We start from the raw sequence: 144,179 nt of genomic DNA, 5'->3' as shown, positions 1-144,179 counted from the left end.
AGGATCAGATTAAGTGCCACAAATAGTTAACTAAATTCCAAGTAAATATTGCTTTGGCAATGTGAACAATTTGATTGTATCATAATACATATTATTTTAAAAAACAAAATAAAATTTCTCAATCACGTTTCTTCTTGTTTCTGGGCAACCAACATCCTACAGAGCAACAAGAAACGGTGGGAGGAGGGAGACCAAAATGTAAGCTCGGACGTTAAATGTAAGGCTACTCTGACCTTAGCTCTCCCTCTCCTAAGTGTTCTCCTCTCCCGAGCTGCAAAGGAAGACCCACGGACCTGTGCTATCCTCATGTTTCCTATGCGGTTTGGTCTTCCCAGTGCTAGTACTTGACCCAGGGTCTTCCACGTATTCATTAAGCTGCAGTTTTGCAATCTCAGTATTAATAATACTGTTTAGCGACGTCGGTCTTAAAAAGTCAACACTCTCATTAAAGCACCTACCCGGATCTGTTGCACGACAAGACGACAGTTTCCATGCCTCACAAATATCAGCATACAGAACATCACTCTTTCAAGTAAGGAAGAAATGCTTTAACTCTCAAGATGATCTACCCTGAGGAACAAAAGCAGGTCTAAGGTCTATCCTAGTTCCAACCCCATTAAAATCATTAAAAAGAGGCTCAGTTTATAAAAAAGCCTGTGGAATAATCCAGTTCCTACTGACATCTTGATCTTGGCTAAGAAAGCCAAGATGATGAGAGGCATATGGGAATGATACTCAAAGAAAAAAGAGTTCATCTTGTTTTGGAAAGGAAAGGGGATGTAAATATAAAATGGGCTCTCTGTATCTCTAACCTACAAATGACCTTTTTAATTGCAATCGAGAGTCCTTCATACTGAAGTATTAAAGACAAACAAGCCTACCTGACTAGCCTTCCTCAGGTATCAGCAGGCTTTAAAATGTGCCTTTTCTAATGAAATGAGCTTCTCCGGGAAGCATATGAATAATGCACAAATGTACTTCTAAAGAAAGTTTCCAAAATGTACAATGGTCAGAATGGGAAGCACTAACATTCACACAATGAATTTTAAAAATAAAATTAGACAACACTCCTTAGAAGACAGAACATTAAACCTGAGCAGATATTGCCAGTAAGAAACGATTTCCATCTGCAGACATACACGTGCGCACAAATAACACTGAAATCAAAATGAGGCTGGATGGGGCGAGTGCTGACAGAACGCACGACTATCGTGACTTCTACCATCCTGCGGCTTGTGAAGCCCTGGTCCCACCAGGCTACAGGTCTGGGTGAATGACAAATGTGACAAAAAGCATCACACTCACATGCTAATCAAGGAAAGAGCAGACGTGCTGCTTCATTACTCGGTTTTCCAAAATCAAGTTTTGTGGGGTTTTTTGAATTAGAAGAAGTCATTCTTAAATTACTGCTCAAAAATAAGCCATGAAAAACAGCTTCAGTTCTGGCCTCCCTCAACAGTATTGCACTAACCCCAAGAGTACAAGGTGTTAGTTGAGTAGCTGCTTTGAAGGCATGAGATACACATTCATAAATAGTTATCTGAACCACAGAGAGTGTAAGTACATCCAAGCGGTTACTGTGCAGAGTCCTTGCTTGGAAGCAGCAGCATTCCGGGAGCACGTTAGGAAGTGGTTGCTTGAGGGCTGGAGTTGGGATCTTCCTGCTTTCTGCATTTCTTTACAATACTGACTATGCCATTAGCCAGGAAAACCACAGAGATGGCTGCAAAGTAACTCGCATAAATCAGGAACTGCAAGAGAGAAAAGCAGTCATTCATAAAATTATCACGAGATGGGTTGTACACAAACATACTCTACACAATGATTCCAGACTGGATAAAAGTAGCCATTTTGTAAGCATTTGCATACATGTTTTCTCAATGGGTCGTATGTTGAGATTCATAACACTTTTCAACCATAAGTATTTGGTATTTGGGTGAAGACCGGCTTTATAAAAAGGAGGAAGGGGACTTAAGAGCTCTGAGGTACCACGAAGCAGGGCATCTCAGTACCTTAGGTTTATAGAATGAGGGTTGGAGAGATGGTTCTGCAGCTAAGAGCATGGCTGCTCTTCCAGAGGGCCTGAGCTCAAGGTCCACCTCCCATGTGGTAATCACAAGCATCTGTAACTCTAGTTCTAGGGACAAAACATCTCACAGGTTGAGAAGGATCTCTAGGGCCTCACAAAAAGACAATGATCTCAACAACCTCCATAAAAAAGATCTCAGAATGGGGAGGCTGCAGAAGGAAGAGGAGGACGCGTAGGTTGGATCTGTTCAGAATGTTTCAATTTGTTTTCATAAAACAGGGCCCACTTCTGCCACCCAGATCTGGTAAACTTTTCAGTGTCATGAACACATCTTACCTGAGTAATAATGCACAAGCCAAGGCCCCTGGCATCTACCACAATCAGAGTGAGCAGAGCCTGTAGGGCCAGAGCAATGAAGGTGTTCACTCCAAACACAAGGGCGTACCGCTCCATGCTAAGGTTTGCAGCAATCTGAAAACTTTCAGAAGGAAAACAGTGACTGCAACGCCCTGACCTCCTCCTGAACTGTCTCACATTTATACTCCAAGCGTGAACACAACCCCTTCTCGATACTGCTAACTCCCTTTCTGAAATGTGAAACATGGTTTGCTGCTGCGTGATATAAGTCTTATGCAAACATATGCAAACAGTTGGATAAAAATATAAGAGAATAAACAAATCTTCCCTAAATACTGCCTGGGGGAAAACGTACAAAAACTACACCATGATGCCTCCTTTAAATAGAAAATTTAATTTTTTCAATTTGTAAAGAAATCCAAGTTTATCTTGCCCATGTTTCCTAATACTTCTGAGTTAAAATACATACGTTGCTATGGTGATGAGTACCATGTAGATGATTCTGAAGACAACATAGGATGCATAGCACACCCAAATGTTCTCCACGGTGTCCATGATGTACACTGCAGCAGCAATCAGGAGAGAACACAGGAATAACGTCACCTCTCCCCAAGTTGACCAAGATAGTTTTATATAACCAACCGCAAACACAGCACTTGCACCTACAAAACAAAAAAGGATTCAAGTTATTGACTAAAGAAACTCTATTTCAACACATTAAAAACTCACCTCAATTATTATTAAGACCTTTCAACCTGCAAATTAGGAAGCTCAAAAATATGGAGTTCCTTGAAACTTAAGCAGAGAAATGTTGAATGTGATGGCATAACATGTGGCCCCTGAGAGGAGACTGAATCAGCACATCTGGCAACCAGACAGAAGGCAGGACAGAGGCCCAGGGATACTGCTACGGAGTAAGTATTTGGCCTGAAGCACAGGTCAGAGTCACAGAAAATTACTGCAGCTGACTTGGCAACGTGGCTGGGTGAGTCATCTCTCCTTCAGACCAAGAAGCAATCTAGTATATGCAAAACGGCTTCTCTTCCCTTAAGTGATGTGATGATGGCGGTGTCAGCTCTAATATGGGAGTGCTTTCTGGGTGCCAGCCATAATCAGTAAGTGCTTAGAGCTGTTGTGTAGAATCTTCCAATAAGCTTATGAAGTAGGGCAGCAAATTAGAAAGGGACAATAGAATGTGTTATCAAGGACACACGCTTTGAAGCCACCATGCCTGAGTTCCAATCTGTAACTTCATAAATAAAGTATCAATAAATCAAATAAATCAATATATTTATTGATTTTAGGCAAATTATCGACATGTTCAAACTTTCCCATGTAAAATGGCAATAATAATTGTGACTACCTCACGACTTCTGGGATACAACTTATACACCTATTGTCTACAGAACAGTGTTCAGTACATCTTAACGCTCAAGAGACATTAGCTACTGTCATAAACTATAGTATGCTGCTACTCAAAATCTCAATAAACACGGGCAAGTAGAACTTGGATAAGAGAAGAAAACCATTTTGAAAATCAGTACATTCCATTTCTGAGAATGTGTCTGTCGGTCAAAGTCCCCTACCACTTGATTATATCCAAGTTTTCTCCTAATAAGAAAAATCGAAGCTCCAAACAAGCCATTCCTCTGGGCTCTTTCGGAGTTGGGAGGAGGGAATAAACCTGATCCCTGTGTCTTAACTACTTACCCAGCAAGGTTGAAACAGCCTCCACACCGCCATTGTAGATGACAGCATTCTGAGAAGGCATGACCTTCTCCCACAATCCCTGTGCATAGTTCACCACTTGGAAATAACCGCAGGTGGAGAGGGCCCACCACACGGACCAGCAGAGCAGAGGGCGGGAGGAGTAACACATCAGGAAGTCATTCCACAGGACTTTGAACACCCGCAGCCGGTCTGGCTTGGGCTCCTCCTGCACAGCAAATGGAAACAGAGCTGGAACACTGTGGTAGTGGACGCTGCAGGCCACTATACAAGCTCGGCTTTCTATCTCAGAGATTTTCGTCCTTTGTGAAAACCAAGTGCTAATTTTACTCAAGTAAAATGTATATATTTGAAAGGAACAACAGAATGGATTATCAAGAACAGAAGCCCTGAAGCTACTCTGAGTTGGGGGAAGTGAGCTTCACACTTGCTCGAATTGTGTGTGAGTGTGATCTGTGCAAGTTTGTATAAATTACTGATCTTGGATCCCAATCTTATCTCCATGAGAAGAGGGGAGATGAGATCCAGTCCCTGACTGTTCTATGCCCTGTTGAGAGATCACTTCTAGTGGAAATTTTTGTATGCTTTAACATGTATTTATGTTGAGATCTTTTGAGACCTGGCCTCACAATGTAACCCATGTTGACATGGAACCTGTCACCTTCCTGCCTCAGCCTTGAAGTGCTGTGACAATAGGTGTCTACCACCACACCCAGTTCAAATGCTGACGCTTCAGTCACCGATAAATAATAAAGCTCACGTTGGTATAGAAGAACTCTTGAAAGTGTAACTCAGTTTGCCAGTGGGCAATAAACTCTATTTAATAGGCAGTGACTTGAACTTAAAAAGTTAATAAAATAGGTAACAGAGTATTGTCCTGTAAAGTTTTAATTTTTGTTATACATACATACATACATACACACACACACATACACACATATAATACACGCATTTGTATGTGGTGGCTGCTATGAAAAAATGTTCTTTTCTATATATTTCTTAGAATCCAAAACCGTAAAACCCCATACTGGTCTATAAAAATTTTTTAACTGTAAGCAATGTTAGTATTTAAAGTATATACTTATATACCTACTATGTTAATATTTAAAGTATATAACTATTAGGTATGTTCAGGTTTGCCAAGGCCACCCTAACACATTTGAAACCAACCAGGAGAGGACATGTTTTTCCTACTACATGAGATCTAGCAAATGAAAAGATCTGTCAACCAACCCTCTGCTGACTCTCCAGTGCCACTTAACAAATTATGCCAGAATTAACACTTCAATACTTAATCCCTGGTCACTGTAACTAAAGATGGCGCCCTGAGTACTCAGAGGTGTGTCCATGACAGGCGGACCCCTGTTGGTATTGGAGGACTGAGGCGCCTTGAGACAGAATTTAAGCTGGTTCCTGGCCAGGCTTTTATAGGCTGCGCAGAAACCACTAGGTCGATTTTAGGTAGAATCGAGCTGTTCTCAGTAGTTCTGCTTCTTCATTCAGTCTACAAAACCTGTACTTCAGTTTTAGGTTCCCTAAGCATGACAGGAATGTTAATACGCTTATGGCCAAGCAACATTCCAGGAAAATTCAAACTGCTTCAATGTAGCTAGACTCAATCTTGTCCTTGTTTCTCATACCCTATAACCTGCCAGGAAAAACAACACACACACACACACACACACACACACACACACACACACACACACACACACACACACCACGTTTCATATTAAAAAAATTAAACTGGGGAGTTAACTAATCCTTCTAGTTGCACAGAATGGGTGGACTGCTTTAAATGCTGAACTTCTCTCTTCTAAGAAAGAGCTTGAAAATGTTATCTTGAATTTGTCTGCTATTCTCTTCTTATCATTCATTCCCTGCCCTTCTACAATATAACAACAAGGCATCATTTGAAGTGAATAACATGCATCGCTTCTAGCCCAGGAAAGAAAAATAATTCTGTATCTTTAAACACTTTGAGCTTCAAGTCAGAAGCTACGAGTGGTCATTTCGAACACTCACTAACAAACATTTTCTGAGTGCTTCCTTTGTATCTACCAAGCAGTAGGGATACAAAAATGGAGACACAGTCCCAAGACATTTCTGACAGATGCAGAATGCGATGCCAGCGTGACTTTGAGGAGCACGCAATCTGGGGAGGATGAATTGATTACCCAGTATATAAATCAGTTGCATCTTCATGAGTGGCCCGGTGGACTGGGTTTGCCTGTTCGTTTCACTACCGTTAGCCAATTTAACACACAGAACAGCAACTGCACATTTAAGGCTCAACTCACCGGTTCCTCCACCGGAGGCTCATCTAAATTTAGAGGGATTTTTGACTCAATGTCCTCCCATCCAGGAAGATGGTTAGATGCTGGGGTATCATTAGTGATGCCGCCATTTTGTACCTTGAGGCCATTCACTCCGTGACAGGAGGAAGGGATGTGGTGAAAGAAGAGGCTCTTCTGTGGCATAGGCAGAAACCAGGCCACAGCAAAGGCCACAGAAACGCAGGTGAGGGAGAGGACGTTCAAGCTGAACAGTGACCAGCCCACCACGGAGACAAGGATCTGCCCTAGGACAGAGCCCACTGTAAAGCCCACCAAGGTGGCACTTCTACAGTAACTTGTGACTTTCTGGTACATGCCCAGGTCGACCACAGTGTAGATATAGGAGTAGTAGGCGATTTCAGTGGCTGTGGCAATGCCATAGAAGAATTCCAAGAACTGAACAGCCAGCAGTCCTTGGGCATAGAGCAGCATGAACCATGTAACAATAAGGCTGAGTCCCTGCAGTAGAATGACAGGCTTGTAACGGAGGTAGTCTGTGGCAAGGAACACGGGGAAGAGTAGCAGCAGGTAAGAGTATGTCCACACTGGATAAATTTCATTGAAGACCTGGTAGGGAAAAAGTAAAAGCTCGTTAGTGATCCACAAACTCGACAAGTCATAAAAATGTATTCTTACAAAACAGCCTTCTAACCTTCCTTATCACCTGGAGAAACAATGGCTAATGTAAGTACAGGTAACTTGTGGAACAGCCTTTCCTATCCCCTCGTCACAATAAAATCCTTTCCATGCATCGAGGATCTTGCTATGTGGCCCGGGCTGAACTCAAAAGCACTAACTACATAGACGAAACTGGTCTGGGACGGTGGAACCTTCTATCTCAGCCTTCCAAGAGCTGCAATTACAAGTATTCGCTATCTCTTCCCCAGCACCTTTAAGGTTTCTGAGAGTTGGGTCCACCATTCATCTGTGTAACTTAACAGCCAGCATATCTGAAAGATACAAGGACCAATAAATGTTTTGGAAATTAGATCACTGCCAATTCTTATCTCTAACAGTTATTAGTATTATCATTATCATCATCATCATCGTTCCTTTTATAATTTCATACACAGGTACAAAGTGTTTAGATGATATCTGCTTCTACTCCCACTCCAAGTCTTTGAGATCATCACATCCACTTCATTATTACTCTCTTCTTTCCGGACTCCTCCTTTGTCTATAGCCCAGAGTCTAACTAGTGCTGCCTCTGTGCACATTGGTATGGGTCATCCACTGAAGCATGGGCAATGTATTATGGGTCAGCCCTCTATATCAGTGTGTAGTGAGACTGCTGGGCAGAAGAAAAGAGTGCATCTGTCTTAGGCCTTGATCAGACAGCTCTCGCTCGGCAGCTGGATTCAGGGGCAGCATCTGTGGCCTTCTTACTTCTTGGTATCATGACTTAAAGTCTAAGTGTTTGGTGTTTTATTTTTCTCTCCTAAATTAAAAAATAATGTATACAGTTGTACATATTTATGAGATACGGTGTATCTTGGTACATGTATACACTGCAATATGCAATTCAGGATATTTTGGTAATTATCATCTCAAACATTTATTATATCTTTGTAAAAGGCACACGAGGATCCTTGCTTTAACTCTCTTCATTTATATGACATGAGGTAACTGGAACTTACTGCTACTTCTTTCTTATGCACAATTTAAAATTGAGATTCCGTAAACATAATCCTCAAAATGCATTTTAAATGAGAAAGACTGCACTTGGAATTCCAGTTCCATTACTTCTGTACTTAGAGCTGCTCCTCAACTTAGAATGGCTAAGTGCCAATAAACTAGCTATCGGTTGAACATTAAAAACAAAAAACAAAAAACACGTATTTGAGGTTGGAGAAACAGTTCAGTTTGTAAAGTGCTTGCCATGTAAACAAGGGAACCTGAATTCAGGTCCCTGGTACTCATGTAAAAAGCTGTTATCTCAGTGAGGAAAAGACAGGAGGAATCCTGGGGCTTGCTGGCCAGTTAGCGAACATAGGCAATTTGGTGAGCTACAGATTCAGTGAGAGATTCTGTATCAGAAAAATAAAAGAGTGGCTCAGGAAGACATCCTATGTTTACCTCAGGCTAAGCGTATCATCCCCTCATTTCTGAAAGCATAAACACACATCACACACACACACTTCCTTTAAAAAGTATTTAGTATACATACCCCAAAGAACATCTCATTTAGCAGCACAGTACTCTAGAGTATCTGCTCTTTTCCTTCATGAATGAATGGCTGAAAGGGAGCCGTGACTCACTGACTGCCCAGCATTGCAACAGAATGTCATTGCTAGCAGAGGAAAAGGTCAAATCCAGATTGTGCCACATTCACTGAGTGCAGTGCTATCAGGATCATCGAGTAGAGCTGTAAACTGAAGAGCTATAAGGAGGAGCTTGTGGACAGTCCCCCTTCAAATCAATCTTCATCATCAGCACAAGAGGATAAAACCTGTACATAGGACTGTTTGATGCACGGATTAAATGTCTAACCAATCACTTACTTTTCCACAGCTCTGAAAACTAGAAGACTAAATTACAAAATGGTTCCTGGTCTATAGGAACTAGCACCAGTTCAGCTGTGAGTCTCATTCTCCTGATAACAATGATCACTGAAAACAGTTCCTTCTTTTGCAAGGAGCTCACTACCCAGCAATGTACTAAAGGTCACAGCGGTCAGTTTAGTGTGTGCTTTGTTGTTGCTCTGGGGTTTTGCGGTGAGGGGTCCTAGCGATGTGGTTGTGACAACTTGGTCTGGAACTTGGTACATACACCAGAGTGGCCTCAAAATCTGCATGATCATAGGAACTGTTGAAGGGATTATTTGTCAAAGTGTGCAAATTCTAACACATGAGAAACAAAGTGTCCTGTGTCTCCCCCCGCGTCCCCCAGCAAGGGACTCTTGAGAAGTGCTGAGGTGGGGCAAGAAGCCTTCCCTACAGATATTTTCAGTTGTGTTCCAATGAGCAGCCCTGTTCTCCCAGATATTACCGTCCTTCTGGTCTCTAAAGTCTGATGTCTCCGTGTGACTCGGCATGTTTCTGTGCCTTCATGGTCCCTTGCCATGTCTTTCTCTACCACAGAACCACTGGCCAATAAACCTTCCTTAAAAGGTATTCTTCACTGAAACTATGGTCTAGCTGCACGGCGAGTTCTTACTGGACCCAGCCACCTGCGACATGGAGAGAAGCAGAAGCTATATTTTAGATTAAGTTATCCAGACACAGAGAGACAAATGTTACATGGTGGCCAAAACAAGCCAATATAAATACTGGACAGAGATTATCTCGGGCTGCAAGCACAGTTGAGATAGTTGTTCCACTATGTTCTGGAATGGCTGTACTCAGACACAATTGGTTATGTATTTTATGAGTTTATGAAAAACTGGAGGGGAGTAGCTCAAGGGCTCCCAATATAAGGAGAGGATGGAGAGGTGAATGCTGCTTGTTCTGACTTGATCTCTGAATCCCTATGCATGTGCTGAAGTTAAACAAATGAATATATACAATATATACAATTACTACATTATTTACTAAAACGTCTTAAGATGTTCTCTATGGCTTCCTTCAGCACCGATCTTCCTGAGTTTTGCTCAACTGTTCAGTCTAGTAAAACTTTGTTTAGACATGTAACTTTCAGCAATAGCTGTCCTTAATTAATCACCAAAATTCCATAGCCTAAGTCCCACCCTTATCAATTTAAAGGGCGTGGTGGTGCATGCCTGTAGACTGAGGCAGGAGGACCATTAAGTAGTTCAAGGCCAGCTTGGTAACATAGTAAGACCTTGTTTCATAATAAATAAATAAATAAATAAATAAATAAATAAATAAATAACCCTCACAAGGTTAATGCTACACTAGCACAAACCCACAATTTGGATAATTGTAGATAAGGGAAAGTAATACTACCAGGCTTACATAGCAACTAGTGCGACAAAGGACGGGGCAGGTGGAACACGGGAGACCAGATGGGCTACCTTTAACTCCCTCTAATTAAGAGATTTATGTTTTCTCCTACAAGGAACATCAAACAAGGAAAAGAAAAGCAGAAACCTCCTCTCTCAGTGTCAGCACCACAGCAGAACATCTCCCACATACCATGCTGCAAACTCTACATCAGACAGACAGACAGACAGACAGACAGACACACACACACACACACACACACACACACACACACACACTATCCTAAGCAGAGATCACACATTTTAGTATTGGACCATACATACAAGAGTTGGTAAATATGCTAGATTTAGGATTGGCACATGAATGAAGCCTAGATGGACTAAAAGGGCAAAAGGAATCTGCAAGGCTTAGAGTACCAAGCAGATTATGTGGAATGGTTTTACAAGTCAAAGAAACACAGTAAACATCAAAAAGAACACATGCTACCAAGAAAAGAAAAAAATCTCTTTTAGAGATAAAGAGTTCTGTAGACTACAGCAACAAACACTTGTAATCACAGACAGGCTGAGGCAGGAGGATAACAAGTTTAGGGAATAATCTGGAGAACCATATTAAGAACATCCCTAAAAATGGTCAATGGAACTAAAGATGGCCCAGTGGTTAGGAGTACCGGCTGCTCTTCCGGAGGACTGGGGCTCAGTTCTCAGTACCTATGTCAGTTGGTTCATATTCACCCATAACTCTAGCTACAGGGGATCCAACATCTTCTTCTGGCCTTCACAGGCTCCCATATACACATGGCAAACACTCACAGTCATACATATAAATACAAGATTAAAAAACAAATAAAAGTCTGGAAACATAGCTCAGTAGTATAGCACTTCCATAGAATACAGGAGCTCTGGATTCAGTTTCTAACAAAATAAATAAATAAAATAAATAACTCGCTCTTATTAATGTTTGGCTTTCAACAATTGGGACATAGTCCAATCAGAACTTGCCTCAATCTTTTAAAGTGGTAAAATTCTGTAAGACAATCTTTAGAGTGGAAATGGAGAGAAGAAATGGACCTCAGATCTTAGGCACTCAGCGCCATTTAAGATGACACTTAAATTTAAGGCACTTCTGACAGGGGAAAATACAAGCTTCAGTACAAATGTCACTGACTAACACCTGGGATTTACTTTGCTTAAAGATCATGCAATGTTTTATTTAAGTGACCATTGCTGGAAGCAAGCACTCATTCATGGAGGACAACAGTGGTTCTATTTCAGTTACTAGGTTTTTGTTCTTGTTTTGTCTTTAGTGTAGATTCTCAACCTGGAAAGAAGGGCTACACTGGCATTTTAGCAAAGACTCCAAGGTCCCACATCCCAGATCGCTAGATTTCTCTTCAAATCCCCTTGCCTTGACCTCTTGGCACTAAGAGAAGCATCCTCGTGTTGTCATCCGATGGACAAGTATTTGCTGGGCCCAGCACCCTGCTGTATTCCTCTGTATGAAAGGTCTGCTGAGAACGTAGAGCAGCACATAGCGGCTCTCCAGGTCCCCTGACAGAATTTATCAACTTTCAAGTATCAACACCAAGAGCGCCTTTCTCCTCATGTGCTTCTTCAGGCAGGCTGTACAAATCACAGAGCCGTTTGTATATAAACTTAATCTGCTCACATGCTGAGTCATGTCTGCCTCAGTGTCTACACCTCAGGGGTTGTGCTGGGGTCTCCATAATCGCACTTTCTTATAACCACATAGTAATTTTCTTCTTGGAAAACCACCCTGATCAGAAGCCTTTATCTTTTTTACTGTTGGCTTTCACCGGGACCAAAAACACATGCGGATAATAAAGAGCTGTGAAATGATCCACAAGACGAGGAAACATGATGTAACAGCCAGGCAGAAGTTGGCTGCACTTGCTAAATGTCAAAGAATCTGGGAGTCCACCCTGACTCTCAATTCCTTCCCAGGTGACCTTGGATAAAGGCACAAGACAGCGACAAACTGGACTCTGAGTAATTATATCCTGCCAGTCTGAAACGAGTCTGGTAGTGCCAACTCTTGCTCTGACCTGGTATGCTGAGTTATTGAGTTAGTGCTCCTCAAAAGAGATGACTGGCGACATCAGGAAGGTTTCAATGGGAGTACTATTTTGCACCAACTTGGGCCGGGAAGCAGCGCGGTAAGGAAAGAAAAGGTGTATAGGGAAAAGGTAGCAATTATCCAGCAACCACTCAGCTGACAGTAGGGAAAAGAAGTCAGATCTGAGTTTTCACCCCTTTTTGGTACTCAAGAAAAGGGTACAGGAGCAGCGCTGGTTTGATTTCTTTCTCAATCTACATATTCCTCTCACAAAACCAAGTGCTGGGATAGTGTGCTTTAATAAGAGAAGGCAGGCACATTTCTGAAGTATGCACACTTCTGAGGTGCTATGCGTACAAGTTTATCTCTTGAGTAAATGACTGCGCAGAAGTTCTTGGTCATGGCTCATGTAAATCACAGCCCTCCGAAACTCCACCTGTACGGAAGGGACCAAACCTACCGGTGAAGCAATTCACAACACGAGAAAAGAAAGCTAAGTGCCAATTATATGGCACCGTCTGTTTTCATCCCAGAGAGGGGCTTCAGAGGGGGCAGGAAATCTTAGGACACACCCTCACCTAATAAAACAAGCCAAGATGAGAGGGCGTATCACTGTCCTGTACTGTCCTTATGTGATTGAAAGTATCTTGTCAGAGGTAGTAAACAAAGTCAAGGAGAGGAAGAAAAGGGGATCCTCTCACAAAAGCAGTGCCAGTTAACATCCATCCATCCATCCATACATACATACATACATAAATACACACACATGTATATATTCTATTGAAAGTAGAGTTTACTGTTTTCTTTATCCACTCACTGTCCCCAGTGCCCAGCAGCTTCCGCAGGACTTGTCCAAGCAGAACCGGGTTATGCCACCACCCAGCACTGTCCACATACGGCCTGAAGCACACATGCACGTGGGCTGCAGCCCTTCTTGCTAAGTCCCACACGGAACGTGCCAGTAACGCAAAGAATAAGGCCACTTTTCCAAGCGAGCAGAAATCCGATCAGCTATCTGCGTAGCCCGCACCGGGGCTCGGCCGGAGGCCCTCGGCAAACACCTGCCGCGCTCGGCCTCCCCGCCTGCCGCGCCTGCCTACCTGTCTCTCGGTCAAGTTCTTGTCCGGCCCCAGCAGGTAGGGAGTGAGGAACGGCTCTGACGGCCGGAGGTTTGCGAAGAAACCGTAGGCGCAGAGCAGCGCGGTCGGCAGGAACCAGCACTCGCGAGGGACGCGGGCAGTACGTAGGAGCATCCTGGCCGCCGCCGCCGCAGCTCGTCGGGACACCCGGGCCGGTACGTCCATCCTGGGCGTGAGGGGCTGGACGCCAACACGGCCCCCTCCTCCTTCTCGGCCAACGGGAGGGCGCCCGAGCCGCGGCCCCGCGCGGGCACCTGTAAGCGTGCGCGACGCCGCCTCGCGCCAGGGTCAAGGTGCTTGGAGTCCCAGCCGACAGCCGCCAGCCGCCAGCCGCCAAAGCTCGCCCGCCGAACGCCCTTCCCTAGGTCCGCCTCCGGGCCTGGCCCGCCACCCCGCCTGGCCCCGCCCCACGCCCTCATGGCCCCGCCCCCACATCTCGCCCACCCACCGCGGGTCGCTCACGAGCCACGCCCCCGGGGACCGCCCTCCTCGCTAACGCCTCGGGACCGCAGCCAAGCCAACCTCTCTGCTTCCCCATTGGCCAGTGACTCAAAAGACTAGAAAGGCCGCTGTGGCTGTGCCCGGGGGCTCTGACCTGAGAGGTTCTGGGACACACACACATACACACACACACACACACGCACACACACACAGATCCTACGTTCCTGCACACACTCTGCTTCAGTCGGATCGGTCACCCGGCATTTTCCGATCACGCGTCAAGAACGCTCCCTAGAGCGGGATCCCCGGATGTGTGCTTCGTCACAGCGAGCCTGCTCAGTCTTAATCTGTCAACCCTCTGATGTCAAGTTGGTCCTCTGCCCCGACACCTGGTGACACAGGCTTGCAAACCTTTAACCTTGAGGCAGGAGAATGCAATCCCTGGCCTCCAAGAGCTTTTTGTTGTTGTTGTTGGGTTTGGTTTGGTTTGGTTTGGTTTTGGTTTTTTAACATTGTATTCAGCTGCAGTAGAAAGACGCAAGCCGGGCGGGAGAGATGAACTTTAGGGCCTCTTACTATAGACAGAAAATGAGGATGACAGAGTTAATCAGCAAAAGGCTTCTGCTTTATTTCGTCACTTTTTGTTGGCAGGATACAAAGAGCAATTAACTGCAATATATCCTATGGAAAAGAAATCTCCCTAAAAGCCAAGGTCCTAAAATAGGCTCAAGGTTCCAGGAAGTTCGCGGCTCACGGAAAAACCCCCGAGGGTGTAAAAGTAAAAGCAACTAACCCCACCCCACACTGGGAGGTTACTTGATTTATCTCCCACCTAACCATTTGAAGAAAAGTATCTTAACTGTCTATCCATACAGGCTTCTCAGCCCGTTATTCCCCAAGGAAGCCCTGCACTCCCCCTTCCCCACTCTTGGCTACAAAATCTGGCTCCGACCATGCACTGCTAGCTCTCCAGGACCTCTGGTCACAGCGACTCCCGGCTTGAGATTCGCTTCTCAGACTGCTAGTCTGCTGTTGTTAGTGAAAGTGATCTGAATTTTCATTCTTTAATTCCACCTGGGTCACTGTGTCTCCCAGGAGGAGGTTCAGGAGGAGGACCAAGTAGACACCCGAGGGCTGGCAGGTAGGACTGAGGAGACTCACTGTACAGAAGCTCACATCCCAGGTTCCTGTTGAGCGATCCTGACATTTAATCGGTTCAAAGAAAGAACAGAAAATCCGTAATCACTAAAGCAGCCATGAACATTTCTTCACTAAAACAGAAAACGAGGCAACAAGACCTTAGTTTCTTTCTTTCTTTCTTCCTTTCTTCCTTTCTTCTTCCTTTCTTCCTTTCTTTCTTCCTTTCTTCTTCCCTTCTTCCTTTCTTCTTCCCTTCTTCCTTTCTTTCTTTCTTCCTTTCTTCCCTTCTTCCTTTCTTCTTCCCTTCTTCCTTTCTTCTTCCTTCCTTTCTTCTTCCTTTCTTCTTCCTTTCTTCCTTTCTTCCTTTCTTCCTTTCTTCCTCCTTTCTTCTTCCTTTCTTCTTCCTTTCTTCTTCCTTTCTTCCTTTCTTCCTCCTTCCTTCCTTTCTTCTTCCTTCCTTCCTTTCTTCTTCCTTCCTTCCTTTCTTCTTCCTTCCTTCCTTTTTAAGATTTATTTATTTGTTATATGTAAGTACTCTGTAGTTGTCTTCAGACACAACAGAAGAGGGCATCAGATCTCGTTGTAGATGGTTGTGAGCCACCATGTGGTTGCTGGGATTTGAACTCGGGACCTCTGGAAGAGCAATCAGATCTCTTAACCACTGAGCCATCTCATCAGCTCAAAAGTGCAGTGGGTTTCATGAGCTAACACTCCTGTGATTTGCAACATTTTATAACAAAAATGAAATTATCTAGCTAGCCTAATCACAGAGGCCCTTTGTAAACAGAGGGTTTTCTTTCCATGGTAGCAGAAAAAAGAACCCAGATTTATTTGAAGGGTGAAGGTTTATTTGCTGTCTATGAACCAAGAAGACATGAGAGCGGCCTGTGACAGAGGAGTGTGGCTCCTGGCTGACAGCAAGGAAGCTGGGACCTCGTCCTATGATAACGTGGAGCTGAATTCTTCTAAAACTCTAAATAGTAGCACACACCTGTAATCCAGCACGTGGTAAGCGGAATTGGAAGGACTTCAAGTTTACAGCTAACATGAGTAACGTAGTGAGAGCCTGCCTCACAAAACTACTGCTACCACCACCACACGGCACCTCAGAGCTTGGAGTGGAGTCTTCCTCAGAGACTCCAGAGAAAAGTCTGGCCAACGTCTCGGATTTGGCCTATGAAACCCCATACAGAGATCCTACATACCTAAGCCCATCTGGTTTTACTCAACTGTAAGCTAAGCTGTTGTAATTGTTTTCAGATGGTAAATTTTGTGAACGTGCAACAATAGGAAACTATTGTAGAACTGATATGTTTGTATGTATGTATGTATGTATGTATGTATGTATGTATGTATGCTCTCATCCATGTATTAACCACGCCCAACCCCATCTGGCTTCTGAAATGAGATGAAAGTAGACATATTTGGACAGTATGGTCAGAATATAAATTTTTAAATTGAGGAAATAGTCACACAGTGCAAAATAAGCAATGTTGGAACAGACAGCTCAGTGGCTTAGTACATTCCCAATACCTTGGAAACATCACTCCTTCCTAGAAATAAGAGATGTTCTCAGGCTGGAGAGATGGCTCAGTAGTTACGAGCACTGACTGCTCTTCCAGAGGTCCTGAGTTCAAATCCCAGCAACCACATGGTGGCTCACAACCATCTGTAATGAGATCTGATGCCCTCTTCTGGTGTGTCTGAAGACAGCTACAGTGTACTTACGACAAATAAATAAATAATAAATAAAACCATTTTTAAAAAGTGAGATGTTCTCAACCCTATTAAGCAAATTCACACTTAAGAAGCTATTAGCCCCCACTGATCCCTTACCTGGTGCCTGGAAATAACTAATATACCCTTTCTGTCTAAGACTGTATCTACATGAAAGTTTCATACATGTGACCTTTCACCTCTGGCTTCTTTCACTTAGCATAAGGACTTTATATTTCAATTATACTGTAATGTAAGTGCACACTTTCTGTATTATTGCTGAACCCTGAGCCGCATTTATACATTCGTCAGTTAATGGGCGTCTGGTGTGTTTACACTTTTTGGCTGTTGTGGATCATAAAATTTTGTGTGTAAGTGTTTGAATGTATGTTTCCAAGGAGAGGGATTGCTGCATCACTTGGGAATTCTGTTTTGACTGAGGAACTGCCAAACTGTTTCCCATAGAACAGTTTGTACCGTTTTGCTTTATTCAAGCAGTATACAAAGTTTCCAATTTTTCTACATCCTCATCCTGATGTGCTTTCTGAGGGGTAGCCTACCTAGTAAGTGTGATGTGTTATCTCATGAGTTTGGCTTTTTAACCTTCCTAGAAACTGATCGTGTCGAGCATATTTTCATGCAAGCAGTGGCTCTCTGTCTACCTTTATTGGAGAAATGTCCAGTCAGGTTCTTTGTCCCTTAAATTGCTTTCTTTTCCTGTTAAATTAATAAGAGCTTTTTATATATTCTGCATACTATGTTCTCCCATGAAGTTTGGATACATAGGATATCAAGAGATTTTTCTCTCACTCATATGTAGAAATATATGTTGAGAAGTAGAATTTTTTGTAATCGTTTTAAGAATTCTTTGAGAACTTCCTACAATATATTTTGAACCTTTTTCAACACCCTGTACTTCGTCTCCTCCCATTACAGTCCTCTCAGCCCTCCCATTTCTCCCCACCCACCCCTGAGATTACTTCCAAATTCTTCCCTTGCTGGCAGGAACACAGGCAGAGAATGTTGAAGGACAAGAGGGATCTGGTTTTTAGTTTCTCTTGTAGGTGGGAAACAGTGGTTCTCAGAGCGCAATGGTTTTGCCCCACAGGAGACGTTTGTCATTCTCTGGAGATAGGTGTGTATTGTCATGATTAAAGGGTAGGTGCTCCTAACTCCTACTTAGCAAAGCCAGGGAGTCTGCTAAATACTCTACAGTCTCCAAGGCAGTCCTTACAACAGTTACCTAGTCCAGGTTTCCTACTGAGGATGAGGCAGCAGATGAAAAGTTGAGAAATATTGGTATGCAGATTTGAAAATGGAGCTAGGAGGTTGCTTTTCTAGCATGTGAGAGACTCTAAATTAGATACCCAGTATTACAAAATAATGATATCATCTTTCTGTGTGTTTGTAGCTATGTGGATGTACCCTTCTATAATACTCATGGCATCTGTCCATTTTTCTTTTGGTTTTTCTATCCTCATTATTTTTAAGATCCCTCTACATTTTATAAATATTTATTTTTCATCTTCATTGAAAACATCTTTCAACTATACATTAAACTGATTTTTATGGATTTTTTTTTTGCCAAATTGTAAGTAATTTCAGAAATAATAAAACAAGGTCTCTCAACAAATTGTCAGATACACCATATCTGTATAAGTAAATTGTTCTTTTCCCTAAAGTCAATTTATAACATTAATAAAATTCCAGCAGGGATCCAAGAAATATTCAATTAAGAATCCAAAAGTACCTCAAAGTTTATAGAACACAATAAAATGCCCAAGAACAGTCCGTAAAATTATACAAAGGAAGAGAACTAATAGCGTTCGGCCTCATCAAATACCAAGACAGAATATAAAAGCTTTGGAATCAAATCAATTTTACAACATTGACAGAGCAAACAGATACAAAGACGAAAACAGAACAGGGAACTTGTAAATTGATCTTTATGTCTATGAGAATTTATTCATTTTGTTCAGTTATATGAAAATAATGATAATTTAATAAACAACACAGAAAAAACTGTCTAGTCATTTTCAAAGCACTCTTTTTTATTGGTTATTTTATTTATTTACATTTCAAATGTTATCCCCCTTTCCAGCTTTCCCTCCACAAGTCCCCTATCCCCTCCCCCCTCACCTAACTTAGCAAACTTGGCAAGGTCTAGGCCAATCACAGGTCCGTACAAAAAGTAAAAGAAAAGACTACAAAACTTTAGCCTCCACATGTACCTATATACACATATAAAGATACATACACATGTGTACACGTACACACAACACACAACACACAACACACAACACACACACACACACACGACCCCGCCTTCTCTCTCTCTCTCTCTCTCTCTCTCTCTCTCTCTCTCTCTCTCTCTCTCTCTCTCTTATTTTTTATTGGATAGTTTATGTACTTACATTTCAAATGTTATCACCTTTCCCAGTTCCCCTTTCCCCTCCCCCTGCTTCTATGAGGATGCTCCCCCTCCCACACACCCACCCACTCACCCACTCCCACCTCACTGCCCTGGCATTCCACTACACTGGGGCATTGAACCTTCACAGGACCAAGGGCTTCTCCTCCTATTGATGCCAGATAATGCCATCCTCTGCTACATATCCAATTGGAGCTATGGGTAACCCCCAACCCCCTGGGTACTCTTTGGTTGGTGATTTAGTCCCTGGGAGCTTTGGGGGGTCTGGTTGGTTGATATTATTATTCTTCCTATGAGGTTGCAAACCCCTTCAACTCCTAGTCCTTGCCCTAACTTCCCCATTGGGGTCCCCACACTCAGTCCAATGTTTGGCTGTGTGCATCCGCATCTGTACTTGTCATGCTCTGGCAGAGCCTCTCAGGGTACAGCTATCCTGAGCTCCTGTCAGCAAGGACTTTTTGGCATCAGCGATAGTGTCTGAGTTTGGTGTCAGCAGATGGGATGGATCCCTAGGTGGGGCAGTCTCTGGATGGCCTTTCCTTCAGTTTCTGCTCCACTCTTTGTCCCTGCATTTCCTTTTGATAGGAAGAATTCTGGATTAATATTTTTTCATCTTTATTAACTTGGGTATTTCTTATTTACGTTTCAATTGTTATTTCCTTTCCCGGTTTCTGGGCCAACTTCCCCCAATCCCTCTCCCTCCCCTTCTGTATGGGTGTTCCCCTCCCCATCCTCCCCCCATTACCGCCCTCCCCCCAACAATCCTGTACACTGGGGGTTCAGTCTTAGCAGGACCAAGGGCTTCCCCTTCCCCTGGTGCTCTTACTAGGCTATTCATTGCTACCTATGAGGTTGGAGCCCAGGGTCAGTCCATGTATAGTCTTTTGGTAGTGGCTTAGTCCCTGGAAGCTCTGGTTGGTGGGCATTGTTGTTTGGATTAATATTTTGAGGTGGGTGGGTGGCCCCATCCCTCAACTAGGGGCGTGCCTATCCACTGGACATGGTCTCCACAGGTTCTATATCCCATTTGTTGGGTATTTTGGCTAAAGTGCTCCCTGTTACGTCCTGGGAACCTCACAGGTCCCTGGCATCTGGGACTACCCCCTGTGCCCCTCCCTGACTGCTACACATCTACTTTCAAATTCCTGACCCTCTGTACTTCTCCCCCATCTCCTCTCATCTGAACTGCTCCCCTTTATCCCTCCTCTTTCTCTCTCCCTCCCAGATCAGATCCCTCTGTCCCTCTACTTCCCAGAGGTTATTCTTTTCCCCCTACTGAGTAGTACTGTAGCATCCACACTTTGGTGTGATCTTCTTTCTTCTTAGGTTTCCTATGGTTTCTGAGTTGTATTGTGGGTATTCCTAACTTCTCTTTTGCTAATATCCACTTATCAGTGAGTGCACACCATGTGTGTTCCTTTGTGACTGTGTTACCTCATTTAGGATACTATTTTCTAGTCCCATCCATTTGCCTGTGAATTTCATGAAGTCATTGTTTTTGATAGCTGAGTAGCACTCCACTGTGTAGATGTACCACATTTTCTGTATCCATTCCTCTGTTGAAGGGCATCTGGGTTCTTTCCAGCTTCTGGCTATTATAAATAAGGCTGCTATGAACATAGTGGAGCATGTGTCTTTGTTATATGTTGCAGCATCTTTTGGGTATATGCCCAGGAGTGATATAGCTGGGTCCTCAGGTAGAGCTATTTCTAATTTTCTGAGGAACCACCCAGATGGATTTCCAGAGTAGTTATACCAGCTTGCAATCCTTCCAACAATGGAGGAGTGTCCCTCTTTCTCCACATCCTCACTAGTGCTGTCATCTGAGTTTTTGATCTTGGCCATTCTGACTGGTGTGAGGTGGCATCTCAGGGTTGTTTTGCTTTGCATTTCCCTGATGACTAGGTGTGTTGAATATTTATTTACGTGTGAAGCACTCTTTTGGTCATACTCCAGGAACTTGAATCCAGAGCACACTAGACAAGCACTCCACCACTGAGACATATCCCCTGCAAATTTGAAGCAATCTTATGAGACAGGTAACAACACATTACAGAAATAAAAGTAACATTAAGGTCCACACACACAATGCAGAAGACCTCATAAGTACTGTAGGTGACACGGGGAAGACCTTGACTAAGAAAGGAAACGCATTGCTATAAGAGATGACAAAGGAGAATGAAAATATGATCCCATTTGATTTTCCTGAATAAACAGCTGAACCGACACCAGAAACCACATCTTGGTATCTCATGTTTATCTGGCACAGGGACTACCAGGTCAAAGGAGCTTAATGAACCTGAGAGGATGAATGGTCCTCTGCCAATCTTGATTCTAATGCTTTTTACGTGACTCATTGCAAACCTTGAGGGCAGCTGTGACCTAGAGTGTGAGCAAGTCAAACTTTTTTTTTAACACTTGGTCTACTGCAGGCTAGAAAGGAATATTCTGTGCCACACAGTGGGGTTATTTTGTTTGTTTGTTTTTTATTTATTGAATGTTTGATCACAATACTAGGGAATAAGTCACTTTCCCTAGACCATGGGATGATGTTAAAACAGAAAGAACTGAGATTGGATTGACCGTTGTGTTGCTTCCAGAGGAAGATAGAAGAAGCAGAGAAAGGAAATGAGCTGTGATAAAAATTGGAAAAAAATTCTAGCTCAGTTTAAAATGTATTTTACAACATAAATAGTAGAATTCAGTAATATAGATAATTATAATTATATATATAATTATAAGCTGATCATTTTGAAAAGTTTGTTAAACTGGAAGCCAAGAAATGTGAAATTGATTTACCAGGCTCACCAAGAGAGGCAGAAACAAACACAAAAGAGTGTGTGGTTGTCCACACAGATGCTTGTCATGCTGCCGTACACCACACGGCTCCTTATGTTCTCTCTCACAAGCTGTATCTCTTTACTTTCAATATGCGGTCTGCTTTTCCTCTGCATGGGTTCTGCACCCGTGGTTTCATCTAGCCATGGGTTTTAAATAGACATGAAAATCATGTCTATATTGATTGTGTACAAACTGCCTTCATTTTCCCTAAACCACAGAATAACAACTGTCTACATAGCATTACGCTGTATTGGGTGTTATAAATATTCCAGAGGTGACTTAAAGTCTATGAGAGGGTGTGCCTAGGTCATCTATAAGCAGCATAATGAACCATATGAAAGGTTTTGTACCTGTGAGTCTTGGGACCAATTCTTCATGCATACGGAGGGAAAATGGTTCTATAACCACAATGCAGTTCAAGAAAAGGACACCCTGAAACACCTTCAAATGCATTCACTAAATACTGGATTCTTGACTACAGTTCTACAAGTACGCTAGCTAAAACCACAGACTTTCCCTCTCACTTTATAGCTGGGAAGACAAAGAATCAGTCTTCCAGATCACATCTATTCCTTCGGTGTGTTTTCTGAGAACCGGTTGGTGAAAGGATCGTGCTTAGTTTCGTATTAAGATAGGGTGCAGAGAAGTCATATGAGAAATCAGACATGCATCAGTCACCTACGTCCCACTGTAGGCTGTGCCCCTGAAATGTCTGTAAAGCTATGAGACCTTTCACAAACAAACCCAAGTTTTGTCCGGGCAATAATCATGAGCTAGATACTGTGTAGGAAAAATGCTTACTCAGCAACCAAGTGAGTCCTCCACCCATTTTCTTGAATTCTTGACCCAGAATTTTGCATGCACTCAACAAGACATCATCTTACATGCTGAGTTGTATCATGTTGCACCCCAACAAAAGAGCTGCCTATTAATCTGCAGCTCAGACTGTGTGGGCTGGGAATGTGTTACCAAGCAGGAGAGGCATTGCCACACCTACAAGGAGTTGTGGGAAAGTACTCTGGGCATGCCCAGTATATACTTTGTGGGACCCTTCCCATGTTCCACTCTGACTCTGCCTAACTTCTTCCATCCTTTGATGTCTAAACAAGAATACATAGTTTATAACTTACTATTTTATTGTTATCTTTTTTATTTTATGTGTAAGGGTGTTTTGCCTGCATATAGATGGGTTTTGCCACCATGTGGGTGCTGGGACCTGAGCTCAGGTCCTTTAGATGAGCTGCCATTGCTCTTTACTTGATGGTGAGAACTTTACTTGATACTGAAAACCAGGCATAGGCCTGGGGGATTTAACAGAAGACACAGACTTGGGTCATTCATGCTATGAGAATGCCAAAGCTTTACTGAGGTTCATAGTATATATTCACCAAGTCCACCGGGTGGAAAAACCCCAGAAGCACAATGGAAAAATAAGTATACATTCTCAGGATAAAAACAGGAACTGACCCATCGGTCAAACAGCAAAGGCCAAGATGTTCTTTTCTTAAAAAGGAAAGTTTCCACAGGTGGCAGCAAGGCTCAGTAGGGGCAAACACTGAGGGAGTCCAGGAGGGTCCGACATTTACTTGCAAAAATCATCTATCGCAACTCTCCTGTTGAAGGAACTGGGGTTGCAAGACAGTCACTTTTCCAAAGACACGTAGCCTCTTCACTAAATTCGTGCTGGGTGTCAGTGAATATAAATAAGAGATCTGGTCTTTCGGGGGGAGGTTCATAGGTATATGAGTCATGTTTCCAGCCCCTGTGCCTTGTTATTTTGTTACCACTTTATCCTATTTGAAGTAGCGCACAAACCCACCCCAGTCATGTTCTGTCTTTCTATTGAATTCATCGTCTTCTCCCTTATCGCTCAGCTCCATGTCCTTTGTTACATGCATGCTCGCTTTTCATATTCCTCCAGAGAACACTAAAATAAGAACCCCCTAAAAGCAGTAGCTCTGCTGTGGTTGCTGGTCTAGAATGGTGCTTAGGCACATCGTGTATCCAATGTGTATTTATTAAGTAGATGAGGGGATGTGACATCAGTTCCTCCCTGGCTCCCCTTGGCCACTTGCTCTATTCTCTACTTTGGAATTCACTGTTATTATATTTATCATATTTTATTACAACACTTGTCTCTTACCCCTCATATACCTATGAACCCCCCCCCAAACCAGATCTCGTATTTATATCCACTGACACCCAGCACAAATTTGGTGAAGAGGTTACGTGTCTTTGGAAAAGTGACTGTCTTGCAACCCGGGATCCTCCAACATGAGAGTTGTGATAGATGACCTTTGCAAGTCCTCCCAGTTGTGAAGTTCCCCACTACTGATTGAGCTGGGAGACTGTACCCTGGTTGCAGGAATCTGCTGAGTTTTGGAAAAGGACTACATCATCTCAACATCAATGACATGGTGGTGTGGTGACTGATTCTGACACATTGGCTGGCCTCAGATGCTACTTGTATTCCCATTCTTCCCAACACAACTGCTTCTCATATATATATGTGTGTGTGTGTGTGTGTGTGTGTGTGTGTGTGTGTGTGTGTGTGTGCGTGCATATATATATCAGCTGGGTTCCCAACACCATGGAAAAGGAGGAGAGAGGGGAGGGATGGGCTATACTGGTAGCAGTTTTGAGAGGTAGTTTAATGAAGGGAAGGCCAAAATGCCAACATTTCATGGGCTACGATAGGCCTACTGCTTGGTTTTCTCTAAAAATTAGCACCTATGTGGCCTAAAATTCAGCGTGTGTCCTTTGGAAGTTCCCAGAGTGTGGGACAGCCAGTCACTTGCAAAATGGCAGGCTTGGATACAGCATCCTTGACTCAGCTGAGGCAGCCTCCTCATGAGACTTCACATTAGGCAGACTTCCAGATAAAACAGGTTCCAGATGAGGTCAGTCCTGACAGGATGATCTTGTCAAGCCAGGTGTGGAAGAAATAATTTAGATTCTGCTTCTTTCTTTCTTTCATTCTTTCTTTCTTTCTTTCTTTCTTTCTTTCTTTCTTTCTTTCTTCCTTTCTTCCTTTCTTTCTTTCTTTCTTTCTGTTCCTGTTCTTTGTAAGAAAATATGTTAAGTCCTATTTTCTATGTCGATGTGAGAAAGCTTTCATGATAATCTCTAAACACATTCACAGTCACATGCAGGTGAGTCACAAGAAATCTACAAAGAACCCAAACAAGGGTGTGTTGATTTTTCCCATCAGATAGTCATTGTGGCACTAATTGACTGAAGGAACGGATCTTCCAAGTGCTTTGACAGTCCCAACACCAGGGACATGCTAGGTCAATTAAGATCCCACTCTGTCACTCTCTTTCTTGCTAACAGAATATGAGTGCACCAAACACACCAGCACTCTATTATTTTCTCCTCCCAGTTATGAGTTCTTCGTGTGGCTTCTGTGAATTGATTGTTTTTCTGTAAAGTCCTCTCAGAGAGATGAGAAGGTAAGGGCTCCTGAATCTCCATCTGAATAATGATTCCTAGACCTGAAAAATTCCCTTTGTGTATTTCTTGGGCCCTGATTCTGAGGATGAGAAACCTTGACTAGAGTTTCAATAGAGGATATCTTCAAAAGTGAAACATTTAAGTATTATGGGACATGATTCCTCAGGTCATGTGTGTATGCCTTTGCCACAGTTTGCTAGCTAAGTAATCTGTAGCCTTTATATGCACGAATTCCTATTTCACTAGTTGTGGTTATTGTTATGTTGGTAATGTTATGTCATTATTAATCATTATTATTTTTTTATTGAGAGAAGGTTTTGGTGTATAGTTCAAGCTGGCCTCAAAACCACCATCCACCTTCCCGAGTGCTGGGAATACAGGTGTGTACTACCATGCTCTTAGCTACTCTGTGTGTGTGTGTGTGTGTGTGTGTGTGTGTCACACACACACACAGGCATGCAAAATTAAGAACAGATTGTGTTTATTACCTTTTCCTGTGTTTCCTCTGGTGTTTTATCTAATAAGTATGTTGGCAGACAGGCTTCCAGGTCCTCATGGTTTGGCTTCAGTCTTCATTAATACATTTTGCCAATCAATTGTACATTTATCCTGTCACACTAACATATGAGTGAAGCATTCTGTGTTCATAGTCAGCCTAATTAGTCTACACTTTTTAAGATTTATTAATTTATTTCATGTTTGTGAGTACACTGTAGCTGTTCAGGCACACAAAAAGAGGACATCAGATCCCCATTACAGATGGTTGTAAGCCAACATGTGGTTGCTGGGCATTGAACTCAGGAAGAGCAGTCAGTGCTCTTAACCTCTGAGCCATCTCTCCAGACCCTAGTTATTTTATTTTAGTGTAAACAGTTTTAGCTGAATCCAACTTTAGAGTCTTTTATGTATCCATGGGTTGAAATAGCCCATTTTTGTGTTAGAATATGAAAATCTCTTATCTCCATTCATACATTTTCTGGTAATGCATTTCATTATGTATGTATGTATGTATGTATTTAAATGTATATGAGTACACTGTCACTCTCTTAAGACACAACAGAAAAGGACATCAGATCCATTACAGATGGTTGTGAGCCACCATGTGGTTGCTGGGAATTGAACTCAGGACCTCTGGAAGAGCAGTCAGTGTTCTTAGCTGATGAGCCATCTGTCCAGCACCCCATTACAGATTTCTAAACTTGTCTTCTCTCAGTATCTTCCAGAATCCTAGGGCAGTTCTTCATGCTTGGAAACACACAGAAGGATCTACATGGGACCTGGAATGTGGTGCACACACATACATGCAGGCAAAACAAACAAACATGAAAAACCTTTGCTCGGTGGTTAAATATTTGTGCAGACAGCAGGTATGAGGTGAGTTTTCACATCTTCCTTTTATTCTGTTTATTGTAGAGGCTGTTGTGTATTCATAAGGAGAGGGGAGGGGGGCAGAGGCAATTCAGATGGGTTTTTTTTTTCCTTTTGGAAAGAAAATGTAACAACTTTTTTAAGTATAATTTTCAATAGTAAAAAAAAAATCAGTCAAGTTTAGGTGTATATTTCAATAGCTTTGACACATATACAGAAGGATACTGCTATCTCTGGGAGATCCAAATATTTTTGAAATAGTCCTCTGAGTTGTGAGCAGTCTCAGAGCTGGAATTGAGATGCAAAGTTTGGTATTGGTGAAGAAAAGTGGAGCTTCGCCTCCTTCTTCTAGGAGGAGTTAAGGCAGATAAAAGTCGTTCCGACAGACTAGAGCTGTCCAAAGGATTTCAAGAAGCATCAGTGAATCATAGAGGAAGAAAAGCCAGGAAGCGGAAATAGTGTTTGCGGAAGGAAGTCGTGCTCCCGGAAGTGTGAAGTTTTTCCGGGATTATGAAGCGATCCGAAGGTGGGTGGCGTTTCAGAGCTGAGATGCTTCACGAGTTTCTGGCCAGCTGGATTTAACATCCCTTGGGCCTGTGCCGAGGGCAAGAGGTTTAGGCTTGCTCGTGGGAACTGGCCACTGAGGTAGAGTGGAAGGTAAAGTACTGTCCTCACAACTGATAGAAGACGCAAGAACCACTGGTGTAATTGAACAGCTCTCCACAGCCACATTACTTTAGATCGAAAGTCCTGCAGATTCTCATCAGGAAAGCTTTAAGTAGGCCGGCACTTTACGGACTAAACACCAGGGGCAAAATGTGTTTTGGTAGAATGAGTCACAAAAATGACTTTAAAAAATAAATGACTGACAATAACTTAACATGGTGGGGTATATTGATCTGTTGAAGCTAAATTATGGTTGAGTTTGATAGTGGAATACTATAATCTTAGCCACAATTCTATATTTAATTCGTTTCTCTGTGTTTTTTAAGGTTATTAATTCTTCGAGAATTTCATACATTGTCTTATTATATTTACCCTCTCCCCTTACTCCTTCAGATCTATGCCTCGTTTAATATCCATCTAACTTGGAGTTCTCATTTTTAAAAACCCTTTCCAGTCCAATTCCTTGCGCTGGCTACATACTCTTGGGTGTGTGGAGGTCCACGGAAGCATGTTCTGTCTACCGAGGGCCACACCCTTAAAAAACATTCATTTCCTCTCCAGGCAGACTTCAATTACCATTAGCTCCTTAGCTGTAGATGGAACCTTGTGGAGGAAAAACATTTCAAAGAGGGTCTCTCAAAATGAAAGCGGGGGTTGGGTTTACCTGGCGAGTGCTGAGAGAGTTAAGTGTAAGGGAATTGGATGTTAGGAAAGAGGGTGGGAGAGATGGTTAAAGATAAACCTAGCTTACTTCTCAAAGCTTTAATTTTGTTGAATGATAAACTTCTCCAGAGCAAACACTGTGTTTGGGGAGCGAGTTTATATTTGTATTTCAACATCTGGGTTATGGTCTGATTTCAATCTGGGAGAAGCTGTTGATCTAGAACCTGTGCTGGGAATACAACAGCGTACTGCAAAGCATTATGAGGAAAACAACGTGTAACAATTAGCAAAACGAGGCCTTGGGAATTAGACATCTGCATGGCTGAGTGTAGACCTGAGTGCAGAGTGCTTGCCCGGCATACACAAGGCCTAGAGTTTCATTGCAAATACCGCACAAAAGCTAGAGAATTTCAAACAAGTTTCTGAGTACTAAAGGTGCTGCCAGAACTACCCTTTGGGGTATCTTTTCTTGAGATTGTTCATAACAAATATTCCTTACCGAGTTGAAAGACTATGTATGTTATATTCCTTTTCAGAAAAATTGATCCTCAGAAACGGTTAGTGTGTCCGAGATAAAGAATGGCCGAGATATATATATATATATATATATATATATATATATATATATATATATATATATATGCTCACAATGCTTGCGTGCTTGGGTACTGATGTCCCTATCAGAGGTTGCGGATAGGATGTAAGGGGGCTGAGTGTGAAATATTAAGATATTCTATTGCTGAAATAGAATGGTAATCTTTTCTCAAATAGCAGGAAGGAAGTTAGACTAAGGAAGACGATTTTTTTTTTTTGTTCTTTTTTTCGGAGCTGGGGACCGAACCCAGGGCCTTGCGCTTCCTAGGTAAGCGCTCTACCACTGAGCTAAATCCCCAGCCCCAAGGAAGACGATTTTATACAATTACATATTCCCCATTATTTTCTCCAAGGCCCCTGGCCCTCTATTGATAGTTACTTTGATTAGAGAGCACACCTGCAGAAGCAGGGACACCACACTTCGCAGAATGCAGTCTTCTGTTTACTGCCACCAAATGGCTGGAGAACCAATAATTATCATTTCCTTAAAGTATAATAATAAAAGTGCAAATGACTTGAAGGTGATTTAAAGGATGACCAGAGACAAGGCCTTTATGTAAGTACCTTAAGGTCTTGCTACTGTCCAGCTGTGCCCTGTGGTCATCTTATCTGTCAGTCAGGCCTTTTCACATATGGCAAACACTTCCCCTTGAGGTTGTTATACTGGTCCTTATCACGAAAAATGATCCTTGTTCAATTTTATTATAAAAAGTAGCATGGTATTTCTACAGAACTTGAAATCCCTCGGAAAAAGTAATTTCACATTTACTGAGCACTTTTCATATATGGGTTATGCTCAACTATTCTTCTTTTCAGCTTTCAATTAGAATGACTAATAATGTTTAGAATTTTAATTGTTGGTTTCTCTTTGCAAACCCCAATTCTTCTATGAGTCACTCAGTCAACTTCTTTCCATAGGAACCAGTTATGAGATAACAAACAGGGCATTGTTTTACATCAGAGGAGGAGAGACCAGGCAGCCAAAGCTGTAATTTCAGCTTAACAACATCAAAGGGAGGGACGAAATGTGGAACTATGTTTTGCTTCAAAGTCACTTATAGCCCAAACATTTTTTGATACTTTTTTTCAGATCAATTATGAGTTATTAATTTAACACTCATATCTACCTCTCTAGGGGGTGTGGCCTACACTCATTTAATTTCCATGTTATGCTATGATTGTCTGCTTGTCTGGTTTTAGCCCTGACACTAACCAAGTAAGAGTTCTGATTCACTTTTCCCTTGGAGTCTTATTTGTCTCATAGATAAGATAACCAGATTGGGTGACCAGCCTGATCTACTGAGTTCCAGGGAAGCCAGGGAACATAGAGAAAAGAGAGAGACATAGAGAAAAGAGGCGGGGGGGGGGGGGGGGGGGGGGGAGGGGGAGGGGGAAATGGAAACCCACCTAATTCTATAGAAAAGATGCCAAGGACTAGCTTTATAGATTGTGTGACTTATTAAAAAAATTAAAATATTAGATTCTTATCCTTAAATTAAAGGTGTTAAGAGGATAATGGCTGAGTAGTAACCTAAGCCCCAAGCCCTTTGTATTCCAACTGTGTATCCATAAGACCAGACTTAGAAAAGGCAGAGATGTGTTTCTTAAACGTCAGATTCTCAGTTGCTGTTAACACAGTGAAAATCCTAGAGAAAATTTGATAGGATAGTAGCATGAATCACGAGACGTAAGTAGCGATGGAAACATAAACACCTCTAGAAAGTCACTACTCAGTGGGTGTTGAAAGCTCTCACACATATTTGCAAGGTTCTCAGGAAGATGCATTAAGTAAGTGGCAATTTAGAAACTCCCAGTCAACAGTGGTTCTGTGTGCACATCACATATTATTCTATGCTACACTGAATTTTGCCTCCCCTATTCTCCTCTCGCTTCAACCAACAGAGTGTGGCAGAAATGAGACTCTGCCTTTGCTGTGAGCCTAGACTTTAAAAAGAATGAGTCATTTCATCCTAGCATTTGAGCATTTGCCTAGAGACACCTGAACATCACTGGAGACACTGAGCTGGAAAACCACATGTAGAAGTCAGGTAGTGAGGACTGGAGCTGAGACAACACCAAGAGGTAGAAAGGACCCCCAAGCCACAACCTCTCCATATATATATGGTATATAAGCATGTTTTGATATATGTACACACTGTAAAATTATTAATTAACACCATCTTTCTTATCACCTGGGGTATATTTCGCACAATTCTTGCTTAAGCATTGGGGTGGTTTACTTCACAAAACCTGATGGTTTCGACCCTATTTGAATGACTGTCTTGTGTGTGTAAAGCATCCATCCCAAATGACTTTATGGATGTTGAAAGGTTCCACAGACTGGCAAGTGATACAGCACCAAGAAATACCAAGTTTTCAGAGAAAAGCATGCTGACAGGAGAAGCTGCTGAGTGAGGAGAGGCAGAAAGAAAGACACAGAAAGACTCTTCACCCACTCGCCTGGAGCAGTTCTGACAGGAACTGTTAGAAGCTTTGAGCCAACAGCCCCATGGTCTCCTTTACAGTTAAGTGCCTTCCCTTAGGTGAACCCATGTTTTGAAATATACCACACCACGCCAGCTTTTCGATCCAGCCAAGGCACATGACCAGTTCTCCCAAGGTTATCATTGACTTTTTCTTTAATGTCTGATGGCTGGTACACTAGGATGTCGATATGTGCTATCTGCCCCAAACAAGACAGATTCACAAGTCCAACTGGAATGTGAGAAGCATGCTCAATTGTTTCTTTCCTCATGGAGAGTCAGAACACTCGAGATAACATCGAAAGACAGGCTTTAAAAATCTTTTATTTACGGTTAGCTTGTACATGGGCGTGGGGGCACGCATGTGCCACAGCTGCATGCAGAAGTCAGAGGCCGCTTTCTGGAATATGTTCTCTCCTTTCACCGTGGGTTCCGGGACTGGGACTCAGGCTGTCCAGGGTTGTTCGTTTTGTTTTGTTTTGCTTTGTTTTGTTTTGTGTTTGCTGTTGTTTTGTTTTGGCGGCAAGCACTTTTGCCCACCCAGCCAGCCCAACCCTGGCTATTTTAAGTTCTTGCTTAATTACAACGAGATATTTTTCCCTAGTATTAAAAAAAACTCAACTATTTTTGTTTCCATTGTTTACAGATTACAGTTTGCTTTTAAAAGAAAAATAAAGAAATAAAGGTTTTCTGGGTCCATGAAAACTTTCCAAAAGCAATATCTCTTTCGCTAATGTCTACAGGATTTAAAAGAGCCAGAGTGAATCACATTCCATTATCTAACTATTACATTATATAATATCTTTAATCAGAGTGAAAGACTGTCATAGTCTTGCCGGGTCTTAACATTTTCCCATTTATAACCAAATCAGTGAAAAAAATAATAGTCGCTGTCTCGATGGCAGCGGTAAAGGAACATTATAAAAGCATCTCATATAAACTTTATTCTCAACTAGAAAAAATAGCAGAAAGTTTGTTAACATTTAAAATACCAGTACTATATTGCCTGCTCTAAATAACTTAAGCCTGAAGGACTTTCTTCAGCGTTTATTCTCTTTTCCTTTTTTTTTCTTTTGTATTTAATTCTAATAAATGTCACAGCCGAAGAGTTCCAGGCGAAGTGCAATACTTTGGTTCCATGTTTTAGGAATGATTCGGATAAATCTGGAAATAATAGGTGGGTTGAAAAAGTTCTTCATGTGCCCTTTGGTATTACTATTCCCTTCAAAAATCTGAAAGGAGAATGAGATAAAAATGGTCAATATTTGCATCATGGGCATCCACGTTTTACTCTTAATTTATCTTCTTATACCAAAGTCAGTCATCTTTGTCTTTTCTTTAACTATTCTCAGGCTACTGGGAAATCACAAGCCAGATAGATGTCCCCTTAAAGACAATCATTTCTCAATGGCATGTGTCAAATTAGAAAAAATGAATAAAGCAGACATGAGTGTTAGCCTCTTGGTCGCTGTGTGGCCTTGAGGAAGTCCTTATGTTCCTCTGCCCACCTCTGACTCATCCTCAGAGTGAGGAGAATTAAAGCTCTACCTCAGACGTGCTGCACAGATGTGAAAGAGTGTGTCCGTGTACAGCAAGTGCCTGGTGAGCACCGTGTAGCAGATACCAATAAATAACTTGCTATTATTGGCATTCAGGACAAATACGACCCTGCGGTTTTCTTAATTTCTCCTTTTCGTTGTATGCCTCTTCCCCTTGAGCGTGTGCTCATGTTTTCTTTTCACTCTCAGGAAGTTCCCTGAGATGTACACACACACACAGCAGAGTCTTTATGACAGCAGGTTCCCTGGGATGAGGAAAGCCTGCTTTAACAAGATAAAACCCACCGCTGGGGGTTTAAAAGATGAGAAAAACACAAACATGTTCCATGCTGTGTGAGCATTTGGGTAGAATTCAGTAAAGCTCAGATCCTCTCCCTGTGTTGCTTTCCTACTAGTTTTAGCCCCATTCCCACTCCCGGATTACTAAGCAGATTTCTGTGGTAAAAGGGAGAGGGACTTAGGAATATAATTGAGCAGTTGATTTCACAAGAAGGGTAGTCTTCCCAAATATTTCCTGTTTAGTTGCAATGTGGCATACAGAGGCTTGTGGTCCGGGGCATCGGATTTGCTACAAGCAGCAAGTCTATCTGCAGAAAGGGGTTTTATCACTTTAGTGAAAAGTTTTTCTGGATAGGTCCACCATCTTTCCAAGTCAGAGATAATGAAAGCCCCACAGAATCCCCTGGTACTTTGTCCTCCCCGTTTCATGGGCGGCTGAGTCAGAAAAGCGATACAAACCGTCTCTGCTAAGACCAGCCACCTGCAGAAGGGGGTTGGGTGGGGGTTGAGAACACTTGGGGAAGTGGTTGATAATCAGCACTAGCAAATGCAAGATCGGGAAACAGTTTCCAGACAGTTTTCAAAACCTTCGCTAACACAGCATCCTGTACCTTGTCCACCATGGAGGATTTCTGCCGGTAGGGTTTCCAGGAGACACCCTGGTCACTGTACAGGATGCTGTAGCTCTTCACGTACATCTCAGAGGACAGAGACTTGCAACCCTGAGTTACGATGGCCGTTACCTTCTTGATTTTGAGCAGATCAACTTGTAACCACTGCTTGTTGTTGTTTGCCTACGGAAACGGCAACACGAAGCACTGAAACAATGCTAATCTTTCCTCTTAAGAACAAAATGTTGGGGTTGGGGATTTAGCTCAGTGGTAGAGCGCTTGCCTAGCAAGTGCAAGGCCCTGGGGTTGGTCCTCAGCTCCGGAAAAGAAAACCCAAAATGTTAGAAAATGCATCAAGCTTTTCCACCACCGCCCTTTCGTGCTGTCTTTCAGAAGACTTCCCTGTGATTTCTTGTTTGTCGTTATGGATCATGACCAGGAGGGGGATTAGAGAGAGAGAGTAATGGAGTATGCCTGACTGGGGAAGGCAATGCTGAGGGAAAATAAATGATTGAGAATGAAGTATAATGCTGCCACAAAGAAACCTATTGCTTTGTATACCAACTTAAAAAGATTTAATTTCTACTCATGTATTCCATATCGTATACAGTAATTATTTGCATGTTTAGGTCTTTTGCTGCTATAGGATGAGGGCTTATTTAGTTTTATTTCCCCTGGTATTCACAGCAATGCAAGGTACAGAGTTGATGTTTAATATGTAGCTGCTGGATACTTACCAATAAATGAATTTTTCTTTAAACAAAAAGAATAAATTTCTAAATTATTTGAAAGTGTTTTCTTAAGGAAGTTTGTTTAACTGTTATAAATTGTTTCAGGGATATCTGAGAAAAAATTGAGTATCTGCCTGAGGTGTGTCACAGTCTAGCCTCACAAAAGGTCTCCTCATGTTCAGTGACATGCTTCGGAAGAGAGTTCAGAAGGACTAATGCCTGGAGTTGTCTGGAATGAATTCCCACCTTTGGGAGATGTCTCAAGCAATTATGGATGAAATAATAGTTCCTCACTGTCATTCATATTCATGTGGTCATATGTGTATGTATATGAATACATTATATATTTACATGATATAGTTTTTAAAAGGAAATTGATTGAGTTAAAGGATTAATACTTTGTTAACTTTGTGAGACCCTCTGTGTATCATCTTAGAGTGACTTAAAATCAAGGCTGTATCAATGATACAAGGTACAGGTGAAGGGTTTTGTATATATCAGGTAAGAGACACTCGGCCATGAACAGATTGGCTATGCACACCTGCATGTGTCTGGCTTTGATTTTCCGCCTCTTTAAATATCACATAGACATTTGGTGCTAAGAGAAGGTTAGACCAAACAGAAATTCCTGACTGAGAAATTCAGATTTTAAAATGACATTAAAAAAAAACCAAAGTTAGCATTTATTTGGAGGGGGTCTTAATTATAATCCCAGTGATTAAAGCTAACTATATAGAAAGGATTTCTTTTAAAAACTGTAGAATAGAGTGTAGAGTGACAAGATTTATCACATACAGGTCTAAAGGGATGTCTGGGGAATAACTATAAGGCACTTTTATTTATTATTTATATTTTTATGTGAGCATGTCGTGTAATGTTACTATTTTAATTTCTCTGAGGATCAGTTTTCTTCTGCAAAATTGCAAAATGAAATGTTTGGGCTGCTTGACGCAGGGGACTGGCCTGAGTTTTAGCCAGGATAGAATTCTAGCCAAGATTCTGCCTGGGCACCAAGCTGAGATGATTTAATCTATGGACGGAGAGATTTGGAGAGATGCTTCATTATCAACTGCTGTCAGTCCAGCACTCTGTGAGTCCACAATAGACTAGAACGGGTTTCAGAGCACAGAATTGACTTCTAAGACACTGTGTGGGGCTCACGTGCCTCACTTTTCTTTCTAGTGGCCTATTCTGAGGAATTGAGATATATTTACATATGTAAATATTTATATATTATACATTATTTATATATTTACATATATATTAATATATATCTTAAAGGAGGGAGATGGGAAGACACTAAGTAATGATCTGGGATTGTCTTGTCTGAAGGGCATCATAGTTATCATGGTATCATCTGCTATCAGATGAAAAACAAAATAAAAATAAGTCAGCTATTAACAGTTATCCTCAAATCAAATGACCTGAAATGCTTAGTGGAGTAATACCAAAGGAACTTTCTGGAAGGTGTTTGTTTAACTTGGATCACTGATTTATACTCCTTGTTTTATAACTGTGCCATCTCCAACTGTCTTGAACAATGTCACAAAGTTCATAAAGAAAGGGAAGGACAAATTTTAAAGTGGCAAATTATGAAAAAAGAGATATATTATATAAACCATAATTATTTGTTCATTATTAATGTTAAATTGTCTCAACCAAGAACTCATAAGCAATGGCTGCCCTCATTCATTTATATATGGACTTACTCATTGCTATGCAAAAACTACAGAAAAATGGACCTAAAACAGGGTTCTCAACCTGCGGGTAGCAACCTTTGGGGGGGTCAAATGGCCCTGTTACAGGGCTTGCATGCCAGACACCTACCCTGTAGATCAGACATTTACATTACGATTCTTAGATGTAGCAAAAGTAGAGTTATAAAGTCGTAACAAAAATAATTTTATGCTTGGGGGTTGCCACACCATGAGGAACTATATTAGATTCACAACATTAGGAAGGTGGAGAACCACTGGCCTAAAATATTTACTGTCTAGTTCTTTGCAAGCTGTTGTCTCTTCCTGTTTTAAATCAAAGCTACCAAGAACTCCAGGGAAGATGTACGACTTTTCTCTGAGTCATGGTTAGAGCTCAGAGTTGTTGATTCTGCAAGTCATCCTAGATTCTCAGACCTGGAGCTTCAGAGGCTCACACCCCAGTTCCCAGCCACCCTCCCGTCCCCTGTGGTGGTGTTTATTGTTTGTTTCTGGAAAGTGAGAGAACTCCATTTATATGGTTGATGTTACCTTGGCTTGCCAGGCATTCACTCGGCCCTGGGCATTCAGGCGGGCCAGGGAAGGCTCCCAGTAGCTTCCCCACCATGACTTTTTAAATGAAGATGCAGTAATTTGCTTGTTTTGTATCCTTCCATCTTCCAGGCCCAGTGGTGTGGAACATCCTGTCAAGAGCGAAGCAATATGATTAATTACACAGCACTAATGGTCCCCGCATTGCATTTTGCAACACAGTAGGCAAGAAATCTCTCTTCCAGGGAACAGCCAAAGAAAGAACATTTGTTCAGTTCAAGTGCAAATACCACTCTGGTGCTACTAATACACTATTCAATGCTCATACATCCATTTGACGGAAGTGGACACAGAGTACAGCAAGACACAAGGACTTGCCCAGCACAAGACTGTTAGAACAGAAAACTGAACTTATAGCCAGTATCCTACCCAGCCCAGTATCTTAAGTGTGGTTCTCCCTTCTTCAGACGCCATGAAATCTCAAGTCTTTGATTTGAGATAGATGGTGGTTCTGAACAATACGTACCATCTTGTTGCACATAATGACATTTCAGTTAATAACAGACTACACAAATACTAGTGGTCCCATTAGGCTGTGGGGCTGTCGTGACATCATAGATGTCATAAATAACACATAGCCTCTGTGGTTGATGGCGTCCATATAAATCAGACTACTGTGCTGAGACACGTGTAGAAGTACGGTGCACATAGTTATGTATAATTCATAATATTCAATAATAAACTACAACATAACTGCTTTGTGTATTGACCACACTTCTTTTTTTTTTTTTAAGATTTATTTGTTTGTTTTATGTAAGTACATGGTACACTGTCATTGTCTTCAGACACACCGGAAGATCGGGTTCCATTACAGATGGTTGTGAGCCACCATGTGGTTGCTGGAAATTGAACTCAGCACCTCTGGAAGAGCAGTCAGGGCTCTTAACTGCTGAGCCATCTCTCCAGCCCTTGACCACACTTCTTATTGTTATCTTTGAACATGTGCCTTCTACTTACAAGAAATTAGCTCACCAGCCCCGTCTCTTGATTCTATTAAGAGACCACACTGAGTGACTGGCCCATATGGTGTAAACACAGTCTGTGACGTTTGCACGGTAACCAACAACATAGCCTAAAGATGCGTTTCTAAGATCTTAACCAACGGATCCCCGTGGTTAAGCTATGCATGGCTGTACTGAAAGGAAAGTTTCTTCCAACAAAAGCTGTGGAGATGTAGTGTGGCTTTGGTAGCCACCTTCTCCTTTTTCCCTGTCAACATTTTGAACACATACGCTCTATAGAACTTTGCCTGGGCATAATTTTGAGCATTCTAGGAAGCAAAAGCTGACCTATTGGCATAGGAAACCTAGGGAGTGAGTGAAGGCCGCTGACTATTGACCTAAGTGCTACTTTGTTTTTCCTTGGGGTGGGGGAACAAAACGGACATTTTCTTGAAGCAATAGCTTGCTTTCTCTATGTCCCTCCCCCCCAAAAAAAATCCCGAAAGAAACATGCACCTGCTTGCTATGTGAGTTCCAAAAAGTGAAGAGAAAAAAAAAATTCATGCTCCTTATGTAGAAAAGGAATCTTTTTTTCTGTAAATGAACAGACTTGAACCTCACGTTTTAGGTTAGTTACACTACATGATTGACCTAAGCTCCCAGGACACTGTGATTATGGAAATAAATCCCCCATGACCTTCAGGTCTGTTTCACAAGGTAATTCTGCCTACACAAAATTTGCATTCTATGTGGGCACAATTCAGTTTTCTACACTGCTGGTATCCAGATACTGGTATATGTCCACGCCCATATCTCTCACAAATGTCAAGGGCGGCATTGTCTGCTTTGGTCAGAGACTGATTCCAAAGTTCAGGTACTTTCTTCTGTGAGTTGGGCCTTCCTCGCCTACCTCAGAGGAAGATCAGGTAGCTTCCCAGGGCATGACACAGCATGTGATGCTACACCCCTTCACCTACTCCAGTCTACAGCAGTCACCTGAGGCCTGTGTGAGCCAAGCCCTTGTCTTTACTCCAGAATTGCCTGAACGTGGATAGTATTTCCCATACGTGCTTGAGAGTTAAAGATACTGGAAAGTTCGTCTGGAGAGACGGCTCAACCGTTAAGAGCACTGACTGCTCTTCCAGAGGATCTGGGTTCAATCCCCAGCAACTACATGGCGGCTCACTAACATCTGTAACTCCAGGACCCAAACCTTCACACAGACACATATGCAGCCAAAACACCAATGTGCATAAAATAAAAAATAAATAAATGATTAAAATAGAACTGGAAAGCCTTGCTTAAAAAATTGAGACTTGTCCATGGACTATTATGACTGCTGATTGTGACCTAGATTTGTTAGATCACAAGACAAATTTCATCCCCTGAAAAAAAGAAAGCTTGGAAAGACTTGAGTACGTACATAGGGTCCAAAACAGAATACAGAGCTCACTCACGGTTTTGGAAATTGAAAGCCAGGTTCAGATTGAAAAGCGCTTACTGAGTACCAAAAAATATGACAGTGACACAGCTCTTCCACTGAAGTCTGAGTGGCCTGGGGGACTTTGAGAGTCAGGTGGCTCTCACTAAAAATGGACTGAGAGACAGTTTCTGTGACACACCGAGGAGTGAGGTGCTGTCCTCACCCCACCCCCACCTCCGGACTACTGGAACCAGACTCTGTCTCTGAGTTCACACTGAGAATATTCCCTATTGGAACTTGTCTTGCAAAGATTTTTCTGGAGCCTAAGGCCTCGAAGGTATATAAATTCTACTTCCCCACACCACCCGAATCTTAAGCCTTGGGGTGTCTGAGAGAAGGTCGTGCGTCTTGTCCCTTACCGTTCACCTCACAGCCCAGCAGCTCCAACCGAAGGGTGGGTCTGTTATAGGATTTCGTGGGATGTATCCTAATGTATCTAGCCACAATAGGTGGGTCAAATCGATTCTCTTTTATCGTAGAGGCATCTGAATTGCCAGCAAAAGACTAGAGGGAGAGAGGAACCATTAATAACAATTCTCTAAAAACTGACCATATTTAAAAACAAACAAACCCCATCTAAGAAGTTTTGTTAGGCTCTTTTATGGAAGTGGGATCGGTGTGATTTGGTTTGAAAAACTGAGTGTGGATACTTCTACTCCGAGGATGCTGGTACACTTTCTCCTGTTCTTCCTGCTATGTAGAAACCCTTCACTATGCAAAGAAAAAGAAGAAGAAGAAGGAGGAGGAGGAAGAGGAGGAGGAGGAGGAGGAATAGAAGGAGGAGGAGGAGGAATAGGAGGAGGAGGAGGAGGAAAGAAAGAAAAAGAACGATGGTGTGAAGAAAACATGTTATCTAAGCTTCTCAGCAATCAAAGAAAAACATGGAACTGTCCCCCAGGGGAGCTTTTTGCTTACTTTGTAAGTTCCAGGCTCATTGGTGAAGACAGAAATCTCATTAGAGAACCGTTGTAAACCATCCAACTACCACAGAAAAGCAAACACACACCAGACACAAGCCAAGCATAGAGGCAATGGCTATAATAAAGGGTTAGACTTTGAGGCTCCTGGGACTGAAGTGGTACAAGAACCACCCTAGGAGGGCCAGACTTTTTCCAATAAGAAGCCCTCAGCTGTGTCAGGAGAAACCAGTGTGGAACTCTGTATCTACTTAGCAGCCAAGGAAAACAACACCTCCTAAGGTGCTCAGGGAGAGCCTGGACTCTGACCCCTTCCTGGCAGTCACCAGGCTATGCCCCACCTCCCTTTCCCTCACAGACAAGAATCATAAAATGTCCAGTTCAAACAGAAGGGAAGAGTAGGTATCTGTAAGACTGAGCACAATTAAACGGCAGAAGGAAGTGAATAAAGGAACTGGCGCTTGGAAAAGATAGAAAAACAAATTGACAAATCTATAGCAGGCCCGACCTAAAAGTAAAAGAAGAGAAAAATGATGATATCAGAGATTGCATAAGCCATGTTGCTACAGACCCTGCCGATGCCAGGAGGATTTTGGAGGACAACTAATTCTAGACCCTACTACACACATGACCAACAGCTTGAAGGAAGAGGGCAAATCGTATTTTACATGCCACACAAAGTACCGTAAATCACCTAATATGAAATAGGCTATCCAGATAACGTCCAAACTGCTAATGAAAGAAATTGAATTTAAAATTCCCACAGAGAGCTTTGCAGGTCCCGATAGGTTTATGGGTGATCTCTGCCAAATGAAGGCATTAACACAGACTTCAGAAATCTCACCCAGAGCACAGAAGAGAACACTTCCTGGTTTGCTCTGCATGTCTTCTGTTACTGTGGCATTAAAGTTTGAGGCAATCAAACCACAAAGCCACCAAACTACATGCCCGAGTCCCGCATAAACATGGATGTGAAAATCTTTAAGGTATGATTTTTGACTGCTATGGAGTTTTTTCTCCCCTTACTGGTTTATAAGCACCATAATTTAAGACTTTTAGTGATTTTTATCTTAGCTGCATTACGAATATGTCACTATTAGAAATAGTCAAGACCGCAAAAGAGCAGCTCACGGTAAAGTGACTTACATAAAGTACCAAGAGAAACGGACTCAAGGTGGTTTGCACAATGATGAATATTTTTCTTTGGGGAGGAGCCCGGGGATGAGGAATGATCTAGGAATCTTGTCTGGGCTCATGGAGTACCAGACAGGGTCTATCAGTGCTCTACCATGTCCTCCAAGGCAGCCTGAGAAACACAGTGCCTCAGAGCAACATTGGGTGACCACAATCACCATAAATCAAGGTATGTGAGATAAAGAACAAAGCAAAATATGATAATAAATCAAAGCTCTCTGCAGGCAGCTTCCAGCCTAGGTTCTGTGTTGAACAAGGGTGGACACTGTGCTGTACACTATCTGCCAATCTGTTTGAAGTGGCGTTTGCTTAAGTCTGCTTCTTCCTTTCAACTTCCCTGGAGATGTGACATTTTAGTAGCTCCTTGTATCCCTTTATTTTACAGACCCATCATAATAATATCAGATTTTACTTCCTAAGACCTTTAGAAAACCATTCACTTTTCTAACTCTCCAAAACATAATTTGAGGGGCTACTGGTATGGAAAGCCCAGGGTGAGCCTTAAGGTTTAGCTAGAAACATGTGCTCAAACCATCACGCTCTTCATGCTGTTCCCTCTGAAGATCTGCCAGTTGGTTCGGTCAGAGCTGTAAGCCACTTGGAATTCCGTGGTAAAGTAAGACTTGAGGTAGTATTTAGCACCTTGGGTTTGTATCCCGGTGACTACAACTTCCTTCTGCATGTCCACCTGCAACACAGTAACACAGAACCATCCTTGTTAGTGAGTCATACCGTACCATAGCTCAAGACATAATCAGCTTTCTTTAGCATTAGACAATGTCCAAGGTCTTAGCAGATTCATAAAATTGTGAGGGACAACCCACTGTTGCGCAAAGCACCCCTGAACTTGAATGTCAGTATGAGGACCGACCAGCTGCGCTTTACTTTGGGAAAGTAGTTGATACCTTTGTTGGGGGTTTTCCTTCTTAGATTGAAAATGACATGACCCACCTCTCAGGGTCGATTGTGGGAAAGCAATTGCGGAGAGGAGTAACTGTGTCTACTCATGATTGTTTCCCTAATTGCCATTTCAAGAAACAACTAAACCCACTGTCGTCATTGTCATAATGGCAACCAATATTATCAGGTTAGTTAGACGTACCTGGATCCAAGGTTTAATGGGAAAATCTAATGCAGATTTTTCTATACTCCAAGCATTATATGAGCCGCCATTGTTTAATCGTGCTAATCTGGGCTCCCAATAAGCTAAATTCAAAAGAAGAAGAAAAAAAGGAATTTGTGAATTGATTTATTTTTGAAAGAAAGTCTTGTTATAATAGCCCAGGCAGGACTAAAGTTCGCTGTCTTTCTGTCTCACCATGTCTGGCTTGAAGTAGTCTTTTTTTTTTTTTTTTTTTTTCAGTAGAAAGCTACCAATTTCTCAAATTAGTTTAGTACAGCAGAGAACCAGATCCTTGGAGGGCTTATGCTATAGTTAGGAGACCAGGCAGGTGACGTGAACATTGGCTGCCAAGCCACTCCTCAATGATGAAACCTTGGCCTCAGGCCATGTTTAGTCAGTTGTAAACCATCATCCACCCTCTCTTGCACATAGGTCATGTTTGTGTTTTCTCAGTTATGTTGATATGGCTACTGTGAATGTGCCTACCAAACAGGAAGACCTGGGAGGAACACTTGGGAACCTCATCATTCTTTTGGAAACAGCCTCTAGAAATCAGGAAGGACGTTGAGGCAGAATGAAAAAATTGAAGAGATAGTTTGAGCATAACATTTCTTGACTAGATGAATGGCTAGCATATATATTGGGACCATCTTCCTTGGATGATATAGAACCTTTGAATCTGGCTGGAGGTTATGTGTGTGAGCCAATGTAGGCAAGATAACTAGAGTTCGGGAAATGATTACAAGGTCATAAGGTAAGGCTATTATTCCGTTGATTTCCTGTAGAGCTACTGGGCTGCCTCAGTAGAGAGATCATCAAAGCCGAGTTCTTGATGTTTCCTAGAAGAGGCCCTTGGAAGCAATACACAGCACAGGAAGTGGAAATGATAAATGTAAGAATAGGATCTTTCTTCCTGAAACACTTCTTCCTCTACCAGAGGAGTGCCACAGATGGGGTTGTTTCATTAAGCTATGGCAGACGAAAGCCTGGGGACGGGAATTGGCCATAGAGGGCTGTCATGCATAGCTTTGTGAGTCGCATGCTGTGACAGTAGGCATGGCCAGTCACAGGCTATGATGTCCATACTTACTCAGATATTCCGAAGCCTTGATCTGTGAGTCAGATATGGCACCAGTACTTAGACCCATTGGCATCTTGCACTCTATGAAACGACAAAAACAAAAATAAATGCTTTTTTTTTTTTTTGCTTAGAAAAGAAAGTACATATAACAAGTAAAACCTATGGCTAGAGTTTATTTTCATTTACCATCTAATATGCCTGATTAGAAAGAGATAAACACTTAGGAAGACTGGTGCTTATCAGAAGAGTAACTACCAGAGCAGAAAACACCGGAGTCCAAAAAATATATTTAAGGTGATGCCCATCTGGTTGGATTCCAAAGCAAACTATTTACATTAAGACTGCACTCTTAGTCACTGACCTGGAGAGTACGAGGTTATTTACATCTTGCTCAAGGAAAGAAATACCAGATAATAGGCACCTGGATGTGAGCACTGTATTTGGTAATCGACAGATACTTGGCAAGAACTGATCATGAATGGATAGATTACTACCTGCTACGGCAGAATTCTGATTACTCTTCCTGTTCTACTCTAAGGAGCTTTGAGGTTTTCTTATGTATACTTTCCCATGGGTCACAAATTATGAGGAAGGGCACTTTCTATTGGTTCCCCAGTCATAGAATATTTGACCTGCTTGTTAGAGTTGTATAGATAATTGTTATGTTTTTTTTTTCTTCTTCTTCTTCTTTTTTCTTTTTTTCGGAGCTGGGGACCGAACCCAGGGCCTTGTGCTTGCTAGGCAAGCGCTGTACCACTGAGCTAAATCCCCAACCCCTAATTGTTATGTTTTTTAATGGCAGGGGTGGGGGAGAATGTTTTGACATTTTCACAACTGAACGGTGGGACTCAGATTATCTGCAATCTGGAAGTTGGAAATAGTCTATTATCAGTAAACACCACGCGGGTGATACCTTTGTCTATGACAAGGAACGGCGTTTGCATGCCAGCTATCTGGTTTTCTCCAACCGCTGTGTCTAGGAGCCACCAGCCAGGCTTGGATGCCTTCATTTCAAGAGTTTTAAATGAACCTAAAATAGAGAGTGAAGGGCAAAATTACGAACAACGATTCGCGAGTTAATGTTGTGACGGAGCTCTCTATGAGTCTTGAAGTCCCTGCCCAAAGCTGCAGAGATGTTAATTAAGAGTGATGCATTTCTCTTGAGGCCCTTACACATGAAATGAATCCAACAGCAGCTACAGCACCCACAAATCCACAAAACAAGGATAATGCTTGCTTAGAATTTACAAAGTCCTGACTTTGAGGAAGAACTGGGCACCTCAGTGTATGTTGCTAATCAAGGTGCTCATAAGAAGGAGGCAGAAGGATCAGGAGTTCAAGTCCATTGCATGGGGACACACGAGACGATTTTGAGCAAATAAACCATCAGACAAATAAGAAAAAATTTGCTAAAAATAAATCACTCCGTCATTAAAAAAAAAAAACAAAAAACAAAAACAAAACTACCAGCTCCCCTTAAAAAGGAATTTTCACTTATCTAAATGTACTGTTACAAGTTAGCCCACACATAATTCAAGTACACAGTTTCAAGCTTCAAAATGGCTTTGAATGACTCAGCTTTATGGCTATGAAATGTGTCTTCTTTCTCTGTTTTTCTTTTTCTTAATATGTAAAGAATACAAATTTTTTTTTCTCGGAGCTGGGGACCGAACCCAGGGCCTTGCGCTTCCTAGGCAAGCTCTCTACCACTGAGCTAAATCTCCAACCCCACAAATATTCTTTTTTATTGTTTCAAATACTCTTAAATGTGTACACAGTTGAATAACATTGTATATAAATTGTTTCATAATAAATGAAAAGGTTTCTAAAACATCTGTTTATCCATACTGATACTTAATGCCTACTCTGCCAATTGACCCTATGCTTAGATTCTGTTGACTATAATTTAGGACCATGTCCCTGATTCTGAGTAAAAATTAATAACTGATGGCTATCCATCTCAAACACAGTGAATAAGCCTTCTTATGTTATTTTCTGCTGAAAATAAGGGCTGAGTTTGGTGGTTCATCCTGTCTCTGAAGTTAAACAAAACATCACTTTCTATATTTCTTGAGAGTGGCAGGAGAGAACCAAACAGGAAGCCATTTCTCCATCTTCTCACTAAAACAGACCCAGCTGGACTCCCATTTTCACATATAAGGCTAATTTACACAATGACTTCCTCCATGGCCATATATGAGACCAATTTATACAGTGAGTACCTCCATGTCCACATATGAGGCCAATTCACATGATGGCTTCCTCTATGTCCATATATGAGACCAATTCACAATGACTACCTCCATGTCCACATATGAAACCCATTCACAGTGACTACCTCCATGTCCACATATGAGACCAATTCACATAGTGACTTTTTCTATGTCCACATATGAAACCAATTTACAAAGTCTATCTCCATGTCCACATATGAGACGATTCACACAATGACTTCCTCCTTGTCCACATATGAGACTAATTCACACAATGACTTCCTCCCTGTCCACATATGAGACCTATTCACAAACTCCTGTAATAGAATTGCCTTTCACTAGTTCCTCAGACCTTGGAAGAGATGCAGAACCCTGGCTCTCCTCCCTAAGACCTATGCTTATCCAAAGTGTCTGAGAGTAAAGTCTCAGTAGATGTGCATCGCAGCCAGTGCACTGGTCTTCAGTGGCATCTCACCCTCATAACTCCTCTCACTAGCAGATCTTCCTGGAAACAACAAAACCTTCACTGATGATGACAGTTTGTCTAGATCTACACTAACCCTCCCACTTTCATGTGCAAAGCTCTAAATAACTGCCATCAGCATCCAGAGTCATGAATTTGTTCAAGATTATGATTCCCAGAGTCACTTCCTCAGAAAGGTCAGGGCGTAGCTTTCAGAAGTAGATTTCAAGAATCCAGAAGAGCTCAGTTAAGTTTCTAATGAACCTCTGAACAGCAACCATTTCTCTCTTCCTGTGCCTTGGTGACTTATCTTGTCATGAACTGAAATCTAATTCTTACGACACACGGAGGTCCAGGAGAAACTGCATGAGATACAGAATCTCTGAAGAACCAAGTGGGCTTGCAAATATGTCCTGTGCGGTGCCTACATACAGCTCATAGGAGGTCTGTTTGCCTTGGGATTTAGATTAACATCTTCTCTCCTGATTCCTCAAATGGTAGATGTACAAGGAGAGAAAGAGAGCCAACTACAGATGCCCCATCTTGCTATTTCTTAGCAAGGACCTCTCCCATCTTAGATCTTTACCAGGCAAGAGGGGCCAGACCCCTAAGTGGTGCTGTTTGGTCCTATTATCCAGCAGGATCTGGCCATGGAAGTGAACCACGTGAATATCTTGGGGGCCGCCCATGTTCAGCAGGTATAGCCTCACCCACTCTTGCTCATACATTCTCAGGCCGGGCAGGTTGTAAATCATCCCATTAATTGCTGAAAGGAGAGAGAGTTGTAATCAATTAAAAACTTGTAGACACAAGGAGGAGTCAGGGAGCCTTCCTCGACTCACCACCTTTCTTCCTCATTGCTGGACATTCCTAAGTCTACTCAGATGTAGAAAGTGTTCTCAGCAGGACCCCCTTGGGGGGAATTAAAGGAAGAATTGAAAGAGTTGAAGGAGCTTGCAACCCCATAAAAACAACAATGCCAACCAAGCAGAGCTTCCAGGGACTAAACCACTACCCAAAGACGATACATGGACTGATCCAGGGCTCCAACTGCATATGTAGCAGAGAATAGCCTTGTTGGGGCACCAGTGGAAGGGGAAGCCCTTGGTTCTGCCAAGGTTGAACCCCCAGTCAGGGGAATATGGGGGGGCAGTAAGGGGATGGATGGGGGGATTACCCGTATGGGGGAGGGGCAGGGGAGGGGATGGGGGCTATGGACAGGAAACCGGGAAGGGGAATAACACTTGAAATGTAAGTAAAGAAATATATCTAATAAAAAACTTAAAAAATAAAAAAAAGAAAGTGTTCTTGGAAGTTCCACAGAACCAGTAAGAGGCTGAATTAGAACTTTCAAGTCCTTGGGTTACTTCACAAGCACCAAAGTACGAACCAGCTCCATTTTAAACAGTTTTGTCTCTCTTTTCCCTAGATTTTGTCCTGCTTAAGGTTCTGCCCACTCGTCCTCCACGTGGATAGTATAAATGTTCCTTTGCTGCAGAAAAACGAGAAAGGGCAGACAATGCAAAGCCCCACGGTGAGGGTAAATAACAGGTTCGTGTGTCACACTGTCCTTGTGGAGACTGCTCCTCTACCTACCTCTCAGGTTAGAGTCCAAGATTGCAGGCGCTGGATCTACACTTCTTTAGTGAAATGGGAGGATTTTGTTTTGTTTCATTTTGCTTTGAGATGGGGTCTTGGTATATACCTCATGCCAGCCTGGAACTCACTCTTTAGCCCAAAGTGACCTTGAGCTCCAGGCCTTCTTGACTTATCCTTGGACACACTACCATTGTGTGCCTGTATATGTGTGTGGTGTATATCTGTGTGTGTGTCTGTGTATGTGTGTGTGGTGTATGTGTATGTATATGATAGGTATGTGTGTGTATGTTGTATATGTCTGTGTGTATGTGGGGGGGTGTGTGTGTGTGTGTGTGTGTGTGTGTGTGTGTGTGTGTGTGTGTGTGTGTGTGTGTGTGTGTCTGTGTGTGTGTGTATGCCTGTGTGTGTGTGTGTGCATGTGCTGTGTATGCCTGTGTGTGTGTGTGTGTGCATGTGCTGTGTATGCCTGTGTGTGCATGTGTGTGTGCATGTGCTGTGTATGCCTGTGTGTGCATGTGCTGTGTATGCCTGTGTGTGTGTGTGTGTGCATGTGCTCTGTATGCCTGTGTGTGTATGTGTGTGTGGTGTATATCTGTGTGTGTCTGTGTGTGTGTGTGTGTGTGTGTGTGTATGTATATGATATGTATGTGTGTGTGGTGTGGTGTGTGTGTGTGTGTGTGTGTGTGGGGTGTGGTGTGTGTATGTGTGGTGTGTGTGTGTGTGTGTGGTGTATGTTGTGTGTGTGTGTGTGTATTGTGCTGTGTATGTGTGTGTGTCGTGTGTGTGTGTGTGTGTGTGTGGTGTATGTCTGTGTGTGTGTGTGTGTGTATATGTGTGTGTGTGTATATGTGTGTGAGTGTGTGTGTGTGTGTGTGTCTGTGTGTATGTGTGTGTGTGTGTGTATGTGTCTGTGTATGTGTGTATGTGTGTGTGTGGTGTATGTGTATGTATATGATATGTATGTGTGTGTATGTTGTGTATGTCTGTGTGTATGTGGGGTGTGTGTGTGTGTGTGTGTGTGCTGTGTATGCCTGTATGTGTATGTGTGTGTGTGTCTGTATGTGTGGTGTATGTCTGTGTGTGTGTGTGTATGAGGTATGTTTGTGTGTGTAGTATATGTCTGTGTTGTGTATGTATGTGTTTGTGTGTGCATATGTGGTGTATGTATGTGTTTGTGTGTGTATGCAGTGTATGTTTATGTATGTGTGTGTTGTATGTGTGTGTGTTGTATGTCTGTGTGTTTGTGTGTGTGTAAAGCACCTGATACAATCTTAATCACCTTAAAAATATAACACAAAAAGGTTAATGATAAATCTTGTTGCTAACAAATACTTAACTGGAACTTCTTCAATGGATTGCTGTAGGATTTTGGAAAACAGTCAAGACAACTTTTGGAAGGAAAGGAGTTGGAATTATTTTGGCACTTGTGAAATCATACCAAGTGTGGGAACGCCTAGCTACATACCTGGGCACCAGCCCTCACCCCCATGTTTCAGTTTCTGTTAAAGAATTAGATGTCGTAAGAGTGAAGGGCACTGAGGTGATAATTGTGTCGGCATTGTTAGGAGGCTGCACCAGGATATGGGAGTGAGGACTCAATGAGCATTTGATAGATGGAGCTGAGAGATAAGATTTGCTCACTTAGTCACTATTTCATATATTCCTGAGCACATGCTACAAAAGCCAGGCAGGGGCTGGGGACTCGAGATCTGTTTATCACACAGCCTGATAAATACTACAGGTTGGGATTACATAGTGTCTACAAATTATGCATCATGAAGCTGTACTGTTTGAGGGAACCAGGAAGTATTTCTTGGAGGGTGCTCCTTAAGCAAAGGGCATAGCTGAGAGACAGTCTGTCTGACTCTGCAGCCTGTTCTTTCTTACTAGGCTGAGGGGACTTCTAAAGGGTGAACTTCCTGCTCATGTGAGCGAGTGCAAGGTCTGAGAGGCCTGGAAAGAAGGGAAGGGAAGGGGAGGGGAGGGGAGGGGGAGGGGAGAGGAGGGGGAGGGAGGGAAGGAAGGGAAGGGAGGGGAGGAACAAGGAACATTATTTACAGTCTGTCCGATAGCTGTGTGAATCAACTGTATTCTATTTAACAGAATTTTTTGACACTTGAATTTTTAAAATCTTTAAATGTTTCATGAAAAGCAGATTTTATCCTTTGTGGGTGGGATTTTTGCAACAAATAATTGTTTGGCTGCTTGTATCTCAAAGTATTTTCACAGGTGTCATTGAACTCCTCGAAGTAGGGTCAAATATAGAAGAACTGTGTCTTGAATGTGTTACTGATACAGGGCTACCTAGTCTCAATGGCTGGCTAGAGGTGACATCTAATAGCATGTTATAAAAAATATCTTGACCTATGTTTATTTGTTTGCTTGTTTGTTTGTTTGTTTGTTTGTTTATTCTTTGAGAGAGGTCTCACCGGGGAGCTCAGGCTTGTCTCCAACTCTCAATCCTCCTACCTCAGCCTCCAGAGTATTGGGAAGATTTTAGGCACATGTAAGTTTCTTCTCTCCCAACATTCTGACAGACTCATTACCTGCAGCACACATCCTCAGTAATCAGGAATTTCACGACAACCACCTCCATTTCCAAACTGTTAACTTAGTTATCTTTCATTTAGTGTGTGTGTGTGTGTGTGTGTGTGTGTGTGTGTGTGTGTGTGTGTGTGTCCAAATGGCTATGGCCTGTATGTGGGGATTAGTTTGGGGGAGTGGCCCTCGGTTTGGAAGCAAGTACTCTTCTTTACTGAGTCATCTTAGCATATAAGGTCTTTATTTAATTCTGATTTCTAGCTGTTGTCATTTTGGCTGTGCACTAAGCCCTTCATTTGGCCTTTTTCCTAAACCATTTTGTAATTTATCTGCCAATTTACAGGCCACAGGCAGGTCAGAAGGGGGCCGATCAAAGGACTTCTGAACAGAGATACTTTCCCCAGTGTGACCTCCTAAGGGCAGGCTGCATTGCCAGTGTCCCGTCATCTGACTGCTTAACTTCCTAGTTCCTCAGGCTGCCTGGCATAGGTGCTTCCTGCAACTGCAGAGATGAACCTCCCAGAACCACTCTGATTTCAGAAGAGACACATGTGTGATCGTGTCTTAGCGTGGATACTTACATGTTTAGTGAACAAGAAACAAGGTCAGTAGTGTCATAAAGAGTGACACCACTCTCACTCCAATGTACGCTGCTGTCTGGGGCACAGTGCCGTTTTTCTTGTTGCTTTGTCTGGCAGTAGCCCATGTGTGCTATCCTGCACTCCCTCAATGATGTTTAGCAAGATTTCCTAGCAGCCAAATCCTCTCTAGGATGACAAGTCAGGTATAATCGATGCTCCTGACTCCTCAGGAACACCTAAGGTCTAATCTTGGGAAGACCTAAGGGCAGGAAGCGCTGTGACCTGGTGAGCTTTAATCAGAGAGTAGACCAAGGACAGAGGGAAAATACCGTAAAACTCGTGCGAATTTTTCGCTTCTGGAGATTCAATTCTCCATGACCCTTTGGACTTTTCATAGTACCAGCTCTTCTTCTCATCAAAGACCATGAAGAGCAAGACAAACTCTCTCATGTCCAGAGGCAGGTTGCTCGCCCTGTCAAGTGTTCCTTTCCGGCAGATCAGAAGGGGGCCGATCAAGCCTGAGTGAATGTCTCGCTCCTGGAGGAAAAGAACAGAAAGCTGAAAACACTTTCCTTTCGCCTGGATTTTTCTCTTCCTCCTCTGACAATCACAGCTCTTACATAACAGAAAAATCTCATTTCGGAGGCTCCAAACTTGAAGATCAGTAATAATACTGGGTAGTTATCCTTTATCTGAGGAACAATAATAACATTGACAACCAAATGAATACAGTTTATTGAGCAACTAGACTGTGTTAAAGGCTTTGTCCGTAGTATCTTATTTAATCCTGACAACCATCCTGAATGGCAAATGTAAATACATTCATTGGACATGAATTGACTAATTTCTCCTCCCCCCCCCCCCCACCCCTGGCTCCCTCTCCCTCCATCTTTCTCTCCCTCTATATTTTGGAACTGGGAACTGAACTGATTTTCATTCCCAGCCTCTTTTTAATTTTCAAGATTGGATCTCACTAAACTGCTCAGGCCATGCTTGCTCACACCCTGAGCCAATCGCACAGCCTCCTGAGTGTCTGGAATCGCAGATCTTGGCCACCACGCACAATTTTAGAACCTGCAGTTATGAAAGGGTAAATTGCTTTCCTAGTGTCCCTGTAGGGATGAGAATGGGTATTTTACACCTAAGCATAGAAAAACACTCCCATAGACGTGTCGGGCTGCGGTGATGAATATTTGATGAGTTTAGAGGAGACCCTGGGTTTGGTGCTCAGTGTTGAAAAAATCACCAAACATCATCAACAAATCAGTAAGAAACTGAGTCTACGTGCTTTTCTCTCTCTCTCTCTCTCCCACTCTCTCTCTCTCTCTCTCTCTCTCTCTCTCTCTCTCTCTCTCTCTCTCTCTCTCTCTCTCCTCCCTCCCCTTTCTCTACCCCTCTCTCTCTCTCCTTCCCTCCCCTTTCTCTACCCCTCTCTCCCCTCCCCCTCCTTCCCTCCCTCCCTCCTTTTCCCTCCCCCTCTCTCTGTCCCTCCCCCTCTCTGTTTCTCTCTCTCTCACTAAATATGCTAAAAAGCACATGTGCATTTACTACATGTAGCATGTGGTTTTGAACACTGTATATATTATGGAATGATAAGTGAAGACCCTTAAATTTCCAGTGAACAGCTTCTAAAAGCTCAAAAAGAACGTCAAAGCATCCGGCTGTGCCCGGAGGGCTGGGTATGTGTGTGGTACAATAAGTGGGAAATTGCTTTCTCCGTGACAGAGTGGTGCAGGTGGCCAGGCCTTGTTCCCCTCAGCCTTGCCTGAGACTAACTGAGCCTTGCTGTGTTGTGGTACAGATGAGTCATTACAACACACCCACATGGCTGCCCTGGGTTTCATGATGGGTGCCTTTCCCCGGGAGCATGGTGTTCAGGGAGGTCCCACATGGTCAGAGACCAGCATGGTTTTTCTTGTGGCACTAAGTTCAGGAGGCTCCTTGGGAACCTTTCATAAGAGGTGGGGGTCAACACTAGGCCTGTGATGTCCTTGACCCCTTCACTTGCTTCCACAAAGTATACATCTCTGACTTCCCCGACCCTGGTAGAAATCAACCCAAACCACTGGTCCAGGGACAAAAGGGAACCCCAGATACCTTGTCTTAGCAAAGAAATCTGTGTTTGAGGGCAAACTGGAACCGCGGCTGCCCTTTGCTGTGTTTTGTTTGGCCGTGAACCTGGGAAGAGTCCTCAGCCACCTCTTGTCTGGGTTTCTTACTGTGCAAAGGTTTCCCTGTCTCATGGTCAAGGAGAAAGAAGGCAGCTGAGCGTGCAGAAGGCACTGCATGGATGCTGGCATCCCTCTGGCTCTCCTAGGTGCCCAAGGCCAGCCAAGAGGACAGGGGCTTGGCACAGCTTACCACGGTCAGCACAGTTCATCTAGAGAAGCCAGTTATTCCTACCTTCCTGTGGGAGCTGTTCTGGGTGGAATGTGCCCGGATTATTTTTCTGGGAACACCGAGGTCTACTCCCTGTGTCCTTATTTAACTCAGAACGGGGTTGACTTATTATCAAAATACAAAAAAATTCTTTATTAGCAAAGGGTATTCATTAAGTAACAAATTGAATCTCCTCCTGGCTTAATTGGAGCAGGGAAAAACGTTGCTCCTTAAACTCCCAAACCCAGCCTGTGATCTGTGCCCACACGGTTGGCTCAGTACTTTCCTTGTCTCCTCCTGGCCCTCTGCAGTCCCCAAAAGCCTGACTTAAGACTAAACTACTTTTAAATTGTTAAAGAGCACATTTCTCTGTGTACACACCTCATTTATGTAATCCCCATAACGTCCACGGATGAACGCTTTTCTCTGTGCCATTTCTGATGAACTGTCGGGAGAATCTGAGGCCAAGGCAGCCATACTGTGGATGGTAGCCCTTTCTTGTGCCCCATAATGAGCAGGAGAGGCTTTTTTTTTCGGTCATGGGAGGTGTTAGGTTTCAAGACAGGGTTTCCCTGTGTAGCCCTGGCTGTCCTGAAAATCACTCTGTAGACCAGGCTGTCTTCAAACTCACATCCACCTGCCTTTGCCTCCTGAGTGCTGAGATTAAAGGCATGTGCCCCTACCGCCCACCTCACAGGAGAGACTTTTAACAAGAAAAGGTGAACTGTGGCTATATGATGAGGGAGAGGTCAGAACTGAAACTTACCACATCCACTGCAGAATAGTAGACCCAAGCCCTGCAGGCGGAGCCGGGGTTCTCTGGTCCCGAGCGCTCAGTGGCATGCCATACATATGTGTAACTGCTATTGGGCTGGACAGCATCATCTTCCTGAAACCATTTAGGAGAGTCATCTTCGTAATTCTTTCCCTCTGAGGACTTTTCATAGGAAAGTCCATGGGCATGAAGAGAATATGGTCTGGATGCTAAATTTTTAAATCGAACCTAGAGAGAGAGAGAGAGAGAGAGAGAGAGAGAGAGAGAGAGAGAGAGAGAGAGAGAGAGAGAAGAGAGAGATGACACAAAATGTATTAACATAGCAAGCAACACCAAACCAAAACCACAACGATACAGGCTGTGACAGACAGTTACGATATCAGAGCTAGGGTATACTGGGTGCCTATAATTGCAACCTAATGAATGCATATTATTTGATCTATTTTACCAATGATCACGTGAGTTAGGGCCTGACCAACTTACCTTCGAAACACAAAAATGTGCTCTTAGGCTCAAGCTACAGTTCGATCCTAAGTTACTTCTCTAATGGCTTGAAGTGTCTGTTCCAGACTCATGTGTTGAGAGTTTGTTTGGGACTTCAGGATAGTGATTATACCATGAGGGTTCTGGCCAACAGATAAATAGGATGGCAGATTCATAATTTGATTATATTATTGGAAGGTGGTGAAAACCAGGAGGTTGAACCTAGGTAGGAAGAGGCTCGTTGGGGCACACTCTTGACGTATCTATCATCTGCCTGGTCCCTTCTTTTTCTGGTTTGCTTCCAGGACTCCACAGCTACATTTCGCCACATGCCTCCTACCATTATACTCTCTGCCTTAACCCAGCCCCACAGAGATGGAGGGCAGGTAATTATAAACTGAAAGCACTCAATCCCCTAAGCCAAAAGAAATCTTACCGTTTAAAATCGTTTCCCCTGTATATTTTGTCACAGCAACAAAACCTAACATATCCACAAGTGAGATTTGAACCTGAATAAAGCATGGCTCTTGATCGTAATAAGCTTTTGGATTACTAGTGAAGAGAGAGAGACGTGAGTGAATCCAAAGCACGAATCTGGATATAACAGATGCTGTGCATAGAGTATAAATGGGTTTGGGAGGGTGCTGCTTTGGAAACACAGCTGAATGTTTAGGAGAATTTGGAAGAACGATGGAAAGGTTCTTAAGAAAAATGGGATTGACCCTTGTAAAACGAACAAATCAGAACATGGTCGTTTTAGATTCCCAGAAGAGCAGAAAGATGTCTGCAGGGAAAGCCTGGCTGTGGCTAGGTTGGGAAACGCACAGATAGACTAAGCCCCTGGTGACCAATGACTTTAGAAAATGACAGCTGAGACTAGGCATCCAGTCATCAGGCTCATGGGGGAATCTTCTTCTGGTCATTTTCCTCTGTAATTTCTAGTGACCAATCACTTGACAGAACGCTTCGTATGTTTTCAGGGGATGTATAGAACTATTAAGAGTCCTATTACTGTTTTGTGCCCCCAAAACCATGTGTTGACAATGGCTTAGTTACCAGCCTGTGACACCTTTGGGAGGTAAAACCTTTAGCATGTGAGGCCATGTGCTTAATAAAAGAAGACAGGGGAGGTCAGCCACGACAGAGAGAAAATGGAAGCTGATGTAAAGATTCCACTCTGTGTATTTACAATTTGCAGAATGTGCCTACTTGGATTCCTGGTCTCAAGGACTTTCAGCTGGATCCAGTCAGGACACATCGGCTACAGCATTTGCTTCATTTTCCCTAACCCATACCCTCAAGGATATCTCACCACCCATGTACAGCTTGAAGAGGTTATGGAGGAGTCATCACCCCAATTCCCTGGACTTTTGGGGGGGCTGAAAGCGGTTATTCTAAAGTTGTATTTATGAGGAATTTAAAATTGTACTTTAACAGAGAGGAATTAGCAAGATTGAATTGTACAGTCATAATCTCATTTGGTAACTAAGCTAAAATCATATCTTTGCTTTGGTATAGAATTTATTTGTCAAAAAAGTTTAAAAGTACAAGGTTTAGAGCCAGTCCTTCTGTGATGTCATTACAAACTTCTGAGTTGATTACACATGTGAGTTAAGGGCCAAATAGCAAATTCATGGCTCTGACTTTGTGAGAGTACTTTCAAGATAATATTAAGATATAAAGACAACAGTCCAGATTGTCTTATATAGATGGTTTTCAAAAATGTCAGAAATCCACAAAATTTGAGATTTAAAGTTATTTATCTTTTGTTGAGATGTATCTTTTCTTAACCATTCCCCTTTGGTGGATTTAATGAAGAATTTGAACATCTCTACCTCCAGGTGAGGCAATACTTTGTGCCTAGGAAGCCATTGAACAAAACTGCCTGTTTCATCTGCAGACTAATACTGTCCAGAAAAGGACAAATTATGCAGAATAGTTGACTGATAAGCTCTGCCAAGACAGGGTGATCAGCCCTTCAAAAATCTGCATTTCAAGAGTCTGTCAGTTGATTTTGGGCCAGAAGGCTGAAGACTTGCACTCACATGTTGCTAACAGAGGACTGTGCTAGTAGAGATTTGTCTCTACAACCTCTCAGTTCTGCAAGCCGTGTTAGACTTTCTATGTGTATAGATATTTGGTCGTTCAAAGATTTCGGATGTGGTTGAAGACTGGTAGTCTTGTAGACAACCCAAGCTGTTTAGCATCTAGAAGGATAAAAAATTTGAAAGGGTGGTTTTTCAGATTGCATACGATCTCAAACCAAGTCAGGTATAGAATTATAGTCTTTTAGGATAGATGACAAGGTGCTTTAGTTAATGGACAAAATTGATGGACTGGATGTTGAGTGTATCCTATGGTTTATAAATTGTAGAATAGTACTCAATTCATATATAAGTGAAAAGGCCTTTTAACTGGACAAAGAGGTGGAAATGTTGTGGTTTGTCCTGGAGTTATCTATATTTTGATGCTGATTCCATTGCCCAAGGACGGCTGCCTAGTCACGTACTCAGGTCTCAGGTGACTTTACCAGAACCTTCTCCCCATTTAATTTGTAAAATACAGAGGGCAGGTACAGGTTAGAAGGAAGCCTGTCGTTGGATGAGAAGGAAGGATAGGCGGGAGAAAAGTTTGAAGGAAGAGGAGGAGACTGAAATGGAAAGAGGAGAGACAGGAGGGACAGAGAGGTTAATCACGGCGGAGAGAAAAATGGAAGCTGACGTAAAGATTCCACTCTGTGTATTTATAGGTTGTTATTAATGTTCTTAAAGGATGGATGTGCACTTGGCTTTGTATATTTAGGTGGGCAATTATATCTTATCAATTGGGTCAAAGAAAGAAAGAAAGAAAGAAAGAAAGAAAGAAGACAGGGTACTTGGAGCATGCCTTGAAGCAATCTCAGAGCAGTGGCACATCCCTTTCTTTCTCTTTAAGTTCTAGCCACCATGAGGTAAGCAGCCATCTTGTCCAGCCTCAGTGGAGGACCCAAAGTAAAGGAGTCAAGCAATCATGGATGAAATCATGGGATAAAAGTTTTTCCTCCTTTGGGTTATCTTGAGTTTTACCACAGCAACAGAAAGCTGACTAAAACAGATTCCCATTATCTTTTATGATTGATTGGTCTTGATGGGTTGGAGTTCAAGGACAGGGTCTTGCGTATCACATGCTAAGTGGTTACTCTTTACCTACTGAGCCATCTCCCCCACCCTCTGTGTGCCCTTTGAAAAAGAGCAAATGGCCATTGACAATTTGGCAAATATTCACACCAATAAAATGTTATGTTTTTGGACACAGAATGGTTTACTTTAGATCCACAGCATTTTCTCGTGTGTTTTGTTTGTTTATTGTTATTATTATTATTTTGTTTGTTGTTTGATATGTGAGAGGTGAGGAAGTACGGGGGAGCTAAACTCTGTTACGATGTAACAGGGTAAAGGTTTCTCCATCTTGTCTCAGCTGAAGTCATCTTTGGTTTCTAACGCCTACCCTGAAAAGTCCTGTGGGAAAGCATCCAACACTGTTGTAGAAACTCAGGGTCAAAAGGCCCCAGCTAACTGCATGTGCTTGGCTTCTGTTAAACTGCTTGCTTGCTTCCTTCTGCAACTGCCAACCAGGATGTAGCTTTTCTATGCTCTTTGTCTTTAACAACTCCCTAAAATATGCATTCTGCGGGGCTGCTCTCTGAAAGTGTTTCTCACCAGGCAGTCACTAGCTTGCTTAATAAAGACTCCCAATTTGAATTCTGTTTGCCCAGATACCCTACAACAATAAAAATAAGCTACTGTCTGGGAACTAGATACAGGATTTTGAAAGCAATCAATGACTAACTCTGGTAAGATACTTAAGAAACTTGCTCACTCATTTATGGTGGAGAGACATCTTTTCTCTGATTCCTAGTTTCCTTTTCATTTATCTTGTCTCTTAAAAAAGTATTGGGACATATTTATAAATCAATGCTATTGTCATCCCTACTTCAGCCATGGGATACTCTTGACTCATTTTCCAGGTTAGTTCAAGACAGGCTGGCTTCAGCTAGAAATCTCAGTGCTATCTCTTCCAGATTAAATCACTTTCAATTACCCTGTTAAGAAGGGTAAGGTCTTTTCTGTAGTTCAAAAATTGTCAAATAGCCAGGCCATCTTTGTGAGGAAAGAATGCTGTTATTTGTTAATTCTGGGAAGCCAATCACCTATAGTTTTGTTGCTGATACCTTAGCAATGTTTTGGTGCTTGTGGTAAGTTCCCTGAGGATCTAGGAGGTTCACGTGAGACTTACTTGGATCACATCATCCACTTCAGCACGTATTACAGGGCCAAGAATGCCAAGGTGCTCTTCATATTCCCCCTGAGGATCACGGCTTGTGAAAGTACTATCAAGGTATTTTCTGAAAACAACTTTCTTGTATGTGGTGTCCTTTGGAGTGTTGTCTGTGTCTTCATTGTCCATTTCACTAAAATGACAGCAATAGTATCCGTTTAAAAGAAGAAATAGTTCAATTGTTAAGGGTATCCAAGTTTGGTTCCCAGCACCTACTTTGGGACGCTTACAACCACTTGTAACTCCAGTTCTAGTTATTAGTATATTAATATATAACATAAAATAAATATATAATATAATATAATATAATATAATGGATGTTCTGGCATTTGAGGGTGCCAGGCACACACATGGCTCACATACATACATGCCAGTATCCAAAATACATATAAAATAAAAATTAAAAAATTGAAAAGAACTTAAGAAATAATCTGGTATCTAGCATAGAATATTTAATGACCATTCCATCTATGAGCTAGTAAATATATGTAATTGAAACACAGGTGATTACATATATCCTAATTCCCTGCTCAAATATATTTTCTTAGGTAAGACTTCTTAGGATCTTTTGGGCTATGTCAAATTTCATTTATTAAACTTACATAGTATTACTATAGTCTAGACAGCAAATTCCTATAATAGTCCTATAGTATAGTATTTCTACAGTATGTATAAAAAGTCTATGGATAAGTGTCCTTTACCTTAAGAGTGGCCATTCTGAGTTTTGATTTTGCTAAAGCATAATTATCCCTAAGTTTTTAGACACTGGTCTGAGCAAGGATTTTCATGATAGGATCCTCAAGATACAGGTAACAGAATATAAATGGACAGATGGGATACCACAGACTTCCATAGTAATGGCTCTTGTTTTGCTTGGGTGTCATCTAAAGTGTAGAAGCTAATATTGGAAATGACAAAGGAACTATCACTGGAGACTCAGACTATATGAAGTATCATTTGTTCAAAATTATCCCCAAAGAAATGTAGGTGATTTTCATAGCAGTGGTGACAAAGAATGAGAGTGTAAAAAGAAAACTAGTCAAACCTTGGTGCAAATTTTGAATAATCCCAGGATATTTCTTCAGCAGCAATATAGTAGAATTTTTTGTTCCCACCGAAGCTACGGAGATACCATGCTGCAATAGTGTCAGGGTTTCTGGAGGAGTTGACATTTGCCCTGGTGTCTGTTTTGTAGGGGTCATTGTAGGTTACATAGTCATCCTCAGGATAATCTTCGTCAATGCTCTCTAGCTCCTCACTTGGAATCATCTCAACGTCGTCTCCATCAACTCTACTGAGACCTACTACAACAAGGGGGTTAAATGTCTTTGACAAAGAAGTGTCATTGGGCATAGGAGATAGTAAAGGAGGCTGCATGTGAATGAGGTCTGGATGAGGAAGAGTCTGATTCAGTTCTGGAAGAGGTGAAGACTGACCAGAATCTGGGGGGTAGGATGCTTGACCAGGGTCTGCAGAGGATGTTTTGTGGCTGTGATTAAGAGCAGGGCTTGTCTGGATGAGGTCTGGAGAGAGGGTCACCTGATCAATGTCTGGGGATAGTATTATCTCATTAAAATCTGGTGAGAGGGTCAAGAGGCTGAGGTCTGGGGAAAGGGTAACCTGACTGTTGTCTGAAGAGAGGGGCATCTTATCCAAGTCTGAGGAAATGACTGTCTGACCAAATTTCGGAGAGAGAGTCAGTAGGCTAAGGTCAGTGGAGGAGGTCTCCCAGCTTTGATCTGAGGAGATGGGTACTTGACCTGGGTCTAGGAAGTAAGTCTTCTGCTTGTCATCTGGAGAAAGGGGCATCTGACCCAAGTCTGGGGAGGAGGTCTGGTTGTCATCTAGAAAAAGGAGCACCTGACCTAGGTCTGGGGAAGTCTTCTGGTTGTCATTTGGGGAAAGGGGCACCTGACCCAGGTCTGGGGAGGAGGTCTCATGGTTTTCATCTGGAGAGAGGGTCACCTGACCCAGGTCTTGGGAGGAGGTCTCTTGGTTTTCATCTGGAGAAAGGGTCACCTGACCCAGGTCTTGGGAGGAGGTCTCTTGGTTTTCATCTGGAGAAAGGGGCACCTGACCCAGGTCTGGGGAGGAGGTCTCTTGGTTTTCATCTGGAGAAAGGGGCACCTGACCCAGGTCTTGGGAGGAGGTCTCTTGGTTTTCATCTGGGGAAAGGGGCACCTGACCCAGGTCTTGGGAGGAGGTCTCTTGGTTTTCATCTGGGGAAAGGGTCACCTGACCCAGGTCTTGGGAGGAGGTCTCTTGGTTTTCATCTGGAGAAAGGGTCACCTGACTCAGGTCTTGGGAGGAGGTCTTCTGGATGTCATCTGGAGAAAGGAACAACTGATCCAGGTCTGGGTAAATAATTGTTTGATCCAATTCTGGAGAGATGGTAAAGAGATTTAAGTCTGAGGAAGGGATTGCTTGGCCATCATCTGAAGTGAGAGGTGACTTTTGACTTTGGTCTGGAAAGAAAGATGTTTGACTAATGTTATCAGAATAAAATTCATGGCTTAGGTCATAATCGATCCCCTGACTGGGCTCTGGAGGAGAGGATCTGTAGCTAGGATCTGTGGTAGAGTGTTGATTAGGATCTTGGGTAGGAAATGTTGGAGAGTGTTCCTCTGGTGGCACTGACTGAAAAAGGTCTAAAGAAGAGCTCATCTGCTCAGTGTCATTTGAAGGGTTCTGATTATAGTCAGGAAGTGACCTGTCAGTACTCATTGGAGGGGAGGTCTGATTCAGATCTGTGGAAAGAGCTGTTTCATTGGATTTGTGGAGTAGTAATGAGTGATTAAGTAGTCTTCTATCTAAAAGTGGAGGATGGTCTTCTCTTCTCGGATGGTAAAAGCCCCTTGGAGACAGAGGACTGTGTAGTGCAAACTTCCTATTCTTCTTCTTCTTCCGTGTCCTGATGAACAACTGTCTTTTCTTAAAGTCACCGCTTTCCTCCTCCTGTCTTACATGTGGAGATTTATGCCTAAATCTAGAAAATGTTGGGAGGTTCCTTGGCTTCCCTGTTGTGTTTATGCGAGAGGTGCTAGCTCCCCAAGGCGTTGAGATATTCTGATTTTGAGGACTGTTTGTCAGCTTATCAATATCTGTGTTTTCACCATTTGCTGGTATTATTTCATAACTACCCTTTTCAGAAGCCATATGCCACTGTCTGTTCAAAAATTTGGACGCAACCTTTTGTTTTAAGAGTAACAAATCACTAGGAATGTCCTCCTCAGACTTCATTCTGGAAGAAGTATCCTTTGGATTTGAATGCCTCCCAGTTTTTGCGGCTGGAGCTTTCATCCAGGAGAACCTGTGCTTCATCCTGTGGGGTCTTCCTGTCTTGATTGTTTTAGGTTTAGTCTGTTCTGGACTCCCTGATCCTTTTGCACCAAGAGGAAGTAGGTATACCACTGTGATGTTCGACTGTGGGTCTTCCATATCATTTTCATAATATGAGCTGGAATGATGTTCTGTAGAAGGGTTGAGGACGGAGTTCTCACCTAAGCCAGTAAGGTTTCCAAGTAGGGTAGCAGCTATGGTGGCTCCTGAGCCAGAAAGTATTCTTTGAGAGTCGTTGAGGTTATTATTGGTGATCTTACTAAGGTTTCTTGAGGATTTTGAGTCAATGACTCCGTCTGTGCTTAGAGATATGAATTCAGAGCTGTTGTCTAGAGCGAGAGCAGTGAGATTGAACTCATCTTCCTTCAGATTCAACAATGACTTTCTGAATGACCTAATTCCTAGTGTTGACGCCAGTTCATACTGGTAATCATCATCTTCGTTTCCTATGCCAAAGTCATTTTCCACAGAATCATGAATTTTCCGAGTTGTCATGGATGTAGGTTCAAGAGGTTGATAAATCTCATATGAGTCTTCATCGTCATCATCATTCCGGTTACACTTAACATCCCTGAATCTCAGTCTTAGGTTTCTGCGTCTTGGATTGGAACTCATGGTGGTCAACATCCAAGTTCCTTCATAAAAGACAGAGAAGAGAAGGCTGAAAGCTCACGAAAAGTTACTGAAACAGGAGGATCTGTTGGGGAAAAAAATTTCTAGTGAATGGTGAGTTACTGAGTCATGGTGACATAAAAAGAAAAAACCAAGAATAAGATATTTAGGAATTTTTAAAAAAACGTAACTTGACTTTGTTTTGGAATCTAATCACAAGGTCAATGTACTTGTAAGCTAGGGTAGTTATGATCTGTGGAAATTAAGGAGAAAAATAGACCTTCAGTTTGGATTGTTTAAGAGTCACTCTTAGAATATATCAAGAAAAAGGGGGCAGGGGTTGATGATAAAATGGACCTTGAAAATCATTAATATCTTCTTAGTTGTACATTTTGTCTAAGACTTGGAGTTTTGGAGATGATGAGATTGTTTCTCCCCCCCCCAAAAAAAAGGATATTTAGGTATTTCTAGGAAATGATGTATGTGAGGACAAAGTAAGTTCGAGTCACATTGAAAGTGAATTACTGACGCACTAAGGATGACCTGGGACATGTCCAGTGGGAGCCATGTGTGGAGTGCTAGGCACTTTGCATATCTTACAGCTAGGAGCTGATGAAACTCTGTAAAGCACTGTTCTGCTTTTCGGATGAGTGACTTAAGGCTTAGTGAGGGTGAGTAAGCTGTCTCAAGTTACAAAAACACCAAGTGGCAGAGCATGGTTTGAACTTGGGTCTTGTATGCCAATGTGGTTTCTGAGACAGCCTCTAAGGCTTATCTAACGATTGTTTCCCGGATGGTGGGATGGTCTCTGCTAAGAATTGAAAAGTGGGTCTGGGGAGATGGTTCAACTGCCACGAGTACCTAAGTTTGATTCCCCAGAATTCGTGTTTTTGTGTGTTTGTTCTTGTTTCGTTTTTTGTTTTTCTAAAAAGTTAGACATGGTAGCCCATGTTTGTAAAAACAGTTCCAGGGATGGAGGTGGGGTGGACGAGGCTTGAGAGATGGCTCAGCGGTTAAGAGAATTGACTGTTCTTACGGAGGTCCTGAGTTTGGTCCTGAGTTTGTGGAGAGCTCTTGGTGCTGTTCATAGAAATTTTGGCTCAAGGAAGAAGGCTCAGATAAGAACATTCACATTTGGGCTAATGCAAGGATCAAGGTAAACACAGCCAAGGAATGTGTGGCTTCCCTTTTGTCTTAATAATCCTATTAAGCCCCCAGACCCAGGGACTCTGGGGACCTTACTGCTTTGTTTGATTGCTACCTGGTATGGTCTCTTTGATTTTTACCTTGCTTGATCACTTTGTCTTTGATCTGAGCACTGACCATGTTCTTTAAATGTATCTAGATTGATATAAAAGCAGACTGAGAAAACGTAAAGCTGCTTCAGCCTCAGAACTGGCTAGAGTCATGTTAAATGTTGTCTGATTGTCTTTTTTTTCTTCTTAATTCTCATTCCTGCCCTGGATAACCTGTTGACTGACTGAGCTGGCTTGGTCATGAGTTCAATTCCCAGCAACCACACGATGGCTCACAGTAATCTGTATTGGGATCTGATGCCCTCTTCTGGTGTGTCTAAAGACAGCAACAGTATATTCACATAAATAAATAAATAAATAAATAAATAAATAAATAAATAAATCTAAACAGACAAACAGCTTCAGGGAAGTAGACATAGGTGTGTCCTTGGGCTCCCTTGACAGTTACTATATATATCCAAGTTGGCAAATCCTATGCCAGTACTTCATTTAAAGGTGGACAAGGAAGGGCATCAAAGGTTGTTTTCATGGCTAATATCTTTATGCTGCTTCTTCATAGTTACATTTATCTTGCTGCCATGGTATGTCTTTACTGTGCTGTTGTTCCAGGGATGTGCAAGTTAATCTCCCAATTATAAACCACAAGAAACAGCATAAGGCAAGCCTGTAGGCATCCTGCAGACACACGAGGGATGGTGGTAATTTGGAGACCTCAGCAGCAGACCTTTTCCATCTGAGATCTCAGGAGCCCTCTCTCCAAGTCTCCACACTCTTACTCACCAATATTATCCATCACGACAGTCACAGATTCACCACTCATGGGGAACAGGGTCAAGGTGTCCTCGTGCCTCCTGCCATAGATGAACGAATGCCCAGTGAAGTGGACGGTCAGAATGTCATCATGAGTTCCCACACTGCAGAAGTGCCACTGTACGGCATCATCAAAACAGAATCCTAGGGTGGATATGCTCTCAGGCACGTACCCATTGATAGCTGAAAGAGGAAAAGCTGTCAAATGCCAGGTCAGCCCAACAAGAGGACCCATGTCTAATTATCCCCAGGTCCCTACATCTAGTTGGCTACATCAGAATGGTGATTATTAAAGATAAGCTTTATGAGGTCTAATAATGCGTGAGTAGGTCATAGGCCACATTCAGCTCTGCAAGTGATGGCTGATGCTCCTGAGTTAGCCGAATGAGAAAAGTCAGGATAGAGACAGAGCCTTTCACGCAGGTCGATTTAGTCACTCACCCACCAAGCAAATATAAAATGCTACTTTGTGATGTGCCATAAATATATTCTCACAATTGATTTAAATTGTCCAAGATGCATCTGCTGGGAAGACAGGTCTATGTACGAGAACTCTATCTTCTTGACATAGTAGTTATGAGTAAAATGAATGTCACAAAAAGAAGCTCACAGCACATTGTCATTGAGACTTATTGTCTGTAACTCACGGTGGACCTAACAGTTTCCATTCATGTATTGAGTTCATATATTTTAATTTTCTCTAAAGGAAGATCAATTTAGGTAACATTTTAATGTGCTTAGGTAGTGAGTGTGGTGATCCAATTAAGATATGATTTATTTGAGGGCCCAATCTATACACACAGGTCATCACCGTGACCACAATTCTAATATGATGCTTGGTACAAAAACAAAGATTCTATGAGACTCTGTACCAAATACTGGTAGAGTTGCTGAAGGTGTGTGTGACTCGTTTCCACATCACCCCAGATGCTTTTTTTAATGGTCTAATGTGATGGACTGGCTACAAGTGGCTACTAAGATGTAGGTGGACTTCACTGACATGAGCTTTAAGGATCAAGTAAATAAAATCAAAAATTACTGCAAAAATCAGTAATAAAACAAACCTCATTTTCTATTATATTTAAAAATTATAATTTCTCTACAGAGTAGACCCTGTCTCAAACAACAGCAACAGAAAGGCAGTAACCAGAATATACTGAGCTGAGTAAAACATTATTCTAATTAATTTTATCTATTTAGTTTTCAACTTCTCAGAAAACTTTATGTGAGTGACTCACATGTGATTTTTGTTGGGCAGTCCTGGCCCAGAGCTATCACAGATCCATTGCTGAAAGGAAATTATGTGAAGAAAACTGAATGCCAGTCAGTCCTGGAGCTCCGTGCCCAGACCCTGGGAGAGCCACCCACCTGGAGGGGATTGTCTGTCAGAAAACACCATGGAGGAGGCTCTTTACGTTGAGGGACAGTGGGGAGGGCGCTAGCTGTGGGGAGATTTGCTTGCAGACCCCACAGTAAAATTCACCTCAGACTTCTCATGACAATGAACTTTGGAATCACAGCAAGTGTCAGAACTGTGGCTCAGAGAGATTGCCCTCTGCTCTCAACTCCTCCTGACTCACTTTCCCTTCGACCTCCACACACGCTGCCTTTCTTCTGGACTCCCAGAGTCACTTTGCTTGACTTCACAAAGCAGCATTCTCTAAAAACATCTCATTTCTGTCCTGGTGTCAACTACAGAGTATTCATTATGAACGTTGCTAAAATCCTCAGGTTCCACTGACCAAAGCCCCCAGTGCCTTCCCCCAAGGCTTCCTCACTGCCTAAAGCATGTACAGTTAAACGCACATACACACACCACGCAATCACACCCACCCACCCACCCACCAGGCATATACATCACACACACCACACCAAAACACACATACATACCACATACAAACACACCATATACACACCACAAACAACCACATGCATACATGCCACATACAACATACATACTACCCCACATACTACTCACATAATCACACATACCACAATCACACCACATACACATATCACACACCACAGATGACCACTTACACAATCACACACACGCACCACAATCATACACACATAATCATACCACACACACATATCACACACCACAGACAACTACACACACAATCACACACAAATAACCATACTACAACATACACAATCTCACACACACACACATCACAATCATACACATATAATCATACCACATACACACACACACATATCACACACCACAGACAACTACACACAATCACACACAAATAACCATACTACAACATACACAATCTCACACACACACACACATCACAATCATACACATATAATCATACCACACACACACACATACACACACACATCACACACCACAAACTACACACACAATCACACCCATACACATAACCATACTACACACATACACATATCACACACCACATCATATACCACTACCCCACCCCCTCCCAACGCACTTTGGAAGCAGGACGCCATCCTGACTTATAGGATCACCAGGCTTTGAGCCTTTTCCTAACAGACTATATGCTTTGGCTGCCATCTTGTCTGGTCAACAAGTCCTTGAGCTGTGAGCGAGGAGAGGAGAGGGTGACTAGAGAGGATTACGCCCATCATCACATTTTTGCCTCTGGGTACAGACACACTGCGACCGCCAGGGTGGAAAAGATGGATGGAAACAGGGGTCTGACTTACTGTTCATGATGTTTGATTCATAAAACTTGGGGTCATCACGCTTCACCTCATCGGGATTCTCACAAAACTTGTTGATGTTGTCCTCGATGTACCAGCTCTTGTTCTCATCAAACATAGCAAACACGACCTCCTGCTCCATGTCTGCCACCCTCTGCAGGGGAAAGGGCAGTGATCACAGCTCCGGTTGGCTGCCTATTTCCCCATGGTCGTGGGGTCCGGAGAAGCCACGCGTCAGGCACCTATGAGCCCATTATTTACCAAACACTTATCAAAGATAAAGCTAATATATGAACACAAACAGAGGGAGTCAGAGAATTCGGTCAAAAATACCCAGGGGAAAATTCTGGCCAGTACAGCACCGGCAAGTCAGTGTGTGTGTGTGATCCAAAACTTTTCAGAGTGAATGGCGGGCTGTGTTCTAAATGGGCGGGCAGAAAGGATGGCCAGGCAGAAGGCTGCCGCAGGACAGCCCACGCCCTTCCTTCCCTGGGTTGTTCCCTACTTCCATAAATCAGGACATCTGCCTATTTTGCATGCCTTTGGATAAGGCTTCGTCCACTATTCCTTGGCCTAATGAGTGAACCTAACCGGGAATAAAAGGAGACTTCATTGTCAATGAAGATAAACTCAGGCTGCTGCTGATGTAGTTCAGTTGCTGAAGTATTTGCTTGGCATGCATAAAGCCCTGGGTTCGATCCCCAGTACCACAGTAAACCAGGTATGGTAGCGTTTGTCTTTAATCCTGGGACTCAGGAGGCACCCAAGTTCAAGGTTATCCTCCACTAAAAAACCAGTTTGAGGCCTGCCTGAATTAACAAGAGAAATCTGTCTCGGGACATAAACAAAAGCAAACCAGCAAACACCACCAACAAAAAATAAAAAAAAATAAAACAAGGGGGTGGGGCTCAAGTGGTTAAGAGCCCTGGCATATCTCCCAGAGCACCAGGGGTTCAATTCCCGTCTCCCACGTGCCAGCTCACAGCCATCTATAACCATAGTTACAGGGGACCTAACTAACACCTTCTTCTGTTCTCTGTGGGCACCAGGTATACACACTGTATGCAGGCATACATGCAGGCAAGACACCCATACACATAAAATAAAACAAACCTAAAGTCTAAAAAGAAAAGAAAAGGAAGGAAAGAAAATCTTTAAAAAGTCCAAGGCTATCCTGGGCTATAATAGTGAGTGTGAGGTCATGTCTCAAAATAAAAACGGACTCAGGGGTTGGGGATTTAGCTCAGTGGTAGAGCGCTTGCCTAGGAAGCGCAAGGCCCTGGGTTCGGTCCCCAGCTCCGAAAAAAAGAACCAAAAAAAAAAAGTCTAAAAAAAAAACGGACTCAGACATCTAGTCTCTTTGATCACATTCTTTGCTATAACTAAGTTCTATCACAGAAGGACTTTTGGCAGGCTCAAACTTCACTAAAACTATGGCTGCAAAGGTCCTAGCTCTCGGGGGCTCTCTTCTGTCTCTGCTGCTTGTCCCAGAAAACAGCAGAGATTGGTACCGAGTCACACTGAGCTCCTAAGCCACTCTGCAAACACATTTCTAGGCAGGATAGTGTTGCCTACTTAACCAGAGGAAGGGATTAAAGGAGTCCAGATGGCTTCTTCATCACACAGTCCACAGGTTTGGATCTAAAACACGATCTTGCAGGATGTGCTTTTCTGCAGTCAGAGTCCAGAGGAAAAGAGGCAGAGCAGCAGTGAGAGAATACGAGATGATTCTGACGATAAAGATCCCCACGCTGCTGATAAAGAAGACTAATGATTGCCGTATTTTAGAAGGGAAACCCTCCTATCCAGTAGGGAGACCTAATCTGTGCCGGTGAGGAGAAATTCCTCTTTTCTTTCTTTCTTTTCCTTTTTTTTTTGGCTTCTTCCTTCCTTCCTTCCTTCCTTTCTTTCTTTCTTTCTTTCTTTCTTTCTTTCTTTCTTTCTTTCTTTCTTTCTTTCTTTCTTAAAGATTTATTTACTTTATTTATGAGTACACTGTAGCTGTCTTCAGACACACCAGAAGAGGGGATCAGATTCCATTACAGATGGTTGTGAGCCACCATGGGGTTGCCAGGATTTGAACTCAAGGCCTCTGGAAGGGCAATCAGTACTCTTAACAGCCCGAGAGCCTTCTCTCTCTCTCTCTCTCTCTCTCTCTCTCTCTCTCTCTCTCTCTCTCTCTCTCTTTTGGTTTCATTATGGATAAATACCTGTATGCCTCTCTGGTCCAGGGACCTGCTCTTACAAATTAGAAGCAGCCCTATCAGTCCAGAGGCAATGTCCCTTGTAACATCCACATCACTGTAGTATGGCCTTGTTAAGCACTGGGCGTCATTTTCCGTGGGTTCGTCAAACTCTAGAATGTTCCATTTGTAAGTGAAGGTTTCCCCTGGTTGAACTGGTTTGATCATGGTGTGACTGCCTGGAAGAAAATATACGCTATTAATTTTTAGAAAAATTATTTCATCATAATAAATATCTCCTTTAGCTTTTATCTAGCGTGATTAATATGAAGAAAGAAATATTCTTCTTGCATTAAACTCTTGACAACAGATAGCATGTAGCTGTTCAATGTTTCTCCGCTAGATGTCGCCAATGACACTCGGAAAGGAGGGACACCCCTTCCATATTACTGACCGCATTTGTCATAACCACTGAGCAAATCGGACACGAGGAAACTCTGGAAGCCTCTCGGAGATCGGGAGTCTCCAAGAAGTGAAAGGTTCCCACCTGAGGTGGAGGAAGAATTGACTCCATCTTCGTAAGGAGAGAAGGTCACCCCATGCGGGTAAATGCTGTACGGTCGGCTGGCCATGTTTTTGAACACGATCTACAAAGTTAAGTCATTGTTATTATTTCTGTGTTGAAGGTCTCTCGTGAGAACTATCTCAGACAAGAAGAGGGCAGCATCTTGTGTGTGCGTGTATGGGCAGATGTGCACACACGGATGTGCAGGCAAGCAGTGGGAAAATCAGTTCCGTTTACCCCCTTGTTACCCCTCATAGCACCTCACCCTCTCCCAACTGGTCTCCACATCCTTCCCCTATTCTTCCAGATTGCACCACATCTCTGCACGTCTCCTCTATGCCTTTTCTCCTCTAGACCACGATGCTTTCCTGCTTGCCAGACTCCCTGAGATCATTGCTAGTGAGGTTAACTTCCTGAATGGCCCCAGTAGCCAGACCCCAAGTTCTAGAGAGAAGATGCTTACACTGAAATCCAATGCACCCCAGTAGAGGCAAAAATGAGGGATGGATCATAGGGAAGGAAGACTTTGTTTACGTTCAGGTGAACAAAATGGGATTTGTCTAGGGCATGAGTTTCATAGACGGCCTAATTTGTCTGTTAATCTCCAACGGACAACCTTAACCTTATCTTCTTCTCAGTTTGCTGCCAAAGCCTTTGAATCATCCCCAATCGTGAAGGCCCTACATCCCAGGGCCTGGCTAATCATTGCAAACTTCAATTGTCTGTGTCCCTACCCAGCTCTGTGTGTGATGTGATATAATGTTCAAGGTAATTATTTGAAGAAAACTTCAGGCTTTAAAGCAATTGTTGTTACACTGTGTGTGTGTGTGTGTGTGTGTGTGTGTGTGTGTGTGTGTGTGTGTGTGTGTGTGTGTTCAGAAGACAACCTGTGGGAGTTGATTCTCTCTTCCCACCATAGGCCCTGGGTAAGAGCTCAGGTTTGGCATCACGTGGTTTTATGCACTGAGTCATCTTGCCAGCCAGAGGGTCTTGTACAAGTATGAAAGCGGTTGTAACCGGAGACCAGTCATTAGAGCCACACCCTTAGACTGTAGTGAAGAATTATTTTTTCCTCCGTTGTGCTCACTCAGATGTTCACAATGGTAACGAGCAATGTCGTTGTCAAAGCCACTCAAGCCTTCTGTATTGCGACAGTTGTGAGGCTTTTGTCAAGCACACTGACTTGAAAACTCAGGGCAAGAAAGTTCTCCCGTCTCTCTACCCGAAGGGAGCTGTGCTGCATTCAGTGGTGTGTACATCTTGCCCAGGCATCTTTACTCTGCTATAAGAGGTAGGATAAACTTTGCAGACAACCTTGGGATTGTCTGCGTGTGTTTCATTACGCTTATTTGTGGCCTCGTGCGCTTAGTTTCCGTAGAATATTCTTCACTCCTCTAATGACACTGACTTTGTTTTATTCCCTCTATTCTTTTCTACTTTGATTATCTATCCCACATCCTTTGCATTATTAAGTAGGATACAAATACTAAATAAAACTGAAAGCTATGTTTGACTTTAAAATAATATGACTACACTTAAATATATTAAAACTGCCAGTCCCTTGATCTGTCTTTCCCTGTTTAATTCTTCCCTCTGCCATGTTTCTGTTACTTACCTTGAGTGTGTCCCTGACCTGGGCTTTAATAATAGGGCCCAAAATCCCGCTTTGTCTGCTACTTTGATTCTCAATGCGTTTGGTGAAGGTCTCATCTTTATATTCCCTGTAAATGACTTTCTTGTAATGTTTTCCAATTTGGTTTGAGAAGTTATCCAAATGCAGAGACTTGTATAGTCTTAAAGTGAAAGGAAACAAAAGTTAGAATACTTTAAGCAGCAAAACCCTTGGGCACGCAAATGCTGCTTTGGGGTCAGCTAAAATGCTACTTCTGAGAAGACTCAGTGTACTCTGCATCCCGATGCCCTCTGTGTAGCCATCGTAAGTCATCCCCTCTGCTATTGGACAAGCAATACATAACTGATGAGAAGCAGCTACTGGGACAGAGCACTCTGTACCCTCATTTACTTATTTATTTATTTTATGGGATTAATAGTATTCCATTGCATGGATATGCTATAACTCGATAGATACTCTTCCAACTGAAGGACCTTCGGAGTTAACTCTAATCTTTTATCCCTAGCAACATGGCACCAGCGAGCACCTTTTTCAGACAGTCTCCTGAGCTGTGGACAAGAATACTTTTATATCATTCAATTCCAAGAGCACGGTGCCTGGGGCTTACCATTCTTGCACATTTTGTCAAGCTATCCCAGAGAATGGCTTTAGCAGCACACTGGGTCTCCAGGATGTGTGATAGGTTTCGCTCTCTACAGCCTCAACAGCAGATGGTGGGATATAAACCTGCCCATCTGACAGGTACAGAATAGCATTCCAGGGAAAAGTTCACTCTCATTTTCCTTACTAGGAATGGCATATGGAGAACTACTAGAGCTTGCGATTTTCTGGCACCTTCCCTTAGATACAAGAACACAAGAATAGCACCTAGCTTGTAGAACTGATGCGACAGCCTTAGCAAACACCTACTACAAGGGTTAACAGTAGCTAGCATTCTACTGCCATTGTTCCCGTTACTATCATCAGGCCACATTCCCATGGGACTTAGTGGATAAGAATGCCTGGTTGGAAACCGATGCACACATCCCTTGAGAGCAGGCCGCCCATGACATCATAATTCAGACCCACACACTGAGGACCCCATGGGCCATGTTTTTGACCTTTTCGTGGTGGTCTGAACCCCAGCTCACTTGTCCATGTTTGCGGGTATCACAGGTGCGTAGTTCCAAATGACTTCCTCTGCGGCGATGAAGTACTCCCACCTCTTCATGTGCCGCCGCTGCTCTCGGGTGAGCGTCTTGGAGCTCCTGGTTTTCTTTGGGCAGTTTTTAATGTCAATATAAGCCTGCATCCCAGCTGGATTAGAATACAAAGACAGTAGTAGAATTCCAGAGAAACAATTATTCATCCGAATGTGTGTTAAAAAATCAATTCACAGAAACAAATGACAGCAGCAAGAACAATGCTCAGACCGTCTTCAGCTGTTCTTGGAAGGAAGCAAGAGGAGAGAGGAGGAGAGGAGAGGGTCAGAGGGAAAGGTTGATGAGGCTCTCTGTGTTTCTTATGCAGCAGGAACAAGCTTGAAACCCTGGGCAGAGGGCTGGGGTATTGCTCTGTGGTGAAGTGGACTCAGCGTATAGATGGCTTTCAGTTTGATCCTTAGCACAGCTCTCCTCTCCTCTCCTCTCTCTCCTCTCTCTCCTCTCCTCTCCTCTCCTCTCCTCTCCCCTCCCCTCCCCTCCCCTCCCCTCTCCTCTCCCTCCTCTCCCTTCCCCTTCCTCTCCCTCCCCTCCCTTCCCCCTACAAAATAAATACATATAAAACAAGAAATCACTTTAATTCTTTTTCCTGTTACTCATTCCTTTGTTAAATGAAGACCATCAAAGGGTATACTTAGTGCGATTGTTAAATAATAATTCATAATAACAATTGACCTTAATTTTAGTTTTATTTCTATTAGTAACTACATGAGAGCAATAGCTTATCTGGGTCATCATTTCATCATACTTAGTTTTATTTCTATTATTATCTACACAAGAGTGATAGTTTACTTGCGGTCATGACTTCATTGTCGTTTCGATTGCTCAGAATGAAAAAGAAATGTTCTCACACAGTGTTTATTCATTTCTCAAGAGCCTACATACCTGGTTGTGATAAATGGTTTCCTATGGTAACAGATTTGCTTCTCTAGCAACATGAATGTTCCTCTCAATAGTCTAAAAGCAAAAATGTGTAATATGACAGATGTTTCATATCTATGGTTCCACATGACTACTGCTGGGTACTTCATCCCCACCCCCCAGAATTCACTGATGTTCTCTGGAGTCATTTCTAGCTAGTGTGATGGCTAATGACTTTAATTCCCACATTGGGGAGGCTGAGACTGGAGAGTTGCCATGATTTCAAAGGCAGCTAAGAACTTATGGTAAGTTTTAGGAACGCTTGCATTATAGCGTAAGACTCTATGTCAACAAAACAGACCACATGTCATTTGCGGTCCATTCAACACACACTGATTGGGTTCTTTTCTGTGCTGGAATATGGTGTCCACCTCATTGCACCAGAGTACATTATCATCTTTGGTCTGGTCAGTCTTGGTAGCTCTGTACCTCTATAAATGTGTGGTTATTTCCCTTCACCTGTCCTAGTTTCTAGGTCCTTTCCTTTGCCTACATATAAAAAAAAATCCAAAAACGCATTCACATAAACATTAATTTTCTTCCTCCTTTGTGGAAGTGGAGACCTCTTAAGCTTTTGCTTTATATTAAAAGGTCTTTTCAATCCTGCAATCCTTCAACCCCAGTTAGTGGGTTTTAAGTCTAAGAGCAAAACGTCTAATGGTGTCTTAGGAACCAGGATGCATGTGTCTAGGTGGGGTTGCCTAAAAGGTTAAAGAGAAGGAACAGGTTAGTAACCTGGGAAGCAATGGTGCTCACTCCACACTGTCGGGAAGTGTCGAGGTTTGGGCTGTGTGTTGTAATGCTACATACCAGCTCTGGTTGCCCAAGGGACAAGGAGATCCTCACCACGGGATGCTATGTAACCTTGCACAGTATTTAAAGCTATTGGTCGGATAAAGATGCCCACAGTCTGCAGCTGGGCAGAAGAGAGGTCGGCAGGAATTTGGTTGCCAGGCTTGGAGTCTGGGGCAGAGAGCACGAGGAGGAGAGCAGGGGGATGAAGAGGGAGGAGAAGACGCCATGGGATAGATGAAATATGAGAACATGACCACGTGGGCTGGCCAGTTGGAGTGAGAGCGGTCCGGGCAGAACATGGCAAGTCAAATCTCAGAGTTATTGACAGGGAAGTAGACAAAATAGCTTAGAGCGTTGACATCAGCCCAGCTCTAGTGCTATTAAGGCTTATTATAACTATAAAGGCTTTGTGTCTTCTACCTGGGAATTAAATGATCCAAGGTGGAGTAGAACCACCCCCTTCCCCAATTAATTTTAGCCCCAATAAGACAGGTTTCTTGCCTTGATAATGCTTTGGGATGAGAGAAGAAACAATCCATTTTCCTTCTGGACTCATAGTCATGTTGGCAGTTGTAGACGTCGCACTGACCAGAGTGACGGTGGACACTTTATGTTGGTTCTGCTCTAGGACTTGGCCGTTGAAGTGAATAGAAAACAATTCTGGTCCCGAGCTCATCCCAATCAGATGCCAGCTGACATGATCGTAGGCACAGACTGTTACATCTGAGGGAGAGACAACACCCAAACACAGAGATGAGAAGCAGGGAATCACCACTCACGTACCAAGTAGCAGCACAAAGCGGGAGTAGAGGTTAGAATGGGGGCCATTCCTTCAGAGCTGCAGGGACAGCTAAGGGACAACGGCTATGGGGCAGCTAAGTATGTGATGAACCGTCCTGGTTTGTGCAGGATCGAGAGGTCTGCCAGGACACAGGGCTCCCAGTGTACGAAGTGATAAAATCTTGGACAAAATGGAGTGACTATTCACATCCATCTGGCCTTACTTGGAAGAAGTCCCCAGTACCTCCAACAGGCCTGAGTGTCAGGATCTAATCCTCTTCTGCAAATAGAGGTCAAGCTCTGTCAAAGTAGAAGAAAGTGTGAAGATTGCTGAAGAAATTTCTATTGCGTCTTTACCCTCTTTTAAATTATGTTAGTAACCATGCATTACTTGGTTGCTACTGGTGTCCTCACTAAGACTGAGACACTGCGAGCCTTTTGTGCACAGATCACTAACAACTGAGGAAGAAAACCAAGTAGAAAGCCCAGTTTTGCTTTCTTGGTTGCCACAGTGATTGAGAAAAAGCTTATTTGCTCTGGGAGAGAGTCCAGTCTTGGATCCTATGCAGATCTATATTCACTGGATAAGAGAGGATGGTATGGGATTTAGTTTCTTATTCTTGGAGGCACTTGTCCTTTCTGAAAGCCTTGCAAACAGGAAGCTGGGAGGTAACAAGAAGGTATGCATACCTGTGGGTGCATTTATCCCATTCAGAAACAGCCCACACGGTATTGTCATGCCTACTCAGTGCATGTTACTCTAGAAGACTGGGGGCCTTACCGGCATTAAGTATTATATCTACTAATAATTTTCCCCCTTCTCTTGCTCTTTTGCACTTATTTGAAGGTACTCTTTCTTTTCAAGTACAAATTTATAATCTTTATTTCCCAATCAAGTTGTTTCTATTCTTTGCACACACAGTCCACTAGTTCAGCTTTTATGTATTTACATGGATTATCGTCCGTGTCAGGATACAGACAGAGGGATTGTTGATTCCATTTCTGGGAACAGCATATTGAGACTCCTGGTTGGTCAGGACCACCCAGAGGCAGGGAAGGGAATGAGCTATGGATTCAGATCTTCCAAGGTCGGTTAGTGCAGTCTCATGTTTGCATGAGCCTAGTTTTGAAACCCAACCAATACTCAGAGCTGCATGAGCCCATCAGAAGATGGCGCCAAATGAAAAACAATAAAAATTTAGAGCAATATTAGACCCCGACTCTTGACAATGATGGTTTTTCTGTAAGAGAAGCCATTTGATATTGATACATGACGAAGTTTAGAATTTTTGCTTTTGTTTACAATTATTTATTTATTTTGTGTATGGGCATGGGCACAAATGCCATGATTCGTGTGTGTAGGTCAGAGGACAACCTGTGAAAGTTGGTTTTCTCTTTCCACCATGAGGATCTTAGAGATCCAACTCGGATCATCGGACATGGAGAAAAGCACTCGCACCTGGTACACTATCTCACCAGCCCGAGGAACTTTTAATAGAGAAATATTGTCATTTTTTCCTAAACTGAACATAAATAAATACCATCTATTAATTATGGTATATATCTATACATATATTATGGGATATATCTGTATCTGTGTTTATACACACAAAAAATATACACTTACATATTAAGGAACCAATTCTTAGCTCTTTATATTGTATCTGGTGATTGTAAATTTGAAATTTGAAATGTTAATCTGGAATAGAAGTCAAGATTAGAATCTCCCATAGAGAAATAAACAGTTTCCCAATCACCAGGAGAACAAAAAAAGAGTAAATCTAGGCTTTCCTCCTTTAGGGATATACTGTTAAGTGGATATTTGCCCCAAAGCTAGAATTACCCAAGATACAATCCACAGACCACATGAAGCTAAAGAAGAAGGACGACCAAAGTGCAGATGCTTCAGTCCTTCTTAGAAGGGGAAACAAAAATATTCATAGGAGGAGATATGGAGCAGAGACTAAACGAATGGCCATTCAGAGCCTGCCCCACCTGGGGATCCAGCCCACATACATACAGCTACCAAACTCAGTCACTATTGGGGATGCCAAGAGGTGCATGCTGACAGGAGACTGATATAGCTTTCTCCTGAGAGGTTCTGCCAAAGTATGACTCTCACAGCCAACCATTGAACTGAGAACCTGGTCCCCATTGAAGGAGTTAGAGAAAAGATTGAAGGAGCTGAAAGGGTTAGCAACCCCATAAGAACAACAATACCAACCAACCAGAGCTCTCAGGGACTAAACCACCATCCAAAGACTACACATGGAGAGACCCCATGACTCCAACTGTATGTGTAGTAAAGGATGGCCTTGTTGGGCACCAATGGGAGGAGAAGCCCTTGGTCCTGCCAAGGCTGGGCCCCCAGTGTAGGGGAATGTCAGGGCAGGGAGGCAGTAAGGGGTGGGCGGATGGGTGGGTGAACACCCTCAAAAAAGAAGGGGAGGATGGGATGGGGGTTTATGGGTGGGAAGCCGGGAAAGAGGATAACATTTGAAATGTAAATAAATTTTAAAAATCCAATTAAAAAGACATTAAAAATTGCACCCATTAAAGAAAGGAGATAAACTGTAACCATAGCAATCTCCCATACCACTTTTCTCTGTCTTTCTATTAGGACTGGAGGCTTCATTCTAAGTCAGTTCTAGTAGAAAGACAGAGAAGAAGTGGTATAGGTGTTTGCTATGGTTACAATGTCTCCTCAAAGGCTCTGTGTGATGAATTTCAGGTGGCAGAACCTAGAACCATAGAGCCTAGTGGAAGGTGGTTAGGTCACTGGAAGGGATTAATATAGTTAGTTCTCATGGGATCTTGGTTAATTCTCACAAGAGCAAGTTATCAAAAGTTATTATAATGCAAGCCCCAGCCCTGTTCTTAGCCTTTTTTTTTTTTTTTGGTTCTTTTTTCGGAGCTGGGGACCAAACCCAGGGCCTTGCGCTTCCTAGGCAAGCGCTCTACCACTGAGCTAAATCCCCAACCCCGTTCTTAGCCTTTTCTACATGTAGCCGTTTCCCTTTTTGCTTCATTCCCCTACTGTGATACAGACAAGTGGTCCCTCATGGAAGGCTGAGCTGATGAGCTGCCAGTCTAGGTCTTTCTGCTTCTGAAACTGAATTCTTTTAAAATATCTTTTTCTTTATATAATAGGCAGCATTCAATATTTTGTTATAGCAACATAAAATTGACTGGTACAGTGGAAGTCATTCATACACACACACACACACACACACACACACACTTAACAGCAGGTATGATTTTTACTTTCTAATAAAATTCTATGAGAAGACCTTCCACATGCCATTGGATGTTCATCAATAGACTTTTGAACTGCTAATAATACATTTGTACGATGCAGCATACTGTTAGAGAGCAACTCTGTAGATATTGATATGCTCCGAATACTGTACCTAACAAGGCTGCATCAAATAAGGCTCCTTATTACCTCCTGACTTATCTGTTGTACTTCCTGGATAAGACAGAAATGATGATAACATCATGAAAATCACTGAATCATTGCACAAGATTGTGATAATTCACCACTAGGCACTGGGAACCAGTGAACATGGTAGCCTCTACCTTAGAGAAAGAACGGGACCAATGTAGGACAAGTGGGTCACTGCCACTGCTGAGTGGTGCATGGCCCCTGTATTACCTGGCATTGTCCTATTCACAAAGCCGTTGACTGTGTACATGAGGGCTGGTGACTGGCTCCAGCTCTTGCTTTCATCAAATACAGCAAACAGAAGCACGTGTTGCTTGTCAAACATCTTCTGAGTCCCATCCTCCGTCAGGGTGCCTGAGAAAGAAGAGACAGGCTTCTATCCAGTTACAGATCGAAGAGCACTTTTAGCATTCCCATACACCTGAATTTGAGGTTAGAAACAAATAATGTTGGTATAAATTTGAATCATACATTCCCAGCCAGATCTTATTCTTATAACCCCAGTACCCAGGAAGCTGAGTCAGGAGGATCATGAGTTAGAGGATAGCTGGTCTACATAGGGAGTTCAAATCCATTCTGGACTATTAAAAGTTTACCTCAAAAAATCAAAAACTAACATCATCACCAATGGAAAAACCCCATTTCTTCCAGCCTTCTAGACCAGAACACATACCCAGTGTTGAATGAAGCTTCCTCAAGCTGGGACATGAAACTAGAGAAATGGTTCTATCAAGAATCCATATTTATATGAGCAAAAATAGTGATAAAATGAAAATGCCTTTTATAAGATTAACAGTCTTTTCAATGCAATCACATATCTTTTAAATGTCAGGAAATTTAAATATATATTTGCATGATGAATGGGAGGGCTGGGTACCTGATCTGTGTACAGGTATAAATGACATTAAATGACATTATCTCCATGGTACAGTTAGTTGTGGCTCTTTGGTTGTTTTAATGAACGATGGGTTGAGGTCTCTTAGAGTAAGAGGAGGAAGAAAGGAGAATGTCAAATGTGTTTCTTAGAAGCACAGCTAATGGGATTCCTGACTGTTGGGGCACCATCAGAAGGATGAGCCATGGTGAACAATGTCTTGGGGAACTGTGTGAGAGTCTCCAGGGGGTGAAAAGGCAGAGGGCCTTTTACTTCAGGTGTGTTTTGTTCCCTGGATTATCCTTGGACATGATTTTATGTTTCCGGTGACAAACACTTACATTCGATTCATAAAGCATGTTTTTCTTGTTGGATTTCAGAACACAGCTATAGAACCCGATCTGGTCAGTGTGCTCCAAGTCTGCCTATGGCCTTCTGCTTTGCTTGTATCCATTCTCAGAGACAATCTATAGTGTGTGCCAGGCAACTGTGCTTACATTGGTCTGTCCTGAGAAAGTTCTGGAAAAGGGCCGCTCTGTCAATATTTAGTATGGGCTTACAGCATGAATTTACATGTTTTCCTGCACTCAAACGTCCTTCCGTAGATCACTGCTTTGCTTCATTCATGTAAAAACGTACACTGAAACTGAAGTAAACTTGTCTAGAGCATTAGACTGCAGTCCATTCATTCTTCAAAGACCTCAAATCCCTAGTCTCCCAGACACAGATCTGCATAGGATGACAAAAGTCAATGCTCACAAAATCTGTGGGCCACACCTAAACTGTTCAACTCGGTATTAAGAAGCCAAGCTGAGCTGGGGATGGTGACTCACACCTGTGATCCTCCACTAACTAGGGAAGCCAGGGGCGAAATATCACTATGAGTTCAAGGCCCTTTCTACTAAAACAACCAACACCAACCAACCAACCCACCTTCAACCAAATAACCGCAGAAGAGAAAGCTGGAGTTACCTATGCTTATAAACCAAACCACCAACCCAGACTCCAGCTATGTCGGTTGTGCCGGCCACTGTCATTTCCAGGAACTCTCTCAGTTACTAGGGTGTTGTACGCTTCGAAATGAATAGGCCTGGCTTTGAGGTAAACATTACTGGTCATACAAGTATGCAGGCAGGATGTCAAGAACAGACTTGAAGCAAGTTGCCATTGACTGAGATGAAGGGAGGTTTTAGAAGAAATAGGGGGAAGCCAGTACCAAGTGCCACTTTCTCTAAGCCATGATCTGATCTCCACTCCCTGCTGCATCACCTACAGGGAGGTATCGAGGTTCCCACAAGCTTCAGCCCAATATAATCTCCCAACCAGCCCAGCGGCTTTGCTGTAATTGGTTCTGCTGGTATTGGTTTTACCTTCCCTGCAGATGAGCAGAGGCCCAATCAGGCCTGAGTTGAAATCCTGGGTCAGGTTTTCATAGGAGTAGTAGATGTGGGTGAGGCATGGTGGGTCATCAGGTGTGGGCCCGCTGTCCTCACCGATGAACCATTCATAGGTGTATTCCTCTCCAGCAGCCACGGCATCGTCCTTCTTCTCAGCCGGGGACGTGTGGTCCAGGTAAGAAGCCCCTGGAGAAGTGACCGCCACAAAGACATCCAGAGTTTTCCACCACTCTCCAGTGTGGGGAAAGCAAGATGCGCTAGCTCTGTGCAGATCACCTGCCTTTTGCAGCAACTTTTACACTCAGAGGAGTCATACACACTGCACACAACAACCTCTATCCCATATTTACACTCCACAGTGCCCTGAGGAGTAAATGTTATTAGCAAACATTAGTTAAGGCTGACCAAGTTAGTTTCCAGGGTATCAGAAAAACTGTTTATATGTAATCAGAGACTCACATGCATTTCATCAATAGACCACCTCATAATACGAGAATCAGTATGTTTTCTTCAGAGTTCTCCACACGTCATGCTAGTTTACTGTTAGCATCAGATGTGTGTGCTGTTTGCATGTTGTTTTGTTTGGCTCTGAAAAAACTATGTCTTCTTTCCCGAGGCAGTCATCCTCAGTCCTGTTTTTTTGCTTTTGTTTTTAGTCCTTACCACTGGACCTTTCGGGCAATGCCCCACCCCTGCGGTCCCCACATCCAGCTCCTGTATGCAGCCTACTCCTTGGGCACATGAAGCCCGTCTGTCCCAGGGTGAAGATGCCTCGCTTCATTGTGTAAAGACCCATTGACAACCTATGCACACCAGGCACTCCCTCCAGGAGTAGAGGGGCGACGTAGAAACCAGTCTTCCGTTTTGGAAGAAGAACCTAGATTAAAAGGTGTCTGGAGGGTTGAGAGGCGGTAACGATGGAGCAAGCAAGAGCAGGAAGGGGAGAGGTCAGGGTCCTAGGCAATCGACAGGGACCGGCTTCCTCTTTGCCAGAGGCACTCTTCACTCGACAGGTGAAGCTTTCTCTATCATCAGTTGGTGCCAAGGTTCCTCTTTGGGATGAAGTTGCCTTCGTTTAGCACAAGGTGAGACCATCAGAGTATAGGGAAACAATCCTGAAGTGTTTCACATTATGGGCAAAGGGCCAGTGGGAACTATTTTTTCCTGAAGGGATTGCACTTTTGAAAAGAGAAATACTAGGTCTTTCTAGTCTGCTTTCTCCCTTCCTTCCTCCCTTCCTCCCTTCCTCCCTTCCTTTCTCTCTCTCTTTCTTTCTTTCTTTCTTTCTTTCTTTCTTTCCTTCCTTTCTTTCTTCTTTCTCTATCCCTGTCCTCTTCTGCCTCCCACTTTTCATTGCATTTGATTGATATATGATAAGGTTCATCAAATTTAAGTATAATACTTGGTGAGTTTTAACCAATGCGTAGAGTCATTATAACTAGTCAGTGAGTGTAGAGAATGGCTCCTTCGCTCAAAGTATCCTTATGTTACCTGTAATCAATACCCTCTTCTACCCAGGCCCAAGAAATTATTTATCTGCTTTCTTGTACTAAAACTTTGTTTTTTATATAATGTCATATAAATAATATAATACATTATTTTTGGTTTATGTTTGGTAGCTCCTAGTGCTGTGAAACACCCTAAGCCACTTGCTGAGGAACTTGGAGCAGGAACTCAAACAAGGCAGGAACCTGAAGGCAGGGTTTTATGCAGAAAAAAGGGGTGCTGCTTACTGGTTTGCTCTCCTTGGCTTGCTCAGGCTACTTTCTTATAGCAACCATGACTACCAGTCCAGGGATGACACCACCCACAATGGGCTGGGCCTTCTCACATCAATCACCAGTTAAGACAATACCTCACAGGCTATTATCGAAGCTCCCAGAGTTCATAACTGGGTAAGATTGGTGATTATGTTCTTTCCCCAGTAGCATGCATAGAATCTCCCAGTACTATGAAGTCTAACCAGTATGGAAGGAGCTTCCGGGTCAGTACCAGCTTGATTTCCTCACGTCCTATAACTCATGTATATCCTAGCACAACATTTTAAGGATGTCCCTCACTGTCATGTGACTTACACTAACTCCAGAGTGAGAGGTCTGCTAATGTTTATTAATTCTGCTCCTCCCCGTGTATGGGATCTCTTTTTCTGACTACGTTGAATAGTTTTGCTCTATCATTAGTTTTTGATCATGTGGTCATGCTATGCTCTGATGCAGTTTTCTTCCTGTTTCTACTTCTCAGCTTTGTCAATTCCTTCTCTTTTCATTAAATTTTTCATACTGTTTTAAACATATTCTTTCTTCTCCTTCAACTCCTCCCATATCCTATCTACTTCCCTACCCATTCAACTTTATTATCCCTCTCCTTCTCCCTTTCCCTCTCCCTCCCCCTGCCTCTCCCTCTGAAAAAATAACCAGGAAAATGAAAATCAAAACAAACAAACAAAAAACCCTGACTAATAAAAAGAAAAGTCAACAAGACAAAAATAATCAAAACCAAAGAACATACTCTTTCTCTCTGTCTCTGTCTCTGTCTCTGTCTCTGTCTCTCTCTCCCCCCCCCAGAACAACAACAAAAATACTCACCCCAAAACATGGAGCCCATGTTGCATGAACTCACTACTCCTGGGCATGGGGCACGCCTTAGAGTGGAATTCATATACCCAGTGTCACTCTATTGGAGAAAATTAAATTTCTCTTCCCTAGCAGGTACCAATCACAAATAGCTTCCCGATGAAGGGTGAGACCTTGTGTCCATTTCCCCATCTCAGTGCTGGGAATCTGTCTTCTCTGAACTGTGCATTCTCACTCTCTGCACGTCGTGTATTGTGAGTCTCTGCACTAGTTCCCATCTACTGTAAGAAGGAGCCTCTCTGATGCTGGATGAGCGAGGCTGGTCTATGTCGTAGCAGAAGGTCATGGGGAGTCATCTATTGCTGTGTTCCTTTGGCAGAATAATAGTAGTTATTCAGGGTCCATGAATAAGTAGGGTCTAGCCTTGGGTTTCTGCCCATTTCTAATCAGGAGGTGGTTGGGTTACTACCATAACATTTGCAGTAGAGAAGTCTCTGAGGAAGAATCTCAGAGGACAAATGGGGAGCTTTATCTCTGAAGGCTCTGAAGCAAACACAAACAGGACTGATAAGGTGGGTCACCCTCCCAGTTCCGGCTTTGTGCAACAACTGGTAGGCATTTGGTTCCTTGAGCGGTTTGCCCTACATGAGGCATGGATGCTGGCCTTTACTAAGTGACTCTTCCTCCACAGCCTCATGGGTTAAGACATGGTGTTTGCTGAACTGAAGCTTCCACTGTTTTAGCTGCTGCAACCCACAGAGGATTCCGATAGTAGGAAGTAGCATCTTCCTTCTGTCTTTTTAGGCCCTCCAAAAGCAGAAATTGGCCTACTTTGTGGGGTAAGAGGTTGCCTGATAAAATGTCTGCTTATCTTTTAGATGTCTGATTAAGTACAGCTCACTCCTTCTCTGACTTCTACGTTACATGGAGATGATAGTCTTTTTAAAATTATATGATTGTTTTCATATATTTGTATATGCAATACATAGGCATATGTGTATGATTGCACGGGTGTCCATGTGCATGTAGAGACTGATGTTGACATCAGGTATCTTCCTCAATGGTCTCTATCTTCTAAACCTCCTAAGCCCCAGGATTACAGGAGGGCCTCCACAGCCACATCCCCTGCTGGGGATCCAAACTCATGTCCTCACACTTGCATAATAACCATTTTTACACATTGGGCCAATTCCTATCACAATTTATGATTAAATATTTGTTAGATTATATGAATCATGATACCTTTTCCTGCTAGGTTGAGGGAGAAGGCTCACAAACCTTGACATCAGAATTAAAACTTTTGGGTTATATCATGCGAACTTGGAAAGGGCCCTTAATAGTCTTTTAAAGCCCTTTATCTTAAATTAAAATAATTCCTTTTCTAGAGATACATTTTTTTTATGGGATATGGGGCTCTCTCTCTCTCTCTCTCTCTCTCTCTCTCACACACACACACACACAGAGAGAGAGAGAGAGAGAGAGAGAGAAGAAGAAGAATCCTTCCACTCACTTCTCGAATGTGAGCATTACAGAACTGACCCTATATTTAGATGAAAAACATCTTAGTACTCCTGTGTCCTAACACATCTGAGAAACACTAGATCGGGTTGGTCCTAGGTTGCTCTAACAGTCCCACAGCCTGGGTGGCATCTAAGCACAGCCATTCTTGATGTATCTTAAGGCTAGCCATGGGTTCAGCATGATGGTGCTCTCATGAGGCCCTCCTTGTACAGAGGGATCTCATTTCGTCTTGTTCTCAGGAGGCACACAGAGGCTAAAGGAGCTCCACCGGAAGTTCCATTTCTAAGGGTCCAAAACCCGTCATGAAGGTTGGGGCTCCATGACTCGAGTCCCTCCCAAAGGCCCCATTCCCTCATCTGGTCTCATCAAAGATCAGGTTTTCAGCATATGAAATTTATAAAACACAAACATGGACTCTATGTCAGGAATGTATCTATTTTAAGGGGAGGGAAATTGGTAATAAGACAAGATAACTGCTTATACTCACTGACAAAACGAATACATTTCTGAGCAGAGGGAGGGCGAGACAGTGTCCTTTTCTCATGTCATCAGTCCTTCAGTTTAGCCCAACACTGATTGCCATGGCTCTCATCACCACCCCGAGCATCCCGGGCTCTGTGCCAGGTACAGAGGCAAAGGGGACCAGGGAAAGCACACGATGGTGCTGCGGTTGTGATGGCTTTGACCCACGGCCCTTCAATGCAGAGGCCATAATCAGAACATGCTATGCTGCCTGTCCTGAAGAAAAGCCTACTAAGAACTGCCTTCTAGGTGCTCGCCTGACTTTCCTAGTGTCATCGAGTTTATTTGTGAAAGTTTAGTGGCTCACACTCAAGCTCAACCCCCACTGGGTTTTAGAACCGGTACAAAACAGGATTCTGTGACACCCAGGCAGGTACTGAAAGGGTTGCTAATGGCAACCCAAATGGATGTCCGAAAGAAAAGCTTCGTTTCTCATTTTGACGTAAGATAGTATTTTGTATACTTGAGTGCTAATTTTAATTGTTTAAAAGGTGAAACACGGGCACCAGGAAATAAACGGTGAACAATATGGATTTGTACATGGAGTGTATCCTGTGAGTACACACAGGGCCACCACTAAAAGTATTAGAGGAGAATTTAATCAATGTTTTTATTCTTTTTATCGCACATTAGTTTACCTCTAGAATAAAACACGAGTGTTGGGGCTGGAGAGATGGCTCAGCGGTTAAGAGCACTGACCACTCTTCCAGAGGTCCTGAGTTCAATTCCCAGCAACCACATGGTGGCTCACAACCATCTGTAATGGGATCTGATGCCCTCTTCTGGTGTGTCTGAAGACAGCGATGGTGTACTCACATATATAAAGTAAATAATTAAATAAATCTTTTAAAAACCCACAAGTGTTATATTTGTCATGCTGTAATCAATACAGTATAAAAGACAATAGAAACAGCTATTTAGAGGAAGCATTTAAGTGTGCTTTCTGATAAATCTTATTTTGACTTTGTAGTCCAAATAAAGTTAAAATTCTAAATTGAAAAGAAGAGAAATGGACAGGACAGGTTGTGATAGGGACACACAAGTCCTTGTTCATCCTATGGCAGAGTAAACGTCTTACACGAGAGTTCTCCTTCATTTTGTATTTACTCAGTTCTGTTCAGTTTCTGCGCAGTCCACAGTCAACTTTATAACGAGTTTACCCATCGTGATGTAGGAATTAATTTCAAAAAGGCCCCAGTGTGTTTTTAAACATTAAATGGTGCATGCAAGCTTTGGGGCAAAGTGAAGTTCTGTAAAGTTCTTTTACCCTTAAGGCTGCTCGTTTATTAACTCTCCCCTTGTTATTGTTTTTTGTAAGAATTTTTCCTCCTGTTTATGACACACAGTGAATGGCTCTGTGCATGCAGAGAATCAGAACGTTCAGTTAGAAGCTATAAATTAGACAATGGGCAAATTAACACCGGCTTTGTATAATGAATTTGACTCCACTGCATAGACATAAGAGAGTTTTTTAAAATGGAAAATGCAGCTTTTGTGCTTTATGAGAATTTTTATACCAATCATTACAATTTGTTTCATACTTGGCAAAAAAAAATAAACTGTGTTAAGAATTAGAATGTTATGAAAACTCTAGAGGAATAACTTTTCATATACAGAATTTTGCAGCACTTAGATGCAAAATACAATCTCTTGGATTTTTAAAATTCAGGACTCTAGCTTAATAGCAGGTGGCTAAATGTAATGGAATTTTAACATTAAATATAATTTAGTACATTTTATATAACTCTAAAAACAATACAAAGCAACTTTACAGATAAATACAAGAATATAAATCAAATGAAAGAATAATGTCAAGGGTCTGGGAGTGGAGTTCAGTGGGACGTAGCGCTCGCCTAGCGTTTTTGAGATGCTGGGTCTGATCCTCAGTACACACATAGACACACACACAGATACACACACAGATACATAGACACACACATACACAGAGATACACACAGATACGCACACACAGAGAGATACACACAGATACACACACACATGCACACACACAGACACACACACAGATACACACACACACACATAGACACACACACACACAGAGATACACACAGATACACACACACATGACACACACACAGACACAGATACACACACACACACACAGATACACACACACACATGCACACACACACACACAGACACACACACAGACACACACACACACACACAGATACACACACACACATGCACACACACACACACACAGACACACACAGACACACACAGACACACACACACACACAGACACAGATACACACACACACAGATACATACACACACATGCACACACACACAGATACACAGACACACACACAGATACACACAGATACACACACACACACACACACACACACACACACACACACAGACACAGAGAGACACAGACAGAGAGAGACACTGAGAGAGGGAAGGAGAGGGAGACAGACAGAAAGATAGTGAGAAGAAAGAACAATAACAGTATCAAGATTTATCGTGAAACATACTTTCTCAAAATAATCACTCAAAATTTGAAAGTCTTTGGACCACAAAAAGCTTTCATGACCTTAACCTTAGTGCAATGAGTGCTACTTACAGACTTTTTGGAAATTAAAATTAATTTCATTTTGATTAAAATTATTTTAGTGATAGAAAATTTGGGTGTTTTAAATGGTGTATGTCTGTGAGTGGGGTGTGTGTGTGTGTGTGTGTGTGTCTGTGTGTCTGTGTATGCATGTGCGTGTGAGTGGTGACCTGATCATTCTTGCCCTTAGTCCCTTGAGACAGCTGAGACGGAGCTCAGTTGGTGACCAGTAAGCCTACAGGTCTCTGTCTCCATCCCCGTGCCCAAGCATGAATATTATGGGTGCTTCTTATGGGAGGTCTGGAAATTTGAACTCGTTCCCTCAGTTTGTTGAGTAAGCACTTGTACGTGCAGATCTGTTTTTCCAGACTCAATGCAAAGTTTGGAACTGTCAATCCCATTAGAAAGGAATTGTCAAACCGGGGGTGGGGGTGGGAGGATGGTGGGAGTGGGGGTTGGGGGAAGGAGGTAGGGGGTCCCCTTTTCAACCTACCTGCAACAATGGATTCTCAAACCTATGCCTCTTATCTCTGCCCCCCACTGTCTGCCTAGTGAACATTTGCTCCTGGAAGAAAGAATTGCTCTCACAGAGCTGGTTCACCATACTCATCCTCACAAAAATAATTGTACAGGTAGACAATAGGTGAGGATTAAGGCTAGACACAGACGAGGGGGGAGATACTGTATTTTAACCCAGAGGGGCATGACACAATAGACGTCTCTGTACATGAAGGGAACTATGTACTAAGATTATGTCTTGTCTTCTAGGGACTCCCCCTCCACCCCCACCCCATGTATCTGTATTTACCATGTTATTTTGATCTTACAGGACTACAGGCGTGCGTATACAGCGCTGTGATCTATGTGCTAGAATAGATGTGTCAGGGCATTTTCAGTAATTTTGTCTCACCAATGCTTGCTGACTGAGTGAGGGAGGGTCAAATAAACATCGAAGGAGGATGAATGGTGCTGCAAAGTCCATTTCCTCCTCCGCAAACAGCTGAGCTGAGGGGCAGAGTCCACAGCCCTTCCTCCCCCACGCTGGGAGTTTGAAAGGGACCGGCTCGCCATGCTCTCCTTCCCTGCTCTGCATTGCTGGACTCCAGTTAAAGAAACCCAATAAGTGGGCTCGTCTCTGTATGAATCTGGGAAACGTAGAAGAGACCCCTGGGCACCCCATCTCATTCAGGAACTTGCCAAGTGTCCCAATTTCTTTGTTGCTGTGATAAAACGCCGACCAAAAGCAACTTGGAGAGGGAGTGTCGCCCAGATTACAGGCTACCGTCCATTATGGAGGGAAGTCACCGTAGGAGCTCAAGGCAGAAGCCAGAGCAGAGACCAGAAGTCTGCTCGTGAATTCGTTGTCCTGGCTTACTCTGCTGCCTTTCTTTATACAGCCCAGACTCACTGCCCAGGGATAGTACCATACACCGTGAGCCGGAACCTCCCAAACCAATTAACAGTCAAGAAAATGCTCCATGAACAGGTTCAGGAGCAAATATAAGGAAGGTAACTCTGCGAGTGAAACCTCCTCTTTCCAGATAGCCTGAATCTTATTGCCTGCAAAACTGAATGCATTAATTTATTTAGTAGCTGGCTTTAAAAGAATGTTTGCTCGCCTTCCTTACCATGGGGTTTGCTTACGTTTGCTATTAGAAGTCACAGAAGCCGGGAAGGGAAGCATAGAGCAGGGAAGGAGTCATGGAGTTCAAGCGGACTCCATTTGCCCTACATTTATCTGCCTGCTGATGAGTCTTGCTTGTACTTACCGTAGAAACGTCCACTCGTTTTTGCCTTAAACCATCTGAGAATTGTATTGTTATCTCCACTTTAAGATTAACCTACGGAATTGAGGCAATTTTCCCACCCACCTTACCAGGAACAGGAGCCTAACAGAATCTCAGTGTTTAGATGATTCTAAAACCACTAGTCCTCATCCCTGAAACCAAAAGCAGGTTTACTTTTTATGACTACAATTTTCAGGGAAAGGCTTTTCTCTAAGAGTGTGTGGCTAACAATCCCGGTCTTAATATTTAGCAATGATATTAAGGTGATCTACCTCTTCTCCTGTCAGAGAGATAATAAGTTCATCTTACCTTCTGAAAATTTGCTGTATCTAATTCCTTGAGGGTGGATGCTTAGAGGTTTGTCCGCTTTGTTTCTAAAGTGAACCTTGATGGTGTCGCCAACTTCAGCATATAAAGTTGGTCCGAGAAGTCCTAAGGAAGGATACGTTTGAAATTGTTCATATTCAAGATCATGAAAGACATATAGAAGAACATACAGAAAGGCCCCGACATGATTTTCGTCACTCCTCCTGGTCTGGACCTTGGCCTGCTTCTCTTGGACTTGACTTGACCTTCTGACCTTTGCATCTTTGCTATCCCATCACCTCCATTATGGCTTACCATGTAAGAACTGAAAGGCAAATCCTTAGCCTCAAGCCAAAGCAACTGCAAAGAGTCGAGAGATAGTTTGCCCCAGATTCTCAACCACACAAACAACAAAAGGCAAAGCTATGATTTCAACTTAAATCTACCAGACTCTAGGTACTGAGTTTTAAGCCACCTTTTTACATAGTACCTCACACCTTGCATTCATTTATCCATCCGTCCATCCATCCACCCATCCACCCATCCATACATCAATCCATCCATCCATCCATCCATCCATCCATCCATCCATCTACCCATCCATCCATACATCCACATCCATCCATCCATCCATCCATACATACATACATACATACATACATACATCTATTCATCAGATGCTAAGTACTCACGTCTTATATGTCAGTTACTGTGGTTGACACAGATGAGAATGAGATGAGTTGAGAAATACCAAGGGAAATATTCTAACAAACAATCACACACGTATTTAATTATGAACTGGAAGAGCATCAAAGGAGAGGCCACTCAGACGAGTGGCGATGGAGGACAGTGAACACAGGCAGCTCTAGCTGATGGGGGAACTGCTGCCATCGAGCGCTGTGTAGAGAAGTCTGTTCCAGGCTTGTGAATGGGGAGCAGATCAGGGCTGCCAAGCACTTTCCTGAGGAAGTGATGCTTTCTATGAGGCGCAAAGGCGGAGGAACACAGAGATGGGCAAGTGAGACCAGCAAGTGCAAAGCCTCTGAGACACCAGAAACCTTGGCCTACTGAGAAAGAAGTCGATGGCCACTGAAGCACTTAGTAGGTAAGAAAGCAAGGCACTGAAAGGCATCATCGTCTTGGAACCAATCACTCAGGGCCAGATAGAACATTTGGAATTTGGGTTTTCATCTGATAATAGTAAGGATGTTAAGTTTTTGTTTTTGTTTTTGTTTTTGTTTTTGTTTTTGTTTTTTTTTGTTTTTTTCTGTAGGATACAACATGACCCAGACTTTTTAATGTTTTTTTTTTTTGGTTCTTTAATTTTTCTGTTGCTTTCGATTTAAGTCTCTCTCCCTCTTCTTCTCCCTCTCCCAGATGTTGATCTTTAAGTGCTGTCTATTTCTTAAAAATGACCTGGGGGAGAAACTGGGGTAGAAGCTGACAGAAGGCTCTGAAAAAGACATTGGTGAGATGAAGGACACAGTGGAAGTCTTCAGCAAAGAAAAGGCCAGACATAGATGCTGGGGACGAAACCTTTGAGTTTTACACTGTATTGGCTATGGACTAAGGGGCGGGGCCGACAAGGTGTTACAGTGCCAGCAAGGGTCTGCCTGGGGGCTGGGTAGATGGTGACAGGCTGTAGGATGTAAGATGCCATATGATGATTCTTTCGGTGTGTGTGGTGGGCAGAGCAATGGTCTCCCTCCCATGTCACAGTGCCTTGCATGATAAGAGGAACTATACATATGGTTAAATCAAAGGTTAATTGTGGGAGTCTGAGATGTTCCTGGATCACAGGTAAGTCTTATGCAGTCATAGAGGTACACACTAAAGGGTCACAGGAGAAGCTTGAGAAGGACATTAGAAGATGCCGCTTGGCCAACTCTGAAAATGGCAGAAGGGGGAAACATGTCAATGAACACAGGCGGCTCTAATTAAAGAAAAAGCTAGGAAGTGACTTCTCTGGGGTTTCCAGAAGGGACAGAGTTCTGCCAACACCTCTATTTAACCCTGGTGAACCCCACTCTGATCCTCCACATCCAGAACTCTAACTGCCAACAGAAGGAAAAATAACTCACGTTTTGAGGCAGGGGCTTGTCATGTAGCCTGAGCTGGCCTTGTAGCACTCGTGACCTCATTGTTCTGCTTCCCAAAGATGTTTGCCAGGCCATCTGGATGGTACATTCTTTCTCCAAAGCACTAAATGTGTGGTAATTTGTCACCTCGACAGAGGTCCTGCCTCCCCTGGTCTGCTACCATCACTCTACTCTGTCTCTCCATTCTCTGCCTATCTTTCTGCTATCCTGTCCCTGCCTTCTCCATTGCTATCTCTCTAGCCACTGTCATCCTGTCCCTGCCTTCTCCATTGCTATCTCTCTAGCCACTGTCATCCTGTCCCTGCCTTCTCTGCTCCTATCTTCCTGGCCACTCTTGTCCTGTTCCTTTTGTGGAAGCATCCATCTTGGAATTTATATTGTTTCTATGCCAGGAGCTTTTTGTTTGTTTTTCCGTTTACTCTGGACAGCATCGTGGAAGTCCCCTTCCTCATGTCTCAATTTAGAGGTGGTTGACAAAATTTGGCTATGTGTATGGAGAAAAGGATAGAGTGTGGGGATTGGCTTGCCCAAGATCAGTCAGTGGCTCCCTGGCATCACTGAGACTAGAATCCCGGTCTTAGAGCTCCCAAGAAAAATATTTCCCTGATTCTTTAGTGCAGGTTAAGACCCTTGCCTTCCTCAAATAGTCCAGATGGGTTCTTCTCTTGGCTTCTGACGTTATCTGCTTCATTGGCTGACCCTGTCTTCTGAGTGTTACCTTTCATCTGGCTTACCATGGAAGCACAACTTGTCCAGGCTGCCCACAGTCCAGTACTTACTGGCAGCACTGTCACGGTATTTGGTTGTCCTGCCTCTCTTGCATGGTTATTTGTTTGTTGCTGTCACATGGCTACAAATGCCAGCTGCCAAGAAAAACTTTCCTAGGTTATTTGACCGAGTAAGACCTCTTACTTCAATGGGCACTTTGACAGTTGGGGCTATTTATTCAACTCCCTTCCTGCTTCTTTAGAATTAAGGCCCAACCAAAGGATGTTTTCATAACTGTGACTCAAATACCTTAGTGCATGTAACAGACCCAAGGTTGAATATTTCCTTTTATCCCAGCCATGTAGTCTAAGCCCTTTCTACTGATGGTTTGATGGGAGAGAAGGAAGGTTAGGAGAAAGAGTGATGCACCTTAGGGTTCGAGAAGACTGTAGAGAAAATAGCCAGTCTCATTTAGGTGGAGAATTGGAAAGACCACAGTAGGTGGGCTAATCAGACCCCCTGCTCTCAGCCGAACGAAGAGTTACATCCCACAAGACAGCCGCAGTTAGCAGTTCAAGCTCACTGTGGGGACAAGAATTTCATAACCTCCACTAGAAAAACGTGGAGATTCAAAACTCTGAAGCCCAAGTTGGATTCCTGAAACTGCATCTGGTCTCCCCAACTGTCTAAGTGTCCACAAACCTCATTAAGATGTCGCCTTCAGACTGTACCCCAAACAACTTCCTCTGTTCTCAATTTAGTAAACTAAGTCTGGGCTCCTGACACTGTAGGGCTGATGAATCATGACTTGTTTGAGCTCGGCTAGAAACACACCCCAAGTGTTTGGAAAAGAAAACACAGCGAAGGTAAAATAACACAAAGCTAGATCTAGGCAGTGCGAACTAGCATTCTGTTCTGGAGACTTCCGCGAGATTCTCCAGGCTTCCCTTTCTCACCAGCACTGCATCCTTGGGAGTTTAAGAAGGGACTGCATAAAAAGGAGATGTTTCAATTCCCCAGTCCCCCCACATTAAATATATTCTGCTACTCACAGGCTCTGACAGGAAGCTAACATTTAAAGTGAATGGGCTTAAACACAAACCTTCGAAGTCTACTTCTGACTAACAAGAGTCTCCTGAGGTCACTACAAAAGACATCTGACAGGACGTCTGTCACAGTGGTCTCCCTCTTGAAAAACTACTGGTGCCTCCCTCTATCAGTTCAAGTCTTCAGCTTGGCCAGGGCCCTTTCTGTCGCTGTGCATCCAGCACAACGGGTTGCCTAGCAATGACATCAGTGTTTGGTGAACCTGGCAAAAGCCACAGAGCGTTCAGCTTTGAATACTTGCCTTCTCTTCTTCGCCTGGTAAATATGTTCCCATTTACTTACAAGTTACGTAGTTCTTATGAATCTATCGAACACACTCAACTCTGAACTGGAGTATGACCTTAATGCCCCACCCTGGGTCTCCCAGCAAGGACAGTAGCCTTTCTATTTAAGGTTGAACCAGGAACAGCTTTTAATGCTAGCACTTCCTGCTTCTTCTGTTTCTGGATCCATCTGTTATCCCCCAGGTAGCTTTTCTACTGAATTAATAAACATTACATTCCTGTGGTGCTCCCAAATGTCCTCGAACCTCGCATGGATCTCCAGAACATCCTTGTCTTCTTCCTAGCCGGACCCACAGTTCAGGAAGAATTATTCTTTCTGTCTGCTTCTATTTCCTCACCTGCCATTCACTTCCCAAAGCCCTATCACCACTTCTCACCCCACCACTACTGAAGAGAGCAGGCTTTCTGGACTACTAGTTGTACTAATTAGTACAAGAGTACTAATTGCTCTTGGTGCGATTTGTCTCTGTGTCCAGAGAACCTCACCCTCCAGCTCTCCTCAGCCCTCAGAAGATTCTCAAGCTTTTCGGTGACCCTCGCTTTCTTGACCTATCCCTTGGACTTTGTCTACAGCCTTCTCTCCTCATTATATTTTCCTTAGGTGATCTTGTGTCCCTCCAGAGCTTCATTAGTAACCTGGTTGTGATGTCTCCTGTCCAGCTCAGTTCTCCCACCTAAGAGCAAAGCTCCTGTAGCCACCTGCTCCTTGCTAGCACTAGGTAGACATTCTACAGACACCCCAGACTCCAAGTCTGACCTCATTATCTTCCCAAACCAGCATCCTTCATTTCTTCAGTTTTCTATCTTATTGAATGGCTCATTCTACATTGTACATGGTACATTTTACATTCTACTACTCAGTCCAGAAACTTTGATGTCAATTATAATCCCCTTCCCTTGTCTTCATCCAATTAACTACCTGTTTAGTTGATGTTTTAGCTCCTAAGTATCTTTGGAATCCATTTAATTTTCTCCACCCTGGCTTCCCTGCTGTCTTATTTCCTGGATTGGCACCAAAGCCACATTACCATTTTCTCTGCCTGTGGACTTGCTATTCTCTAATCCAGCTTCCAGATTTGGAGAGAGCAAAACTTTTAATTAATTTCTAGTTAGCGTGGGGAACAATGGCGTTTTCATACACGTGTGGCACTGCACTTGGCTCACCCCCATAGAGCGACATTGAAGTCGGTGCCTGAAGGGCAAATCTGGGTCCGTCTCTCTCCCACTTAAATCATCTCAGTGTCTCTCTCCTTCCCTCCAGACAAAGCTTTCACCTTTCATTGTAGTTTGGCATGTTGTGGTGACTCTCTCCCCCTCCCCCGGCCATAAAATTATTTTCATTTTGATTTTGTAACTGTAATTTTGATGTCATAAATCATAATGTAAATATGTTGCTTTCCAATGGTCTTTGGCGACCCCTGTGAAAGGGTCATTCAGCCCCGCAAGGGTTCCAACCCAGAGGTTGAGAAGAACCTTTGATCTAAACCCTCATGTTCTCCACCTTTTGCTCTAAATTGCATCTTTATACCCCCACCCACACCCACTGTTTGGCTTTCCAAAACTCTTCTTTCCCTCTCTCCTCACCACTGAACTGGAGACTCTTCAGTATTGTTCTTCCTTAACATTGTGCTCTAACATTCCATTCTGAGTCACCTCTACCAGCTGGCAAATGATTGAAAGTCAGAGTCCACCTTTATTTGTTTGAGACAGGGTTTTTCTGTGTAGCCCTGGCCATTCTAGAACTCTCTCTGTAGACCAGACTGACCTCAAACTCAAGAGATCCATCTGCCTCTGCTTCCCAAGTGCTGGTATTAAAGGCATGAAGACACCACCACCTGGCACCAGAATTCACCTTTATAGAGCCTCAAATATGGTATTCTTTGGTTGAGATCACTAACAGAATATTTAACTGTCTCTATTTAAAAGCAAATAAATATACAAATTATAAGGCACAAGAATATAAAATGAGCAAAAATATTTTTGTGCTGACATATTAACAATGTTATGATATGCATGCTCTAATGGAGACCTAATTCGTAACTGGAGTAGCAACAATAACAATAATGTAGCTAACTTCTGTTAAACCTTGTCAGGTCTGAGCATATTATAAGTACTTTGTATTCATTAAACCTCACAGCATCTCTAAAAGGGGGGAGGAATATACGGTGCTGGGAGTATACGGAAGAGAGAGAAGGTACTTATGCTAGGCAAGGGTAGGAATCCAAGCTATGTCCTAAAGGATATGGCTCCCGGGGAGGTAGCTGTGAAAGCTACGGTTGTGGTGACTTTGGAGAAGAAGAGAAGAGTGGAGACATAAGAAGAAGTGGTAAAAGGACTCAGAGGAAAATGAGGACAACTAGATGAGGAGTTTCAAAAGGGAGTGTGTCAAGCAGCCTAGAAATGGCGAAAGAACCAGAAAGAAATGAGGAGTGCAACCCTCTCCGAGGCAGCAGTTGACAGTAACGGAGTCACGGAGTCACGCTGGAGAGGTGACGGAAGGAGTGAGGAAGGAAGAAGATAGAGAATGGCATCGGCTTCTCAGGCAGGGAATCAGGAAAGAAGGAAGGAAGGGGGAGAAAAGAAAAGGGCAGGAAATGGCAAGGAGGAAGGTATTTTCACTTTTCTACATAAGATTTATCTGAAAATTATTCTGTTGTTGATTCTTTCTCTCTCTTTCTCTCTCTCTCTTTCTTTCTCTCTTTCTTTCTCTCTCTCTCTCTCTTTCTCTCTTTCTTTCTTTCTTTCTTTCTGTACTGAAGGAAAAGACTCAAATTGAGGAAGAATTGAGTAAAAGGGACCAGTGGACACTGGGCAAAGCAGGAAGTGAGGTGGGAGGTGTGTCCAGGAGAAGAGGCAGAAGATGGGCCTAGGAAAAATAATAGATCATCGCCAGGCGGGGGAAGGTGAGCAAGCCGGTGGCTAAGGCCTCAACTGGAAGATGCTCTCGCTGGAGAATGCCTCCGTTATTCTGGCGAGATGTGTTTATATCGTTAAGATCTCAGAACCCTCAGAAGGTAGTCTTTGATTAAGGAAGCACAGAAGGAAGGGAGGACGGAAGGAAAGAAGGAAGGAAAGAAGAAAGGAAGGGAGGAAGGAAGGAAGGAAAGAGAAGGGAAGGGAGGGGGGAGGGAGGAAGAAGGGAAGGAAAAGAAAAGAAAGGAAAAGAGAGGTTTTCTCCAAATGCCATAGCTATTAGAAAAGCTAAACATACGTAGCTCCTGTGAATGGGTGCAGGAAGCTGGATAGAAACAACACCAAATTCATTCTGTTAGGACAACCTGTGCCCAGACAACTAGATCACAAGCCCAGGAAAGTCTAAGCTGACTTTGTCTACTCTTGTGTTCTTAGTGCCTCATTCAACGGCAAGCCCTCAGAAGGTGCTCGCCCGTGGTTTGCTAGATGAATAAACACCAAGTGAAAGCCTGAAACTTTTTGTTTGGCTTTATTGACCAAGGCTAAGGACGTGGCTGGCTGTGTAACCTGTGAACTCTTCAATTCCACACTACCCCAGGCACAGAAGAACCCCAGTTTGGTTTAAATTTTACCATCTATGTAATCCCTAGTCATTTGAAGAAGGAGCCCCACATTCTCACTGGGTCTGGGCACACATATTATATGGCCAGTGTTTGATAAAAACATCACACATCTTATAGCAGAAGGTAACCAAGTGAACATTTAGTTATTTACTTTGGGCTGTGCGCATGCATCACGGTACACGGGTGGAGGTCAGAGACCAACTTGAGAGAATAAGTTCTTTCCTTCTGCCGTGTGGGGCCTGGGGATGGAACTCGGGTCTGCAGGCTTTGTAGCAATATCCTTTAGCCACTGAGCCATCTGACCAATTCACAACGTAGGTATTTTAAGTATAAAGAATACAATATTTCCATGAAAAAAATCTATTTAAAATAAAAAATACCAGGCTGTGTCTGGTGGCACAGGCCTGTAATCCCAGCTAGTTGGGAAGCTGAGACAGAAAAAAAAAATCACAATTCATGGTCTTTCTGGACTATAGATCAGGTTTAAAGCCCAGAGACCTTATCTCAGAATAAAAATTTAAATGTAGACCAGGGATATAGTTCAGTGGTAGAGGTTTTTTTTTTTCCCTTAGTATTCATTAGACTGTAGGTTCAAACCCCAATATAATAATAATTAAAAGAATATTGCCAGGCTTACCTGAGTTGCTAGATCGTGGCTTTTCTTTCTTAAAATATGGCTCATACTCTCTGTAGACAATTTTCTTGAAGGAAGGTATAGAATTCAAACTGGAAATAAAGTACAAAAACTAACTTGACAGTCACAAGTAAAACCCATTCCCAATCCAGAAAGATTGCGTGACTAATTTTGTGTAAGAGCAGAGTGACAGTATTCTACTGTATCCCCAAAGCCCACGGTTTTGTAAATTTGGACCACAAGTGAAACCAATGGAATAATCACGGATCTTCTCTAAGAAGTTCTGCCTCAGTGTTCTGCTTCCATGAACACAAGCCTAATGTTTCTCTAGTTCTGCTCTGCAGACTCAATTGTTCTCTGTACAGGAAGCGAAGGTCAGCGTACAAACTCTAACCTCAGGTCTAAATTAAAAATATAAGTCATTGAGAAGTAGATATGTGAGCTGCTTTTCGACCAATGAATCAGATATAATTCAGAAACCTATTCCACTTTCATTGTATGATTCCAAACAGCTGGAACATTTGGCAAATTGGAGTCCATTTGACAGAGCCTGCTTCTAATTGAGAGAACAGAGACAGCAATAGGGCAAAACTCTGGGATTCGTATTACAAACTAACCAAAAACCCTCATCGGAAATATGAAGGCGTTTCCTAAGAAGACACAGATGATAAACATCACAGCCCGAGATCCAGGAGGGTTAAGCCATTTTCTCAGCCTTAGCCGGACCCAGGAGGCATCAGTTCCATTCTCTATTTCTAGGGTCAACAAGGTCAAGCTTCTTGATAATTCCATATTTCACAGGAGTGATGAAGACCCTGGAGGAAGAGTTTCCTCTAGCTGTTTTCCCTACCAGTGATTTACCTACGTTTCTGTCCTTATCAGGGGAAGACCTGCCCACACGGCAGGATTGTTAGCTGGAGTCCTCGTGTTATACATTTGGTCTGAATGTGTTCATCCTCTAACTTACAACTACCTGTGCCCGACCCCAGACCGAATGCAGTCACCAAGTCTGTTTTCTACCCCTAATCAGGAAAATTGATGCTGGAAATAATGCTATTTTCTTTGGGGCTTCAGTTAATGGCAGTTTCCTAAGAGTGTGAGTGTGGCTTAGATTATCACTCTGAAAATGCAACATTTAAAATCATTTTAATGTGATATTTCTCATCAGCATAATACCAAGACCCCAATGCCTTCCCAAATAACCCAGTTCGAACAACAGCAAACTCAAAGGCTGATTATGCATTTATACTAAAACCTTACACTGTGCTTTTAAGATGTTACATTATTTCTTTTGGCTGATTGCTTTGGTTTTGCAATTGTAAAAGGGGAACACATCTTTCACAATCGCTTAAACTTTGATGTCAACTGAAAGGGAAAATATGAGTCAAGTAAAACGCTAGGCTTACTGTTTAAAATAAAAGCACTAGTGGTCGTAAGCGCTAAGTAGAAACTATGATTTGAGAAACTGCAGGAAGGTTTGCATTGAACCTTCCAATTAGCAAGATATATTCCGAAACTCAAAGATAGATGTGATATTATTTAAGCTTACTCTTAGTTACACATGCCTTTGAATGGCCACCTTACAGGGTCACTAACGTGGGTAATTAAAATTCAGGGAAGACCAAAATATCCAGGATAAGTCATATTCTAGTGAATAATCCAGCCATAATTGAAAGTGAGAGAAAAAAAATGAAGCCACATTAGGTAGCCAGGAATAAGTCTAGGAAAAGCAAAAATACAAGTGTGTTTTCCCCGTGAACCGACATTGAAAATCACCTATAGGAAGGTGACAAAATGAAGGCAAGAGTCACTAAATTATCTCCTTATAATGAAGTACACGGTGACATCTTTTTCTTTAGAAGATGAACCTACGTCTACCAGGAGTAAATATTGTGTAACTAGGAGTTCCTTTGTTTTAAAAGCAGACTGTTAAAAGGCTGGAACCAAATGTGCAGGAAGGGCTAAGAGGGCTTGTGGAGGTGTGTCATTTCAACACATCGATACACTAAACTAACAAACGTGGGTGAAAAGAGATTGGGGGTTGCACCTGGAAAGAAAGTCACGGCTAACTATTCACACTGAAATTTCCACATTCTCATAACAATAAATTATGTCAATAGAGACAAAATTAGCACCCATACATTATTCTCTCTCTCTCTCTCTCTCTCTCTCTCTCTCTCTCTCTCTCTCTCTCTCCCTCTCTCCCTCTCCCATTTTTCTCCCCTCCCCCTCTCCTTCCCTCCTCCTCCACCTCCACCCCATCCCCCATCCCCACCCTGAATTTAAAACCTTACAATTATAACGGATTTTCTTCCTCGGAGAAGCCCACCTGGATTTCACCCCGAGTTACCTTGGATCTGAGGACTCAGGATGGTAGTTCCAGAGGATGCCTTGAGCAGCCACATAGAACTGCCTTAGCCGCGCGGCCTCTGCCTGGTGGCTGCCCCAGCCCGCCCATCGGGTGCCCAGAACCACCAGGAGGAAGAAGCGCGGGCAGACTAGGAACATGGCCCTTGTCCTGCCGCGCGCACGCTGCCACGGCTGACAGTGCTCAGTGCTCTGTCCCTGCTGCGCGCTGTCCTGACTCCCTGGAGGACTAAGAAGCTGTTGGGCGCAGTGAGTGTCCCTGTCCCCAGTGGTGGCTGTATCACTCTACCTCCCTTCCCCTCTATGCCTAGCGTAGGCAGGGGCTTGGTGAGGTCCCTCCCCCCTGTGGCCAGAGGCATTTATTAGAGAGAATGCCAGACAAGGAATTTAGAGGGAAAGGAAGGGCAAGCCTGCTGGAGGTTGTGACTCAGGAACAGTGCCCCAAGAGTCTCCGCTCCATCACAAAGCAGCCTTTCCCCACTTCACCATAGGTGAAAGCAGCAATCCCACTTAACCTGCGGGGTGGGGGGTAGGGGTCAAAGTTTAGGCTTGTCAGCCGATTTCCGCAAGCCTCAGTAAGACCCAACACCCATTGGCTGATCCCAGGAAAATGGCACTGTGCGGTAACTAGGAACAGAAAACAGCCTCAGCACAAGTCCACCAACAGGTTAGCGTTCGTTTCCAGAGTACTTTTGACGACTGTAAAATACGGATGGCAGGTTGGGGATTTAGCTCAGTGGTAGAGCGGTTGCCTAGGGCCTAAAGCGCAAGGCCCTGGGGTTCGGTCCCCAGCTCGAAAAAAAAGAACCAAAAAAAAAAAAAAAAAAAAAAAAAAAATTTCCTTGATGCTGAATTCTAATTTTCCCACCCCACCCCCCAGTGCCTAGGCTGCTACAGTGTATGATCTTGTCTACGCTTGTTCTAATGCTCCAAGGTTCCATGTTTGGAAGGATCCTTGGCATGCTTTAGATTTTAGTTTATTTTGGTGGGGAAGCTGGAAACTTATCTGAATCCGCAGGATGGCTCGTCCTGAGTTCTCCAGAGCCCTGTCTCTGCTCATGCTCTAGACTTCCAGCAAATTGTAATCTTGTGCCATCCAGGTTTGGCCGCAGCCTCCCCCTCCCCCTAACTCCGGCTTCTGTCCTTTGCTGATATTTATTCAGTCATTTTAGAATGCCTCTTCTCAAGTCAGGCGTGATGGCACGTGCCTGTAATCCCAGCGCACAAGGGAAGCAGGAGAATGTGAGTTTGAGGGAGACCCTGGACCAAAAAGTAATTAACTAGCAGAAGTGTGCTTACATCACTACGTCAAAAAAAGAGCCCCCAGGCAAGTCCTTCCCTCTCGGCTTTCCTGATCTTTAAAGTCAGGCTCTCTGCCATTGCCTCTGATTCTGGGTTCAAGCTGACGTTTCTGTTTAATGAACTTAATCTATTCAGATGATATACTCCTTTTGATAACTTTTTATTAGTTTTTTCAAGATTCCCTTGTGTCCAAAGCTAGATTATAATCTATTCAAAAGCAGGGACCATGTCTTACACTCCTGATCCACAGTTCCAGGGGTTCCCAAAAATGCAAGTTCTGACATGAGAGATATGGTTGAGAGCTAGGGTCCTGTAATGCCTAGCCTAGTGTCTGTCTGTCTGTCTCTCCCCCTCACACACACAAATTAGATGCTATCGACTACGTATATAAGGAAAAAAACAGCAAGTCTCTAAATTACTCTCTTTTCTTTTCTTTTCCTCTCAAACCCCTGCAACTTTTCAAAGGACCACTTTCCTCCTGTTGCCTGCCTAACTGCTCATGTGTATCCGGGCTACATGGTGATCACCGGGCTTCACCACAGCTTAGCAAGGCAACTGCAGTGTTTGAATCCTTACTGTTTGCATCAATCACAGACAAGCCATATGTAATTTTCAGTGACTTATTTATTAAATATGTGAATTAAGTTACGTATAAAACATAACTGTTCTTTCCTGCAGAACAAAATAACGCAAAGAGGACCTTTCCTGCTCCTCTGATTTTTCTCTCTGTGGACAGGGGACATACAACATATATTTGTGGGCTCACTGGAGGGTCCGGCTGTCATTTGGAGGACTGTAACTGTGACCACATTGGTGGTAGACAAAGTGAGATACACAGACCTCATTGAACAAAACGTGAAGAGCTTGATGTCTGGGGGAGTTGAACTCTACAGTCAAACAATGGCCTTTGGGTGCTTTGGCGGAGGGAAAGTCTGCAGTCAGATGGGGTGTCCATGCTCTGTTCCCGATCTTCTGTGTCCCCTAGTACCATCTGAAAGTCTCAGCAGCAGAGGTGTAAACAACCTCAGAGATAAGAAACACGGAAGACCCAGGAGATCTTAAAGCAGGCGTTCCCTTAAACGAGAGGTCTGCCTGCCCACCAACATCGCCATTCTTCAATCCCAAGAGAAAGCAGACAGACTTCCGGTTTTCCACAGCCTGGTCACCTGGTGAGGCAGATGCTCCAGTGCCTTGGACTAACTCGGGAGCAAAGTAACTTCAAGCCACAGACCACAGCAGAAACATTTGCTCCTGTTTCTGTGTCTGAGCCCGAGGAAGGTGAGGGGCGGAGCAGGAAGGGATGGGCGGAGCACATCGTCCTTTCGTTTGGTTCCTGTCCAATTATTTACCACAAAGAACCGCAGCAAATGCTGGGGAGTGACAGTCAAGTCGACCAGGAAACTTGTTATCTGCATGCGGAATCCTGAGAGATCGAATTAGACATCGGGAGACCAGGCCTCTGAAAAAGAAACAAACTAATTAAACAACTGCTTCCTTCAAAAATAAAGAAGTCTTTTACTTCGCTTACCCCGATGCCCGAGACAGTTGCCTCTTTCTAGGTTCTATACTGTGTCCCGGCAGGAAAGGGGGCTTTTGACTACACTGCTTGAAAAGATGGTTTCGGGTGATTTCTGTTCGGGTAGTACAGGGTAGTTTGAGGCGAGCCCACACTGTCAACATCACTTCGTTGGCAGCAGTGGGATCTCTCACGCCCTGGAACAAGTTCTATGCTGCTAGAACCTCTCCTCTGGGCGGGAATGGAAATCCTGGGATAAATTCTATTGTCCCCACTTGGTCACACGTGCTTGTCGCCAAGGTAGTTTTATCATGGCTTAACATTTTAATACATGCTTAAAATCCGATACATATGATATAAAGAAAATTCAAGACTGATATTCTTGCCCTCTCACCTACTGTTCTATTTTCTTCAGAGCTATCCTCATGGGGAACTCACCTTAAGGGGTTGGGTCATATGCAGTGTTCGTGAAAACTCCGTATGTTCCTAGGTGGCTGAGGAACAGAAACAAAAGATGATCTGCGATGAAATAAAAGCTAGTCCTCCTAACAGCCAGCACACGGTATATTTAGAAACAACAGATTGACCCCTACCCTGGAATTCTATTTTAAAAATAAAAGCAAATGGGAAAGCAAGAAGTTTCAGGGTGGCACTCAGAGCTCCGGGTAATTTGATTTGCACTTGACACTCACACTTTTTCCCAGGGCTAGGAAGGGAACCCAGAGTCTCATGCATGCTGGACGAGTGCTTTACCATCAAGCCATGTCCGCAGCCCTACCTACCCACACTATTGTTTTCTGTGCAGGAAACCCGATTTAGCCTGTAAGGGATTGCAGACCCTTCTTGATAAGAAGACAGAGTTACAAAGTTCTGAGCATTGCTAAGAGCCTTGCTTGAGCGAAGGTTTTGACAGAATTATAGTACTGCCCTCTAGGGATAGTTTTTGGATTTTCATGCTGAAGGTGAGGACTGACCTGCAGTAGAAAGAGGTCAGAAATGTTACAGACACCAAAACAAGATACAAAAGGATTGCCCTAAATCCTGTGCTGCTTTGAACAGCACTATTCAGGCTCCAGGACTGCCTGGACCTTAATGGTCTCACATAGAAACCCTAAGTGGGTTTTTCATCTTTTAAGATGTCCTTGCTCTGTGAATTGCACCGACACAGTATTTTCCCAGGAGACAATCCACTGTCTCTTCCTGAGCCACAGAGATGAACAAACTTCCAGTGGTCTCCAAACATTTACTAGTGTAGCACCCGGGTTTCAGCATGGAGTTTCTATTGTAAATCACTTGCTACTGTATTTCTTTTTCACAGTACAATGAGGGTATCTATTGATTCTTTTTAACCAGTAAGGCAGTGAAGTGTGCACACACGCCAAGCAAGCCCTCAGAGAAAGACCTATTAGTGAAAAGCAGGGATGGGGTGGGGGTGAGGGTGGGGGTGGTGACTCAGGAGCCTGAAAAATGCCTGTGTGTCGATTTTTAAAACACTATGTTTAGCTGGCATATATGAACCACATGCTTTTCCTCAGGACAGGAAAGATGTGGAAGAAGGTTTATTATGGAGAGGAGGAAGGGGCACACATGCTCCCTCTGACATAGCAAGTTAGAAAGACATACTGAGAAAATTTCCAGCTTACCTGTGAGGGTTCAGGGGGCATTTTCCATCATCTGAAATAAAAAGAGAAGAAAAGAAAACAGTGAGGTGAGAGGTCACCACTGCCAGAAAGGATCGAGGAAAGCTAGGAGACTCATTTTCACAAACGTTTGTTATATGCAGAGTGCGAGGAACTACCTGACCTGAAGGGTGGGCGAGACTTGTTTTAGGCTGAATGAGAATACTGTAATATTTAAATACAAACTCCTCTTGCCTTTTTTTTTCCTTTTTAACTTTCTACAAAACCAAACCAAACCACTCACTACCTTGACCTTGTGTCTCGGAGGTCTCCAGCCTTGGTCCATGGGAGCTCTCTATTGCTGATTTGGGTTTTTAGTCCCTTGGTCCTCACCTGGTGTGCTAGCTTTCTAAATCAGCCCATGACAGCACTACAGAGGACGCTGTGATTTTTCCCCTCTCCCGTAATGTAGGAGTCTCCTGTCTTAATCCAAACAACAGAGTCTGATAGTGAAATCTTTAGCCATGGCTACAGCACTGGCCTCTAACTTGACAATAGACTATTTTAACACTGGAAACTAAATTGGGATGAGCCCAGAAGATGCCACCCTCCCCCCTCCCCTCCCACAACTCCTCATAGATTTATTTATTGTTGGAGCTTTAGAGCAATGGGAGGCTACCAGAAGTGCCCAGGAGTGTTGTAGAAACACAGTCCGTGCAATGGTGGCTGTGTGTGGAGAGTGATAAGAGGAGGGGCGCAGGACATTGCCAGCTGTGAGCAATTGAGATTAGCTATTGGACCGCCTCAGTGGAATGGGAGGATCGGGCTAATTTAGCACAGCCTGGTCCAGTTATCTGGGTTTGCGCATCAGCTGGTTCTCAGTGCCCTACTTACTTTCTGCAAGGAAGGACAGTAAGAGCCTCATTAGTTTATAGAGAAATGTTTGTGACGCCAGGAAGCCCGTGGGCAGGCCACACATCACAGCGCAGCAGATTGAGAAAAGATGTTCTCAAGTCTAAGAACCAAGCATTTTTTTTTCTTTCATGCCCGGCCTAAGCTCTCTTTCTGACAGCAGGCTGGTGAAATGTCCCCGGTAGAGTCTTCCTCCGTTTGGTCATTCTCACGCCTATAGCTTCACCAGCCCCACAATTTGCAAAGAGAATAATTAAGTAAGTTTTCAGGACTCCACTGAAGCAGCGACTTCTTAGGACTCAGCCTTTCCTCCCGACTGGTCTGTGAGTGCAGTAGATTCAGACACTCTCTAAACACACTGAGTGTCTCTCTCACTCTCTTCTGTCTAGCACTCTCCTGGGTTTCTTGTGCAACTTTCTCTGCTAGAACTCCATTTCACCTCCCCAGCTGGGCCAGGTCCCTTAACTGCGGAGCTAAGCTTGAGAAATCCTTTACGATGCATCAGTCTGATCTAAGGACCATTCGTGATGTTCTGGCAATATCTGTGCTATGGTTTTGTTCTTACAGACTTAGCACCCATCGGTGTGCATACTGTTGAAGTTATCTGTCTCTCCTACAGGACTGTACCTTCCCCCACCTCAGGTACATCCACTATCTGTTCAGCTGTCTGAAAGGCTGGTTTGCAAATGGCTGGCACATGGGGTGAGCGAGGGAAAGGAGCACAGCGTGTTTCCAGTTAACTTAGGTGACTCCGGAAGCCCTCAGATGCTCCAACAGAATTTTAAGAGAAGGCTTTGGAAAAATTATATAATGACTGGTGCCACAGCACTGGCTTAGTATGCAAAAGGTACACATACACATGCACACATACACACACATACACACATACAACACACACATACACCCAGATACATACACATATATGCACATACACACACATACACACATATACATACACACACACTCACACACACACACACTCACACAGTGACACAGAGACAGAGTCAGAGACAGAGACAGAGACAGAAAGACAGAGAGACAGAAAAACCCAGTATTTCTATATTTTCATACATTCCTACAGGTGATTCTGATAGTCAGAGCTTGAGATCATAAACATCCATTTTATTTTCTTTAACAAACTGTTTCTAAACAGAGACTACTGACTTTCTCACTTCACTCCAAAATCTTTGTCAAAAAAGAAGAAGGTTCCTTTTTGCTTTTACTCACCTTTCTTTCTGAGACGCTTTCTTAGCAGAGCCAGTAGCGTCCCGCCCACTGCCAGGCCTGTTGTAGAAGCCAAGGCGCCACCCAAGTAAGTCAGAGCTTCCTGGATCGTCAGCGTCCCTGCTAACAGAAAAAACACACGTGCAAGGCGTGAGTGTGGTGTGCACGGAGCAGGCGTCCGTCCTGAGTGGGCCAAGGACTGGGAGAGGGCTGCCAGCAGGATCCTCCAAGGCCGATAAGCTTGTAGGAAAGGTCTCAAAGTCAGAAATCCACTGCACCAGAACAGAAAGCAGGGCCCAATTGCTTGACTAATTGCGTGGATTAATTTAGGTCTAAAATTGTAATTTCTAAAGTAGACAAGGTAAAGATCCCCTGAAAGGGATTCATTAGCAGATACCAAATTACAAAAAGCCTGTGTATGGTATTTGGGTGAACAAAATACATGTTTGAGTAATTTCTCTTTCTCAGTCAAAGATGTGGATTTGTAATAAAAATGTGTCTCAATGGCTAAGGAAAGTGAGGAGATGCGGGGTCTCAGAAGTGAGGGGTAAACGGATGGAATACAATTAAAAGTGGAGATGTTTTCAGAGGTAGATGGTAAATAAAGGTCAGAGATAAGAAACCAGGAGTCTGTGTGAAAATCCTTGGTTAACTTATTTTGAAGTGTCCATGTGTGTTAAGTAGAGGCTATAAGAAGTGGGGAAATTAATATCACAAGTCTAAGCAATGACAAGGAACGTGGAGATCCACACAGGCACCGGCTTTGTCCCTAGGGCTCCGTATAATGTCAAGGGACCCTTTGTGGCTCATGCAAGGGGAGCCAGCAAAGGGAAGGAAATCTACCATGAGACAAGTGCGAGAAAGAAAGAGGAGTCTTCCAAATCAAGCAATCTTCTAGACCATGTCAAAACCCTGTACCTTGGCAGGTTGGCATGGCATCTGACCAGTGACCGTCCTCTTGGCAGGTTGTCCTGGCAGAGCCATTCAGTGACTGCCCCTCTGGACAGTGGAAGGCACAGGTTGATCCGTAGCTAAAGTTTCCCCAGGGGTTGGAACAGTTCATCGCGACTGCTGTGTCCATGTGCAATTCCAAGCATTTGACGGCTGTGAGGGGAGAATGAAGAATGCGTGAAAAACCGATGTGCTGAAGGGAGGATTGTGGCTTGCTTTGAACTCGACTGGAATTGTCAATCAATGGAGTAGATGAGAAGTGTCATGATGGAGGTCAGTCACACGCACGAGTCATGCATAGCAGCTCTTAAAATAGTACCTCTCCAAAGCATCCACTGAAATAATACTAGCCAGAGAACAAGGATGACCCGTGGCGTTATATAATAAATACACGAAATGCACTGGTCTTGCCTCCAAACAGTCTCTTTACAAAATTTGCCCTTCAGAAACACCACTGAATCTGTTTCTATGTGTTACTATCGAGTAACCGGCTATGCTAGCGTGTGACTAATTAAATACTTATTTAGCGTTCCGCACAGCTGGACACTAGAAGTTTGGAAGGAGACACCACGATTCTCTTTAAGCCATTCTTTCAAAAGACACGTTGATTATTCTCTGTAAATTGTGACCAGCAAATGAACCTTAGGAAATCTGATTTAATTCAAATTAAATGTTATAGAGCACTCATGACATTTGTAAAGTCCAACGCCATGCTTGGTGGGAGATAGCAAGACGAAGGAGATTGGGGACCCCATGCTTTGTGAATGGCGTGGTAGGTCCTTAAGAAATGCCACTCGGGGCATACATCTTAGGTCCGGTCATGACGAAAACACTGAAGGATTATACTGTCACCTAATTAATAACGTTGCAATTTATACTTCGCGGTTCATTGAGCTGGTTTTACATCTACACACTTTCAGCTCTAATATATGGAGACATCAGTACCAGGGCACTTGGCAGGGGTTGGCAGGGGTTGGGGGAAGGGCAATGTTGAAGCAGCTGCTACACGTTGCTTTGACTTGGGATTGCTGTGGATTTCAGAGAGGGGTGGGTGCTTGCAGTGGTTGTCAGGGCTGGGCAGAATTTAAACAGGCACCATCACTAACTCAAGGAAGATACTTACCCAGAGTCCCTAGCCCCTCCTACTTACCCAGAGTCCCCCGCCCCTCCTACTTACCTCTGCACGCGGGCGTCACTGCTGTCCATTGTCCTGAAGCCCCGCAGCGGAGAGAGTTGGCTCCTCTGAGCGTAAATCCAGTTTTGCACCCAAAGTAACAAGTGGTGTTCGGACCAAAGCTTTCCAGGTGGTGTCGACAGGACATTGTGCCCTGTCCAGGAGTAGTGAGGGCGGGGCATCGAACCGATGGGACAGGAAGTGATGTTACACCTGTCATGAGAAAAATAATTTAAAATATTCAGTTCATTAAGTTTGTGGGCAAAAGGATGGTACCTGAATTAATACTGTCATGAAATAGCTGCCCCTCACTTCTCCTGTAATGAGATATCTCTGTCAATTTATACAAGGAAGCTCTGAAAATCTATTAATCTCAGGTTCGGAAAATGAGATGAGGGAAATTCTTTAAGGGCCGGAAAGATGGCTTGCTGGGTGAAAGCACTTGTTTTGAAAGCAAGAGGACCTCAGCAAAATGCACAACATACGTATAGCAGCCAAGGATGACCAAGTGTGTACCTAAAACCCCGGTGTTTACAGTCAGAGAAAGCTAGAGTCTGGGGACTTGGTGACCAGTCATCCTAGCCAAAAAGGTGAGCTTCCGGCACAGCGAGAGACCTCATTTCAGAAAATAAGTTGGGAAATGAGTAACAGAGGAAGACACCCGCTGGCTTCCTCTGGCCTCTGCATGTGTGCACACAGACACTCATACCTGCTCACACATGTGTGCACACACCACATGCAAATAAAAAGTAGCATTAAAAAGAGCCCTTGAGAAGCCATTGTCCTGACTGTAAGAAGAAGCAGGCAGTCATTACTAATAGTCTTTAAAAGGTGTCAGCAGGAGAGCTGCCCCAGAGATCTAGCCACTCAACAGAAAGCCACACTAAACATGGGCAAATGCTCCCAGCTTGGTTGGGAGATGTATTATTTCTTGGCCATAAACCTTCAATGTGACAGGACTGCAGATGCTTGATCTCTCTGCATCTTGATTCCTTGTTTGAAGCGGCTGGGCCCCTAACTGCCACCCAGCCTTGTCAGCAGTGACGGACAAAGTGCCACCCTGTTCAACAGAGACCTTGGAGATAAATAGGCTTAGAAGACATGAACGAAATCTTCTTCGTAAAAATCGGGGCATCTTTTATTCCTGGACAGAAAAGTCCTGTGGAATCCTGGAAGGTCCTTAAAACCTACGACTGTGCTGACCACACTAAGAGTGTAATTTGTACTTGTCACAGAGAGGAGCTTCGTGTTACCACTGTGGGGAAAATGCCTCCCAGCGCAACTTCCCGGGTATGTCATTACCTTTGCAGGTTGGTGGCGGCGCTGACCATCTTCCAGACACTGTGCACTCCACATTTTGAGATCCCAGGAGCTCAAACTCCTCGTTGCAGAAGAAGTGACAGGTGGAGCCAACATTGAATTCTCCGTGAACATGAGAGCAATCCAAGCTGCCTTGTTCTGGGGCAAAGATTTCTGGGCACTTGATGGCTGGAGGATCAAATGAGAAAGTTCCACAAAGCTTATTCACCTAATAGTTGACAAATAGTTACTGGCTACTGCCTGTATCTTATCTCGGGCATTTCTAGCTGATGCTGCATTTGCCTTGACTCTTCGTTCACAGTGACCCCCGTTTCTGTCCGTTACTAAATCCCACCCACTCCCCAGGAGGTGGGCCCAGTGCACCCTCCCTGATGCTCTTGGCAGTCACCCGCAGTCTGACTGGCTTTCCCGGAGCTCATCGACATATGAGGGGCATCAGGGGCTGAATTCAGTGGCCAGACATGATCTCCAGAGGGACAGTGAGTGAGGAACCTTGTCAATGATGAGGACAGCAATGGTATGTGTCAGGGAAGTGATCTACAGGTGGGGACAGGAGGGACACAGCAACTGGACATAAGCAATCCAGATCACAGGCAGCATCATGAAAATTAGAAGTGTCTAAGTCATTGCTAGGCTGATGGGGAAGATCTCATGTCCTCTGAGGGCTAAGGGCAGGAGGAGACAGGACAACATAGGCAGATCCCAAGTCCCAAGGGGCCCAGAGAACCCGTGTCATTCCCATAATGGAAATACTTGTAGAAACACAGCCCTCTCTCATCAAATGGAAATCCTGCTGCATAATGAAAAGAAAAGCAGTTGGTCACTTCTGAAAAAATAGTGCATGATAACCAGGGTTCCAAGGCAGAATTAGGGGCCAAATTGTTAAAGCTTAGTTGGAAAATGAAAAGGAATCACTTTCCTAAATATACCATATAAATGTTGATAATGAATCAAGAGCAGAGATACACGTATCTTTAAAGTTAGGATGAGAGAAGCTTGACCAGACTGAGGACCATTTGTTAGAGGCGCTATTCATGGGTGGATTTGGGGCTCACGGGGAGGGGGAGGAGGCACATGCTTCCTCCTGAGGAGAAAAGAGGACTGGGAAAGAATAAAGGGAAGTGGCTGTGAGATCACAGGGTTAGCAACCAAACTGGCTACATAAAAGATTTAAATGTTTAATGGAATATATAAATGAATGTGACCATTTTTGCCCATAAAATACACTCTGGAGAATATAGCGAATGAACAAGTTACTAGGACGAATGAAATAAAAGGTGAGCGATAAATAAACAGGCAGCAAACACAGGTGTAAACTCTCCTCACATGGCTTTGGTTCCTTAGGGCCTGTAGTATATCTTTTTGACAGCAGGTGGTAGTGTTGTAGTGTTTGTGCCCTTTAGTATAGCATCTTGGGATAGCAATGTAGGGACGAATGAATAATATTTTAGCTGTCTTTCCCACAATTTTAACACATTTTAAATGCTCTCGTCTGATCACTGGTCACAGTTCTAAGGCCTGCTTCAGAATTTACCCCTGCGTCTGTGCCTGGATCCAGGACTTAGAATCCCTGCCACTAGGTGGCAGTGTGGTTCTCTGGAAACATCCTGTGTTCAGCCATTCTGCCCATCTTGCAATGTGCCTATTGACAGTCATTCTCTTAATGCCCCGTTTTTGTCACCTTTCAGAAGGAGATAACAATAGCTTCTTTAGAAGTGGTTTGTGTAGCCTGAATAAGAAAATCTATGCGAAGTGTTTCTCTCATTATTACTAATTCTGACTACATTGAATGCTAAATAGGAAGTGACCCCTTTGACACCAAACAGGAACCATAGATTAACCAACAGAGCGCACTTCTGTTTTAGAGCATACAATATGTTTGTACCATATGCGATACATTGTGGCTGCTGGGTACTACCAGGAAACTAAAGACGGGAGGCCCACCCTGTTTTTGAGGGTTCCAGCAGTTCACACTGTCAGCATGTTGCACTTGAGTGAGTGTTACCTCGTTAGCTTCAGTTCAACTGGTGCTTGGTACATAGTCAGTTCAACTGGTGCTTGTTACATAGTCATTTGGATTCCATTTACTATGCCAGGCCACATAAAGATTGAGGATGGATTGAGGAGATGATTCTGGGGGTAAAGGACCTGCCAGGCAAGCCTGAGGACCTAGATCAGAGGAGCCATGAACACACATCTATAATAGCATATATTGGCTGGCAGCATAGCATGTGGGCTGGGTTCATGAGAGACCATGTGTCTTAAAGAATGCAGTGATTGAAGTCTCCACACACACACACACACACACACACACACACACACACACACACACGATGGAGTAGGCAGCGCTTCTGCTCCCATTGAGTGTAAAGCCCATAAAGAGGTAGAAAGAAAAGCAAGAGCTAGAGAAGTTTAGACCACACCCATTCCCAAATAAGCTACTACTCTGAGACGTAATGGGGTGGGTAAAGGTTGGTGTAGAAGCAGATGGATGGAGAGTGTGATAGAAAGAGAGCAAGAGTGCTTAGAAGAAAATAAGTGCTTCAGTGAATAGCTGAGTGCCATCGTTTGTGAATGGTGATGCCCTCGGACCATGTCACCTCAGAAGCCTGTGCTTCCTTCTCATCTACAGCCTGGGGATAAGGCTGACTTCCCTTGCTACTCTGGAATGCTGATCTCATGTCCTGTGACGATGCGAAAGCATTGTTAAGTGTGAAGTGCTTTACTCAGTTTTTTCCAAGGCTATTCAGAAAGAGAGAGATTTTTTGGTCTAGATCCTCATGCCTGTTCTTGACTCAGGCACAGCTTCACCTCTGTGTGGGTCTTTCCTCTCTGATGGTATCTGAAAAGTCACAAGAAAGGACAGACCCACGTGCCTACCTTCACACGTTGGAGGGCTGCCTGTCCAGTGTCCAGATGGAGAACAGTCCAATCTTTCTGGTCCAGATAGATAAAATCCTTCGTCACACATGAACTGGCATGTGGATTTGTAGCTGGAATGCCCGAGAGGCTGGATACACGTCATGGTTCCATTCTCAGGGCTGAGCAAAGGGGTGCAGGAGACAGCTGCCGTGAAGAGGGACAAAGCAGGAGAGGGGAGCTTGTGTTAGAGCCTGGCATTTCAAACCCATCCCTCTCTCTCTCTCTCTCTCTCTCTCTCTCTCTCTCTCTCTCTCTCTCTCTCTCTCTTCTCTCTCTCTCTCTCTCTCTCTCTCTCTCTCTCTCTGTGTGTGTGTGTGTGGTGTGTGCGTGACACTGCATGTGACTGCTTTATGCCTTTCTCTGCATTTAGTTAAAGGTGATCATTTTGTTTGCATTTCTGGCTTTCTCTCCTTAAGACACCAGGGAGCAGGGAGCTGGGTGACTGCTACAGCCTACGGTTGACTGTCATTCTGAGACCTCACCCACTCAGGGTTTCAGAAGCGATTCTGAAAGGACTTGCTGCCCCTTAGAGAGATAGTAGCGTGGTTCATGTTGGTGCCCCTAGACCTCAGGGAAAGTTGCTCCCTTGATGTCTTCTTGAGAAATAAACCGGATGCTGTTTCCAGCAAACAATGCCCAAGAACTTAGAGGTGAAAGTGGGGGTGATTTTTTCCCCTTTCCCCAGCAAGTGGTGAGAGAATCTGGGTCTACATCTTAGCTTATGTTGTGCACAGTGATCCTATGCAAAGTTGGCTGATTTATTTTCAATGTATGAAAATGGTAACTCTTGCCTCATAGTTCTTTTTAGCTATATAGCAAGTCACTTAAGCCATGCCCGAAGATTAAATGTAAAAGGGAATAAAATGCATGCGTATTTCATTGGTTGACTGTATATGCCAATTTCCACCCCTTCCCAGAAAGCTCAACCCTACAGCACCAGGCATAAATGACCCACCAAAGTCAATTTCCAGTAAAAATGAAATCAGGTCTCACAGTTATTTGGCAGCATATATAGGCACGAGTGTGAGGTGCTTGGAGACTGACTTGGATGGGCACTGGCACTTTGTGACTTTGGGCAAGTCACTTCACCTCTCTGAATCTCAATATCTTAAAATGACTTAGTCAGATGAAGAGTGAATAGATTCTCAGTGCCAACATCAGTAGCTGTCAAGACTGACCTCTCTCGATTCACTGAGCAACGAAGGCCAGATGAATCGTGCTGACACTTGGAAGGGAAGGACTAAGGGTAAACAAGGTCTCAGGGACTTCTTTGCTCCTTGTCTTGGTTATGCAGTGTATGGCTTTAAATTAGAGGAAGTGGGACAGCAGCCCTAGGTCAGATAACTCAACAGCTTAAAGTTTTAAGGTGCTGTCTGTACCTTTCTTGTTTTGTTTTGTTTTTTCGGAGCTGGGGACCGAACCCAGGGCCTTGCGCTTCCTAGGCAAGCACTCTACCACTGAGCTAAATCCCCAACCCGTCTGTACCTTTCTTGTCTCTTCCTTTCATACCCTCCCTAGCAACACTCTTCTGAATCTATCAACTTGTACAGAGACTGAGACACTGTCTGCCACTTGCAAAGTCTTCCTGTGTTGTGTGTGTGTGTGTGTGTGTGTGTGTGTGTGTGTGTGTGTTGTGTGATGGGGAGGGCTGTAAGCTGGAAATGCAAAGGGGAAAAGGGTGTGGGTCCTTGGTTTGGTGAAGTCATGGTGGAGTCATTTCCAACTCTCCTGTGACTTTGCAAGGATGAGTGTAGAGGGCTGTGGGGACAGCGACAAGGGAAATTATCTGATAACACTCTCTCCCTCGGAAGTGTCACAATAGCTTGTGGATTTCAGGCCTTGTGGCACCTTCCTGCCTTAACCACATGTGGGTATTTCACTTGATGTGCACCCAGTAAGAAGAGGAGAAAGTTCCCTCAGAGTAAACAAAGGGCTAAAAGCAGAAGGGAACTGGAAGGTCACAGGAAGCTGGGGTGAGTGGCAACCCCCTGGCTGTGAACACCCATGGGCAGGACTGTGGAGCAATGGGTAGCTTTCCTGGAAGGGTCTGATCCCTCCGATAGCCTTGCTGAGGAATTCAGAGCAATTCTTCAGAGCTGTCTAGATTTCAGTGGAGTAAGGATAAGAGTGAGGGACAAGCCCGAGGCTCACTGTGTTTATGGACACCCAGTTCTTCATTCCCAACCCAACTCTAGAACTTGACTTAGGTTCTGAAGCATGGCATGAAGGATATCCTACTGTGCTGTTGATCAACTAACTAGTTATTCATACATGAAATGTTTGCTTTACAATGGCGTGTGTGTGTGTGTGTGTGTGTGTGTGTGTAGTGTGTGTGTGGTGTGTGTGTGTGTGTGTGTGTACCCTTGTGTGACCTGAATAGCAAGTATTTCCCTCTTCATGGAAAACGTGACCTGCTTGCTTTTACTCAGATATTTGAAAGCCCATACAAAGTAAAATAATACAGAAATATTTCATATTGAACATATGAAGTATGCTGATAAACTGAATATACACGATAAAAATACTATTACAAAAATATTGGGTGAGAATATATCAGAAGCACTTCATCCTAGAATGCTAGAAATATTTACTTTGGCTGGTTGATATTTAAGAGGATATTTTAATTTCTGTTTTCTTATCTATTTGTAGTTTTTTTTGAAATAAGAAATCTTGTTTTGTTAAAACTGTTTGTCATACATCTGGCTAAAGCTATTAGGTACACCGAAAGAGAAAGAAATATGAAAATATGAAAATCACACATTCGTAAAGTCAGTGACTAGAACAGCTCTGCCTCACACAGGATGTTATGGTGCCCCCAGGACATGCTGGCTTCCTAACACTAAGTCTAACACAGATACACATTGTCTAATGAGGCTACACCTGGCTTTCTTTCGAGAATGCTTTATCTATCCTCCAGTTCACAGCATGTATTCTCCCCAGTGCTCCCAGACTAAGTATGTTTCTCCAGTGTTACACAGAGAACGCTTACTACTAGATTCTGTAATTCTACCTTTCTCATTCCTCCGGGGCATACCACTTGTGATAGGAGCCTGCAAGTCCTGGTGTAGACTCTGGTTAAGACAATGCCTAGGTCATCACATTCTAGTATCCATTGCCAAATATCCTGACACTCACTATATTTGCTTAGTCTCTGATAGCATTTGTTTCTGGGGATCTTGGGGGTAGAGGATGAAGGAGTTAGTGACAGATAGCACTCATGAACTCACTAAATATTCTTTAAGAATGTTGCCTCCAACTTACCGCTGAGAAGAATAGGAGTGAATACATTCTTACCTTGACATTCAGGAGGGGCCTCACTCCAGTGTCCAGTAGCCAAGCATCTTATCACACTTGCTCCCACCAAGAGTGAGCCTTCATCACAGGAAAAGCTGCAGGTTGACTGGTACCTCAAGGTCCCGAAGGGGTCCAAGCAGCTCACCTGGGCTTTACTTGGGACCGGAAACTCCTGACATTGCAACGCTAAGGGGCGAGGAAGGCAGGGCGTAAGAGAAGAGTCCTAGAGAAGTGTTGTTGACCTTGACCTCAGCCCTGTTCATGTCTGGTTCGGTGTCTTTGCATTTGTATCTTCATACTGTCTTCACCAGCCCTCATCTCGAACTGTTCATGGCCTCAGGCTGAACTCCGCTCTCACTAACAGTAAGTCCTCTTTCCCTCCACTCTACCATTTGACTCTCTGCCTCCATGATTTTATTGCTTTAAATAGCATATATAGGTAGGATCATAGATTACTTGATTTCTAGATGACTCAGTTCACTGAACATTATCTTTAAGGATTCACGAGTTGGGCTTGTTTAACTTGGAAGTTAAATAGGTGGACATTTAATGTCAATGTTGCTCGATGGATTTTTACAAGGAAAAATGTTTGGACCAGTGTTGGCCGAGTCAGGGTAGGAAAGTTTAGTAGTGTGTACCAACAGATCTTAAGCTATCATTTCTTGGACTCAAACATCTCCAAAAAGCCTAAAACCAAGATGCATAACAAAAATCAACTCACAGATTTTTGTCAAGATGTTGTAAGAACAAAACAACCATAAATGGGGCTGAAAGGAAATTGTGGATTCACAAAAGGAATACTTATGGCTCTTAAATTTTATGTGTTTTACTTGCAAAAGATTTTGGAGGTGTATGTCTATGTAACATTCAGTGGAAAAGCAGAATAAAAATTATGGTACTGGTCAAACTGATTTTTCTTTTATAGAACAGTGTTAGCATACAAAGTGATGGGTTTCATTATGATATTGTATATGTACACACACACACACACACACATATTCACACAGCCACATATGATTGTACCTTATTCATTTTCTTTCCCATTGTCCTAGCTGGTCCTTCTCCTATACTACAATCTTTAAATATATAAGATAGTCCTATATGGAGGAAACACACTTGTTTTCTATTTTTTCACACCTAAAATATGAATAATAGCTTTCACTCTCTCTTGGCATCAGACTGTCTGAGATTACAGGAACTGCTCAGTAAACCTTGGCCTCCAGCCCAGAAGCATCTGCAGAGGCACTGGCAGACACCGGAGGTTGTGCAGCGGCTGTAGACACTGGCTGTTGGTGACAATTGGTGTAGAAACAGTAGCAAGGACTATAAAAGGAGACTTCGATTCGAGATGCTTAAGAAAATATCCAACTATCCGTTCTGGATTACTTGATATTTACTTGTCTGAAGACGCTGGAGCGATTCCTTGGGATCTTTTTAAAGAGTGTCTCAGGGCTTAGCATGTCTATGTCTCCTAGACAATACACACCAGCACATTTAATCATCACCACTCTTTCACCGCCACAAGGCACGATTTTATTGCCTTAAACAACGTATGTAGGTAGAATCATAGATTACTTGATTTTGGAAGATCACTGTCTTTATAGTCTATCTATATTGGAGCCTATGTTGGAATTCCTTCTCTAAAGTTGAATAGTATTCTATTATATATGGATACCATATTTTCTTTATCTACTCATCTGCTGATGTTCACTTTCTTCCACATTTTATTATTTGAATAGTGCTACTATGGAACTGAATAGACGCATATCTCTTCAAGTACTTGTAAGTCTCTGGAGAACCAACAGAACCCTCAATTCAGAATGAGGGCGCCCACAGATCTGGGATTCACACAGTTGTTGAAGAGCACCAGTAAATGGCGACCTAGGATGCTGTCGTGCACTTCTGGAACTTGGTTCTGTCAAAGAAGGCAATCCCAGTGACCTCCTTGCGACTCAGTTTCTATCTTAGAGCAAAACATCGAAAACACAGAATACTAAAAGAGGGTCCCTTTGTCACATGAGACCGCAGACTTAAGACTTATAAAGAAACTGTTTCATCATGGCATGCTTCATGTTTATAAAGTTGACAGCAGAGTCAACTTTAAAACCTGTTGACTCTCCACTATTGGTGACACAGTAAGTAAAGTTTTACTAGTGTCTCATTTTAAGAGAAGTCACAGAACCCAGAGAGCCTAAAAGCTTGCTAACAAGAACAAGAACAAGAACAAGAACAAGAACAAGAACAAGAACAAGAACAAGAACAAGAACAAGAACAAGAACAAACCAGAGAACTAGGCCTTGTCCGTTCCTCTTCTACCATCTCCTTCTGTTCCTCACTCATCACCCTTTTCCTCAGTGTTGATCTCCTTAGCCCACTCCTGGCGCGTGAGGCAGAGCATGTCTCGCCTTAACTATGCTGTCCTGAACACTGCACTTAAAAGATGCTTTGCCCACTGTTTGATCCTAGGCACTAGACACAAAGAGCCCAGCATATCTCAGGCTGTCTGTGAATGAATGTCTGACAGATAAGCGAATGGTAGTGTCAAGTGTGCATAGTGCCTGAGAGGCTCCAAGGAATGGCTGAGGAATGATTCGATATCGCAGTACCTTCACACACTGGGGCTGGGGCCGTCCACTGCCCCAAGTCAGCACAATGAATGGCATCATTTCCCATCAGCACGAATCCCTCTGTGCAACGAAAAGTGCAGCTGCTGTTGTACCCAAATGCTCCTGTGGATGGGAAGCAGTCCATGCTCCCATGGAGGGGGCTCTCCAGCGGTTCACATGCAATGGCTGAAGGGGAAATGGCAGATACGAAGTCTTTTTTAGAAGAGTCTCCTGCAAGATCCTGCCCATATCGTCACACAATCAAAACCTTAAATCTTTCTTTGTCGAAAAGGAAAACTACCCTTCCTATGTCCCCCTTTGCCTGCCCTTCTTCAGATCGCAGTTTTAATGTTATTTTCCCTCAGAAGGCATCCCTGTCCTCCCTAACTGAGGGGTAGAGACTCCTGTGTGGGCTCTCCCAGACCCTGCACTGTGCTGTTTATGCATTGATGTAATTTTTCCCTTTTAGACCAGTCTCTTTGATGCTGTAGTAGTCACTCAAAACTGTATCTTGGAGCCCAGTACTCTGGTAAGGTCTGGGTGCTCATTAAATGTTTATTGGATTCTAAAAGAACAGATATAGAAAAAGTGGGCTTATGAGGAAGCAGATGAAATGGTGTGGCTTTGTTGTACATGCCATGACCTAGTGCTGTATGATGAGTCCCTAGAACACAGGATGCTAGTCAGACATTGTTTGCCAAGGTAGTGCAGCTCACAGTGAGTTTCTACACACCGCTATGCTCTGTATGACCATAGTTCTGATAAAGTCTAGCTTCCTGGCACCCTTCTGGGCAGGCGTTACATCTCTAGATGTCTTCAGACTTGCAGAGCACAGATACCACCCTTTCACCATGACCTCTAGGTTTTACATTATCAGAGTACATAAGGGTTCAATCCTCTGGTCTCTTCTTTTGCTTAATAGTAAAAAAAATGAGAGTCAGAAATCTCACATGATCTCCCAAAGTCTATGTGTTGACAGGTATACATGCCTGTGCTTGTGCGTGTGTGTGTGTGTGTGTGTGTGTGTGTGTGTGTGTGTGTGTGTGTGTTCAGCTGCCCATGTGTGTTGGTGTGGAGGCCAGAGGTTGATGTTGGATGTCTATTCTCCACCTCATTTCTGAGATAGAGTCTCTTATTGAGCACGGGGTTTGCTGTTGCGGCCAGACTGGCTGGCCAGTGAACTCAAGGGATCTTCTCGTCTCTAGTTCCCCTGCTCAAATGCCGAGGTTACAGGCTCATGCCACCACACCTGGTTTCGTGCTGATTCTGAAGTAAAAATTCAGGGACTCATGCTTGAACAGCAACTACTTTACCCATTGAACCATTGCCCCAGCCTCTCCCAGAAGTCTCCCAGCTAATCGTGTTTGAGCCTGGCTTGTAAATCCAGGTTCTGGGAGTTTAGGAATCCAGGCTTCAATCTTCTACTCTCTCCCCCATCCCTGCCCTATAAGATGAGGGGACAAAGTGTCCAAACACCGCTCAGTCTCCATGTATTCTATCCCCACAGCTATTCTGCAATGCAGGTTCTCTTATTCCTTTGCAGAGCCTCCTTCCAAAGCTTCTGACCCCAGATCTCTCATCATCCCTGTAGCTACTGCTTTAACTCCTTCTCAAGCATAGGCTATTGCCCTGCAGAGGCACAGCCAGTGGGATGGCGGAGGGGATGTGATTAATGCAGGCAGAACCTGAAATAAGCAAATGCCCAAGGCTATCCCTGTGTTGTACACTTATCATTCCTTCTCTTCTTTGTCTTTAATTTTTCCTTTAGACAGGGTGTCGTTATTTAGTCCAAGCTAGCCCCCAACTCATGGTGCAATCCAGGCTGATGTTTAATTTGCAGAAATCCTCCTGTCTTGGGCTCTCAAGTGCTGAGATTACATCCATGTGGCACCATGTCCTGCTCATACTTGCTATTCCATTGTGTGCATTTCCTGTGCTTAATTCTTGCAATGCACCTGGCTACTCTTAGCCCCGTTTTGCAGATAAGAAATCTCACAGCATCCAGAGGTTGAACAAATACAATTCTAGAGAAGGTTGCCTTGACATTAAGAGTCCCTGGTCGTTCTACCATGGTAAGATGCTTTCTGGGTCATATTGAAAGCTGTAAAAAGTAATCTTACCTTCACAGGTTGGCAATGGTTCGCTCCACTGACCAGAGTCAGTGCAGTGGAGTATGTCAGAGCCCCTCATCCGATATCCAGGCTGGCACTCAAATTTACAGCTGGAGTCATAGGCAAAGGCAGCCAATGGGTGCATACAGTCCATGGTTCCATGGAGAGGGGCTTCCAGGCTCTGGCACTGCACAGCTAAACAGAAAAACCAACGAGAAAGAAATGGAAAAACAATCCAGGTGGACAGAAGCCATTTGCACAGAGAACAGTATGGCTCGGCCTATGGAAACTAGATGGAGCTGGGAAGATGTCCAGACATGGGGTACCAGATCTCAGAGTGACCTGGACCTTGTTAAAAAGTCCTCCAAGCTCTTAGCACTCTTTATGCTTTCTGCATTACAAGTCTGACCCAGAAGTTCATTTAGTATCTGTGCACTGATGCATTTGCCCTCTTAGATAAAATATCTGAATGATGCATTATGTCTGTCCCCGAAGGTCTATGGATTGATATGCATCTCTTATATGAGATGTATGAATGATACCATTCTGAACCTGGGGATGAGGATATAAGGAAAGAGTAGGTTTTTCTATTTTGGTCATAGCAAAATAAGCCCTTTGCTTTTCCACTGACTGATCCCGTTTCCCCATTCCAGATTTACACAACCTAGCTTGGAACTGGTGGAAGGAAACTTAAAATTTGACAATTCAGGCTGACTTCTCTCCAAGATGGCCAAGTTTCATCGATGCTACAACTAAGATGTGGGGGGTCGGGGATAGGATCTTGTATATTCCAATGTCCTGACACTTGCTTTGATACTCAGGACCTGGGACTCTCCCCACCCCAGGTGTTCCGTTGTTCCATCTCTGGCCATATTAAGCAAGTCTCTCTCTCCACAATGAAGCTACAGCTAGACCAGTGCTAGAATGAGTGTTCTTGCAGGACAGTTTTATAGCCAGGCTTCCTCCTTCAGGGCTGCTCACGGATGAGCATGAGGAGGCCAAGAATATGCATAGAGCTGTGACGTTCACTCTTGACGTTCACAAGTTTTATCCAGCCTTAGGATGCATTAGGATTCTGTGGCATTTATACTTTCTCAAAGTGTCAGTTAAGGTCATTCTTGGTTGGTTAAGTAGAACTCAATGGCTGTTCAGAGATCCAAATGCCCATGCTTTACAAGTACCACAAGGAAAGGAGTTCCTTTGCAATGTTTTCCCCTAGGGATTAAAAAAAAATTAACTACCACCTCTATGCAGGTAGGAGAAGCATTGTGAAAACGAAAATTCAGGTTAGCCTGCTTGGCTAATAACGGTGCTAACTTGAATTTCCATCTAATGCAGATCTTTATATTTCTTGAGGTTTTATTTTTTTTACCTTACTTTAAAAGATTTTATGTGTATGGGTGTTTTGCCCACACGTGTATCAGTATACTACGTGTCTGCCTGGTCCCTGCAAGAGGCCAAAAGAGGGCAATGGATTCCCTGGAACTGGAGTTATACATGTCTGTGAATCGCCATGGAGGTGCCAGGAAATGAACCTGGATCCTCTGGAAGAGCAACCAGGGTTCTTAACCATGGAGACACCTTTTCAGTCCCTATTTCTCAAGTTTTTAACAGAAAGGCCACCATCCCCATTAATGATCACCCAGGTTCTAATTATTTAGCATGGATGGAAAAAGTAAGGTTGATGTACCTTGACATCGTGGGGGATTGTTTGTCCAGATTCCAGAGGCCAAACATTGCATCTCACTGGGTCCGTTCAGGTCATAGCCCTCAGCACAGCTGAAGGTACACTGAGAGCTGAAGGAGAAGTCCCCCAGAGGGTGGCTGCAGTTCATGAGAACGTGTTGTGGGATGTCGAATTTTCCACACTCTTGGACTGTAGGGAACAAAATGTTGATATTTTCTTTTCTTATTGTAGCCCCACTCTGCTATATTTACAGTGAGCTGTACCTCTCCTTACCTTCTCTTTTTAGGCTGCTAGCCCCAGCCCTCCATCCTAGTCTAGTTCCTTTGTATTGCTAGCATCTTAGAAAATAGTCACTTTTTTTTTTTTGATGGCTCAATTCACTCAACATTTTTTTATTTGACTATGTAAAACTAACTTTAAGGCTTTCATTTAGCATTTTTTCAATGTTTATTTTTATTTTATGTGCACTGGTGTTTTGCCCGCATGTGTGTCCGTGTGAAGGTGTCGGGTCCTCTGGAACTGGAGTTACAGGCAGATGTGAGCTGCCTGCCATGTGGATGCTGGGAATTGAACCTGGGTCCTCTGGAAGAGCAGCCAGTGCTCTTAGCTGCTGAGCCATCTCTCCAGCCCTAAGGCTTCCTGTCTTTCTATTGTTTACTCCCTGAAATATCACAAGTGAATGATCTCTTCAAGAATAAAGTGATTTTATCCCAAATGTTTGGAGACGATCGTATGAACGGGCAGTCAGCATTGGGGCTCTTATCTTTACTTGCTAGAGAGACTCCGTCATTTACTTTCTGGCATCGTCTCTCATGTAAGAGCAGCCTTACTCCGAAATAACACCGCCCAGGTTCCAGCCTTACCATATTCACACTCTGGCCCATAGAAGCCCGGGTAGCAGGAGCAGGTGTAGCTCCCAATGGTCTCGATGCACTCCCCCTGGTTGTTGCAGGACATGTCCTGGCAGGAGGCTGCGTGGATACAAGAAAGGTCAGAATCACAGGCGTTCACAGGAAATGAGGCACAGATGCTAACCTCTCAGGAGCCATGTAGAGGGTCCACCTATGTCCCATGATGGGCATCGCAAGGAAAACAGCAATGGAAAGGCCCGGCTGACAATGTGACTAATGCTAAATAAACAAAGTGACACAAATGGAATTACATATAGATACCCTAGATGCAATTGACTTTCAGTACTAGTAGGTATTCATTACAATGGTGTCTCTTGGGGGATGAATTTTATCTCAATCTGTATCTTCTTATGCTAGTGCATCCTGGTGTGGAAAAGTTCTAAGTGTAAAATTTAGAAGACTGGTTTCTGGTCCTAAGATTATCACAGAAGTACTACAAGGCTCCTGATGGATGACATATTTAGAATTCCCAAACAAGGGCACAGCTCTGTGTAGACCCAGAGTCACAAGGGCAGTCACAAATAGATGTGTGGACAGAGGAACTTACTCATGTCAATCAAGCAAAATGGGTTGCAGTTTTCTAACCAAAACTATCCATGCCCTGAGGCCAATTTTTACTCCAAGATTTGATGGTGTCACTGGTGGGGTAGCCACACACTGTTTCCAGGACATTTAACAACATGTCTCCAGGAAGGAGATCAACAGAGACTCAAAGAATCAATCTTCTCATGATCAAAGCAAGCAAACTTAATATCTGATTGCAATATTCCTGTCTACCTGTCATCATGTCTCTCCCACGGGGAGCTTCTATACATCGTAGGGTACAAAGTGTCAGTCACTGTCTGAAATTATGTGTTGTTTAGCATGGATCACATCAGCGTTTTGGAAAATTGCACCTTGTTGCCAGGTACAGAAATAGCACCACGATGTTAGTAATTCTCAATGTATTTTATATCTTGTAATCTTTTTTTTAAATCACGGTCTTGATAAACCTTTCCTGAGCACAGCGTCCTCAGTAATAAGGAGGATGGGCTGGGCGATACTAAAGACCCTTCTAGTTTCAAATAGGTGGTTTTTCGCTAATCCTGATCTTATGTTCTTCAAGGTGCTCAGTAATACTGAGTAGCTCTGCACTTTCTCATGCCTGACTTTGTGCTCCCATGTTCCTGACTTAGCGGTTACACTCCTCATCCAGGAAAGGCATGTTTTTAAGAGACCGTGTCGGCTCAGGGGAGGTCTCACCTGTGTAGCACAGGGCCCGCTTTCGTTTAAAGCAGGGTTCATCATTCCACTTGCCAGGGGCCGAATTACTCTTGATGTAGATCTCCACACAGTCCTGGTTGTTCCTCTTGTTGTTGGGCTCGTTGTCAGCCCAGTTCTCAGCCTCCGCCGTGAGAGTCTTATTGGTTCCCACCCAGGTCCACTTATTGTTGATCTTTCGGATACCAATCCAGTAGTAAGAGTTGACGTATGGGATGACGTCATTGAGGTGAGCGATTTCATTCTTGTTCTGGATGGCCACTAAGTCTGTGAAGTGCCTCTTGCAGAATGCCCGTGAGTTATTCCATGAGTATGCTTTCGTGCTGTAGTTATAGGTCCACGCGGCCACTTCCTTCTGATTTACGAGCTCTGGAGGTCGGAAATGGGCACCAGGTTAGTATCACTCACTGGGCGGAGTCTAATCCTAAGCTTACTTTCGCAGATAAGATGAATAGCTCACCAGAAGATGGATGTCAAGAACAAGGTTATTTTCTGCCTGATTTAATTTTAGGGGGAAACTTCTCAGTGTTTTCTATTTTTCACTTAAAAGTGAACACAAAGCCAGAACAAGAAAGCACTCTCTTCTAAAAGATTTTGGGTGTTGGAGAAATGGCTCTGCCGTTAAGAGGACTGACTGCTATTCCAGAGGTCCTGAGTTCAATTCCCAGCAGCTACATGGTGGCTCACAGCCATCTGTAATGGGTCTGATGCTCTTTTCTGTTGTGTCTGAAGACCGCAAAAGTGTATTCATATACATATAATAAATAAATCTTAAAAAAAAAGATTGTGGATGTTAAAAAATTTGAGATCCCAAGATACTGGAAACAGAAGAGAACTTAACTTAAAGGCCATCCAGTCTACTCTCATTTTAAAAAACAAAGAAGACATAAGAGTTGTTTGTCCAAAAGCTCACATAGAACAGCACATGAATTATTCCTGCTACTGGCCATGGACAGTGAGGTGCTTGTTTGTGATCTGGAACCTCCTGATGGCTTGGTCTCAGGGCCGCCATGTTTACTTTCTTCCTGATAGAACACCTACTTCTTTGTTTATCTGGGTTTGTTGAGTCACGTCTTACAGCACAGCTGGGACTGGCCTGGAACTCTGCCTCCACCTCCCAAGTACTGGAATCCCAAGCATGCACCACCGTGCCTGGTGACTTCCTTGCCTTACCTTTGTGGCCTTCCTACTATGTTGGTGACCTTCCCCTTCATCCCTGTTAAATTTCTCATCTTCTGCTTTTCTTTTTGGCTTCAGGTACACTCTGTCTTTCTCCTTTTAGGCTTCCCCCTTTCTTATTTCCCTGTGGTGTTTCTATGATGTGACCCATACCCAGCACTCTGAATCCAGTTGATTGTGGATTGTGGGTCCTTCTTTATCATGAATCACAGTGTTTGACCCTAAACAGCCATTCAGTAGATGCCTGGTGAATTAGTGAGATGCTGTAGGGCTTTGGCAGGGTTAGGGTTAGAAATATTTCCCAATTCACAGCCACACATTTTACATCTCTTAGCTGTTTCTCCTTGATAAATTATCTCCTCCAAATCTACGTATTCAGGCATTTAAATGGACTCTTTTTTGGTAAGTGCTTATGCTATCAAATGAGATAAATAAAATGTGTTCCCTCTGATACAGAGGCTGTTATGGGAGTCAGAGGGAGCTCACAGGGCAGAGAGGCCAGTTTGCCAGAAGAGGTGGACAATGCCAGCAATCAGTCTTGGAAACAACTCCTTTCCTGTTTACAGAGTTCTGTTTCTATTTGACTCTCCCCTCCACTACCCCTTGAGGACCGGCCATATTTCCACCTTCCTCACTAGTACCTGTGGTGTTGTTTTTGCCTTGAGGCTTTCCTCTGGAGGCAAGCAGGCATGACGTACACAGCTGCAACCTCAGTGCTTAAGAGGCTGAAGCAGAAAAGTCACAAGTTTGAGGCCAGTCTGATCTACATAGCCTGACCTATCCAAAGTGGAGGAGGAGGAGGAGGAGGAGGAGGAGGAGGAGGAGGAGGAGGAGGAGGAGGAGGAGGAGGAGAGGAGGAGGAGGAGGAGGAGGAGGACGATGAGGAGGAGGAGGAGGAGGAGGAGGAGGAAGGGGAGGAATTATTTTGACATAGCCTGCATTGCACTACTGTTTAATCAACTTGTTTCAAGTCTGCTACCCAAAAGCTTCCTGTGATGAACGTATCAATATCATATATCAAATCACTTACTCTGACTTTGAAAAAAGTTACTTTTGTTTTTCAAAAAGATTTTGTGTGTGTGTGTGTGTGTGTGTGTGTGTGTGTGTGTGTGCGCCCATGTGTGCTTATGTGCTCTCCTTGTGTACAGATAGTAGCCAAGCAGGAGAGTGTCAGGTCTCTGGGAACTGGAGTTATAGGAGGTTGTAAACCACTTGATCTAGGTGCTGGAAACTAAACCTGGATCTTCTGGGAAAACAGCAAGTGCCCTTAATGGTTGAATCATCTTTCCAGCCTCCAAAATTATGTTTCAAGAAATGCAAATGTTTTTGTGAATCACTGAGAATGCAGATGGCCTGTGTCTGCCTTTCCAAATGAGGATGTTGATGCTGGATGCAAAAGCTTGTGGGTTCTAAAGCCTTGTAGACCAGTGCAGTGGTGCCAGGGGTGTTTTCCTGTCAGGACTCTGGGTGGGAAAAGTTTTCCCATGCCTCCCAGCAGACTACTGCCCTAAACTACTCTTACTTGGCCCTGGGATCTCTCCTAATTACTCAGGATCAGGTGAAGAGTGAACCTAGCATTTACCAGAGATCAAAGCACTGAACCAGACAAGCTGAGCAGCTCCCAGGACCACACTCCGGAGTCTTGGCTTCCAAGAACCTTTTGGGCAGCCGGCCTGAAACAAAAAAGAAAACGTCCCTTTAGTATCTACGAACAACCAATGAAATGATAGGAATTCGGTTGATGATCATTGGGATAATTCTGATTCCCAGCAGGAGGGCGTTAGAAACCTTCTACTTCCTTCTGATTTCTCATCACTCTCCTGAATCTTATTCTAACAAGGCTGTGAAGATCGTATCAAACCTATTGGCTTTTAAAGATTTTGGGGGGGCAGGTAAGTTCTAGAAATGATCATCTTGTCTGAGTTCTTACTGTACACAGTAATAAGAACTTGTGAGATGTCCAAATGACATCTTACGAATGACAGCTGCAGATTTTGACCCATGAGCTGTCTACCTGACATTCTTACCTGCAAACACCTCTAAGATTTCAAATTCATACTGCATTGCCTTTGGGGGTGCAGAGTGTGAGGCATACCAAGATGAGCAGGGCTTCCCATAGCCATCCAAAGCAACCCTCACATTATCACCAAGATAAAACCGGGACTTTGTATTTAAATGTGGTGTTTCTACTCCTTAGGAGAAATAACCACCTAAAACCATTATTGTAGAGAAATTCTGAATTGCCACAGAGCACACTGCTGTAATGGATGATACATGGCACACTGTACAGTGATGTATGACGTACGCTGCTGACCATAACCTGACCAGATACCAAGATGTGCACAACTCAGATCAAAGCCAGTCTTTTGGACAGTGGTGTTTGACTTTGCAAGCTTGGACCTTCTTACTTTGATGTTTCTGAATTCTGGATTTTGTAAGTATATGTAGTATTTTCCTAAATCAGAACATTGCCCAGCTAACCTATGGATAATCAACTCTCCAACCCATAATTTGTAGTATATTTGTCATGGCTTAATTGTGTGCTAAAAATAATTGTAGTACTGATGACATTAAAAAATTGATCTGCAGAAATTTATGGTTCCAGATAATTAAAGATATTTTTTATTATATATATATGTATATATATGTGTGTGTGTGTCCATATATATCTATATATATGCATATACTTACATATATATGAGGTTAAAATTTTGTAGAGGAAGTATAGAATGGGACTTAGGATTTCAGGAGAGAAAGTGAATAGTAGAAATGTTCTTGTTATTAAACATTGCTTGTGGTTTGTGTTACCAGCTCACTCTAACATTTAGTTACTTTTGTCGAACGTTAAGAAAGAATACAACAGCTTTTTAAAGAGCTATGCTTATATTATTCTAGAAATCCAATTATAATTTTAAAATTTATGAAGATCCTTATCTCTCTGCCTAAAAGGGAAGGGAAATTACACAGTTTTCCAAAAAAAAAAAAAAAAAAAAAAATGGAGATGTGGTGAAAAACGTATTACTGATGAACACAGCAATGCAGTCTGATGCAGGGACCCAGTGTTGGCTTTGACACTGGGCTGGGTTCCCACTCTGAGGATCATGACAGTTTTACATCATTTGCTGTTCTACCTGTGCCCTTGGGAAAGTGGCTTGTCCCACTAATGACATTTATAAGCATTTGGGGGTCCCTGGGATACACCTAAATGAGGGTATGAGGAGAGTGAGTTGATGAGGCTCCTAACTGACTTTTTATCATCAGGCATATGTCTACTCATTGTTTTCTGTATTCACTTACCTAAACTTTTTTTTTCTTATCTTTTCTTCGGAGCTGGGGATCGAACCCAGGGCCTTGCGCTTGCTAGGCAAGCGCTCTACCACTGAGCTAAATCCCCAACCCCTTTACCTAAACTTTTAACTAAGCTTTTGTTTAAACACAATCCCCAATGGAGGTACTTCCTATTCTGAGTTGTCTGTTTATTTGTATAAACTTTTAAGCAAAACCTTGTTTAAACTAAAATTCCCCCAACTAAGTTTCTACTGTACGTGTGTGTGTGTGTGTGTGTGTGTGTGTGTGTGTGTGTGTGTGTGTGTGTAGAAGTTTGGTTTGAAGCAATGCATGGTATAAAGAAAAAAAGGTAGGTGCTCTAATCAAGTCACAACATCCAAAAAAGGAGAACAGAAATAATCTGTGCACCCTGTCTCAACATGATACATCTGTTCTTCAAAAATCACCCAGTACCAAGATTCATCTTCCTGGGCTAATACGGTCCTGTCAGAGAAGCAAGGTTTACCACCAAATCAATTCAGTGTTTCGCAGGCACCTCTGTAGGCGTTCTAGTCAACAGTCCAATGGTCACCCCTTCCCACCAGTGAGTTTAAGTGATTTGCCCAAGTTGGCTAGCCAAATGCATATCAGCTCAGCACGTCGATTCTTAGTCTCTCAGGCTCACGAACTTCAGAAACAGTGAGGAAGATGTTGATTTGGAGAGATCAGACTCCAACAGGCTCATAGATCCATGTATCTTTTTTTGGGGGGGGTGGTAATTCTCAGGTAGTACAGGCTAACTTTAAATTTGTGATACAGTCAGTTCCTCAGTCTCCTGCCTCCATCTGCCAAGTGCTGGAATTAAACCAGGATGCTCTAGTGGCTCTCCTCATTCTGACCATACTTACTGCACCCCAAAGTCAAACCTATGTGCCAACAGTCAGGTTGCCCCTTGACTTAATGGTAAGTGACATAACTTTATACATGGGTATGGTAGTGTTTCAAAGTCTTACTTAGAAATAATTTTCTGTCTAAATGCCCTTTGGGTGGCGGTGGCTTTTTATATCCGATCCTGTCCCACAGCACAGTTTTAAGGACAGTATTGGACCTAGGATGATGAAGAGTTAAGGACTCTGCATATCTGACTAAGCACGTGTTGAAACAGGAGGAAATGCCTCTCAGGAAAAGCAGCCGTGTTCTCTGCTAATCTTTAACATTGTCTGGCAGCCTGCTTCAAACTGGAAGTGTCTGGAAAGGAGTCGAGGACGGGGTCATTTGAATAATATCCTGTGACTGCATAGATTTTGTATAAGCATCCTGGCTATCTGATGTCTGATGGTGGCTGTGGAGAAAAAGGAGAGAGCTGAGAAGAGTGGGAGAAGAATCTTTGCCCTCTGGCCTCCCGTTTGCAGGAAGAGGCAGCAGCATGCCGGAGTCTGTCCACAGAGAGAGGAGCACAGCTCTGCAGGTCAGAGGCGATGTGCCCTTTTGACCTCTGACTGCCTGTCCAGATACCCTTGGCTTTCTCTGCTTCCTCTGTAGCTAAAGGTTTTCAACTCCCTTGCCTCCTCTTTGTTTTCAGGCCACAGTTTCCACCTACTTATCAAACTGCTCTTTTGAACCTTATCATGAACTTGCAAATCACCCAACTAAACAAAGCTTTCTCTCTTTATCTCTCTTGAACTCTGTAGAGCAGGATTTGCTGCAGACCAACCCATTTTGCCTAACGTACTGTTTCTCTAATGTCGAGCAATTTTTCTGAGTGTTTCTTTGACTCTTCCTCAACTCTGCCTTTGGTGCATTCCAGCTTCCATGGTTCTACCTTGTTCTTTTGCTAGACCTCAGGGTCATCTTTTTGCATCCTGATCAGGGTCCCTGATCAGCATCTCCATTTCTGGCCTTGCTCTAGAATATGAGGCTCCCAGCATGAATACTGAGTAGACACAGGACCATGCACATCATCATGTCCCAAAGAGACTATGGTAGCATCTGAAACAAACAGCTAACTGCGGTGCCTATTAGCATAACAAAGCTAACTGTGGTGCCTATTAGCATACCAAGGTGCCTGTGGCTCCTCTCAGCTCTTCTCACCAGGCCCTCTTCCCCAGCTTCTGTTCTGGTTCCTATAAAAACCTGCCAATACAGCCTTGTGTTCTTGGTTCTCTCTGTCTCTCTGTCTCTCACAAGTAAGTCTGAATCCCTGGCCATGGAAAAACAAATACTTAATGACTGACATTCAACTAACAGTTGGATGAGTGCATGAAATAATAATGACCAGGAGATGCCTACCTGAAAGACAGAAACTGTTAAAATAGTAAATGAGTAATAATCATAATTTAGTACCGATGATGGCAATAGAGATTGTATCTTAGTCAAAATGTTATAGACTTTGAGGAAGACATAAAATACCCAATATTGGAGCTGGGGATTTAGCTTAGTGGTAGAGCCCTTGCCTAGCAAGTGCAAGGTCCTGGGTTCGGTCCTCAGCTCTGGAAAAAAAACCAAAAACCAATACTTTTGGTTGTAAGCCTGGCCTTTAACAGTTGAGCCATCTCTCCAGCCCCCAATATTCTTATTTAATCTACTCCTGACAGTAGCAGATTTATTGAGAGACATCTCTAGGAACCTAATATGCAACATGAACATATAGGTAATAAAAATATACTACCTGTGGATTATATGTGTTAAGTGAGACATTAGCTGTTTTTACCACATAAAAAATAATAAAATAAAATTGAGCAACTGTGTGAGATAATGGAAAAAAATCTGCTTCATACGGCAATTATTTGACCATTTGTATGTATCCCATTACATCATGCTGTATACTTTAAATACCCACAATAAAATTCATTTTTAAAAAGTGAATTATGGATTACTCTATACACATGAATGAATAATGACATTTGAAGTAAACTAAATGAACCAATATAAATAAAGTGACAATGCTAAGAGAGTGACTGGAAATAAGGTAGACGTGTGCTAAATTAAAAAATTAATGGAGGAAATCAAATATGTATCCCTGACACTTTCCATCACGCTCTTTGATGTGAGAGAAACAAGAGCATGATGGCCCCTCTCCTGCATCCCCAGATGAGCTTGACTGACTCTCTTAACTCCGTGTAGATAGGTTGTAGGAATAAGGGGAGAAGCAGGGAGCTGTGAGGATGTTCCATAGGTGGTATACCTCAAGAACCCTAGAGGACATGAAATAGCAACCACCATTTCAAAGAAAAGCAAGTTTCAATGTAACTTTCCGGTTTACAAGTGACTCTGAAAGGCTCTGGCACTGAAGGAAGTTCATACAACCAATGCAAATTCTTATAATCAAACAGTTACATAGACCTGAGCTCCTTCACCTACATCACCATGGTGACCTGAACTCTCCCATCAAGTAGGAGCAGAAAGGAGGGACCAAGAATCTTTACCTTTTCTGAACCCTTTATAACAACCTGCCATCGAATCCTAATGACTTTTCCATCTGGTCAGAAACCTGGACACTCACCAAACTTTCACTTGAATTGTCTAGGGCTGGCTTAAATGTTATTATTTCTTTTCTGGAGCTGAGAAATCAGCTTTGATTAACCTCTTTTCCTGAAGATTACCTTTGCTAACTCTCTAAAATGCAATCAAAACAAGTCTTCTACTCTCTCTCTCTCTCTCTCTCTCTCTCTCTCTCTCTCTCTCTCTCTCTCCTTCTCTCTTTCTTTCAGTGCTGGGATCAAACACAGGACCTTGTGAATGCTAGGCAAATTCCTGATGTTGAGGTATATCCCCAGCAAGAATGATATTTGTAACATAATATGGCCACATGACTTAAAAGCCTTTAAACGTTTCCACGTCTCTAAGCAACACATTCAAACTCTTCGAGATGCACCAACAAGACCCTTGAAAACATGGCTCCCTCCTGCTTGATGATTCTCTCCTGCCCTTACTTCTCAACCACCCACATCCTTTTGATAACACTATAATAAGAGATGTTATAATTTCTGAAATGCATTGTTTGTTCCCTATGTTTTTACACCAACAGTACCCATGTGTGTCAACCCAACTCCCTGAGTTCTTAATTTTTTTCCTTAAAGGAACTTTGCTATCAAGACCACTTCCTTCTCCATACCAAACAACCACTCCCTAGTTACTCTCTCTGGGTTTTTCCCCATTGGTTGTTTTAACAATGACTAAATTCCTAAAATACCTCAGGCACATTTCCAGGGAGAAGAGTTAAAATCATGAAACTAGATTCAGTTTCTATCCTCATAGAATGGACATGTATCATAGCACTAAACAGATATGAAAATGCAGGGCAGTAGTGCTCAGGGAAGAATTAAAGGAAGACTGTGTGACAGACTGACCATGAGCTATGTCAGACAGGGACTTCAAGGCAGCCCTCTGCAGGAAAGGGACATCTAATCCAACAGCAAAATGATCAGGGGAAACTGTCAAGTAGGAAGCAGGGAGAAGAACACGGAAGCCTTTAACACAGGTAATGCCAAACATTGTAAAGAAAGAAATGAGCTAGAATGGACATCGTAAAGGGCAGGTGGATGTGATAGGAAAGGAGTTGAAAGATAAAGCTAGGTCTGGGAGACAAAGCAAGGGATGAGATCCTATTCTGAGTGTGGGAAGAAGTCAGTGGGCAACTTTAAAAGAAGTATGATGTGGTCTGGCTGATAATAAAAACAGGGGCTCTGGAGAGTAATTGAAAAAGTAGCTTGAGGACAGGTCTTGTATCAAATGCCAGTCAGCAACAGGGGAGCCACCTTTAAGGCCCTGAATAGAGCAGACCAATGAAAAGATGTATCTAGCAGTGTTGTTGAGTGGAGACAAGAACCCTAGGCTACAAAAAGCAGCGCTTGTTAACTGTGTCCCTGAAGGAAGTTAAAGAAGAATTGATGTGCTGGAGTCAATGGGAATGGAGAAGGGAAGGAAGATAAGAACAACGTCAGGCCATAGGACCAAGGCATATGTCACAAGGCATTGCAACATTGTAACAGTTCCGATCCTAGCGCCCCAGAGTTCCTGGATGGTAGTGGTAGAGGGCCAAGGTCCTAGCATTCACCCCCCCCCCATCAAATAACACACAGAAAAGGGCTTGTCTCTAAGTCGAGCAGATTTCAAATAAATACAAGATGCGTCCCATGATCCGACCACTCAGAATCCAAGCACTTAAGTTAGACCAGTCTTGACATTATGTTAAACGAAATAGTAACATTAAAATAAAACACATTTTTAAAAAGACTACAAGATCTTAGCTGAGTTGCATCCCTGTGTTTTCTTTGCATTCGACATTGTAAAGCATCTGACTTGCTTTTCCAGCAGAGACATTAGACAAGGTAATGGCTGTCATCATAAAAACCAGCCTCCCCGTGGGCTTTGCTCAGTACTGCCTCCTATGTCAAAAGTCACGTGTGTGTGTGTGTGTGTGTGTGTGTGTGTGTGTGTGTGTGTGTGTGTGTGTGTGCGTTTTGTTTGTTTTTTGCTTTTGGTGATGTGACTAGTAATCATCTCTGTTCAGAGCTCTAAAGATGCATATTCTAAGAGCTGATTGCCAGCCTAGAACAACATGGAGCCGATAAAGTAGAAGGAACTGTAGAACCTGAAGGCGGAGCCTGAAGTAGCTAACTGTTTACATGACGTGATCCTGAGCTGTTCCTTGGCCTGCAAAAGCCTTGACAGAAATCAGGATAATGTAACTGTAAATCCCTAAGCCATTCCCTGTGAGCTGGCTGAAAATGTCCCACAAGATACCCCTTAACTTCATTCTCTTGGGTCCTAAGTGAAGCCGCTATCTAAATATGAAGCAGATTTCACACAGACAGACTGAGCTTCCTGAATCCTAAGAGACAAATGTGCTCGGGGAGGAAGGAATCTGAATTATTACAATCAATGCTGGGCTGGGTTCTTAACACTTCACTGTACAGCCTAGCCTACGTTCCAGGTAGAGCTGAGGAACTCCTGAGGATAACACACAGGAGGGAAATCTTAAGGGTCTCCTGGAAGCCACACAAGTCCAGGAACCTTTGCACAGTTGTCTATGAAGGTCAGCTTATATGGATATTTTCATCTAGGTCAGGAACTGCAGCTTTCATCAGAATCCTGAACAATGCCACCATCTATGCCACCATGTCTTTGAACTAGAAGAGGATGCCAAAAAGAATAGAAGGAAGAGATTGATGGCTGGTTTGCTTACGTCAACCAATTCAGAAGAATGACATGCTAAAAAACATAAGGAATCCTATTTTTTTTGCCATAGTGATTGAAAGAGTGCGGACTCAAATGTCATCCTGGGTCTCTATTTTACTAACCAGACACACACACACACACACACACACACACACACACACACACACACACACACACACCCCACTGGCACACTGGTGAGGGGTGATCTCTTCCCTTTAAGTACTGGAAGGGTGTGTTGCAGTGAGGTAAGAGGGAGAGGAGTGATAGAATCATGAAGTAAGCACGGCTTTCTTTTGCAGTGCTGTATAAAGGTGTCTAAAAATCAATACCCTTCTGCCTCCTCCTTAAGTACAGACTAGAAGATTTCAGGTTCTGAGACTATGTGAGACACTCCTAGTACATTAAAAATACACATGATAGTACCCCAACTATGCATGTTTTATCCAAAGTCACTGTCCCGAGTTCAAAATACCTGGTTATCTTAGGATCTCCCCTCAATCCCTGACCTCACTATACCTCTGGAGTTTTCTCTTTCTTAAAGCAGTAGTTAGAATTTGCTAATCACTTACACACCAGCCTCAGATATAAATGCTCTTCAGTGCAACCTTATTTAATCTTTACTATGGTGGTGTATAAGAATAGTATTATTATACCCCATTTGCATATGGGGAAACTGGGTTAATAACATGAAAGATAGACATTTAGATCAGAACCATGTGGATAGTCTGGATTGGTCCTAGAAAACTACCAGTATTTAGAGAATGGGTTAGGAAGGATGAGAATTAGAAGCTGTTCCATGGTAGATATGCCCCAAGGCCCTTTTTCAGCCTTCCATTCATCCCAGAGAGAAAGGCAGACTTAGCGAAGAGGTGACATCCTTGCCAAGATCTGCTCCAAGGAGTTCCTGCAAGTTCCAGTGGAAAAGCAGCCACGGTGTAGACAGAGAATGATAGCAACATCATCAAGTTTAAAGAGTGTGGTAGCCATTGGTTAAATGCCTGCCCTCTGTAAGCCACAATGGTTCTATTTGCCAAATGGAAGTTATTCAAACTTCTAAGAACGTTGGAAGAATCAAAATGATCAGCCGGCTTTTAAAAATGCTTACAAACTAACCATGATGCTGTGCACCTACAAGCCTTGGCTACCTGGGAAGCCGAGGCAGGAGGATAGTACATTTAATGAGTCAAGGTAACAAGACCCCATTTCAAAAAGAGAGGGGAAAATGCCTGCAAATTCTACCTAGGCCATTCAACACAAAGCCCCAGGGCTAATGCTGGTCCTTACTTTCTGAACCTTTCTTCTGTCTGCTTCAGCCACAAACCTCGTCAACTCCTCTAATTCCAATACAGAGAAAAACAAACTTACCATGTCCTCTCCGACCCGTCTGGCTTTCTTCCTCTGGCCAAGCCACACTTCTTATACTTTTGCTGCCTCCCCTTGGTGTCAGGCTGCCTCACAAAACAACTTCCTATTCGCTTTCCAGAAATTTATCACGGCCTTTCCCCCTGATGTTAGACTGTTGATACTGCAGAGCAGAGTTGGCAGTTTCCAAGGAGCGGCTGCCAGGGGGCCAGCAGGTCAGCCCTTCCACAGGAGACTGTTTGGAGACAGGCGCAGGTGTGAATCATGCCTGGACATCCCAGACTGAGCAAGGCAGGAACAGGACCCATGCACCCAGGGGTCAGGTTTCCTTTGATTATGATATGAGTTCCAATGTAAGGTCGTAAGGTTTGGAAGACCTGCTTTGTACTCGTCACAAATTCCCTCTGTAAATTCCAGTTAATGGGAGATGCCAAAGAATGTTTTAAGATTCCAGTAGACTTCTGAGGGGACAAGGCAGAAAATAGAAGTAAAAAAAAAAAACCTAAGCAGATAGAAAAGGGAAAATCCAGGGAGAGTTTCTAACACTTGGGGACTATTGCTGGAAATGGTTTTGAAGTGATATATGGAGCAGGGATGGGCGATCTGAGAACTCTGTCTCTCATGTCAAAAGAGGAAGGATAGAAGGGTGTGGTGGCACCTGCCTGTAATCCCAGAAGTCGAGCAATGGATAGAGGAGGGTTCTGAGTTCTAGGCAAGAATGGCTAGGTAAGCAGACCCTGCCTCCGTAAAAACGGGAAGGGCTAGTATTTCTTTTCTCATGGAGAGTGTAGCACGTGGGGCCATGCATTCTGTTAGTGCAGTAGTTAGGATTTGGTCCATACATTTAAACTTCTTCAGACCTGTTCTTACTCCGTTTGTAGTCATCTATTGGGCTAATTAATTAATAAACTAAAAACTAAATGAATTCGATTCTCTACACTACCTCCTCAACTGCTAATGAGGATGATAATGATGGGTCTTACCTCACAGAGCTTTGTGAAATTACAGAGACTGATACAAGGAGAGGGCTTGACATAAGAGCAGACACACAGTAGGTGTTCCAAAAATGTCGCTAGTCATGGCTACTTCCCTGGTGGGCAGTAAAGTAAAAAAGCTAAATGTTCTGTATCGAGTTGGAAAAGAAACCTCACAATTTATCCTTTTGAATTCTAGCTAACAGTGTTGGCTATTATTTTTTTCACTCTCTCTAGGATTATACAGTTTCTGCACAGACATCTCAAGGATAGGTTCGAAATGGGGGATGATAGAATCTGGGAAAAACTCGAAAGGTAAACATGAATTAAGGAATGTGTGAAGCTGCTTTCCATCTCTGGGATTTAGGACCAAGGCAAAGACTGGAATACACAGTTAAGGTAGAAAGGCTACCCGAAGACTATACACAGACTGACCCAGGGCTCCCACTGCATATGTAGCAGAGAATAGCCTTGTTGGGGCACCAGTGGAAGGAAGCCTTGGTCCTGCAAGGTTGGACTCCAGTGCAGGGAATGTTGGGGGGGGGTAAGTGGGGTGGATGGGGGGATACCCTTTATGGGGAGGGGAGGGATAGGGGTTTATGGACCTGAAACCGGGTAAGGGGATAACATTTGAAATGTAAATAAAGAAATATATCCAATAAAAAAAAAAAGACATTAGTGAAAAAAAAAAAAAAAAGAATAGCTGTTTAAGGAGGTGGTCATGAAGAATGGCCATGGATGAATAAGGGAAGTCAACTAAGAAAAAGAATGGGGCAACTCTGAGGTTTTGTGACACTAGGATTTAGAGTCCACGCCCTAGAGCCAGACTGCCTGCCTGCCTCCCTTGATAACCAACTGTATGAGGTAAGCTACTGACTTGTTCGTGACTCAGTCTCCTCGGCCGTGTGAATGAAGAAGGATAACAGTCCCCAAGCATGGGAATGTTAGGGCAATTAATTATATATTCTCAGTGTTCAGAATAATACCATGCATTGCGCTGAGCGTGTTGTAGGCGGTGCTAGATCGTACTCTGCTCCATTAAAAGAAGACTCTCAGTCAGGCACGAGGGAGGATGCTTTGTATAAGAACAGATTCCTACTGCAAATGTGTCCGTTTTCTACCAAAAAATAGATCTTTAGGAGAGTAGATGATATTGAGTGGCAGTATTAGAAATGCAGAGAATTTTCTAGAGAGGAAAGATGGTAGGGCATAAAATTCTAGACTTTGTGCATTCTGACATCATCCCCCCAGTACAGACAGCTATCCACAGATCAGCACAGCCCTGGGGAGGGCACAAAGGCTCATGTAAAAATCCTCAGGATCACGGGACAGAGGTTACATACCTAGAGAAAATGAGAGGTGATGCCTGGGGCACATGGAAATGAGAGGTAAGGCTGAGGTGTTCACCATCAGCCATGGGCCTCAGTGCCTTTGGTGGCCCCATTGTCTACAAAAGACATTGGCATTGTTTTCCACTGAGGTAACTGACCATGATTCCTTCTGCACAGCCCTGGAAAAGAAGACACAACTTTATAGCCCCCACCCCACGCACATACAAGGAACAATTGCTTGTACCATCCCTGGACTGGCACCAAGGTCACTACTTCCCACAAGGCCCTGTGTAGCCTGGACCTCCATGCTGGACCTGCTCTGCAAGTGTCCTCACTTCAGATGCTAAAGCCATTGTAATCTAGTTCTCTGACCCAGCTGTCTGTCAGTAGGATCTTCTCAAGATACCAGCTAAACCACTACAGAGAGATAGCTGGTTCCCAATCCCTGGAGTCTCTGTGCCTTTACACACACCCATGCTCTGGACCTTAGCTCTGAGGCAGAATGTTGTGTGCCCAGGGCTCATTCTCTAACCATCACTGTAGACAGATGTTCTGTATCCAGAGCACAGCCAGTATAGCTCTGCAAGGACCAGTGCTCTAGACACCAGTACAGCCGCCACAGGGAGTTAGACCACGTCCTGGACACCCGGACTGCTATAGAAAAGTTAATGTCGCTGTTCTAGACTCCAGCTCTGAGGTTGGTCCTCCTGCACCCACACCTTCAAACACCACAGTAAATGAATCCACACCCTGGGACCCAGAATCCAGATTGTTCTGTCTCCATTCATGCTTTAGTGACCAGTTCAGCTGCCAAGGAGATCTATCCCATGGCCTACATCCTGAAACCAGTGAGCTCCACACATGCCCACACTGTAGGCACAGTGTATTGTGTACTGTGTAAATATTGTCCTTGTGCTATTCATATGCTGACTTCTCTGCTCCTGTATCTTGTTTCAATGGGACTTGGCATTGTAATGCTTGTGTTCCTGACACAAGGTTGTGTAAATAATGCTTACAGTTCATTCTCTGCCTTGTTGATAAAGGCTGATCACCCAATGGCTGGGCAGAAAAGAGAATAGAATAAGATTTCTGCCAGTCAAGGGAGGGGAAGAGAGAGAGAGAGAGAAGAGTAAGACAGATTCAGCCATGGGGGAAGAGAGGAAACATTATAAGAGCTCAGCTGGGGCAGGGAAAACCCTGAATGCAAGCATTACGGGGATTTTGACAGGGAGGTAGCCAGATTGGCCTAGAGGATTAAAACAGATAAAAAATGCCCAGGTACTGCACTAAAGCTTCAAAATAAATCTTGGTCTCTCTGGGGAGTTAGCTAGGATAAAGAAGAACGGTAGTAGTTTACTGCGTGTGTTTATGTTAATTACCACTGACAACGCCACACTCCAGCCTTGGGATCCTCAGCTGCTTCAGAAGATAACACCTGGTACAGCATTACCAATATAGCAACAGATTCTTGTGTAAATCCTTGGTTTCGTTACTTCCCCGGAACCTAGTATTGTGGTTCGTCCATGGCTGCCTGTGCTTTAGGCCTTGACTCTGACTTCTTCATCAACCTTGACCTGTAGACCTTGACCTCTAGTTTAGAGAAAAAAAAATATGGTCAAAAGAAAAAAGCAATAAATGTAAAGGAATGAAGAAAACTTAGAGTCACACACGGTACAGCATCAAGACACGGGCATCATCAGGTTGGCATTTTATGGAGGACATGGATTAGAGCAGAAGCCTATTGGGAACGAGGGTCGTTGAAATTTCCTAAATTTGAGGAAAGATGTGATCGCTCGGGTCGCAGGTCAACAGTAGTGGCTTCTTCCATTGCCTATGCATTTTAGTTTTTGAAACAGAATCTCTCATCTCTCACTGAAACTGAAGCTCACGGATTCAGCTACACAGACTGGCCACAAACTCTAAAGATCCTCTGTCTCCACCACTCCGCTGCTAGGATTACGGATACAGCTCTGTGCTGCCATTTTATGTGGATGTGGGAAAAGCCTAACTTGGCTTCTGATGCTTGCACGACGAGCACTTTACTGACTAAACCATGAGAGAGTTCTTTTTCTTTGTGTGTGTGAATGTATGCGTGCACATACATGTGCTCATGTCGGTGTGCATTCCTATGCACACAGGGGCCTGAGGAGGGTGTTGGGCAGCATCACCCACTGTATCACTCTCTGCCTTACTGCCTTGAGACATATATTCTCACTGAACATATAACTAGGCAAGCATTGAGCTGTTAGCAATCCTGTCCCTGCTTCCTCTCCTCACCACTGCAGGGAGTGTGTAACCATGCCTTGCTGCATTTGTTTGTTTTGTTTTATCTCAGCCACAGTTTCCTTAGAATTTAAAAGAAAAAACTCCCCAAGGCAGGCAAATTATAAATCGGTAGCTGCCTGAAGGGAGATAGAGAACGGAAGATAGAAGGGGACAAAGGTGAGGAGGAAGAAGAGGAAGAGGAGGAAGAAGAGAAGGATGAGGAGAAAGAATAGGAGGAGCAGAAAGAGGAGGAGGAGGGGGAGGAGGAAGCACATTGCTTGAATTAGGTAGGCATGTAGGTCAGCTCATGGAAGACAAGCAGCCAACATGGTAGGGTTAGAGAAAGTGTGAAGGCCATGTGTAAAGGAAGGCATGTTTAGAAAACAGAAAGAAGAAAGGAAAACATGGTTTCTGAGCCACTACTCAGAAAGCAGGCAACCTCCGTAGAAACTCATGGTGGGTCTGTAGCAACTGAGTGAAAATTCTGAAAAGAAAAGGGACAGTATCTCATTAATGAGATCATTATTGCTCCTGTCTCTTCAGGGTGGTACAAGGTGAACTTGCCTTCCTAAGATGTCTGATTCAAACTAGTTCCTTGGCTGGCTGGCTGATCGGTCCAGTTGTATTAACATTTTCATATTTTGGGTAGCTTGGAATGCTACAGGTGTTCATTCAGGCTAAAGAAAACTCATTTAGAAACCAGATCACGGACCTGACTCCTTAAATTAGAAATTTACCTAGAAGTCTTTTTTGTCATTTCAAAGGCACCAGACATTCATCCAGAATTCACTGCCCTTTGTAACCCAAGTACAAAGGAGCTTAGATTGTGCTTCAAGCTCAACGGCAGAATTTTAAAAAAACAAACAACAAAGAAACAAAAACAAAAACCCCATAAAATTCTCTTTCTCCCTCTCCCTCTCCCTCCCCTCTGTGTGTGTGTGTGGTGGTGGTGGTGGTGGTGGTGGTGGTGGTGGTGATAGTGATGAAGACCAAAACTCAGATGCTAGGAAAATAAATGAAAACATGAAAGCATATAAAAGAATCTTGTATAATGAAATAGGAACTGGAAACATGATTGAGTAGCAGGGTTTTGTCTAGCATAAGTGAGGTCCTGGGCATACTCTCCAGGACAGTAAAATGAATTTTAATAGAATTCTGGCCAAGCACAGTGGTCTCTCCATTGTCCCCTTGTTCCCACTAAATCATTTTAATATTATGGGATGTACAAAAATGATGTTTGTTAAAAAGGGATTGCCCCTCTAACTGTTCCCAAGGGCACAGTGTTTTTAATGGAGTTTCCCCCCCTCCCTGTTACAGAGCCAAGGAGCCAGCCTGAATAAGT

General features: G+C 43.3%; 3 protein-coding genes across 6 annotated transcripts in view; all 3 read right to left on the bottom strand.

Moving 5' to 3' along the window:
- The window catches only part of Slc19a2 (solute carrier family 19 member 2), a 14,135-nt gene extending 183 nt beyond the window's left edge, over positions 1 to 13,952 (bottom strand). The window contains exons 1-7 of one of the 3 annotated variants that reach the window (XM_032914875.1): positions 13,529 to 13,620; positions 9,439 to 9,619; positions 6,415 to 7,017; positions 4,097 to 4,322; positions 2,856 to 3,048; positions 2,366 to 2,507; positions 1,484 to 1,751 (exon numbers count right to left, since the gene is read on the bottom strand). In XM_032914875.1, coding sequence (XP_032770766.1) covers positions 1,623 to 1,751; positions 2,366 to 2,507; positions 2,856 to 3,048; positions 4,097 to 4,322; positions 6,415 to 7,017; positions 9,439 to 9,513 — 1,368 coding nt within the window. In that variant the 5' untranslated portion in view covers positions 9,514 to 9,619; positions 13,529 to 13,620 and the 3' untranslated portion in view covers positions 1,484 to 1,622. Of the gene's footprint in view, positions 1,752 to 2,365; positions 2,508 to 2,855; positions 3,049 to 4,096; positions 4,323 to 6,414; positions 7,018 to 8,617; positions 9,323 to 9,438; positions 9,620 to 13,528 lie in introns of those variants that run through there. The other 2 variants (XM_032914874.1, XM_032914876.1) reach the window with 2 other exon arrangements.
- A 17,715-nt stretch (positions 13,953 to 31,667) lies between these two features.
- F5 (coagulation factor V) lies at positions 31,668 to 101,611 on the bottom strand. Of its 2 annotated transcripts, none has more exons than XM_032915613.1 (26): positions 101,454 to 101,611; positions 99,107 to 99,195; positions 90,739 to 90,861; positions 81,419 to 81,631; positions 79,385 to 79,528; positions 75,451 to 75,672; positions 73,165 to 73,330; positions 72,017 to 72,194; positions 70,384 to 70,483; positions 69,864 to 70,075; positions 67,657 to 67,807; positions 64,927 to 65,139; positions 60,959 to 62,913; positions 59,985 to 60,748; positions 58,898 to 59,072; positions 54,131 to 54,367; positions 51,315 to 51,522; positions 46,851 to 47,030; positions 44,502 to 44,618; positions 43,598 to 43,669; positions 42,487 to 42,590; positions 41,917 to 42,072; positions 39,633 to 39,777; positions 36,790 to 36,941; positions 33,813 to 33,995; positions 31,668 to 32,595 (listed from the first exon to the last, which is right to left on the bottom strand). In XM_032915613.1, exons 1-26 carry the CDS (start codon positions 101,609 to 101,611, stop codon positions 32,449 to 32,451), a joined length of 6,564 nt encoding a protein of 2,187 aa, XP_032771504.1. In that variant the 3' UTR covers positions 31,668 to 32,448. The 2 variants fall into 2 exon arrangements, with proteins under 2 accessions (XP_032771504.1, XP_032771503.1); XM_032915612.1 differs by having other exon boundaries at positions 59,985 to 61,320; positions 61,399 to 62,913.
- A 1,768-nt stretch (positions 101,612 to 103,379) lies between these two features.
- Positions 103,380 to 138,284, bottom strand: Selp (selectin P). Its single transcript, XM_032915269.1, has 16 exons — positions 138,271 to 138,284; positions 129,041 to 129,131; positions 126,262 to 126,648; positions 124,972 to 125,079; positions 124,112 to 124,297; positions 122,431 to 122,616; positions 120,311 to 120,496; positions 117,705 to 117,890; positions 114,369 to 114,554; positions 111,471 to 111,656; positions 110,172 to 110,381; positions 108,962 to 109,147; positions 108,047 to 108,166; positions 105,932 to 105,962; positions 104,727 to 104,782; positions 103,380 to 104,231 (listed from the first exon to the last, which is right to left on the bottom strand). Exons 1-15 carry the CDS (start codon positions 138,271 to 138,273, stop codon positions 104,728 to 104,730), a joined length of 2,307 nt encoding a protein of 768 aa, XP_032771160.1. The 5' UTR covers positions 138,274 to 138,284; the 3' UTR covers positions 103,380 to 104,231; position 104,727.
- Between the last annotated feature and the right edge of the window lie 5,895 nt (positions 138,285 to 144,179).

This window comes from Rattus rattus, chromosome 10 (assembly GCF_011064425.1).
Source record: "Rattus rattus isolate New Zealand chromosome 10, Rrattus_CSIRO_v1, whole genome shotgun sequence".
Lineage (NCBI taxonomy): Eukaryota > Metazoa > Chordata > Mammalia > Rodentia > Muridae > Rattus > Rattus rattus.
This window is presented reverse-complemented; position numbering and strand designations above follow the sequence as displayed.

What these genes read in the sequence shown, in the direction of transcription:
- Selp (XM_032915269.1), bottom strand. An exon ending in GCGGGCCCTGTGCTACACAG is followed by an intron (nt 125,080 to 126,261) that starts GTGAGACCTCCC and finishes GTATCCACGCAG; the next exon opens with CCTCCTGCCAGGACATGTCC. An exon ending in AAAGCGTCTCAGAAAGAAAG is followed by an intron (nt 105,963 to 108,046) that starts GTGAGTAAAAGC and finishes TTTTTATTTCAG; the next exon opens with ATGATGGAAAATGCCCCCTG.
- F5 (XM_032915612.1), bottom strand. Translation starts at nt 101,611, where the DNA reads ATGTTCCTAGTCTGCCCGCGCTTCTTCCTCCTGGTGGTTCTGGGCACC. An exon ending in TCTGCTCATCTGCAGGGAAG is followed by an intron (nt 79,529 to 81,418) that starts GTAAAACCAATA and finishes CTTCTTTCTCAG; the next exon opens with GCACCCTGACGGAGGATGGG. An exon ending in CAATTCTTCCTCCACCTCAG is followed by an intron (nt 70,076 to 70,383) that starts GTGGGAACCTTT and finishes ATTTTCTTCCAG; the next exon opens with GCAGTCACACCATGATCAAA.